The 144,179-nt window shown below is 27.3% G+C and overlaps 17 protein-coding genes and 1 non-coding gene across 47 annotated transcripts; 6 read left to right on the forward strand and 12 right to left on the reverse strand.

The window, feature by feature from the left end:
• The first annotated feature begins 397 nt into the window (after window positions 1-397).
• LOC114126292 (carboxypeptidase D-like) lies at window positions 398-12,536 on the forward strand. The gene is given in 11 exon segments (XM_050211072.1): window positions 398-978; window positions 2,444-2,718; window positions 3,283-3,410; window positions 4,147-4,298; window positions 4,414-4,601; window positions 5,970-6,047; window positions 6,611-6,796; window positions 7,043-7,161; window positions 7,841-8,020; window positions 8,753-8,861; window positions 8,864-12,536. Coding segments are annotated over 10 exon segments (1,755 nt in total). The 5' UTR covers window positions 398-978; window positions 2,444-2,519; the 3' UTR covers window positions 9,280-12,536.
• Window positions 12,537-15,645: 3,109 nt separating this feature from the next.
• LOC114126283 (outer mitochondrial transmembrane helix translocase-like) lies at window positions 15,646-19,160 on the reverse strand. Its single transcript, XM_027990199.2, has 7 exons — window positions 18,749-19,160; window positions 18,643-18,687; window positions 18,405-18,582; window positions 18,143-18,343; window positions 17,140-17,336; window positions 16,539-16,729; window positions 15,646-16,456 (listed from the first exon to the last, which is right to left on the reverse strand). Exons 1-7 carry the CDS (start codon window positions 18,884-18,886, stop codon window positions 16,324-16,326), a joined length of 1,083 nt encoding a protein of 360 aa, XP_027846000.1. The 5' UTR covers window positions 18,887-19,160; the 3' UTR covers window positions 15,646-16,323.
• A 1,492-nt stretch (window positions 19,161-20,652) lies between these two features.
• Window positions 20,653-21,429, reverse strand: LOC114126279 (40S ribosomal protein S29). Its single transcript, XM_027990195.2, has 3 exons — window positions 21,253-21,429; window positions 20,849-20,948; window positions 20,653-20,782 (listed from the first exon to the last, which is right to left on the reverse strand). Exons 1-3 carry the CDS (start codon window positions 21,312-21,314, stop codon window positions 20,774-20,776), a joined length of 171 nt encoding a protein of 56 aa, XP_027845996.1. The 5' UTR covers window positions 21,315-21,429; the 3' UTR covers window positions 20,653-20,773.
• Window positions 21,430-21,611: 182 nt separating this feature from the next.
• LOC114126278 (KRR1 small subunit processome component homolog) lies at window positions 21,612-22,795 on the forward strand. The gene is made up of 2 exons (XM_027990194.2): window positions 21,612-22,260; window positions 22,336-22,795. Exons 1-2 carry the CDS (start codon window positions 21,757-21,759, stop codon window positions 22,705-22,707), a joined length of 876 nt encoding a protein of 291 aa, XP_027845995.1. The 5' UTR covers window positions 21,612-21,756; the 3' UTR covers window positions 22,708-22,795.
• Window positions 22,796-23,847: 1,052 nt separating this feature from the next.
• Window positions 23,848-42,492, reverse strand: LOC114126294 (origin recognition complex subunit 1-like). Of its 12 annotated transcripts, none has more exons than XM_050197690.1 (24): window positions 42,310-42,492; window positions 41,972-42,136; window positions 41,026-41,085; window positions 40,885-40,959; window positions 40,760-40,825; window positions 40,372-40,506; window positions 39,885-39,953; window positions 39,743-39,823; window positions 39,235-39,282; window positions 39,071-39,154; window positions 37,934-38,059; window positions 37,080-37,157; window positions 36,942-37,019; window positions 36,724-36,771; window positions 27,437-27,520; window positions 26,912-27,037; window positions 26,204-26,397; window positions 26,020-26,122; window positions 25,765-25,935; window positions 25,546-25,695; window positions 25,240-25,355; window positions 25,018-25,179; window positions 24,309-24,433; window positions 23,848-24,234 (listed from the first exon to the last, which is right to left on the reverse strand). In XM_050197690.1, the coding sequence occupies exons 2-24, from the start codon at window positions 42,134-42,136 to the stop codon at window positions 24,071-24,073; spliced, it is 2,508 nt and encodes an 835-aa protein (XP_050053647.1). In that variant the 5' UTR covers window positions 42,310-42,492; the 3' UTR covers window positions 23,848-24,070. The 12 variants fall into 12 exon arrangements, with proteins under 12 accessions (XP_050053647.1, XP_050053682.1, XP_050053673.1 ...); XM_050197725.1 differs by lacking the exon at window positions 27,437-27,520 and adding an exon at window positions 36,559-36,642 and having other exon boundaries at window positions 42,310-42,491; XM_050197716.1 differs by lacking the exons at window positions 26,912-27,037; window positions 27,437-27,520 and adding exons at window positions 36,031-36,156; window positions 36,559-36,642 and having other exon boundaries at window positions 42,310-42,490.
• Window positions 42,493-46,632: 4,140 nt separating this feature from the next.
• On the forward strand, window positions 46,633-50,884 carry LOC114126282 (peroxiredoxin-6-like). 4 transcript variants are annotated; one of them, XM_027990197.2, is made up of 6 exons: window positions 46,633-46,723; window positions 46,918-47,082; window positions 49,423-49,579; window positions 49,900-50,120; window positions 50,207-50,285; window positions 50,634-50,884. In XM_027990197.2, the coding sequence occupies exons 2-6, from the start codon at window positions 46,997-46,999 to the stop codon at window positions 50,781-50,783; spliced, it is 693 nt and encodes a 230-aa protein (XP_027845998.1). In that variant the 5' UTR covers window positions 46,633-46,723; window positions 46,918-46,996; the 3' UTR covers window positions 50,784-50,884. The 4 variants fall into 4 exon arrangements, with proteins under 4 accessions (XP_027845998.1, XP_027845999.1, XP_050053936.1 ...); XM_027990198.2 differs by lacking the exon at window positions 46,633-46,723 and adding an exon at window positions 46,726-46,819; XM_050197979.1 differs by lacking the exon at window positions 46,633-46,723 and having other exon boundaries at window positions 46,826-47,082; window positions 50,207-50,289.
• A 1,186-nt stretch (window positions 50,885-52,070) lies between these two features.
• LOC114126284 (palmitoyltransferase ZDHHC6-like) lies at window positions 52,071-55,232 on the reverse strand. Its single transcript, XM_027990201.2, has 9 exons — window positions 55,017-55,232; window positions 54,775-54,956; window positions 54,628-54,712; window positions 54,400-54,559; window positions 54,196-54,313; window positions 53,914-54,051; window positions 53,247-53,312; window positions 52,425-52,612; window positions 52,071-52,364 (listed from the first exon to the last, which is right to left on the reverse strand). The coding sequence occupies exons 1-9, from the start codon at window positions 55,078-55,080 to the stop codon at window positions 52,256-52,258; spliced, it is 1,110 nt and encodes a 369-aa protein (XP_027846002.2). The 5' UTR covers window positions 55,081-55,232; the 3' UTR covers window positions 52,071-52,255.
• An 826-nt stretch (window positions 55,233-56,058) lies between these two features.
• On the reverse strand, window positions 56,059-61,420 carry LOC114126285 (importin subunit alpha-1-like). Of its 2 annotated transcripts, none has more exons than XM_050199153.1 (10): window positions 61,221-61,420; window positions 59,368-59,469; window positions 58,587-58,749; window positions 58,341-58,497; window positions 57,886-58,280; window positions 57,646-57,821; window positions 57,392-57,574; window positions 57,146-57,328; window positions 56,937-57,080; window positions 56,059-56,855 (listed from the first exon to the last, which is right to left on the reverse strand). In XM_050199153.1, the coding sequence occupies exons 2-10, from the start codon at window positions 59,437-59,439 to the stop codon at window positions 56,778-56,780; spliced, it is 1,551 nt and encodes a 516-aa protein (XP_050055110.1). In that variant the 5' UTR covers window positions 59,440-59,469; window positions 61,221-61,420; the 3' UTR covers window positions 56,059-56,777. The 2 variants fall into 2 exon arrangements, with proteins under 2 accessions (XP_050055110.1, XP_027846003.1); XM_027990202.2 differs by lacking the exon at window positions 61,221-61,420 and adding an exon at window positions 60,747-61,167.
• A 2,547-nt stretch (window positions 61,421-63,967) lies between these two features.
• Window positions 63,968-69,421, reverse strand: LOC126549612 (uncharacterized). Its single transcript, XM_050199270.1, has 4 exons — window positions 68,928-69,421; window positions 68,750-68,839; window positions 68,514-68,603; window positions 63,968-64,106 (listed from the first exon to the last, which is right to left on the reverse strand). Exons 1-4 carry the CDS (start codon window positions 69,143-69,145, stop codon window positions 64,073-64,075), a joined length of 432 nt encoding a protein of 143 aa, XP_050055227.1. The 5' UTR covers window positions 69,146-69,421; the 3' UTR covers window positions 63,968-64,072.
• Window positions 64,726-68,395, reverse strand: LOC126549555 (uncharacterized). The gene is made up of 2 exons (XM_050199058.1): window positions 68,056-68,395; window positions 64,726-66,708 (listed from the first exon to the last, which is right to left on the reverse strand). Exon 2 carries the CDS (start codon window positions 66,681-66,683, stop codon window positions 64,758-64,760), a length of 1,926 nt encoding a protein of 641 aa, XP_050055015.1. The 5' UTR covers window positions 66,684-66,708; window positions 68,056-68,395; the 3' UTR covers window positions 64,726-64,757.
• A 1,663-nt stretch (window positions 69,422-71,084) lies between the features above and the next one.
• LOC114126275 (vesicle transport protein SFT2A) lies at window positions 71,085-73,615 on the reverse strand. The gene is made up of 5 exons (XM_027990191.2): window positions 73,378-73,615; window positions 73,126-73,207; window positions 72,081-72,259; window positions 71,898-72,015; window positions 71,085-71,830 (listed from the first exon to the last, which is right to left on the reverse strand). The coding sequence occupies exons 2-5, from the start codon at window positions 73,192-73,194 to the stop codon at window positions 71,702-71,704; spliced, it is 495 nt and encodes a 164-aa protein (XP_027845992.1). The 5' UTR covers window positions 73,195-73,207; window positions 73,378-73,615; the 3' UTR covers window positions 71,085-71,701.
• A 193-nt stretch (window positions 73,616-73,808) lies between these two features.
• Window positions 73,809-88,153, forward strand: LOC114126273 (serine-rich adhesin for platelets). Of its 12 annotated transcripts, none has more exons than XM_027990182.2 (16): window positions 73,809-74,143; window positions 74,360-74,469; window positions 80,380-80,606; window positions 80,675-81,091; window positions 81,158-81,241; window positions 81,724-81,866; window positions 81,941-82,117; window positions 83,099-83,320; window positions 83,448-83,643; window positions 84,304-84,364; window positions 84,434-84,541; window positions 85,023-85,103; window positions 85,401-85,532; window positions 86,220-86,293; window positions 86,417-86,432; window positions 87,853-88,153. In XM_027990182.2, exons 2-16 carry the CDS (start codon window positions 74,383-74,385, stop codon window positions 87,859-87,861), a joined length of 2,034 nt encoding a protein of 677 aa, XP_027845983.1. In that variant the 5' UTR covers window positions 73,809-74,143; window positions 74,360-74,382; the 3' UTR covers window positions 87,862-88,153. The 12 variants fall into 12 exon arrangements, with proteins under 12 accessions (XP_027845983.1, XP_050054634.1, XP_050054829.1 ...); XM_050198677.1 differs by having other exon boundaries at window positions 86,417-86,546; window positions 87,853-87,993; XM_050198872.1 differs by having other exon boundaries at window positions 84,424-84,541; window positions 87,853-87,986.
• Window positions 88,154-93,473: 5,320 nt separating this feature from the next.
• On the reverse strand, window positions 93,474-93,592 carry LOC114126296 (5S ribosomal RNA). Its single transcript, XR_003592575.1, has one exon. It is a non-coding gene; the product is annotated as a 5S ribosomal RNA (ribosomal RNA).
• Window positions 93,593-94,869: 1,277 nt separating this feature from the next.
• LOC114126276 (ras association domain-containing protein 8) lies at window positions 94,870-98,964 on the reverse strand. Its single transcript, XM_027990192.2, has 10 exons — window positions 98,706-98,964; window positions 98,341-98,481; window positions 98,169-98,279; window positions 97,928-98,099; window positions 97,343-97,515; window positions 97,089-97,286; window positions 96,789-97,031; window positions 96,399-96,713; window positions 96,160-96,289; window positions 94,870-96,063 (listed from the first exon to the last, which is right to left on the reverse strand). Exons 2-10 carry the CDS (start codon window positions 98,410-98,412, stop codon window positions 95,963-95,965), a joined length of 1,515 nt encoding a protein of 504 aa, XP_027845993.1. The 5' UTR covers window positions 98,413-98,481; window positions 98,706-98,964; the 3' UTR covers window positions 94,870-95,962.
• Window positions 98,965-100,799: 1,835 nt separating this feature from the next.
• LOC114126277 (peroxisomal biogenesis factor 3) lies at window positions 100,800-102,547 on the reverse strand. Its single transcript, XM_027990193.2, has one exon. The coding sequence runs from the start codon at window positions 102,125-102,127 to the stop codon at window positions 101,117-101,119; it is 1,011 nt and encodes a 336-aa protein (XP_027845994.1). The 5' UTR covers window positions 102,128-102,547; the 3' UTR covers window positions 100,800-101,116.
• Window positions 102,548-103,564: 1,017 nt separating this feature from the next.
• On the forward strand, window positions 103,565-105,657 carry LOC114126288 (60S ribosomal protein L31). 2 transcript variants are annotated; one of them, XM_027990206.2, is made up of 3 exons: window positions 103,565-103,713; window positions 104,030-104,274; window positions 105,450-105,657. In XM_027990206.2, exons 2-3 carry the CDS (start codon window positions 104,051-104,053, stop codon window positions 105,598-105,600), a joined length of 375 nt encoding a protein of 124 aa, XP_027846007.1. In that variant the 5' UTR covers window positions 103,565-103,713; window positions 104,030-104,050; the 3' UTR covers window positions 105,601-105,657. The 2 variants fall into 2 exon arrangements, with proteins under 2 accessions (XP_027846007.1, XP_027846005.1); XM_027990204.2 differs by having other exon boundaries at window positions 103,641-103,792.
• Window positions 105,658-108,553: 2,896 nt separating this feature from the next.
• LOC114126287 (isoaspartyl peptidase/L-asparaginase) lies at window positions 108,554-110,543 on the forward strand. Its single transcript, XM_027990205.2, has 4 exons — window positions 108,554-109,038; window positions 109,109-109,334; window positions 109,411-109,646; window positions 109,720-110,543. The coding sequence occupies exons 1-4, from the start codon at window positions 108,771-108,773 to the stop codon at window positions 109,920-109,922; spliced, it is 933 nt and encodes a 310-aa protein (XP_027846006.1). The 5' UTR covers window positions 108,554-108,770; the 3' UTR covers window positions 109,923-110,543.
• Window positions 110,544-115,132: 4,589 nt separating this feature from the next.
• LOC114126295 (casein kinase I-like) lies at window positions 115,133-119,872 on the reverse strand. 3 transcript variants are annotated; one of them, XM_050210050.1, is made up of 6 exons: window positions 119,629-119,872; window positions 119,414-119,512; window positions 117,979-118,148; window positions 116,246-116,492; window positions 115,486-115,653; window positions 115,133-115,406 (listed from the first exon to the last, which is right to left on the reverse strand). In XM_050210050.1, exons 1-6 carry the CDS (start codon window positions 119,750-119,752, stop codon window positions 115,258-115,260), a joined length of 957 nt encoding a protein of 318 aa, XP_050066007.1. In that variant the 5' UTR covers window positions 119,753-119,872; the 3' UTR covers window positions 115,133-115,257. The 3 variants fall into 3 exon arrangements, with proteins under 3 accessions (XP_050066007.1, XP_050066005.1, XP_050066011.1); XM_050210048.1 differs by having other exon boundaries at window positions 116,240-116,492; window positions 119,629-119,870; XM_050210054.1 differs by having other exon boundaries at window positions 116,240-116,492; window positions 119,616-119,710.
• Window positions 119,873-144,179: the final 24,307 nt, after the last annotated feature.

A 144,179-nucleotide genomic window follows, 5' to 3' on the forward strand; every position in this document is an offset into this window, starting at 1 on the left:
CCGGCTACAGCCGTCCGTTTATCACACACCCCACTGTGTGATAAATTATTTACACAAAATACAATCTATATAACAGACAATAACATAATATTATTATTTTTTTATTTTTGAGGGGCACACTATAATTAACTTGGACATTTTTGGTCGAAGATACTAAGTATAATATAATAAATATCATATTATCATATTTTTATTATAAGATAAATGTAACACCGCTCATGCGATCGACGCGACATTTATGGTGTATACCGATATTACATTTGCAAGTCGAGTTCTCGTGATACAAGGATTTTTTTTTTTTATTATCTTGTTATTTCAATTTTAAATGGCGCAGTAATATAAATTAGAAACATATATTATTATATATATATATTATATATATACATATTTATTAGTCGCGTGTGCTGGTTGACGTCGATACGAGGTAGATGCATCAAGTTAAATAATTTGCTCCGAAGCGACACATTTTTATTGTGCGTGTCAATCTTTTTGCCAATAAAATATAGACTTTGTGATGGTTATTTCATTTAAATGTAATTTTTACGTGGGATAAAAATTCAAAGTCACGTCGATCCCAGCAACACTATATTCATGCCATTATACCAAATGACAGGAATTTTACAATGATATTTATCGTGTAGTTGCCAATATAATTATTATATAGATAGGTATCAAGTATAGTCAGATGTAGGTACATCACAGCGTCGAGCGGAGTGTGTTTTTGGATAACTTTTTTTTCGTCGTCGTATTTATTGTCAATAATTTTTTATCATCTATACTAAGTGAAGAGATTATTCAGCCACTTGTGTTGGTTATGATATAATACGCTAATAAGTATATGCGCAGAGTTTCGCAACACGTCCAAAGCGAATCGACGTCACGTTATCGATCCGCAATCCTCTCGTATATGCAAATATACTTACGACGAGTATACATATGCGTACAAACATCTATACAATTCGTCTTTTACATTAACTGGTACGTACATATATTATAGTAGTATATAAATATATTATAAAACGTAATTATGATATAAACACAATATTATATATGTATTTATTAGGTATTAATAGGGCTCAGACTTAAATGCACTAAAAACTATCAAAATATGCTTTAGAAAAATTATTTTCAACACAATAATGATCTCAAAAAATGACCAAAAATTTTTTTTTATAGGCACTCAAAGATTCAATAGTGATAATAAACAATGGATTTATTTTAGGTATTTTTTACATTTCTTCTATCTTAACCAAACTATTAATAGGTAATACAAAAACAAAATACTCAACTTAGATTATAGAGAATAAATAAACAATTAACTGAAATTAAATGGCATCGCGATGTACCTCAAACTAATAAATTACTTTTTATAGATTTTAATCCAGGTAAAATAAATTAAAAATTAAAATTTCTCATTTATTTAGAAATACACTAAATTACATTATATCACATTAATAAATATGAACTTAGAATGCATTAATTTTTTAATTAGAGCAAACAAAAATGAATGCTCTTTGCACTGATATTCGAGCCCTAGCTGATATTAATAAAATATTCGCCTCATGGCTCATAGATCATATTATAATAATTATAATAAATATTAATATAAATTAATAATAAAAAAATATACAAATAATATAAATCATAGAATAACTGATACCTATTCTACAATATTATAATTAATGTGAATTTAATACGAGATTTATTAGTTCATATTATAATATGAAAAGAATTGGCGCTAAACTAGAGTCTAAGGAGAACAAGTGCGCTCCTTCCCCAATATTCTGTTGTGCCTGATCTCATATAAATCGTCTTTATAATAAAAAAATTATCTACTAAAATCCATAATTTTTATTTAATTGTATAACATAGGTATCAAATATAAAAATTAAGTGGATGGATAAAGATAATATTGAAGTATATTAGCCCTCATTGATCATAGTATAAAAATATTACCCCACTAGTGAAAAAAAGGTAATTGAATATATAATTAAAGTATAGAGCTTATGAAGTATGAACACATTGTACGTACAATATTCCTCTAAATTTCAAACACAATAACAGCTTCTGAGACTCATTAATTTAACAGTAATATTATTGTCAAGCAGTATTACGAGTGACACAGAAGTACTCAGTGACAGAACTTTAAAATTGAATTCGAAAGATGGATCGATAGAAGATAGAACGAGCCTTTAAAGGAACGAAATGTGTTGAGAGAAAAGATGCTAAACCTAAGTTTTAGGAGTAGGTACAGAATATTATTTGTTTTAAGATGACAAACCTGATGTTCTTAACGATACTTGTCACATCGGCTATAATTAGTTATAAAAATATTATGCCGACTGTTAAATTAAACGAAATACTCATATTGCATATATTTTGTCCAGGACTATTCTGTTACCTAACTTGCTGTTTTAAAAGCTCAAGAAAAATATCATTGCAGAAACTGTGTACTACATCGGTAAACGTGTTACGTGTCTTATCGTCAGTACAAAGCACCACCATTGACACTAACCAGTATGATTATGAACACCGTCAAAGCTCTGCAGAGTTCTGCAATCGTGCTAGCGATCGTATTCGTAGCGTCTTCAGCATCGCATTCTAGGATTGGATTCGATAAATACCATAACCACAAAGAGATGACTCAATATTTAATAGAAATAACTGAAGAATTTCCCAATATTTCATCGCTGTATTCGATTGGAAATTCGGTTTTAAGTACGTAAAACACGTCATACTATATTATAATATGTATAGGTAATAATATTATTAAAACAATAACTAGAAAAAACAGTAAAATAAGTTTTCGGCTGCAAGGCCATAACTAAAAAAAAATTGAGGGAGGATCCAACATTTTTTTAAATATATAGATACTGAACACTTGTCATTTTTACGTTAAAAATATAAAATTTGATTATTATCGTTATTGAAAACATAAGTCATCATTATAGGTAATATTCAATTTAGATAATAGTTAATTATTTAATAATAAAAAAATATTTCATTTTAAAAAATTTCGAGGGAGACTCCTCGTCCGGACCCCTTGACCCTCCCCCCCATTTACAGACTAGGTCGACTGTACGGAAATATAAAATTTAGCAATTGTATTGATCATTTATAATATAATAATAATTAACTTTAATACAAAAATCGGCTTTTACACCATTTTCCTATTAGTATACTTTATATCTTCACTAGATATAAAACAAAGAAAACTATTTTACTATAGTATCGTATATAATTTTATATTTATAATATTGTCTTCATCGTTTCCCTATAAAGAACGTGAACTGTGGGCAGTTAAGTTAACTACTGCAACTGAACTTCTGGGTGTACCTAACATCAAAATAGTCGGCAATATACACGGTAATGAGCCTGTAGGAAGAGAAATCATTTTACATCTAATTCAAGTAAGTCATACATATTAGATTATAAATAGCTTTAAATTGTAAGTACTAAGAGTTTAATATTTAAGCATATTACTATTTATGTATGTAAAATGTTCATTTAATGCAGAACTGTCATTATTTCAAAAATACTAACGTTTATAAAAATATTTCTTCTGCATAATTTTATCTCGTTACAAAATAATACTATTAATTACTTTTTATTGTTATCGTTTTATAAATGTCTTACTCTTTTGAATTACAACATACATTTTTAACATCACATTTTCTAAGCAGAATGTTTTTCGAAATATTTTAATTTGTAAAAATCAAATTTTGGACAAATTTTAAATATTAGATGACTTTATTAGTTCTAAATATTTATAAGTTAAAAGTTTATAAGAGTGAATTAGTGGACCAACATTTTATGGTATATAACGACTATACACCACTAATTTAAACTTAAAATATTAATAATTTAACTCTAATTTCATGCTAAATCTCATGAAGTAGTAATTAATGCAACTTTAGAGCAATGGGGAAAAAAAATAAAAAAACAGGCAGTAGAAATAAAGATATAGACGGTATAATTTATTTAATTTATTTTTTTTATTATAACATTTTCAAAATCATAATCATGAAATTTAGTTTTAATAATTACGTTTGCTAGTTTGTGTAGCCATATGCTCACAACATATGTGTATTGGATTTATATTTTAAAATTCAAATTATAAAATATGATCATATTCAAAATTTACAGTATTTATTGGATAACAATTCGAAAAACGAAGCAATTAAAAATCTGTTGCAAACCACCGTCATTCACTTATTGCCGAGTATGAATCCGGATGGATTCGAAATGTCCAGGCCATTACCTTGCCCTAACGATGGAATGCATTTTTCAGGTTCTAGGTAAAATGGCTTTGTTATTATTATGTTATTATATTATTTGAGTTTTTATTTCCTAAAAAACCACAATAATTTGTTAATTTTATCTAATCAACTATATTATCATATACGTACGTAGAAATAACGCAAACACTTATGATTTGAATCGAAATTTTCCGGACAAGTTCAATCCACACACAAATCCACTGCAACCCGAAACCAAAGCAATGATAGAGTGGTTAAAATCTGTACCGTTCGTAATGTCTCTAAGTTTACATGGTGGCGCTTTGGTCGCCAATTTCCCTTACGATGGTTCACCGGATTCGAGTGAGAATTATTATTTATTATTTAACATTATTACATAATTAATATATAATATATAATACATATACAAATATACAAATGAAATAATTTATTTCTATTAGCAATCTTGAGTTAAAGATAAGAGTTCTATAATAAATTAAGTTTTTATACAAAGAAAAAAATTTTAGCATCATTACACGCATATATTTTGCTTATACATTTGTATATATCATACTAATTGTCATGCTAAATATATATGTTATTTTGCACTTGTATCATCTATGTTATTTAATTTCGATCCATCGAGAATATTTTATTAATTCTGAACATATGTAAGCGTATACGCATACCTCTTATGGGAAAAATATTCATTGATTATCAATTATATAGTATATACCAGTGATTCATATATTATGGTATAAAAATTAAAAAATATAATATTAAAATAAAGTTAATTCAGTAGGTATTGAGAATTATAAGACGAGCAAAACCTGCAGTATTTTTACCAACATTGATAATATATTACATATGTATAGAATTTATATAGGTATAAACATTTTATAAGTGCAATTTTACAAATTCAGTTTTTGTATTCGATCGCTTTTGAATTTTTATACAGATATCTGTATCAAATAATATTCCAAAAGTAACAATGTATATGCTTAATACCTATGTACGATAAGTTAAGTAGATATATATTTGTAATACTCTATAACAGAATAACAAAGGTGGTCAACTTTAATGGTCTTGTGAGTTGTGATTGATCTCTGAGTTTTTCTAGGTTGTTGCGATTAACCAAAAACAAAAATATATTTTACATGAGTGTAACACTTTTTTTTTCCTTTTCTTAAATAATAATAAGTTATAACAACGTTAAATTTAATAATTTTACATAACATGTATTTTAATATACTTGGTTAAAAATTATTACTTTTGACTAATTAGTATTTGTTTTCTGGAAAAAATAATCAAGAAAAGATGAAAGAGAGTCTTGGATTCGTGTAGCCTGTTGCCTGTTGGCCGCCTGTTGCTCTATAATACTAAAGCTTGTACAACATTATAATCTTTATTGATATATGTAAATTATGCTGCTTACTTTTCAACAATAACTATTATTTATTTATTTATATTTAATGGCGTTTAATATTACTTGGCCTAGCCTGTGCTTGATATTTTCAATAATAAACATATTTTTACATTTAATAATATTGTTTAATGGTTTGATTTTATTATAATTTACAAAATTATATTGAATTTTAATGTCAATGTATGACATCATATATTATGATATTATACCGTAATTCGTAATAATGTATATTGTATATATTTCAAAATTGTAATTACGTTGTAACATTTTATATGGACATTATCGTTTGTATTTTATTGTGGCAGTACCAGGAAAGCTGCAGAAATTAAACGAAACATTGAAAATCGTCGATGTGTTTGAACTCTACGAAATATTTCGAAATGGTAAAAATAATAAAATTAAACTCTAGGTATGAATGCACATTATATACACATGATTAGGTATGTAGAATCTCACATCATAAAAATTGTTATTAGGATGCTTAAAACAAATTCTTCATGATCAATAGTAAAAAGGTATACTGCCTATACTTGAACGTCATGTGTACAGTACTGCGTTAAGTGATCAAACGACTTAGAAACTCATAAGAAGTCATGGAAACTTGAAACATACACCAGTTGTTTAAATTGGCATGACGTTCTGTACTTGATTTAATTTTGAGATATTCGGGTCATAAAAACATAAACTATATTTTTCACCACCCACTGGAAAATATATCCTATGCCGACAAATCATCTCCGTTTAGAATCGTTTTTCGTACTCAATGATACCTATCATTGCATTAAAATTTAACGCATCCATTATAATTACCTCGCTACTCAATACATAATGCTGTACAGTAGACTGCTACCCACTTTTTTAATTAAGTTATTCTGCATTTGTAAATAATATATTACATCAATATTGAAGCGCCTAGTTAATTATATTTACTATTTTTCAATTACAGGTTCTAATTTAAACTATGATAGTAAAGACTGGGAGAGTTTAACACCAGACGATGACGTATTTCGATTTTTAGCAAAACAATATGCTGACTTGCACCCAACTATGCATAATGGTTTAAGCTGCGAAGAAGACTATTTAAAATTCAAAGATGGCATAACAAATGGAGCTGCTTGGTATCAAATAATAGGTAGGTATATTTTTAAGACTTTATAGCTTATGTATTCAAACTATGACAAAGAATTGCTACTCCACGTCTTTATGTTTCACGTCGTATATTATATTATTATATATGTTATTTACATTAATAATATTACTACTGTATTGTTGATAATACATTAACGATATTATTCATTATCTCACTATATTATAGGTATTTAAAAAAAAAACTGAAGACTTATGTTAAGTAAAATAAAGTAAATGCAATTTTTTGCAGGAAGCATGCAAGATTACAATTACGTATGGCACGGGTGTATGGAAATCACTTTGGAAATGTCTTGTTGCAAGTATCCACCAGCCACATTATTAGAACCTCACTGGAAAGATCATTTAAAGGTAACATAAAATTATTACCAATTTCCAACTATTGATAAAATGATATTATATAATATTTTTATATGATATTACAATACCTATTACCTATTAATATTTAATACCTATAAATTTACCTATAAAATTATACCTATAAATTACCTATAAATGTAATACCTATAATACTTACATCATACATGATAATTAATAGTAAAAATTGTTAAATTTAAAATAATTAAGTAGGTATAATAATAATCATAAATTACGTTTTATTAAGCGTTTCAAATATTTTCTAACGGATGTATAAAGATCAGTCTCATTGTGTCTAAAAAAAAAATGATATGTCCATAACTACCTAAATCCTCTAATATCAGCACTAAGGTCTGATTGCATTCCTGGAAATCCTCCTCGCAGGCTAAAGAGAAGACAGTGCCGTAATCTAAACCACAATTATAAAAAAAAATTCTATAAATTAAACAAATTTCTTTTATAATGCTTCTTTTTTTCACATGTCACATGCCAAATTAATGTTTACATATATATCAGCATACATGCTTATTGTAAATTTAAATAACAAATTATTTGTTCTAAAATAAAGTTTAAAAAAAAATATTTCTAAAAAAATGTATAAATAATAAATATGTCTTTATAATAATAATAATAATACAAAATTACAATTATCGTAATTTTTATTTGATTTTAGCCACTTTTGACATGGATGCGACAAGCGCAAAGAGGTATTAAGGGTATTGTCACGAACCGAATAACTGGTAACCCAATACCAAACGCCATGGTTAGCCTCACGGATCGTGAAAATTATGTCAACACGACCGTAAACGGAGAATACTGGAAAATACTACTTTCTGGTGTATACAAATTGCGTGTAAGTATTTTATAAAAATAAAATGTCTAAAATAATATAATATATAATAATAATAATGTACGATCAAATTAAATTTAAATCTACTAAAACGTACTGTTTGTTAAATTAAATATGGTATTAGTTTAAAAGCACTCATGATAGGAAAAAAGAGATAGAGTAAACTTAAAAAAAGTTTGCATCAATAGATACAGTCTTACATTTCTTTAACTCTTTGTAGTTCAAAACTGATAAATTTTCAAAAAAATCGTGTCAACTTTTTTTAGTCAAGTTGTTATATTTAAAGATAAATTTTCGAATTGAAAATTTTAACCTCTTTTAAATACCATCGTTTATTTAGTACTAAAGTCAAGTGGTTTATATATTAGACACTAACCATTTAGTACTATGTTATTTATATTACTAGAATAAATACATTTATAATACTAATTTATAATAGGTCCACATAGTTAACAAAAAAAAAGAAGAGATGTTTGATTGTCAAATGTTTGATTCAAATGCTTTTAATTTTAATAATCTATCAGTTTTCCTAGAAAAAAAATGTATAACTTAATTAGGTATAATATAGTTCTAATAATAAAATAAATCTAAAACAACTGTAGTAAACAATATTTGTTTAAATTAAACTACGAATTTTTCTTATTATTTCTTTTTTTTTTTTTATAAATACTATGTTTGGTTCTTCTTTTTATTATAATAATAATAATATAAACTCGCTTTTTTGAACCTGGACAGGTGAAAGCAATTGGATACCATGAGAAAATCGTACGAGTTAAGGTACCAGAGATACCCAAGGATCAAGATCCTCAGCCGCAATTGGTGAATATCCAGTTGGAACCGACGAAGAAAAGACGATAGGTGACAGCAGCAGCACCGTAAGTGATAACGATCACTACAACACTTATTGGGTGTTGGACGGTGACCGACACGGCGCAACGGATCGGTTGGTGACGGCTGCCGATATGGATGTCGTACTTCTTGATACGGGTCGGCCGTTGGATGACGTAAAAAAGTCGTCCGTCGACAAGCATTTGTTATCGGAGGTGGATGCGGAGGTCGAGGACGACAACGAAAATGACGACTACTCCGATCGCAATGGTAAAATATACGACATCATTCGGCTGCAATCGATGCAACCGCCGTTGCCCGTTCAGTCATCGTCCTCCCGTTACGGTAACCATTTTCCATCTCACGTAACCAGCGTGGTAACAATGCTGTGCCTATTGCCGTTCTCGTATTTCGTCGTCCACGTACTCTCGTGATCGTCATCATCGATGATTAAAATGTTAGCTTAACTTGCATTATAACATCATCGTACTCGTATTCTTAGATAATATTGTAATTTAACTAAGTACACGAACTAATACAACCTAATGGTTGATAGTTACAAAACTTGGTTGCGGCTAACGTACAGTTCAATGTCCATTGTAAGTTTATATTATAATGTAGCTACACGGGGAACGCACGAAATATCAAAATCTTGGGGTTTACAATAATACGATGTCCAATATATGGCAATATCCATCGTTTTCAAATTTATTATACCTGGTGATTATTTTAACGTAGAAAACTCACATTAATTCAATAACTATTTAAATTTTTGAAGATATTATCTTTCATGATTTAAAATCGTTAGCATCTATCTATAAATACATATATACTAATAACTTAATTCATTATTTATTAATTTATCATTGAGTTATAATAATACAGCTAAGAATAATCATTGTCGCTTATTGTTATGATGTTTGTACTGAGTTATCCGTTTTAAGTAACACTCATTATTTTAGAAAGCTTTTGGTTTTTAAAAGATTTGCTTTACTTAATTTTAAGTCGTTATTTAAAAGTTGAAACTAACAAATTTAAAAAAAAAATGATATTTTATAATTTTTTATTGTTATATGGATTTTAAGTTTTTTACATTTTTAGACGATGATATGTATTTTAATTTTATACCTACTGCTCCTAAACACAATATACTTTTAAGTTATAACTTATAAGTAAGGCTCGGGTTTTAAAACATATGCTTCTTTTTTTATATATGAGAAAAAAATCAAAATTGTATGTATAAATTCGTTTCATTTCATTCTAATTCCAAATAAACCAATTTATTTTTTATTTCTTCAGATATTTTTTATGTAAATGCTTTTTTCAGTTATTTCAGCTATAGATTTTTTTATATGTTTATTAATTTATTATGCTACTATAGTAATAATACAAAATTGAATTAATAAGAAACGTAAAAACCTAGAATGCTTTATATTATTATTATTGTTTTCGTTATCGGCTGGATTATTATATCTAGCTTGCAGTACCTATACAGTATACAGTCAGTATGACTTTAACATCGATATCGACCATTTCAAAATTTAAGATTTAGTGTTGTATTTTGAAACCTCTTGTAGAAGTATGCACCGATCAATTCAGTGGATATAGAGAGTCGTATTCCATGTATAAAAATATTCTGTCGGACAATATATAGAATCAGTTTTGCTACTGCAAATTTTTAGAAATACATGGAAATCAATTCTTTTTTAGTTTAAATTCTTTTTTCAAATTTTTTAAATTATTTTTATAACAGTTCGTGTTAATTTTTGATAATGTTTTTTTTTTAAATTAAATATACATTTTTTTGCTTTTTTAGTTGCTTATTATGCTTTAAAATTCGTGCCCTACTTATAAGTATTTAAATTATGGATGTGCAAAGTAATAAATCAGCATTTTGTATAATGACCACCTTTCGCCCGACTCCGCTCATCTAAACTTTAAATATTTAACTATTATAATTATTACTCATAAGCTATTAGTCTAAAATTTGGTTTTTATGTAATGAATTACGTACTACTCAAAATAATTTGCTTTGCAAATGAAATTAAATAAATTAAAAAAAACTATAACATTAAGAAATAGTAATTAATATTTTAATTATACAATATTTTAAAGCAAAAAATTATCCGGAATATTTTGATATTATGTTAAATAAAATTTTGGACGAATAGTTTATGTTATAGCCTATAGGTTTAGTCAAATGCAATAAAAATACAGAGGTCCAAGCAAAATGTTGGTTTAATACTCCATTTAAATAACCTTGAAAATTGAAATACCTATAAGTTATAACCATACTGTTACTCATGTACCTACTGCTTTTTCTAAATTTCCATTAGTATATTTAAGTCACGTTAAAATATTATGTAGCAAGTTTTTTTTTATCATTATATTATAATGTTTTGTTTTATAATATTAACATGGGTGTCAAATGTCAATCATTAATTTAAGAAAATGTAACTTTTTTTAAAGTTGGATTATTTTTAGTAGGTGTATAATATAATATATACGAGGTACACGTTTATGCAATCAATTATCGTCTCTCAAGTAACACCTATACAATTGTTCTATAAATGCGTCCCACCGACTATTTTATATTAATGTGTTATATAATATAATATATTATATTATTGTGTTGTCAACTTTCATTATATGTTTACTGTGTATACAATAACAATTTTTTTAGTCTAACATATTAACCATACTTTATTGCATCACATATCTATGTAAAATTTGCATACAGACCGAAAAGTTGTTTAGCCGTTCTCGATGAACGTTTCGCGTGCGACGATTTATTGCTTTAAAAAATTACAAATACGGAAAATATCAATACTTACTTTTTATCTTTTTAAATCAATTTTCATTTCATTTCGGTCCTTAAGCGTTTAATTTACGTTTTTATGATTAAAATAGTACATATTATAAGTAATATTTATGTGATTTGTAAACAGCATAGTACTATTTACTTAACTAACTACTACTTTTTGTCAGTGAAATATTTTGTCGGTTTATATACTGCAGTGTGGCACTATATTTTAAGTTATATTTACTGTGTATATAATTCCATTCGACAGAGTTTTTTCGTGTCCGGCGGTTATTGTCTTGTTGACCTACTACTACTACTATTATTATTATTAATGTTCTTAAATATTCCGTGTATGTTTTTGTTTACCAGCTATATGTAAGATTGAACTTTAACTTTTGATGTATGTGCATATTTTTTAATCTATATTCTATACAAACTAACGTAGCTTACACGATTAAAAATCTGATCACTGATATAATATTTTATACGTTTTGCGTGCCTATTATATTTTAACAGGGGTGGCCAAACTTTTTTTGGTCACGATCTACTAAAAATGTACTTCACCTTTGAGGATCGACTTCCATATAATTTTTTTTATTATTATTGAATAACTATAATTATTAAGATACATATAGGGCGAGTGGCTCTAAAAATAAATTCTAACACAATCGACTTTGAAATAGTCCAAGATCGACTGTTTGGCCGTCCCTGATATATAATATTATAACGTGGTCTTTGAATTTTGTGCGGCGTTCATATTATACGAAATATTTTAAACTACTCGCACATTAAAAATCAAAGCATCCATACAACTATTCGATTACAATATTTGTAATATTTATATTTTATTATACTAATAATTAATAAATAATAATATAATTATATTAATTTAATCATATATTTGTGTACGTGTTAATCTAACGATCATATTGTTTATTAATCTGGTGGTGGAAACTTTTCAGTCATTGCAATAAAACTAAAATGTATTCATTACAATAATAATATATTATTATACGTATCATAATTTATCGTATCACAATTTCAGGCATCAACATATTATTATAACGCCGCAAGTATTATAATAGTAATTATTATTCGTATGACATATTTCATGGTTTTGTGATTTTCACCATTTGTACGATTTTCTAACGACCTACATCATGTATATAGATATAATAATAATATACATAATGCGTACTATTAAAGTAGATTTATAATTTCTGTTTTTATTGTTGACAAAAAAAAATATCGGATGACGGTTTGTGATAGTCTATTAGATGTTATTTTACAACGCAGTAACGTACCTATATTGCCTATATGATACGCCGATCAATACGAATTACACGTGATAAACAAACTCACGAGAAATATCATTTTTTAAAAACTGAAGAAGAAACTTTGCTATATGTACCTTGACATATATAGAGGTTGCTATTTTAATGAGCGCGTTAAATGCAATCTCTATTAAACCTAAGTCATTGCACTTGCTGAAAACGATTCTGAACGAAAAATTGCTCTTCTACAATTAATGTGCAGCTGTCAGCTTACAGTTATAATTTAATGTAAATATTTTGAAATTTTCAATTTATGTAAGGAATACAATGGTAAACAATAATGGTTATTAACTGATGCACTGCTAACTTTGGAATTATCAAGTATATATATATATATTTTAGTCAAGAAGCAGCCATGAAAACGTTAAGTCGTGCATGATTGATTTTGAACGAGCGTCGTACTATCGTAGGTCATATAAAGTATCATAGTTTCAGGAAAACATGTTCAAGATGAGCAAATTTATCGACTAATGAAATTCTTGTGAAAGAAGTCTAATATTTCATCCTCGCAAAACCCAGTAAAGGCGTTTTAATTACTGTAGTAAAAAACAGTAATTTATATACTGGCCATTATTCAATATAAATTAAATATTTTATTATTTTTTTTAAACTAGATATTTGTACAATCTGTAAATAGTGTAACACAAGGTTAAGCACAACTGCACACATTTTTAAAGAATTAACATAGAATAGACAAAATGACATAGTATAAAGTAACACAAACAGTAATAAGTTAAATTAAATTACGATTATTTTCAGTGGTTAAATTGGGAAAAATGTTGAGGGGGGACTAACGTCACCAAAAAGCGTTCCCGTGTTCTTCATGCAAAGTCTCTATCTAACCAGACTTTTTTAAGAAACCTACTAGGTATGAACCTATAATTTGATTTTTTTTCATACACCATTGTTCATAAAATGTTTATGTTAATAGTATGTAAAATCAAATTTTCTCCTAAGAAAAATTATTTTAAGTATATAATGTCTGCTAAGTTAAAAATAAACTACAAATCATCACCTGATATTTAAAAAAAATACATTTACATTTTAATTTTAAACATTTCATTAAAAAAAACAATTAAAAACAATTTATAATAAATAATATCACTATTCATATTCATTCAGTTTAATATTTTATTTAAATCATAGTTATTATATCACATGAAATCGCGTGAATGTGTGGATAACACACTACTACACAATAATTTATTATTTAAAAATCGCTTATTGCACTAACAGAAGTTAGAACCCACTCTTCAGAACGTGGAGATTGTTCGCGCGAAATAAATTACGTTTAAATTCGATGTTGAATCAATGTGTGTGTCTGCGTAAGCCATTTAATAAATTATTAAAATTAACATGCAACATAAATTCCCAATACATTTTTTTGAGCGTCTCCCCAGACTTAGGAAACTTAAATTAAAAGGGCGCATAATCTTACTGTGAATAAGAAAGGGTACTCCGTCCTCCCTCACTTTAACCACTGAATTAATTTTAATAAAATAATCATTTATTTATTTTATTACTTAAAATAATTAATATATTAACTAATAATAAGAATTCAAACAATTTTAATTTCAATTGTTCCAATTTTAAATTTATTTAAAACCAATTGTTTTATGGTTTTCCAACTATAACAAAAAGTTTAAGCCATCAATTTTTATAATGCTATTAATTGACATAACAACATCAAAATTATTTATCAATTCACGCCTTAAGAATTGTAACTGGGTTCGTCCGTTTAAATATTCAAATAAGTAAATAAATAAATAATAAAATTTTAAAATAATGATTTGTACCAAAGTTAATCAATATTTGACGTAATTGTTACATTCATAGTTTATAATCACTCGTAACGAATTATTTTAGTATTTTTTTCGCCTTTTACTATTCAATTACCTCGCAAACAATGTTATTATTACTAATAATTTACCGATAGTCTGTAAATCTTGCATCATTAAATAAAGCAGCCATTTTTTTATTCTGCGCTTGGAAAAAATAGACCTTTCACAAGTAGCAGAACCTACCAATATAGTGAAGGCTCATTTTATTCATTTAAATTTAGAACTCTATTTTTATTTATATTTTATATTATGTACTATAGTAAATCTGTAGTAATGTAAATATTAACGCAGGATCATGATCAAATTTTAGCTACACTGTCATGAGTGTAGTGTTAATACAATAGGTAAGATATTTTTAGAGAAAATAATCTAATTTTGATATAAAAGAAACAGAATTTATGATGGAATTTAATTATTGACTGTCGATGTAGTAAAACGCGAAGAATCATGATATTATTTTATTGCCATAGACATAAAAAAAAAATTAAAATATAAACAATACACGAAAAAACTATTTTTTATTTTAATTATTTATATTGTAGATTAATTAATCCTACATTTCTACCCAATGTTCAAATTCTTAAATTTAAAATCTATTCAGTTCTGTCTCACATAAATTGGCATAGTGCCAAACAATTAATTTTAACTTACAGAAACTGACATTTGTAAGGAGAAAATGAACATTCTAAAAGTAATCATGACTATTATATTTTTAAAATGAAGTAACAGTGATTAATGTATTACTGTAAAAACAATTTGACATTTGTATAAAGTAAGTCTAGACGTGCGCCATTCATCTCAAAGAAATAATAACGCCATAAATTATAATTTATCAGATATTTATTTCCTAGTTTAAGTTAATAGTTATACATTTTGAACACCTAATAAGTAAAATGTTATTTCTAATCAACAACAGTAACTTAATAATAACAGTACATAAGTCTTATTATAAGACATCTGAATAAGCTCGAAAAAACAAAATATATACAAATCTAGATTAATTAAATAAAAAGCATCATGTATAATATTAAATAGTTATCTAATAGTTTTGAACATGTTACAAAGAAGCTATACAATTAATATAACAATGAAATAACCGAAAAAAATTGTAATAGTAATTTACTAAAATATAAATGAAAATAATAAAATTATTTACATAAATATCCATAGTATTGTGTCCAAATGATGTTAAACAAAATATACAAAGTTATAATTTATTAACATGTTGTTAATTATCAAAATTTAATTAATAATTATTTATGACTTATGAGCAATACAAATAAATTAAAAGTAATTAATATAAATAACAAAGTTGTCCAATAGCAAAGTACATTCTCCTGAAAAGAAAAAAATACTTTTTATGCTTACATTGAACTAGGACTACGAGTGAAAACGTCCGTTACTATAACAGTATTCGTGCTAATACCACTAAATTACGGATCATAAAACATTAAAATTGATCATTCAACCAGACTACCAAATATTTCATTGTATTACTCTTTAAAACCTAAGTTGAGTGGTACTAACTACTTTGGATGCTTTCATCTTGTTAACAGATGCAAGCAAATCATCCATACTGATAGGCCTCAACATATTAATATTGCCTGCATTGATTGAATTGGAGTTTAAAGAACTATAAAAAAAAAGAAGCATTTTAAAAATTTGGTATAAACTTAATAGTCAAATAAAAAATTAATTAAAACACTTTTAATCACCATTTTTGGTTTTTTTCTTCTTCTTTAATCAAGTCTTTGATGCGGAATAATGATGCAATACGACACAATTCTTGAAGGTCAGAACCAGAAAACCCGCTAGTTGTTATGGCTAACTGATGTAAATCTACATTATCAGCACATTGTTCAGTATTCAAAACTAAGGTTAGTATTTCTTTTCTTTGTTGTTCGTCCTAAAAATGAATGATATAATTTTATCATCTAATAATTTGTGTAATTAAATACAATAACCCAATACTTCCTCTCTCCGAGGGTGATATGATCAAAACACCTTTTTTTTACTCATTTTAATACTTAACACGTTGACTGCCATAGGACCTTAGGCAATACAATAGGTATTTGTTATACGTCAGGCATATTTTTGAAAAAATTTGAAAATAAAGAAAAAATGTACTATATTAAATAATTGTAATGATTCCAGCTAATCCATGGTTCTTATTTTGGTGCATTATTGTATCACCATAGAACAGTTAATAATATAAAACCAAATTAATTTATGATCGCCCGTGGTCATGTGGCGTAGTAGTAATTATAAACTATAGGCGACGGCAGTTTTATAACTTTAATAAGTATACATATTTACCGGTAATGATATTTCAAAGGTGGCTGGCATCCTTCTCAATATGGCAGGATCTAAGTCTTTAGGTCTATTTGTGGCACCCATCACAATCACAGTATTTTCTGGATCAGTCGATAAACCATCCCATAACATCATAAACTGTGCTTTCATCATAGCTGTTGCTTCATGGTCATGCTGGGTTCTAGATCTCAAAAAAGAATCTGAAAAAAAAGGTACAGTATAAAATATGTATGTAATATGAATAGACTAAAAAAATAACATATTAAAGAAAGATATAAAGATGAATAAATTAATATTTTATAGTGATAAAAGACTAAGCTAAACAATAATATTTAATCTTATTAACCATAACAAATAATTAACAGATCGCAGAATTTAAACATGACAACTGCATTGTTAACTGCAACAGTGTACTTATCTCACAATAATATTAGCTAGTTAAATTTAAAAAGGTATACTACTTAAACTAAATTAAAACTGAACATCTAAGAATGCAATTTAAATTTCTTAACCCAACATTATTCGTGCTAGCATATTGATATCATTAGATACAAAGTAGACATCTTGACTACATTATAATTTTCAAGAATAAAAAAAACATTATTTCATATATTTTAATAAATTTCATTAAAAAAAATTAATATTTCATAATATTGTCACAATATTACATATTAATAAAAAAAATGAAGACTGTTACATAAAATTACTTCTGGACACATCAAATAGATAATATAAAAAAAAAAAAAATAGAAATGTATAAGAATATCATCAATAATTGAAAATAAAAATATAAGTTTTATTAATAATGTAAAAAAAGTGTAGACGTTTTGACTATGGGGCGATTACCAATAGGTTAAGACCATGAATAGTAAAGTACATATACACATATTATTCTAATGTTCATGGTTAAGACAAAACTTATAAATTATAATGAAACCGCTTACTAATAGTGTTTAAAAAATGTAGTAGATACTTTCTAATTAATAATATAAAATAATCAAATTACCAATTTCATCAATAAATATTATACAAGGCTGAAGCTTTTGAGCCAAGCTGAACACAGCTCCAGCTAACTTTTGGCTTTCACCATACCATTTATCGGTAAGTAATGACACATCCAGATATAAAAAATTCATTCCCGCTTCCCTCGCAGTTGCTTTCGCAATCATTGTTTTTCCACATCCTGGAGGTCCATGAAGTAAAACTCCTAAACACAAGGATAATAAAAATTTCAAATTTAAATAAAAAATATTCAATCAAAAATATACCTTTTGGCGGTTTTGTTAAAACTGAATTCCTAAGCAATTCTTTTCGTTGCACTGGAAATATTACGGTTTCTTTGATTTCATCTATTACTTGACTAAGTCCAGCAATGTTGTTCCAGGAAACAGTGATATCATATGGATTGACTAAGTGACTAGCTATCATCAACTCATGGTCAGTTAACTGTAATCAAACATAATTCAATAGAATAACTATATAAATTATTAAATTACTTAGACTTACATTTTTCATCTTATGAAGACCCAGACTTCTGAGTTTACCAAGTGCCTAAAACATACACAAAAATAATCATATGTCTATATTAAACATCAAGACAAAGTTAACTCACAGTTTCCTTAGATCTTTTCTTTTGCTGATTTGTTGGATCAATCTGTCCGATCAACCATCTTGTACCAAAATAGGCACACGTTGACAATAAAGTCATACGTATAACCAGCGATATAACATCATTTCTGTTCATTTCCATTTTACCACAGTCAGTATTCACAAATATAAAGAAGTTAATAGAAAAATGTTAGTTTGGATTAACTAACTTTTTGTTTGTTGAACTAAATAACTTTTATTCATAAAAAAAAAAATGAATATTTAACGGTATTGATGAACAATAGGCAAGAGAATTAAGAGATATCTATCTTTTATCTATGGCATTAAGGCATTTTGGAACGATCAGTTTTCTAAAATAAAACCTTTAAACTACCCATGATAATCACGGAATCCCGAATCACGGAATGACGGAACTAGTGAACTACCAAAATTAAAAAATATGCTCTTATCAGCTAGGTTCATAACCTAAAATGGTTTATCAAATTCTTTTTAAGTTACTTTTGACCAAGCCACTGGTATATACCAATTATCAGTGCATGTATATTAATGCAATACATGAATTTTACAAGATTAAGATTGTATCATGTCGTAGAAATCGTAGAATAAAAATTAAAAACCATATCATTATAAATTATAATAGACATACCTAATACATATTATAATAGAATATTAGAATATGTATCTATTTTGTCTATGATAGTATGATAAAAACTTAAAACACAGGAACCAGGAATGTGTAACTACTGTAAACATGTTCTTGAAACATGACTTTTGGACCTAGTCAGTTCAATGAATCCATTTAAAATAAACTGAAACTTGAGTCGAATATACTATATTATCTAAATTTGATGATTCAGCCAATATTTCAAATTCAATTCACTAATCAAGTTCACAACTACAGTGTAATATCTTCTAGAATCTAGACTGTGTTCTGAACTGTATACTAGAGAGCTGTTACTCTCTTAGTGTATACTATAATATTTCAACTTTTAACCATCATAATATAGGTATTTACGAGGCCATCTTAAAAACCACAATAATTAATTTAAAATTTAGTATCTATGAATTGAATAAAAAACTAAAAAGATATAAATTTTTAAATCTGATAAAACTTAAAACCCTTACTTTCACTTATAAACCTTCATAAATAACAATTTTTTTTTTTCATTAAAAAAAAAACCATTTCATCTTCAATTGTCATATTTCCACAGCTCATTAGTTGCTTAAATTTTTTAAAAAATTTTTCTTTTTTTTTCAAAAGAAAAAATAACTGGTTTATTTAGTAATATTTTGGTATTTTTATCAATTGAAACACTTGGACACTAGTAGTTTGGTCTGAGTTCTGAGTAGTCCGACACTTTCTTTGTCAACGGTATTGTTTTCAGTTTTTAAGATTTTAGATATTAAAGTAATAAATAATATTTAATATTAGATAAGTAAAATAGAAAGCTATATAAAAGAATACATTTTACCAGGACTAAAAATGTTATCAACTATGTTAAATAATTAACAATTAAAATGTTTATTGGTACCGTCTACTGTTTGTTTATCCTAATCAGGCAATAGTATCAATGAGCATTTATTTTACAATATTTCTATAGCTCGAGTAAACAAACACAAAACCTCAAGCATGTCCTCATTACCATGTTTCTCAAGAGACTTCAGCGAAGAGGCAAACAAAAACCCAATCAAGTATCACTTCTATATTATTTTATGGCATAACAATAAAATAGATACTAGATATAAGGGTAGATTATACAATTGTATATGAATACCAATCTATCGATACACATATTACACTCATGTCCAAATCAATTAATACATATCATTAAAGAAAGGTAAACAGCTAATATAATACTGTCATATTATATAACGCACAACCAATTTTTTTAATAATGAAACTATGTATTGTGTTTTTAACTCAAGTTCATTTATTGACTTAAATAGTATAGACAAAAATTACATGACTGCATTGAGTAGCGAATGTTAAGTGGTCGGTATACAGCCAAGATCATAGAAAACATAATGTTTAGTCCATCTGAAACAAACAAATCAAGTTAGAAAGAGCTACATGGCCGATTTTATTCCGTCGATAAGAACTCACCTTCTTGAAACCAATGTCGTTGGCGTATTCACGGAAACACTGACGGCACAAGTTGATGCCGTATTTCCTGATAAGACCGTGCCTGTTTGTACACGCCCGGCTGAAACGTAACGTAGGACAATGATTAAAACAGGAAAATCTGTTTCACTATTGTACAGAGTGTAGGTATAACAATTACTTTAACACTATAAGTAAAATAATGTTTTGTAAGAACAAAATATACATTGGTGCTATTCAACAAGTCTGGATAAAATCTACGATAATCTCATACACACTAGACATGATTCAAATCATTATTCGCCCATCATACCTCAAAATACACCGCCATATACAAACAAATGACTTGTTATATATTATGCCGTACGTGGAGTACACGAAATAATTAAGCAACACGTTCGACTTACCAGTAACGGGATCCTTGGCCGTAGCGTCTTGGATGCGAGTACCATACGTTGGCGAAACCCATTTTTGGTATTGTTTTAAGTCAGTAAAATGATTGACGAAGAAACAAAAAACTAACACGTGTGGTGCAAAAGTGAGTTTCTTAAAAGTCGGCAGCCGAAGTGAACTCAGTGATGATAAATTCGTGAAAATCGTGTAATACACGACGGACGATAGAAACGAACAAGCCGAAACGGAACACAGTGTCTCCCAAAATGGCTTTTTAAAGGTTATGTTAAAAAACAATTTTCACATTGGGTGTTATCAACAAATTACAATACGGCAATTTATATTTTGATATGCACAGTGCACAGATAACACGTGATAAACCCGAAATCCGAATACTCAATACAACTTACTGAGTAGGGAACATGAGAACATTTTAACATGTTAATATTATGTTATTTGAAAATTTTAGTTTAATGTCGATATTATTAATTTTGTAAGGCATTGGTGAATTGTTTACAATGGAAAACGCGTGGAAAACTGAAATTCCAGAATTCAGGCCGGAAGACAATCCTCACGGCTTATTGGAGGAAAGTTCATTCGCCACATTATTTCCCAAGTACCGAGAAACGTACCTGAAAGAATGTTGGCCGTTAGTCCAAAACTCGTTGTCCAAATTTCACATCAAGGCTGATCTGGACTTACTAGAAGGCAGTATGAGTGTGCGCACCACACGCAAAACATGGGACCCAGCATCGATACTGAAGGCACGAGATTTAATCAAATTGTTGTCAAGGAGTGTTCCGTATGAGCATGCTGTACGCGTTATGGAAGACGATATGGCGGCTGACATAATCAAGATCGGCTCAATGGTGAGAAATCGTGATAAATTTGTAAAACGAAGACAAAGACTCATTGGGCCTGGAGGGTGTACGCTTAAGTCTATTGAATTGTTGACCAACTGTTATGTGCTTGTACAAGGGCAAACTGTAGCTGCCCTAGGACCCTTTAAGGGGCTACAACAGGTATGTAAAATTTGTTTCAATTCAATTAGCAGACAGGTGTTTGGTGGTAAACTAATTTATTCAATGGTATTTTAGGTACGCCGTATTGTGACAGATACGATGAAAAATGTTCATCCCATTTATAATATAAAAGCATTAATGATTAAACGTGAACTAGAGAGGAATCCCAAGTTAAAAAATGAAAATTGGGATAGGTTCCTGCCAAATTTCAAACCCAAGAATGTGCCTAAAAAGAAATCTACAAAGAAAGCGAAGAAACCATACACTCCATTCCCACCTGCTCCAGCTGAGAGTAAGATAGACAAATTATTAGAGTCAGGTGAGTACTTCCTCAAGGAAGATGAGAAACAAAAAAGGAAAAAGAAACTCAAAGAAGACAAACAGAAGGAAGCTAAAATTAAAAGAGAAGCAAAACGTAATATGGCATTTATTCCTCCTGTTGAATAAAAAATGAAAAAATAATTGTTAATGTATATAGATAAAAATAAAATTATTTTTTATTTTTTTTTTTTTAATATAATACCTAAAAGTTGACTATAGTGATTATTTCATATTCTTGACCTAACCTATGTTGGTAGACACAATAATACCACTAATTTTAAAACTTATAAGAACCATTTTCCAATGGCATAAAGTAGCAAATTTAAAAAAATAGCTGTGTTAGTTTAAATATTATTGCATTTAGCTATTATTAAACTTAATTATAAAAATATATTCTATTATTTATTAGAAATGTATTTTAATCCTATAACATTTTTTAAGCATGTGCAATTTTATAATTTAAAAACATTCTTATTTCTTAATAAACCACAGAATATTTTTTTACTGTAAGTTTGATAATATCTAAAATCATTCTATTTATTATAATGTATAAACAGCACATTTAAATGAAAACTGCGTTTTATAATATTTAGTTATATAATACACTTAAGATGCTATTGACTACTGAGATGTCATTCTCTATTATATTTATATATTTGGAATAAAAAAATATTTTAACAGCTGTTTTTAAGAACAAACATTGGTAGATATCTAATTCTGAATTATATTTGAATAATTTCTTTAGTTCAACTTGAATAAAATTGGCATATCATCAATTTAGAAACTGAAAAATTAATTTTGTTGGTCTCAGTTTCATTTGAAAATGTCAGTCAAGTTCTTAGAAAAATAAAAAACAGAAAGTTTTTCAAAGGAAATTTTTTTTTTTTTGAGAAATACTTAATCTACAATCTGTACAAGTTGATTTGAATGGACTTTATGGTTAGGGAAAACTGTTCATCAACAGTATCTTTTAATTTAACTTAATGTTGTTTTAGAGGAGACGATTTTTTTTTATTATTATTTAAATACTAAATAAGAGTTTTTTGGCAATTTTCTTTTAAGTCCTCTCGGTGAGTGGTTGGAAAAGGTAATCAATGTTATAGGTACATTAGTTAAATTTAAAATGGATAATAATTCATAATATCTTTTGAAAATTCTAGTTCCAAATTTTTTCTTTGTTATGGTTTTAGTCAATAATTAAATACTTTTATGAATATTTTTATTTTATAAAATTGGTACATGTTTAAAACAATAATATAATACAACTATAAAGTGGAATATCTATAATATAATTTCTTCTAACCCAATTAAAATTCTTTTAAATAGTATAACATAAAAATAATGACAAATAGTTAAAAAAATTTAAAATAAATCATTTTGATAAGTTTAAAATAGAAATGAATACAATTAATATACCAAGTAATATATAAGTCACAATAAGAAAAATAAATAAAATAATACAAATATATGATTATTAATAAAAATCAACCTAATCATTATACTTATCTAAAGCATAACTAATATCCTCTGGGCTGACATTGAGGGATACTTTACGGAATATGTCCCATCTTTTTTTTTCCAAAAAAATTAGACCGCTATCTCTTAATCGGTATGCAATTATAAGCACTTGTTGCTCATTTGGCAATTCTTCACCTAATATATATCATGATAAAAAAAATTACCTTTCAAATATCTATCATATTTATAGTAGTACTATAAAAAAGTACCTTCAAGCAAGCAAATGCTTTTCAGTTGTGTATAAACTGAGTCAATAGTACTATGCTCAATACCCGTACTAGATGTTAGATCACTTAGAGCTCTGAGAAAATATTGTTCTAAAATACAACAACACCTGAAAGAATTATTTATAATTTAATATTTTCTTGATAAAACTAATGTATAAACTATTGTTTTCTAAGTTTAAATTCTTAAATTAAGCGGATTAAATGAATTATTTGCTATTAATCAATAAAAATATATCATAAGAATTAAATACCTAAATGATCAGTATAGCTGGAATTTATAATAAGCCTCTTTTTAATAGATATTTTCTACTTAAGCTAAATAAAACTATTAAATACACCTAACTCTAATAATAAAAAAGTTTGAATAGAAATAAATACATTAATTACATTTTTTTCATTAATAAAACAACTCACATTTATCAGTAAGAAACTAAATATCTGTGGATTAATATTAATTTAATAACAATGGCAGTGCCGTAACAGTAATGAGAAAGCAATCCCCGCGGCGTCGTCGGTTAAACAGGAAAAAAAAGAATATTAACATTCCATTGTCTATCAGTCTATTCTATAATCATCAAACTGGTAAATATTTAACAACGTTGCATACTGACTATTATAATTCCAAAATATGAGTACTAAAAGTATTAAATTTAATTACAATAATATTACAAAAGATGTAAAAATATTATACCTGATAGCAGTTACACGAACACCAGAAAGTATTGAATTTAACACCTGATCAACATGCTTAATGGTTATTAATTGTGAATCATCTTCTGGCTTAATTAAATCAATAGCTCGACGGCATATGTCTAGAGCTCTTCTTGCATCACCTGATATTGCTGCTACTTTTCTAATATGGAAATAGACATGTTTTTAAATTAAATATTGAAGTTATTAAAAACTCTATTACCTTGCAACCAATTGAACAGCGTCTGGATCAAATGTAGAATTTCCTATCAACCTATTCATGATTATTTCTTGTAACTGCTGGAATGTGTATGGCTTAAATACTAATCGGGTCAATCCCTAAAAACCAAATGAAATAACAATAAATTATCTAACAATTTATACTATTTATATATTTCATATTTTTATCATTTTTTCTATGTATATTATTATTTATCACTCATATATCCATTATATTCATTATATTTACCAAAAGAATGTTTATCTGTTGATTTAAAATTAAATAAATAAATAATAATGTATAATCTACCATTCTACTAGTGACACATCCTCGTAATACTCGTTCGGGCAAATCCATTGTATTTGCAATTGTTATTACAACCACTTTTGAACCAGTTTGACTAGGCCAATCAAGTATATTATATACAACATCTTGTTTACGATTACAAATATGGTCCACCTAATAAATTAAAGTTGAATAATTAAAAATAATTTACTAAGTATGTAAGACTTAAGTATAATAAATTACTTCATCAACTAATAAAATTGTAGACAATTCTTTAACTTTTTTGTTTGAAAAATAGTCATTAAGAAGTGTTTGAGCTCGAGAAGATGATACTGTTTCCCCCATTAACTCTTTCCATATGACTGAAAATGCTTGATGTGGATTGGCAAGCCTTAAGCCATTTATTTCAACAAACTAAATTAAATATTAATTCATACCAGGTTACAAATCACATGGTAAAAAATACTATTAAAAGGTATTAGTTAAATTTAAAATTACTTTAAAACTGTGTTTCATTAATAAATCAGCATTTAGTGAATCTATTACTCTCTTAACTGTAGCTGTTTTTCCAGTACCAGGAACACCACTAATATACATACTCCTATATAAGTATAGTGTAAACAAATGAATATTATTAAAAAGTGTATTATAGTAAACAATATTGAATATAACATTAATTTACCCTGTCAACTCATCATTAATTTTTCTAACCAAAAAAGAATGTATAGATTTATATTCAAATTCTCTGCATGGTAAATGTTTAGGAGCAGCATGCAAATGTAAATTTGCTCTTGCTTTTTCTAAAGGACTACACGGAACCCTTGCTCCACTATCCAATCTTTTGCTCACTGATGCTGTCAAGTTTTTAACATGTGTCTAATAAACATAACATTAAAACTTGTTATTAAAAAAGTATTTTTTAAAAGAAATATCAATAAATATAAAATTATTGTTAAAATATTTGGTACTAATTTAATTCACATCCTAGTACCCATACAATATTCAGAAATTTAGTATACCAATTATATTTTGATTATAATATTAAATCTATTTAGTTTAAAAACATCATGATTGAAGATAAATAGCCAAATTATACTCAGCCCATATAGAAAATATAAGAGCAAAGAAACCAAAACTATTTTCCAATACTAAATTATCAACTATAGAATCTGACCATAATTTATCAATAAGAGAGAATTCGAAGCATATCTACATTGCAAAGTTTTGATACACTCTCAGATGGAGAATAGATTCATATTAATAGAAGTATAAATATAAATTAAAAGCTAATTTTTAGTGTCAGCATAAATTCATCAACGGTCTAAAAATAATATATTAATAGATTTTTCTCAGGTAGGTACTAAACTAGTACCAAAATCTTATTGATTACTTTAGGAGTTTTTCTTGGTGTTTTTGGTGTCGAAATCTCAATTTCTTTATTTTCTGGTATATCTTGTAAAATACTTCGGCGCGCTTTTGAACCAGAACGAGGTGTGACAGATTGTCTTAAATGTTTCTGAAATTTTTGGAGAAAATAAATAAATAAATATTAATTATAATTGATACTTTATAGTTCATTAAACATTTATTACAAAAATAGAATAAATTACTTATATTATATTTTGTCTAGGAAAATAAATCTATAGTAGAGCATATTATGGATGGATTAGATTTCTATTAAGATAAATGCAGGTATTTATTATATTATTATTAAATGTGTAATTGTGTCAGTAATACTGTTATTATTAATGTATAATGTTACAAATTGAATTGATAAAATGCTGATATTACGAGATTTCTTTGCTTGGTTTAGTAAGCTTAAACAATCAATCCATCATTCTAAGTCAATCCATCCAAGCAACCTAAAGGCTAAAATGCACTTAACAGATTATAATATATATACAAAATCACTTACTTTCTTTGGAGTCCTCCAAGTTTCTATGTCAATACCTGCATTTTTATCTTCATCATTTATTGATATTTTTCTACCTTTTTTGTTCTATAATCAGAAAATTGTATGTATTAACAAAACATTGTTTTTGATAAATCATAATCAAAAAATTATAACAAATATTAAATATTTTATTAAACTATTTTTGCATAAAGAGTTTTTTTCTAATTACAAAATTGACACAAATTTATTTATGAAATTTACACTTGATTCAACTTATTGTTACTTGAAAATCAAAATAATATCTTCTATATTCTTAAATACCTATTTGCACACAGATAAGATTTCAAGGAACAATAAGTTGAATTTAGTTAAAATTTTGTCAAAAACAAATCATTTCTGTTTTTTTATTTTATTTTATTAAATTTCATCTTTAAACTGTATGTCAATTTTGCAATTAGAAAAAAACTTTTATGCAAATATTGTTTAGAAAAAATACTCTATCTAAACATATAAAAAATTGATATTATCAATTTAAATTTAAAAAAAAGTAAGTTGTTACGTGTAAACGCATCAAGTGTTAAAAATTTTAAATTTATCTGAAAATGTATACTATTTTTCATTCAGAAAATACCCCATTTCAATACAAAGTCATCGAACTAAAATAGTTAAGGGTACCTCTTAGCGTGAACACACATAATTAATTAATTAATATTATACTAATTCATATGTTCATCATGTTATTTACACAATATATTTATTATATATTTATTATGGATACTATAAAATTACCTTAGCTTGGATTAATAAATTTAAACAATACTAATTTATAGATATGATATTTAATTTAAATGCTGTAGAAACTACATTTATAAACATATTCACATATGCCGAATTTAATAATACTTTATATTACTTACATTTATTGGAGTCTTCGAAACATCAATATTAAAATCTGCATTTTCATCTTTCTCGATTATTGATATTTTTCTACCTTTTTTATTCTAATATAAGAAAATGTTATATATTATCAAAATATTGTTTTTCATTAAATTTAAATTTAAAAACTAAATCAAATTATTACTCTTTTAGGAGTGTTAATATGTTCGTCTACAGGTTGTCCCATACGTTTCTACAATCAAAATTTTAAGTTAGATAAAAAATACAGTTAAGTTTTGATTATTTGTACTAATTGGACAAAGTAAGATGCAAATAGTCAAACATTAAAAATATACAATGAAAGCAAATTTAAATATTTTATATAATAAAAAAAAACTAATGTATTACATGTATAATTTATAAGTACAACATGATAAAATAAATATATATGTTTTTTTAAAAGTACATAAAATAATTAATTTAAATTTAAAATTTAAAAGTATAAAATAAAAATAATTTTTTTTTTATTTCAATAATATTTTAGTGCGGATAATTGACACTCCACTGTAATTATATTTAAAACAATACTCGAGTATATAGGTATTATGTCATATTATTAAATATTGTGTTAATATTTAATTTGAGAAATTCATTACAAATATTTATCATTTAGTATATTAAATACCATAATTATAGTATAAGCTTTGTGTCACGAGAGAATGCATACGGCAACTACTCAAAGTTTTTCATTGCACATTCTTACATGAAATGTTAGCCACATAGTTGAAGAATTGCATATGTTGTATGCCATAGTCTTATTTATACTCTCGTGGCAGTATGGTTTAGTTATTTAAAATATTGGGTTTCTAAAAACCATAACAAGTGTCATGTTTTTACTATGTCATATGACATACTTTTGGTGTAATTGGATGACATGGCAACTTGTGCAATTCATTATCTTGAAGTTTTTTATTTGTCATCTCAAAAACAAAAATAAAGTTCAATACCTATTATATTTTTAAATAATTACAAAAACAACAAACTTTTAATGTGCTAGGAGAGAGCGTCGATACATTATTTGATTCATCACGCTTTATGCCCAATTTAAACTCACACTATTTAAAAAAATAAAATATTAATACAATGAATTTAACTAAGCCAACACATTAAGCCATTAAGGTATAACTTACCAATCGTAAAATTGTTTTTTCAACAACATCTCTATTTTTCTTCATCATTTGCGTTTATTACTTTTTTAGTCTAAAATTAACGCTGTGTCAATAGGACCGGGTCACACTGTAAATATGAAAATATGTATTATCTAATATCATAATACCACGGTTATCCGTGGAACGTACGGACGGACCTGTCAAAATCCATAGATATTAAAGAATGGATAGGCCATCGCTATATTAATCGTATAGAGGGAAGTGTGCCGGAATGGGGAAGAGAGAAGGACAGATTTTATTAATGCCTCTCACTCTAGCAGAGGTCTTATCATAAATTATATTTTGTGATTATTATCATTGATGGATGTATAGACAATTAATAGATATTGGAATTTATAAATTATTAAAGTATTATTATTATAAAATGTAATATGTTTATTGTATAATAATATAAATAATTTTTAAATAATTAATCCTAATTCTGTTAAGACCTCTATAACCTCAAAATTATTTCTAATTCATGCCCGTATGATAAGCACAAATGGCCTATCCATTCTTTAATATCTATGTCAAAATCACGGAAAAATTTAAAATTAAGTAATTTTATTTACCGACATAATGGTGACATTATTCTGAGTTCTTGAATTATTTTTAGGTATTAAAATTTAAGTTTTAGGTTTAAACCATATTAATTATTGGTAAATAATAATCCTTTAACCTATAATACTAATAATACCTAACTAATGTCTATTGTCTAATAACTTAGTTGTTATTTGTTGCGCATTTTGTTCACGACCAAACGAGCGTTCGGACTCGTTCGGAGTGCTTATTGTTGCCTCTTAGCAGTCTGTTTATTTGAAATATTTCGTATACCCATACTTGGGTAGTATTCCGAATACTGTATTCAAAATACTTTTTTTTTAAAGTATTCAATACGGTATTTTGAATACTTCTTACAAGTATTCGGAATACTATTTAAATGTCCAATCACACTTAAAAAATAATTTCATTACATTTTTTGTCATTGAAGCTTTTGCACTTGTATGTAACTATAAATAAAACGAGATTATTATAATATTCATTTATAAACAATGAATTGAAAAAAATATATTTTTGTCATTGAAATCTAACTAAATCTACTAAAAAAAAGTATTCGAAAAATATTTTAAATACTTTTTGTGAAATATTCCAAATACTTGGAAATATTATTATTATAAAGTATTCAAATATATATTCTGAATACTTTTTTTTTAAGTATTTGGAATATGTATTCAAAATACTTTAAAAAAGTATTTTACCCAAATCTGCGATACCTTTACGTATTTTTTATTATATTATCACATTAAATCTACTGTCTACATTGTTTTGTTCGGTCGATTTTCTATACTTTTTTTTTAATGATGTTTAAATGTTTAATGAAAGAGAATAATAATGATGACATTGATGCATCTACGACATCAACACCGCGTGATGGAAGCATCCACAAACTTGGTCATAGAAAGCAGAAATATAAGAAGGAATGGGAGCAGCTAACCAGGCTTTAAAAATTGGCTTGGACCAGTGAAAGACAACATCACAAAAGCAAATTGTTATTATTTTAAACGGGAAATTGTCTCTAAAATATCAACAATAAAAAAACATGCAGCTTCTGCTGTTCATTTGAAAAATGCTAAATTCATTACAGGCAAACCTCTTACTACTTTTTTTTAAGAAAGTTGACGATAAATATGAGGTTAAAAAAATCAATCAAGTTAAAAGAGCCGAGATATTAATTTGTGATTTTTTATCAGAATACATTTCATTTAATACTGCTGATGCAAAAGCGAATACTTCGAATGCCTAAAAATAACATTAAAATAAACGAAATATTTTGAAAATTAAATCATGTGAAGAAAATACCAGTCTTAAAAACTGGGGAAATTTTTAAGTATCTACGACTTATACTTTTTGAATTATAACAAATATTTAAATTTGTTTGACTCGTTTGACAATAAATCGTTACCGTTACGCTATTTCGTAAAAATTTAAAATTCAAATGCACATAACAATTTTCCTATAATGGCGTTTCGAGTTTTTTCTATAGCTATTTAAACTTTAAAGTAAATAAGTAAAACTTATGGAAAACTTAATGTTGAATTGTTCAACCTTAGATATAAAAACAAAACATTTTATGATTTTTCATCTTTAAAATTACTTGCAAATTTTCACGATTTTGACATAGGTATTTCGTAAAAAATTAAAATAAGCGCTTAAAAAAAATTTTGACTAACGTTTTTGATTTTTTTTAATTACAATAAGAACAACTCATAAGGAACCTTGTATTACATTTTTAAGCTTTTTGGTCATCCAAAATTGTTTTATCAACACTTCAAAATAAATTCTCAGAAAAATCAAAAATTGTAGTTGTCTATAAATAACTCAAAAAAGTCAAAATATTTTGAAAATTTAACAGTATATAGATAATAGTGATAATACTAATATAAACATATCCCATGTAGAAGTTTCAAGTATGTATTTACAGTGTTTAGTTTTTGAGTTACAACCATATAAAAAAATCGATTTGGTCGAAAACTGTTTTTGCGTAAAAATTCCCGTATTTTCGTTATTTTTATTTTGTTTTTCTCGATGTTTTTGAAAACTGTTAAAAAATGTTAACTTTTGACCTTTATAATACACCAAGGATATTCAATTTGCCATAAAAACGACACCCGAAGTTTAAAAATTGAAGCATTATTTTGACTAATTACGCTGTATACAGACAAAAAAAAAACAAATTTTATGGTAGGTATTTCTTCTACAATACTTCGGAGCACTTCTGAACCAGAATTTATTTATCAGACTTAAACAATTTCAAAAAATGTATTTTTCTGGTTGTTGTTTAAGCCCTTCAATTTCCAAAATACATCAACAGGTATCCATAAAATAAAGAGTCAGGGCACAAACAAAATTGATTCAATATATCTATTATCAATGATATGAATTTAAAATTTCTTAATTTCTTAATTTCATTTTTTTTTTACTCAATATTCTCTTCTAATATCTAATATTCAGACAGTAGTAACAGAAGAAGAATTTGTCTGTCGGGAATGGTGATTAATGACATGCATTAGTTAAATTAAAAATGTATAATAATTCATAATATATTTTAAAAATTCTTGTTCCAAATTTTTACTTTTGATATGGTTTTAGTCCATGACTAGATACTTTAATTATGTATATTTTTATTTTATAAATGTTTAATACAATACTATAATACAACTTTAAATAGGAATATCTATAATATAATTACTTCTAATACAATTCAAATGTTTAAAAAGTAGCATAACATAAAAGAGTAATGACAGACAGTTAAAACATTTAAAAAAAAACTCATTTTGGTAAATTAAAAATAGAAATGAATAAAATAAAAATTTTAAATGAATATACCAAGTATAAAAGTCACAATAAGAAAAAATAAATAGAATAATACAAATATGATTATTATTAAAAATCAACCTAATCATTATACTTATCTAAAGCATAACTAATATCCTCTGGGCTGACATTGAGGGATACTTTACGGAATATGTCCCATCTTTTTTTTTCCAAAAAAATTAGACCACTATCTCTTAATCGGTATGCAATTATAAGCACTTGTTGCTCATTTGGCAATTCTTCACCTAATATATATCATGATAAAAAAAATTACCTTTTAAATATCTATCATATTTATAGTAGTACAATAAAAAAGTACCTTCAAGCAAGCAAATGCTTTTCAGTTGTGTATAAACTGAGTCAATAGTACTATGCTCAATACCCGTACTAGATGTTAGATCACTTAGAGCTCTGAGAAAATATTGTTCTAAAATACAACAACACCTGAAAAAATAATTTATAATATAATATTTTTGTAATAAAACTAATGTAAGTATTTAATATATTAAATCTATTGAAAGTTAATATATTATATCAACTTGAAGTATAAATTCTTTAATCTATTTGTAAATTAAAACATTTAAAACAGGTAAAAGTCATCAAATTTAATTTATTTTACTTATATTTTTTAACACAACTTTCATAGAATTAAAGTTTTAGTATGGTATATTTTTGACATTTTCTATTGTTTCATTCTTTTGTATAGCTAAACTATTGGTGTTTTAAGTTTAAATCCTTAAATTGATAAAAATTAAAGTAAGAAATATACATCTAAATTATCTGTATTATCATAAATTTGTGATAAGCTATTTATTAATAGATAGTTTCCAATTTAGCTAAATAAATTATATAATAATACACCTGAACTAAATTAATAAAAAAGTATGAATAGAAATAAATACATTAATTACATTTTATTCATTAATAAAATACTTCTAATCTATCAGTAAGAAACTAAATATCGGTGGATAAATATCAATTTAACAACAATGTGAAAATTATCAAGTAGTGTTAATTTTGGGAAATTATAAAATATTTCATTTAAATGATGAAATTAATACAATCAAAATGCGTGATAACAAGTACTTAAGTATACTTCATTGATTATAGAATATTAACATTGTATTGTCTATCTATTTATTCTATAACAATCATACTGGTAAAAATTTAACAAAGTTGACTATTATTATTTCCTAATATGAGTATTAAAAGTATTAAATTTTATAAAAATAATATTACAAAAGATGTAAAAATATTATACCTGATAGCAGTTACACGAACACCAGAAAGTATTGAATTTAACACCTGATCAACATGCTTAATGGTTATTAATTGTGAATCATCTTCTGGCTTAATTAAATCAATAGCTCGACGGCATATGTCTAGAGCTCTTCTTGCATCACCTGATATTGCTGCTACTTTTCTAATATGGAAATAGACATGTTTTTAAATTAAATATTGAAGTTATTAAAAACTCTATTACCTTGCAACCAATTGAACAGCGTCTGGATCAAATGTAGAATTTCCTATCAACCTATTCATGATTATTTCTTGTAACTGCTGGAATGTGTATGGCTTAAATACTAATCGGGTCAATCCCTAAAAACCAAATGAAATAACAATAAATTATCTAACAATTTATACTATTTATATATTTCATATTTTTATCATTTTTTCTATGTATATTATTATTTATCACTCATATATCCATTATATTCATTATATTTACCAAAAGAATGTTTATCTGTTGATTTAAAATTAAATAAATAAATAATAATGTATAATCTACCATTCTACTAGTGACACATCCTCGTAATACTCGTTCGGGCAAATCCATTGTATTTGCAATTGTTATTACAACCACTTTTGAACCAGTTTGACTAGGCCAATCAAGTATATTATATACAACATCTTGTTTACGATTACAAATATGGTCCACCTAATAAATTAAAGTTGAATAATTAAAAATAATTTACTAAGTATGTAAGACTTAAGTATAATAAATTACTTCATCAACTAATAAAATTGTAGACAATTCTTTAACTTTTTTGTTTGAAAAATAGTCATTAAGAAGTGTTTGAGCTCGAGAAGATGATACTGTTTCCCCCATTAACTCTTTCCATATGACTGAAAATGCTTGATGTGGATTGGCAAGCCTTAAGCCATTTATTTCAACAAACTAAATTAAATATTAATTCATACCAGGTTACAAATCACATGGTAAAAAATACTATTAAAAGGTATTAGTTAAATTTAAAATTACTTTAAAACTGTGTTTCATTAATAAATCAGCATTTAGTGAATCTATTACTCTCTTAACTGTAGCTGTTTTTCCAGTACCAGGAACACCACTAATATACATACTCCTATATAAGTATAGTGTAAACAAATGAATATTTATTAAAAAGTGTATTATAGTAAACAATATTGAATATAACATTAATTTACCCTGTCAACTCATCATTAATTTTTCTAACCAAAAAAGAATGTATAGATTTATATTCAAATTCTCTGCATGGTAAATGTTTAGGAGCAGCATGCAAATGTAAATTTGCTCTTGCTTTTTCTAAAGGACTACACGGAACCCTTGCTCCACTATCCAATCTTTTGCTCACTGATGCTGTCAAGTTTTTAACATGTGTCTAATATAACATAACATTAAAACTTGTTATTAAAAAAGTATTTTTTAAAAGAAATATCAATAAATATTAAATTATTGTTAAAATATTTGGTACTAATTTAATACACATCCTAGTACCCATACAATATTCAGGAATTTAGTTTACCAATTATATTTTGATTATAATATTAAATCTATTTAGTTTAAAAACATCGTGATTAAGATAAATAGCCAAATTATACTCAGCCCATATAGAAAATATAAGAGCAAAGAAACCAAAACTATTTTCCAATACTAAATTATCAACTATAGAATCTGACCATAATTTATCAATCAGAGAGAATTCGAAGCATATCTACATTGCAAAGTTTTGATACACTCTCAGATGGAGAATAGATTCATTTTAATAGAAGTATAAATATAAATTAAAAGCTAATTTTTAGTGTCAGCATAAATTCATCAATGGTGTGAAAATAATATATTAATAGATTTTTCTCATGTAGGTTCTAAACTAGTACCAAAATCTTATTGATTACTTTAGGAGTTTTTCTTGGTGTTTTTGGTGTCGAAATTTCAATTTCTTTATTTTCTGGTATATCTTGTAAAATACTTCGGCGCGCTTTTGAACCAGAACGAGGTGTGACAGATTGTCTTAAATGTTTCTGAAATTTTTGGAGAAAATAAATAAATAAATATAAATTATAATTGATACTTTATAGTTCATTAAACATTTATTACAAATATAGAATAAATTACTTATATTATATTTTGTCTTGGAAAATAAATCTATAGTAGAGCATATTATGGATGAATTAGATTTCTATTAAGATAAATGCAGGTATTTATTATATTATTATTAAATGTATAATTGTGTCAGTAATACTGTTATTATTAATGTATAATGTTATAAATTGAATTGATAAAATGCTGATATTACGAGATATCTTTTGCTTGTTTTAGTAAGCTTAAACAATACCGTTCCATCATTCTAAATCAATCCATCCAAGCAACCTAAAGGCTAAAATGCACTTAATAGATTATAATATATATACAAAATCACTTACATTCTTTGGAGTCCTCCAAGTTTCTATGTCAATATCTGCATTTTTATCTCCATCATTTATTGATATTTTTCTACCTTTTTTGTTCTATAATCAGAAAATTGTATGTATTAACAAAATATTGTTTTTTGATAAAATTTTAATAATAAAACTTTTAGAAATATTTACACTTTTAGGAGTATTTAAATATGCATCAACAGATTGTCTTCTGGGTTTCTACAAATAAAATATAGTAAGAATAAAATAAGTCAGAAAAATAATTATATTATAAGCATACTGGAATTGGAGTGTACTTAGTTTTGTAATATTACAAAAAAAAAATTAAATATTTAAGGCCAAAATTAAAAGCAATTAATAATATAGTTTGAGTTATGAAGTTTAATTACTTTTTCAGAAGAATCCGGTGTAATTTCATTTAAATCTACAATATCACCAAATCGATCTACAGGTTTTCTTGGACGTTTCTATAAATGTGTAATATTATAATTATTGGTGAGTTTCATAAAAATGATATTTTTACATACAATTAATGCAGATGGTGAAGTATTAGTCATGCCATTCGATTTCCTAGATGATGATGAAGAAACCCTCCTTGAACAATTCTACAAAATTACACTAAATTAATATAAGTGACTTTTATTTAACTCAGGGCTTGGAATCCAAATTATTTTATATTTTTGACTGATTGAATTTAATTTTAATCACAACTTTAGAAAATCTTAGAAAATTCAATATGTACTTAAAAAACTAATTAATATTAATAAATATAAAAAATATAAATAAATATTAAGAGGACGCTATACCCACATGTGTTGTCTTTGTTTTATACATGCATAACGTAGTTAAAAACTGTTTTGCGAGGGATGACTTTACTCTCTTGATATTTACATAAAAATTATCAAAATAATAAATTGCATTAAGAAGAATTTTACCTGTGTTGTAGCGTTTTAATTTTTTTGATAGTAGTAACCAATAATTTTTATTAATTTAATAAAAAAAACCAGAAGGTTCTCAAACCAATAACTTTATTTATATTCATGTTATTAAAGAATTAAGACACTACGACACAGGTAAAGTTCATCTTGTTGCTATTTATAATTTAGGTAATTTTGATATAAATACCCACGCAAATAGTTTTTGACTATGTTCCACGTGTATAAGACTGAGACAATACATGCGAGTATAGCACCCTATTACAATTAATATTTTATTTTATTTATTATTATTATTATTTATATTTATTTAATATATTTTAAAAATTAGCAGATTATAGTCTTATTTTCATTAGATCTCAGAGATCCTTCTAACAATTTTTAAACAAGTATTATACTGGTTTTTAATTTGTATTCCAAGAATTATGTGCTTTTAGAATTATTACTTTTGGCATGTTTAATAATTCATCATCATCATCATCATCATCATCATCAGTCATAGGCTCTTCAAATAAATTTAAAAGATCATTATCATTACGTTCACTCCAGCGGTGCGATTTTCTTGATTTCTTCTATAATATAAATTATAATTGTAAAATTGAATTTATGATGTTTAAATTTCTATTATTTAAACTTATTTTAAGATAATTTTATGATTTTAACAATAAAATAATATGCACGTACTTTACGCTAATTAAAAAATATAGCTATACAGTGTGCTCATCCTAAGAGGTACCACTAAATATTTCAGTTTGATGACCTTGTATTGAAATGAGGTATTTGCTGTATGAAAGATAGTATACATTTTCAGATAAATTTCAAATTTTTTCACACTTTCGATACGCACATGCACTTTACAACTTACTTTTTTTTAATGGTAAATTGGTAACAATTTTTTCATAATAAAGATATTTTCTAATTACAAAATTGACATATGAAATTTAATATTTACTAATAATTTGTTAATGACACAATTTTAATTAAATTTAACTTATTGTTACTTGATAAATCCATGTGCAAACAAGTATTAACAATATGGGAGATATTATTCTGATTTTCAAGTAACAACAAGTTGAATTTTTGTTTACATTTCGTAGTTTTTTAGTTTAAATACTCTAACCAAATCTGTAAAAAATATGATGCTATCAACTTATCACTAAAAAAAAGTAAGTTGTTTGCAAGCGCATATCAAGTGTAAACAATTTTAAATTTATCTGAAAACGTGTACTCTTTTATTCAGCAAATATCACATTTCAATACAAGGTCATCAAACTGAAATAGTTAATGGTACCTTATAGCATAAACACAATTAATTAGTTGATATTATATTAATTCAGATGTTTATCATGTTATTTATGCATATTTATTTATGGTAATAATACTGCCAATACATTGTAAGCTCATATCCATATGGCTATAAAATAAAATAATTTACTACGGATACTATAAAATTATCTTTGCTTAGATTATTAAGTTTAACAATAATAATTCATAGGTATGATACTCAATTAAAATTCTATATAAACTACATTTATAAACATATGCACATATGCTTAATTTAATAATACTTTTATATTACTTACATTTATTGGAGTCCTTGAATCATCAATATTAAAATCTGCATTTTCATCTTTCTCAATTATTGATGTTTTTCTACCTTTTTTACTCTAATATAAGAAAATGTTATATATTATCAAAATATTGTTTTTTGTTAAATATAAATTAAAAAACTAAATCAAATAATTACTCTTTTAGGAGTGTTAATATGTTCGTCGACAGGTTGTCCCATGCGTTTCTACAATTAAAATTTTAAGTTAGATAAAAAATACAGTTAAGTTTTGATTATTTGCATTAATTGAATGAAGTGAGATGCGAATAGTCAAACATTAAAATATATAATGAAAGCAAACTTAAATATTTCATATAATCAAAAATAAAACAAATGTATAGCATATCTGCATGTATAATTTATAAATATGATAAATAAGAACTATAAACATGTTTTGTAAAAAGTACATAATATAATTAATTTTAATTTAAAAATATAAAATTAAAAAACGTATTTTTTTTTTCAAAAATGTTGTAGCACTGATAATCGACATTTCACTGTAATTATATTTAAAACATACTTTACTAATTATATACTTGTTATACTAACAATTAAATATGTTTAATGACATTTTACAATAAATTAAAATATTTCATGGTAAATTAAAATCAATTAATAATATAGTTAAAGTAAGAAATTTAATTACTCTTTCAGGAGACTCCGGTATTTCAATTTCATTTAAATCTATCACATCACCAAATCGATCAACAGATTTTCTTAAACGTTTCTAGAAATGTTAATAATTTAATTATAGGTAAAAGTTTATAAATGTGATTTTTTTTACATACAGTTGATAATATATTACTCATGCCATTTGATTTTCTATAAAATGATGAAGAAATTCTTTGTGACTGTCTCTATAAAATTACATTAAATTAATAAAAAAAACTGTTTTCGTATAATTCAGGGCTTAAAACACAAATTATTTTATGGTATTGAATTATTGGGTACTCAATTTTAATATTTAATTTAAGAAATACATTACAAATATTTATCATTTATCGTTTAGTATATTAAATACCAAAATTAGAAAATAATATGCTCTGTGTCTCGAGAGAATGCATACAACAACACAAGGTTTTTCATTGTGCATTCTTACATAAAATGTTAGCCACATAGTTGAAGAATTGCATGAGTTGTATGCTATAGTCTTATTTATACTCTCGTGGCAAATAGTATAATAATTTAAAATATTGGGTTCCTAAAAGTCATGACAAGTGTCATGTTTATACTTAATTTGTGTTCCAAGCCCAGTGATATTTCAGGAATTATTACTTTTGGCATATTTAATTCATCTTCATTTAATTCATCTTCAGTATCAGTAATGTCACCATCAATTATAGCCTCAACTAAATTTTTAACATCATCATCATAGCGTTCACTCCAGCGCAGTGATTTTCTTGAATTCTTCTATAATATTCAATACAATTTCAAAAAATTGAATAGATTAGATTTTGAATTCTATTAAACGTGCACCATTAAACTAATTTTAAGAAAATGGAGCAAAGACTCCAAGCTATCCAATCTATACTAAGTTATTACTTTAACAATTTTAGCTTTTATGTAAGAAGCTAATAATTATAATATTGATTAGGTGCATTGTAATCCATTATATACTGTTATGTTATAGTTGGCGAATAAACATATTTAAAATATGACATACTTTTGGTGTAATTGGAAGACATGGCATTTTGTGCAACTTATTATCTTGAAGTTTTGTATTGGTCATCTAATAAATAAAAATTAAGTTCAATATTATATTTTTAAACAATTACAAAAGCAACAAACTTTTAATGTGTTAGGAGAGGACGTTGATACATAATTCAATTCATCTATACGCTTTATCTTCAATTTAATCCCACACTATTTAAAAAAATAAAATATTAATACAATGAATTTAACTAAGCTTCACATTAAGGTATAACTTACTAATTTTGAATTTACAACATTTCTATTATCTTCATCATTTTCGTTTTTAACTTTTTTAGTCTAAAATTAAACACAAAATTTACATTCAAAGTTTAAAAATCGTAATCTAAAGCATAATTAATAGCATTTATTACATCATTATATTATATATTATTATGATATTAAGTAAAATATATTATTCAAATAATACTTAGTTTAAGCTAACATCATGATACAAAAATTAAGTCCTCATCCTAATATTAGTGCTTACGACTAACATAATAAATTTGAAAAGAGTTCTCTTGACCAACAGTTGCCAATCGGTGGTTAGCAAAAAAATATTAACATTATTCACAGTTTTATTTTATTAACCTTCCAGCAGATGATGTTATATAACCATTATATACAAAAGTATTGTATTATTTAGCTGTGGATAGGTTCAGTTTGATAAATAGAAAAAAAATTTAGTAACAAGTAATGAAATCATCATAAATTGTAACTTAAAAAATTTGTTTAGTAATAATTTAAAAAATACCATATCATTTTTTAATTTTTTTTTTTAATTAGGTATTTATAAAAAAAAAGCCACCTGATTAAAATCTTAAGATAAGGATCAAAAAGTTTGAGTGATTTGTAGAATTTAAGTTTTAAATTTAGTGGTATATGGGGTTCAAAAGTTTAGCAACAGCTGTCATAACTAAATTAGTAATGTACAAAGATAAATGGTAGGAGTAAAAAAAGCATTTGTCTCTTCTCTCTTAAAAAACAGTAGAAATCTAATAAATAAATACATCTATTTTCTTCATAGGATTATAAATTTGAAGCTATTATGTGGGTACAATCATTACTGCCCTACTAATAAGCCAAACCATCCTTTTAATTGGCTAGTATTTACTATACTCATACTATTACAGTATTAGGTACCTAACTACTTTATAAATGTATATTAATTTTATTTTATAATTACAGATTGTGGAGTTTTTTTTTTTGAAGAATTAATATGTGAATCACATTCATTTGGTATTTCATCAGTACTTTTGTATCTTAATGATCTTCTAGAAGAAGACAATTCATTTTTCAATCTTAGTCGAGTGCAAGGGGTTGTATTTATTTCTGACGATGTTTTCACCATCTGAAATCAAAAAATATATGTTTTGTTAATAATTAATATTTAAACAAATTTAATAAAGGGTAAAGATTTATTTTATTTAAGAACACTAAGGAAACTTATTACAAGAAATAAAAATGAAAATAAAGGCAATATAAATTTACCTAATATGATATAATATTATAGTTAATATTTACCTTCTAAATAGTAATTAATAATTACCAAATGGTCAAATATTTTGCTTACTAGACTAGTACTACTCAGATTACTACACGTCGATCAGAGAAAAACTATTAGCGTACACTAATGTGTTACAATAGAGTACACTTACAAAATCAAAAAACTTAAAACAATAAAAACTAAAGATTAAATAATAACAATTATCAAAAACGATGAAAAATTCAACACAACAACAAAGAAATAAAGTATGCGCGGGAAACGTTATCATCAAACATATGACCGTCATAATCATGATAAAGTATGGCCACGGACTAAGATAAACAGGACTGGAAACGACGCCGTTATCGGTGGAACCAATATACAACGCTAGCTGGTACAATGTCGATCTTAACGCTATCTAGGTACGCAAGCGCGCCATAAAATAATACATGATATTACCTACATCGTGCTAATAACTAAAAATATTTTAAATTGTAATTTAAATTATTATACATTTCAACATTTGTACTCTCGTTTCACGTTTGTTCTTATATAAAATTTTTTTTTATAACATTGAGTTAAGAAATAAGAATTAACAATAAATTATTTTTATGTACAGTTGACTTACCAATTTACGATATAAGGTACTAAGGTAGGGATCTTAACTGAAAAGTAGTTAATGAAATTGAGATGTATTATACAAGCAAATTTCAATACAACTTTCATCTTACAAGTAACGTATTAGCTCAGAATAGATAGAGACATAGAGTTAATACATATTTTTATTTTTACATATTTTCATTTTAGTATTTTACTTTAATGATGTAATAACTAATAACTATAGTATGACAAACCTGTTAACACTTGATTTGCAATAACAAATGTTGTGAATATGGATATTGGAATATATTCTATTTTGAACTTAATACCTATAGGTACCTACTTCAAAATTCAAATACTCTGCAGGTAATGTGTATTGTGTATGCATGAATAATAAGAAAAACAACAACAATAGGTTTAATTTTTAAAAACAAGAATTAAAGATATAATATATTATAATTCATATTACTCAAGTAATGACCAATTTTGCAGATTTTTTCTTTTTCAAATTTATTTTTTTTTGATTTTTGTTTTCTATATTTGCAAACTGTCTCATCCTTGTTGTTATGTAATACCTGATGATGAACATTAGTACTTCATTTTTATGTTCATCACATGGAAATGTTAATAAATCGGTATTATTTTCTATAAAATGATCAATTGTATCCTGAAATACACTAGGCATAGTACAATACTTTGAAAAAGAATTTTCTATTGCCGATATAATATTGTGAAAATGTTCATTTGGGTGAATCAGTTTTCCTCTGGATTTTAAATTAGTAAAAGCTGCCTCAGATTTACTAGAGTAGACTTTTCCTAAAAATATAAACTTATGTAGTAATATTTAATTAAAAATCAATACCTTTTTGGGTAGAATATGAATTACCTTTTAAAGCATTTATACATACATCACAATTTGTATGTTTTAGTATATACCGACACACAAAACCACTAATATAATAAATTACACAATCTGTAACTTCTGCTTTATTAGGAGTACAATAATTGTGAATATCGTTTTCAAAAACATCTTCCGTTTCCCATTTACCTTCTTTTACAATTAAATCCAACCTTTCTTGTAGCTTTAAAAGTTTATCCTCTTTGTCTACTTTGTCATTGACAAATATACTCTTTATATCGTTTAGAGTTATTTTTGGGGTATTTTTTTCAAGAATTTTGCAATTGCCTGTTTTTGGAGGCTTTAATATTGAATAGACAGATAACATTTTATATATTTGTATGAATGTTGGGGTGGTAGGATGATCGTTTGGACCAGTGGCTTGCCGTGCCATTCAAAAAATTGCTATACAAGTAAATTAATTTTATATTACAAAATAGACATTAACTATTAATAATTATACTTGAACACTTGAATTTATTTTAACTTTTAAGTGCACTTACTTCCAAACGATCTTGATTCATTTTAGATGACAACACATAACTATACCCACAATCATTAATTAAATATTTAGATAGTTCTATAGTGGATTTTATAGTAACCCTCAATCCATCCACTCCGCCATCCCATTCGTTTCCAGTCCTGTTTATCTTAGTCCGTGGTATGGCCACCGAAATAGATAAGAATAATCTTATCTCGGCGCATATCTTTAGCAATGCGATTAGCGATTATATGATATACGATAAATGTAATATGCAATACTTTGAGCTTTAAGCTTTGGCTTTCGCTTTTTATAAATAATTAATTACATTTTTGTATGTATTTTATTAAAGTTATTATTTTTTATTTATAAAAAAATAATCCATCAAAAGTAATAATACTTATTATCTAAGTATTTACATAATTAATATTTTTAGCATACAGTATTCTACTTGGCACATGACGTGATGTTTAAAATTTAGATGTAGAAAAATGTTTATATTTTCTTGATAGTATTGTTCTAGGTTGATAGCACGATTATAAAGAACTTCGTGGTTGATAGCCAAAAGATAGGTCGTAGGGTGGAGTGATAGTCGCTGTCCATTAGTTTACAGGTCTATGGTCGTAGGTACCTATATCTTTAGTAGAATTTGAATTTATAATATTAATTTTTTTTAAATCTGGGCTGAACACTCAATACTTCTCACTTTTTATTTTTTTTATTCTGTGTGAATGTATGATAATGGGGTTTAAAATTTAGAGGAGTTTAAAAGGATGACGTTGAAGTTATAGTAGATTCTAAGTACCTAATATAGCTTCGTGATGAGTTAAAATTAACTATAATAAATGTATAGATGCAGTTTATTTTGGGTCATACATTAAAAAAAAACCCGCTCCATAATAAGTGCCAAGTGGTATGCAATTCTCATTCAAATGTCAATGTTCTATAATACTGACAAATTTAAAATATTTGAGACTTGAGTATACGGACGCTACCTATTCGCTAGGTATATGTTATAAAATACGCGAGAATATACGATTAAAATGTTATTTCTGAGTTTTCAATCCCACAATAAGAGTGTTAATAATATATGAACATCGAATCATTATTATAAGTAAATAGGTACGGGGCGTCGGGGCTTATTTTATTAATATTTTATACATATTATTCTCAAATACTTTATAGGTATCCTTGGAATTCTAGACGTTAGATGAGATTATTATAAATTATAATTTAAAGTGAATGCAAATAACGTCCGGTGCGTGAAAACCACTCGTAAAATGAATATTCTTCTCGATCATAGTTATTGAACAGTGCTGCACTATTCCACTTTAAAATACCTTTAGGTATCTTAGCGACGTCGTAAACTCATAAATGTCTTATTCTTTAAAATCACCACCCATTATAATTAGTTCAGAAATTATCACAATATAGGTAGCAATGCTAATTATTATTATTATATAAATACATCATAATATTGTGTATAGGTATCTCATGTATCTAAAGCTATGTAATTATTAATTTACCGGAATTTTTATGAATGACTAGCTGTATTACCCGTCGTTGCCGGTATTAAGCTGGTTTCACACGGAGCGGTTTAGCCGCGCGCGGTCGCGGTTTTTATCCGCCGCGGATTTTCTTTCAAAATTAAACATCTATATTTAAATGGGTATATTCAAACGAAATAAAATGGCTAGCGGACGACCGCGGTCGACCGCCTGGAATCGCGCTTGTTCAATTTTCGGGCGGTCGACCGCATCCGCTAGCTAAAATTAAACTGTGGATTTCCAATAGGCATATTCATACGAGGCGGATTGTCCGCCAACCGCCGCGGTTTTTTCCAACGGATATGTCATTTATGAATATTCAGTTGACTTGTGTGCACTAAATATTTTTATTTTAGTGATATTTAATATTCCAGCCATTATACAACGGTTTCGGCTAGGCGGTTTTTTCTATTTTTACACTTTTGAATCCTTTTAACCCTTCTTAAGGAGTTGAATTTCACAAAATAAAGTTTATAGACAATGTTTATTTGTTGTATAGAGTATGTATACTTAATTTCAAAAAATCAGAACAAAAACAAATATTCAATTTGTACCCCTTTTTACCCCCTTAAAGGTTGAATTTTCAAAAATCCTTTCTTAGCGGATGCCTACATCATAATTATAGCTATCTGTATGCCAAATTTCAGCACGATCCGTCCAATAGTTTGAGCTGTGCGTTGATAGATCAGTCAATCAGCTTACTGTTTTATGTACACAGATAAGATACCACGAATAAACGAAAAATAAGAATACTTACTGGCTACTATATGTAAGACACACAACACGATGAGTACACAACATACGATGTAATACTTATTTTCTTTTTATAGCCGACAATAGTTGAGGATATATTGTATAATATCTATGGTCATGGAGAGAAAACTGATAATCCGTGGATGAATTTGCAATGTTGTAATATAGCATTGGTATAATATGTCAAAGTATAATATTGTAATAGATTAGTAGATAGTCACTAGATACTTATACATAATATTAGTCAGATTTTTTTTGTGAGCTCATGGGTACCATATTATAATATTCTAACTTTATAAATTTTTTTATACTATAATATATTACAATCATTTTGCTCAGTTTTTATTTCATTCTCTTATTTTTCTAGTTTATTATGATGGATTGAAAAGATTGTTTACCTCAATATATGCTACTCACTGCCTATATAAGCTATAATTTGGAATAAAATGTTGAGAATAGGACAGACAGTGGCGGATGTTAGCCTAAAGACGACAGTTGGTGAATTTGGGGTACACGAGTATTTCAAAGACAGGTGAGGAGATCTAAAATATAGAGAACTATACTGAACAGTGAACTTAATATTTTATTGAATTTAAAAAAGTCCCCCCCCGCGTTAATCCGTTTAGCAAATGAATGAACATTAATTAATTATATAGGTATTTATACATCTGATCACGTACTCTTATTAAAATTGTTTTAATTAAAATACAGACCCCACGTGTATAATATAAATGTCCACTCATGGCTCATGCACTCATACGGTATCTAACTAATAACTATAATAGTAATATAATATGTATAATCATGTAGGTAAAGCCGTATAGGTAGGTATACATAATTCATACATATCAGTTATTATTTATTGGTGTTATTACTTTTTCGGTTCCTAAAATTTAAGTGTTTTTGTATTCACAGCTGCAGAATATCTAATTATTTTTATTCCCTTCATTATTGTAAGATTTTATAGTTATTTTACGGTAGATGCATAATTTTTTATACAGTGATGTATTAACTATTAAGGGGTGCCTACTGCCTATATACTCCTTAAACCAGAGGTTCCCAAAATTGGGTCGCGATTATATTTTTGGTGGGTTGTGCTATATTTTTATAATAAAAATAAAAATAATATTGGATATTGATATATATGTATATATATTTGTAAACAACTGATTCACTAAAAAAAGGTCATTTATTGATATTGTAGGTCACCAAATTTTAAAAAATTCCCACAATAAAAAGTTTGGGAACCTCTGCCCTAGACCCTAAGTGGTGGTATACAATGGTATGCGAATTCTTTATATTTATTTGTAATTTTTAATTCTTAGATAATATTTTTATTTTTTAATAAAATATATAATATTAAATGATTGTCAAAAAATATTTTGAGAACCAATGACCTATAAAAACATCCTATCTAATAAATTTTTAGGTATACACACAAAAAATTAAATATCATTTTTTCTGAATTTATCACCGCGCGAAATTTTCCTGTATTCCTGTGCATTAGTGTATTTATAAAAATATCTTAGATACTAGTATACTACCTTAAGTAAATGCCTTCTAAATTCTGTATAGTTTATAGTGCTTTTCAACCTTTTTTTACTCACTTTTAGACTTTAAAAATCTCATACCACCCCGTCCCCCAATCAATTTTTTCAAAACATTAATATTTTAGTTTTTTATAAGCTATTTAATTAAAGAAAAAATATAATTTAACATTTTAATGCTACTATTTAGTTAATTTTATACTTAAATACCTATTAATAATATGAATAATAAAAACGTAAATGATAGATGAGCACCCCCCTCAGAAAAACGCCCCCTTAAAAATCAAAAATGCCCACAAGGAGGCGGTAGCGCTCACGTTGAGAATCATTGGTGTATAGGTATTTAATATGATAATTAATTATGAAGTATATGATGGGGTTTTGATCCTAAAATATTGTTGATGTTATATCTTTTAAGAGGACGCCGCACCCTCGCATGTGTTGTAGGTACTAAGTTAGTAATACTAACACATAATATAACAAAATGTATGTCCAACAGTTTGCTTTAAATGTAAGTGTAAATTAACCTATTGGCTATTATCAAACTCAAAGTTAAGAATAATTAATATTATCTGGGTTCTCTCGTTAGTTTTTTTACGATACCTACTTTAATTTTTAAGTAAATTATGAGCATTTTTACATATATATTAATTTTACTCATACATAAAAATGGTCTTGCTCTTATGCAGGTCTGTGTTAATGATTATGAGGGAGAAAAAAAGCAATTAAAAATGATTTTGTCGGGTAAGTGGTAAGTGCAATCATGAATCATTGATGCAAAAATTCATACTTAGATAATACTTATGTACCTATATACTATGGCTTACCAATGTTAATAAAAATGTGATTGTTCCTTGTATGATTGGAGCAATGAATTTTTCCCCAGATCACTAATGTTTATTATTATAATTATTGTTTAAAACGCGCGGTACCAAACCAACAACTTGACTGTAGAGCGCATACATACTGAACTGTCTGAACTAGTATCTAATTATCTTCTATAATTTTATTATTTAAAAATTTTAAATTTACATTTTTTTATGGATGTGTGGAAAAATGCATTTAAAGTTTATAAACAATAAATTATTTTTAATAGTAACTATATACTTGAAGGTGGCGCCTTTTCTGTTTTAGAGAATTGATGGTTTATCTCTTATAATACGCCCATATGAGGGCCCATGGAAGGATAGAGAGTGGTACTAAGACATTTTTAACCTGGAGTATAAAAAATTAAAAATAACTTAATACAGCTCTGCTCTTATAAATAATTGAGACTTGTGTGCTATTGTTTTTAACACTTTTATAATTTACATTTTATTTTGTAGCTGGGGTTTATTAGTATGTTATGTAGCTGATTTTTCTGCTGTATGTACTGATGAGCTGAGTCAATTGGTAAAAGACTTTCATGAATTTGAATCTCGAGGTATAAAAATATTGGCTATGTCTTGTGATTCTATTAATTCTCACGCTAAATGGATAGAGGTAATAAAATTAAAAATCATTAATTTGAAAAAATATAATAATTTATTTAATATAATTTATAAATACGTTTAATGAATAATAATTATACATTTATACATATCATATCTATATAATATATACGACCCACCTATTTTATACACTTCAAATGAACAATAACAAATTTACTTTTTATAAATTATTATGAGTTATATAAATAGTATTTACGAAATATATATTGATATAATTAAGTCAAACATCGCAGTATCACAGTACCTATAGTTAAATATATTTAAATATGATTAATTGTTTTACTTTATTATAACCATTTTTCTATTAATAAGGACATAAAAAAAGTGAGCGGATTAAAACATGAAGAAGAATTTCCATTTCCAATTGTATCAGATCGTAATCGTATGATTTCCTTATACCTGAATGTATTAGATGCAAAATGCTTGGATGAAGACGGTATACCTTTACCTTGTAGAGCAGCATTTGTTTTGGCTCCTGACATGACCATACAACTTATACATTTTTACCCTCAAAACATTGGACGTAACTTTGAGTACCTATCTTTTTGAAGCACTTATTTTTTTTGATTGTTTGACATATAATTGATAGTAATTTTATTTTATTTTATTTTTAATTTAGTGAAATCTTTAGAACTATTGATGCTTTACAGCTGACTTTCAAATTCAGCAACGACTTACATACTCCTTGCGGATGGAAAGTTTGTACCTACCTGTTTATTATTAATTACCTACCTATATTTATCATTTTATAAATCATATAAGTTATATATATATAATATTTAATTTTTATTAATTTTACCTATATAAGCCTATAACTTATAAGTACCTACTCACACCTCAGTACCTCAGTGGCGGTTTTTAGGGGGGCGATGGGGGCGACGCCCCCTCCCCTGGGTGATTTTTTTATATTATGTATTAATGTAACCCGTATCTTAATACCTAGATAAACATTGTTTTTCTTTTAAGGCATTTTTATTTTACAATGTTGGTGTTGACTGTTTAATTATTATTTATAAATGCAAATCGATTATTTTATTATTTTATAGCCAGTCACGGATTGTTTGATATCGTCTAAAATACCTAAAGATGAAATTGAAAAAAAATTTCCTTTAACTACAATTATTGAATTACCATCAGGAAAAGATTATATGCGCATTGTCTCAAAAATAGAGGTCAATAGAAAATACGAAAAATAAAAATTAATGTATTTCAAAATTTTAAAGTTGCCCTATATAACTGTATTATACAATTTATCTGAATATTTTTTTATTAAAATTTATTTATTCTTAAAAATAAATTATCAATCTTTTTAATTGTTTTAACACTCAGTTGACTGTTTAAAATCCTGTTCGATCAATAAATAATTGTCATATCATACAGTACTAATATTATTATAATTTAATTTTATAATTAAATATTTTTAAATAGTAAATACACTGAAAATAAGTATCTAGTTTCTACAGGAATTGGTATACTTATTATCAGTAATAAGTATAGATGTGGATATTTGTACACTTACCTGTTTTAAAAACAACAAAACATTGTCATGCCTTTACTATTTAATTATTTGTATAAAATAAAAATATTTGTTTAACTGGATCATCTCAAGGTTTTTGAATTTAATATTATTTGTTATTCCTCCAGCCACACTATATTTAGCAAGGTAATAACTGTCATTATTTTGTATTGCTTGGGCCGTATTTGCAGCATGATTAAACATTAACAAACAAAATTAATATCTTCAACAATAGTCAAACATATTATTGAAATTACAGAATTATATAATTTGTACAGTGATTAAGAAAAATATTAAATTATTCATAACATAAATTTTTAAAAAATAATTTTTTAGTGAAGGACACAGTAATATTATCCAATACAATTGGCTGTAAACAACTTAACTTGTCCTCTAAGTCCATAAAATGACACTACTAAACAGGTTGTGTTATTTAAAAATATTTTATAATATGGAAATGTACTGCTGAATATGATACAAGATTACTAAATCTATCAAAATTAAAATCATATAGGTTTAATGTGTTTTTATAGAATTTTTTCAAATTTAAAATAACTACTACAATTTACTCTCGATTATTCGCAGAATAGGGTGGCAGGGCATCCACGGATAATCTGCGAATAATCATTTTTTTCATTAAACATATTAAAAATTACCAAAAAGTATTAGTACTAAACAAATGTATTGTATTTGAAGTGGTTATCGAGTAATTGGCTATCACAACCCAATGAAACAGATAATGATGTATAATGTAAAGAATAAAGATATATATATATATTGTATACATATATGTATGTAGATGATTCCACGGAAGACAACAGATAATCTGCAACGAGGATAGTCGAAAGTGCACTGTATTTTGTTGGAAAGTTATGAGAAGTTAAATTACTTACCTTTTAATAATTGTAATCAAAATACTAAGAATATCATTTGGATTTACAAATTTAGGTTAAAAGAACTTCCAACATACTTTTTAAGGAATATAATATATATTTTTAAATATTATAATTAAGTAAAATCAAAGCTATTATTAAATGATTTAATTTTAATAAAAATATTACAAATCATTTTTTACAAAAACTTTAAAATATGTAATGTAATGTTTACATAAATCTGGTATAGAATAAATAGCAAAATAAAATTATCAGAGGTTTATTTGTCTTTCTTCAACGTGCTAGGTATTGAAAACACACAAGGTTTTGGAAACCATCCTCGTAGTCGAGTACCATTGGAAACATTTTTATGTCCATACATCCAATATCTGACATAAAAAAATGTTAACTGTTAAATTAAGTTAAAATGTATTAACAAAATATCTTACTTTCGAAATCTGGTGACTTGTACAATCTCACCAACATTCAATGGCATCCGTGTTTCGTCAGTCCATGGTATATTACAACAAACACATACACCAAACATTAATGGAAACCATCTGCCGTTGTATTCTTTAACTACTACCATAGGTTGTTTCCATGACTCTTTAATCAATTTTTGTTCTAATTGTTCAATCTTTAAAAATTATATAATTTAATAAAATATTACTATTTATTTATTACTCAGTTAAATGAGTTAAATCAGTAATGAGTTAAATTGATACTTTATTATCTCTATTCAATAAACAGCAATGCCTAATTCTTTACCTATAAATTATAACTATAGCCAATAAACAATTTTTAGAAGTAACAAGTAGTATTACTTTAATATTAACTTAAAAGACATCATTGCTTATAAGTTATAATATGTAATATAATATAACACAAGTACACAACAATTAGGTAGTAGAATATAATTTTTTTAGATGGATAAAAATGTTTGCATAATTATAAAATATATGAAAATTTAATATGTGACAGTTATGGCACATAGCATTATATTTTTCAACACAATAAGATATTAAAAAATAACAAAACGAAAATGTTTGTATGATCCAATAAAAATGTATCTATTATTAATATTTTTAGTACTCAGTCAGGTATTCCTAAGAAATGTGCAATAAACAAACACGAGTTATTTAAACATTTTAAATTAAAATAAATTAAGATTTGTCTGTGTTCAAAATTTAGAAAACTCAGCAAATTTTTTCTTTTACTTAATTATGTTAAAAAAAAATTAAAAATAATAAGAACTCAATTTTTTTACTTACAGTTAAATCATATTCACCACAATCATCTCGTACTGCCCAGTGAATACCATCATCTTTGGAAAAAAACTAAAGAAAAAAAATGAAAGGAATGATTAGGACTCTTTTGTATACAGTGTAACCTAACTTAACTGACACCTTTATATAATGAATACTTCTAAGAATAGACTCAACAAATACCTTAACAATACCTTGATACCTACCTAATGGATAACAATCTTAGCTTATACATAAGTATAATTTTATACATTTGTACATACTACACAACTGTGTCTCCAGTCATAACAACATGGCTCACAATTACTTGTCAAGATACAAATTACACCCAATTACATTATCTTTCTATATTACCAATAATAATAACATTAATAACTATGTGTACATTTATTTGGATTATTTATTAATATTTACTATCAGCTTTTTATTCATAAGAACAATATTTTTTGTAAACGGATACAAATGCGAGTTTGATTAAACAAATACTAATGCTAAAATTGACACTTGTCTTTAATATACACATATGATAGTCTCATGATTTCCTGTTATTTATATGTTTTACCATATAATTAAAACAAAAAGAAAAATTTAAGATTTTATGACAAAATGATAGATGCCCAAAGTTAGTTAACTGCAGTAAGTATAATTACATTTTTATAAAATATATACTTACTGCTTTAATATTATTTAATCTCCCTAAATTGTATGGATAAATAAATGGTGGTAAATTCCGATCTTGTTCGCGTCTTGATATTGCTTTTCCTACAATCCAGTCTTCAATATTCGTACAATTTTTTAGCACATATTTCATCTATTAAATTAATATATAATTTATATGGTCTTAAAAATTCATAACAATTGAATAAGTACATTCAAAATATTACACATTGTTAGTTTTAAACAAGTTATTATTAGATAAATAAGTATTTATTTAAATAATTACTTATGCACTGACTTGTATAAATAACAGTAAACTGAGAGTGAGGATTAAACATATTGCTAATCCAAATGCTGTAAGCCATAAAAGAGTTAACTTTAATGGAAAATAAATCAATACCCGGTGTCCATACTGGCTGTTTAAGTAGGCAATACAAAGTAAAATATATAAAATCAATTTTAACATAATCCACTGTTTATTTCAAAAACTAAACTTACTTACGCAAGTACAAGTAGAAGGGTCCTCAGTAATAATGTAGATGATTGAATAGATGCTACGATGGATACAAAAATAAATATCACAAATGATGGATGATTTGCATGACCTACACAAGTGTTTAACCATGGACAATGATGATCCATTTTTAACACACAACGGTTACCTAAATTAATGATTTTAAAACACATCAAATAGATAAATATAATTGTTAAAAAAGTTTCTGATTAATACATTTATGACAATGATGAACACGGGGTGCCTTATACCCATCACATATTCTGCAAAACTGTAAATATTGTTGGTCTTTTTCAAACTCCTATAAAACAAGAATTAAATTCAGATAATTGTGTAATAAAAAATATTTTAATTATATAGTACTGGTTTCCATTTGAGAGGGAGAAATCCTGGACCGACGATAACACATTTCAAATAACATGAAAAGCTAATAACGAATAGCGTCAGTAGAAGTGCATTATTGAGAAATCCACCCAATGAACCAAAACATGGCCACCACATTTCCGTAAAATATAACGTTGTCAGTGTTACAAATTTGTAAATTACTGAAATACACCAAAAACAAAAAATAACACCCATATTCTGACAATTTTTTAAAAACTTACTGATTGACAAAATTGGTCCCCAGTGAAGAAATCTTGCCAAAGATGATTGACGAACGGAAGTCATTTTAGGCAAGTCGGTGAACAACTTTCCATTAATTTAATACAATATTCATAGCAACAAAGCAAATTAAAAATTAAAGAAATCTTTAAAGTTTAGTTTTAACGAATATACTATAATATCTATTTGTATACTGTTTAGTAAGAATAATATAATATTTTCCTTAATCTATTATCACTTATCAATGATAATATAATAATAATATTATTGTTGAATGTTGATATTTAGGCATTTAGCTATAGCTGCAAAACTATACATAGTGTTGCACGCTTGAAATAACGGGCATGACTTTTTCTAATTTTATAGAAAGCATTCCCGAGGGCTGAGGGAGCTTGGTAAATTGTTTTCCGTTTGTTAGCAGGGTCGACCTTTAACTTTTAAGGGTGGCGTAGGGATGGGTTGTTTAACTCTTGATTTTTCAATATGTAGTCGGCAAATTTGACACTTAGGTTCAAGTTCTCGGTAATTCGACATAGTCAATATTTTTATTATTTTTAAAAATTATTTATGTAAAACGACATATTTTCGGGTACACCGAATCTTAAAAATTGTATATTGTATATGTTACGTTTGTATAAAACGACGACCACAACATTACGAATATATCGAATTATAAAAATAGACGAATTCATTTACTAACGGTTTATTGCACGACTGAAAACCCGCGGGTATCAAATATTGCTAGTACCTACTTTATTAATAACTAAAATATTCACGTTCACACTGTTCTTCTTCTTAATGACGAAGAGAAAATAATATAGATAAATTTTAAGAGCATTCAAATATTAATCACGCATAATATAAAAAAGTATCCACCTAATAAACCCTCTTTTTTAATTTAAGACATTCGATAGTTTTGTTTGAATAATTTATTTAAGATATCAAATTAAAAAGCTTGTTCAATTAAATACAAGCTACTTATCCACAAGATTCCATATAAGCTGTTATTAATGTTCTTATAGCAATATTGAAAAATATTATAAATATAAGCAAAATCATCCGTTTTTATATTCATTAGAAGTTAAAATGTTGACGTAATTTGCTATTAAACAAAAAATAACAATTTTTTGGTAATTAAAAAAATACAGAACTCTTACATCAAAGTGATGATTTATAAGATTATTCTATAGACTATAGTACTATATCATCCCATGTGGCCACAAGCTCAATATTTAAATAGATCATTAATACAATCTCTTATGTAATTAATTAAATTAAAAATAAGCTATTTTATAATTAAAAGAACTAACACTTCATAAAAAAATTGGTTAACTTAGATACATAGTATAAGTAAAATAAATGGTGGTAGCAAAGGAAATAAAATATTTTAAACTTTTAACATTTTTTTCAATTTAATATTATAACTGTAAATGTATGACATTTCACAACATGTCAAATACAATTGATTCTAAAAAGAATATTATTTAAATGATATACATTTTTTTCAAATTATAAAAGAAATACAGTGTAAGTATAATAGTATATAATAAATATGTACTTCCATTATAAACAATGAAAGCACATTACATTTAACATATAAATTTGTATAAAAAAAATAACTGGTTGAAAATCTAAACAAGTAATTCGATAACATAAAAATAAATTTAAGGATTTTGATACATAAAACAATTTAATGAAAAATAAGAACTGGTTAATTTTATATCAATCAGTTATACCTAATTTTTGAGATATATTTTCTCTTGTCAATGATCAATGCTGAATATATTTCCTGAACTCATATCTTGTGGAATTATTCCCAAGTCAAAATCCTGAATTTCATCCTAAATTATAAATTTAAAAAATATTAATTTTTATGATTAATATGTGAAATAATCAGTTTAAATAATTTATGTTAAACAAACCTCTCCTTGAAAATATTTCTCCACTATGTTATATGACATCTCATAAATCTTTTGAGAAGAATGATTTTGCAATGATTCCAAGTGATCTAATCCATTTGCCTCTTCAATTAACATACAGATCTTGCCTCGAGTGCAGTCAGATTTCTTTAATATACAACAAAATTTTGTTATAATATGTGACAAAATATAATATAGCAACTTTATTTTACTTCTAATAATTGATTAAGACCTTCCAGTATAATCTCTACCATTCTATCATCTGGAGAGATTAATAAGGCACAATAAGGTTCCAATATTCCAATATCAATTAGATGAGATTTCTGAGCATCTGAACCACCACTAAATAGATTGTTTATGGCCCAAGCAGCTTCTTTTTGTACTTTGATATCTCCCTATAATATTAATGTTTTTTTTTACAAAACCTATTCAACCAAAATTCTTAGTGATAAATTTACCCGTTGTAGAGCTCTAATCAAAACTGGCAATAAATTATGATCAATGGCTGCTTGAATTTGTTCTACACTACCAGCCATCACATTTGACAATAACCAAGCAGCATCTTTCACAACAGGAATACGTCTATGATTTAATAGATTATGAAGGTATCTAAGTACACCATGATCCAATGCATGTTTTGTCTACATAGATTTCATTTATGAATAAATAATTAATAAAAATAAAAAATTAATTAAATAAAACAATAACTTACCTGTACATCATTACCAGAAACAATATTGCCAACTACTCTTAGTGCAGGTATAAGAATAGTAGTGTCATCGACTTCTAAATATTTTAAAATTCCTTTCAATGCACCTGCCTCAATAATTACTTGAATCTTTTCATTGCTTCCATCAGTCAAGTATGATAAAGCCCAGCAAGCATTAGCTATTACATACAAATAGATATTATTATATTATTACTTATTAGTACTATTTCAGTATTTACTTACAAACAACTTGAGAATCGTTATGATTTAACATTCCAACCAACAACGGAATAGATGGAAGTAAATAATTAAAATTTGGAGGAGGAGTTTTGCTGCGACAAAGATTTGATAGCGTCCATACTATGTTCTGTTGTGCAGTGACTTGTTGAGTTGTTTGTAATAAACTGTTTAAAATTGGTACAATACCATTAGATAATACAATATCCCTAAGTTTGGGTCCATCACCCGCAATATTTCCTAAAGCCCAAACAGCTTGTTCCATCACACGTATATCTGGTGATTTAAGCAAATTAATAAGTAAAGGAACTGCACCCTCATTAACTATAGAAGTTGTGTTTGCTGATGATCCTGATGCTACGTTTGTCAATATCCACGAACATTCATACTGGAAATCAGTGCTAAAAATTTTTATATTTTTAAAAACATTAAAAATGTCTGAATATCTACAACAATCATACTCATTATTATATTTTGGTGTCAAGAAATCCATCAACATCGGTAAAATACCAGCTTTAATAAAGTCATCAATTGGAGCACATTTCCTTGAACTTAACATCTTACGAGCATATTTTAAGCAATTTAATTTTTTAACTGATGATGTATGACCTTTTAAACCTTGATACAATATTTTTACAATAAATTAAAATTACTATCAAAAATAATAATTAGACAATAAGATATTGAAAAAAAGGTATTTAATTCACCTTCTTTGATATCATCAATTGTCAATTCAACTTCAGGTTCAGGTTTTAATTCCAATTCATCATTATGGGCATCTAAAACTATATTTCTATGTTTTTTTAATTGTTCATCGCGTAATGTTTTTCGCAACTCAATAGTTACATCATTGCGTTTACGACGTAAATCCTAATAAACCACATAAGTTGTAAATAATGAAATTATAAGACTAATTAATAAAATAAAAATAAATATGTTATTAAGGGGATTGGTGACGGTGATTTCCTGTCTTTGTTTAACACACGCGCAACATAAGAATTCAGACGTGTTTTTTGTCCAACGTACCGATTGATACAGTTAAGCGATAAGAATTCTGAAAACAGATTTGAATTCGTCGTCAAGTCTACTTGAGAATGGTCAGTCCACATTTTTGATATTATCTGCCAAAATCTTAAAATCATTATATTACAAACGAGTAATTAAATTTTGTCATATTTCAATTATTTAAAAAGTTATATTTTAATATAAAAAATGTGGACTGGTCGTTCTCAAGTAAACTTGACGACGAATTCAAATCTGTTTTCAGAATTCTTATCGCTTTACTGTATCAATCGGTACGTTGGACAAAAAACACGTCTGAATTCTTATGTTGCGAGTGTGTTAGACAAAAACAGGCAATCACCGTCACCAATCCCCTTAACAGTACTTCAATTCAAATCAAATTAAATATAAACAAATATTTTAAGATAATTTTTTCAGCTATAACAGTCAAATTTAGTAATAACAATACCTATATAACACATTTACCTCATAATACTTATTTCTATCCTGGTATACATCAAAACTACGGCTATTAAGAATGGTTTTTTTTACAGGCATTTTTAATATTGATGATTTCAGATTTTGAATCTACAAAAAAAAAAAAATCTCTATTATAAAATTGAACAAAATATCTTACTTGAGACATTAAAAAATGTTAAAAACGCTTAGTTCTAAAAACTTCAACTCTGTGTTGCAAATAATGAGGTCATTTCAAACATTTTATATAAAAAAAAATATGTAATTTATTATTTTCGTTTTTATTGTATTGAAATGTGAAATAATTGATTTTTTTTAATTACAATTATTCAAAAACATAACTTGATCTAACTTGTTTTAAATAAATTGATTTCCCAAGGAGATATTAAGGGTGATACGGGACTTATGGGACATACTGTACTACATTATTTTGAATAAAAAAAATATAATATGTAATAAAATTTATTTATTAATATTATAAAGTCTTAAAAATTATTAAATATTATCTATTAAGTAATAACATAATCATAATAATTAATAATACAGTACAGCATCTATCAGATTACTCTAAATACCTAATCTAAAATCTAAATTAGTAAAATTCTAAATGGCTAATTAAATGTAAGCTAAATATTTTATTTTTTTTTCTCTTTAGAATAAGGTTTATAATTACTTATTTGAGTTCAAAGTTAAATTTTAATTATTCAGTAGGCTTTTGTTTATAGTTAATTATTAAGTTGACCTAGTAGTGTTAAAAATGGTTCAGTTATACAGTTTGGAATATGTCTAGTCTCTAACTCTATAACGGTCAGGAGTACAAAAGAGTTTATTAAATAAATAAAGTTATGTTATTATGTAATATTAATGTGTTCTTAATGAAGACTGTGATCTAGTATTCTAGCGGATATTCTAGTGAATAGACAATAGGTAGTTAATATTTCTGATAATTAAAATCAAACATTTAATTCTCGATAAATAAACCTAAAATAACTTTAAAATATTTAAATTTTAGTTTTGTTTCTATAATTAATAAGTAATAATGAATAATACACAGTACTTAGGCATCCATGATTAAAATAGTTGTGTATTCGTAAAAATCAAAAAATAGTACATTTACATTAGCCTATAGTGATAGTAAACTTCTTCATTATTAAGTTATTATGAAATGAAATTGTTTTTTTTTTTTTTAAAAAGAAGTATATATCAACAAGATACATTGTATTACTTTGGAATGTTATACAAAACTTATTTAGTTATAACTAAAACAGGAAATAGGAACTCACGGGCTTACCAATTAATACCAACAATGTAAAACCAAAACGTAGCTACTAAAAAATGTTTTAATTTAAACATACAAGATATAGTGGTAAATCAGTACAAATACTTACTCAATAATTTGTTTCCTGGTATTCTGGTGTTTATTTTATGAATTTAAGAATAGACGGTTATTACCAATATAAAAACTACCTACATATAACTATAATAACAAAATGAATAAAATTTATAGCTACTTTAAGTGATAAATAAATTATCAAGAGAGTAGAGATTGAATTAAATCAACTGTGAAACTGTACAACCTACAAAGTCTTTTGCTTGTTGGTCGAAATAACGAATTAGATAGGTACAGCAGTAAAGTCGACGGCCACTGCCCAAAGCTCACTACTCCACTAGTCACTACTCAGTACCTACTCACTAATCACTATCAAACTACATAATATTATATAATATTATGTTCATTATTTTATTAACGACCGAAAATTCCCGATCGTTTTGGTTATTGAGAACAAAAATTAAAATAGTACGCCATGACCATAACCAATAGCCATTGTTCATTACATGATAATATTATATAGACTACCTACTTGGTACTTATTATTTTTACATGCCGGTGACCGGTCAGACGTCAGTTGGTGTCGGCGGACAATCCAATCTATTTATAAATTGTTGATTAGTCTCAAATTTTTATTACTAAATAGTAAAGTTATTAATTATCTAATAATAATATCATTAGTATTACAGTTTTAAAAGTTTAATTAGAGTGCAGGACGCAGCTACAGCCTATAAACTATAAAGTATAATTAGTTTAACAGTTGGTATTATTATTATACATTTTTATTAAATAGGTACTATATTATTATTTATTGCTATGTTATTGTGTTTAGGTATTACTGTCTACCATAGAATATTATATAGATGAAACATTTTTGAATTTAAATCCACCACTCGAGTTAGGTATGATAGTATACCCACCACCCGGCCCCACTGGCCACAACGCCTATAACTATAGTACCTATATGGCTATATAACACTTTTGAACTAAAACTAAATAACGAGTTTGTATTGTTTTTTATAATTTTTTTCTTTTTTTTATTTATTCAGCCTTACTTGTTTCAACTTTGTAGGTATTTCATGTTTTTACAATATGACGATTTTAACAACTAACAATAGTAAGTAATGGCGTAATGCTGATAATTATAAATTATAATATATAAAAGAAAAATGTTATAAAAAGATTTCTTGTGGTAGGCGTGGTTTATGGTTGTATTAGTGGATTCTCGGAATGTGGATGTCTGAATAGTTAATAATAATTATTATATAGATCCGAATGCCGATTTTACTTCGTATAAGTTATAATAATATATTAATATATAACTATATAAGCCCCTTTGTTTATTTGTTGAGTCTTTCATAGAAGTTTTAAAATTGATTTATTACCCATATTAACAGGTACCTAAGGTATTCCTAATAAATATGTAATAATATGACCATGGATACATCCACCTTGAATATGATCTTTTTTTAGTAGTAGCAAGCGTTTTATTTGTAGATACTCTGTAAGGTTGAGCTGTGGTTTAACAATTGAAGTAGGTACTCTTGTAGTCTTGTGTATCATTGGTTTATTTTTTTATTTACTTGTACATGTCAGCTTCATAGGTACACATAGGGGATGCTTAGCATCTCCAGTTCCCTGTAAAATTTATTTCAGTTTTTCACCAATCATTTGATAATTATTGTGATTTAATGTGTTTGAATTTTTTTTTCATCACAAATAGACAATATGTAGTTCACAAATTCACGATTAAAAATGTATTGTATGAATGCACGTTTCAGTTTTGGTCTAAATATAAAATAATAAACAGCAATTATCTTATAGAAAATCACTATTTTATCTTACGGCTCACATTTTTTTACAAAATTATGTTTAATGATGAAATAACTATAAATTTAAAAAAACTTTTTTCTGAAGAAAGCTTAGTTGGAAAAATCGTTGAACTTTTTTAACTTGGATGAATATAATAGTTTGTGTTTTATAAACACTTTAAAATTAAAATGTATGCATTTGTTAAAAAATAACTTATTTAACTAACTTCAAATATTTATTAAATGATCATATCTTTTGAAATATTATATTCATCTGTGTTCATTGTTTGATATACCTATTAGGATATTTTGAAAAATGAAAATATCAACACCTAGTTTATCAGCAGAAATGTTGGTGTTAAACATCTATACATAGCTCAAAAAGAGTAGATATTCAGACTCCAAATATTGTTAAATATTAAAATGTGTGATATCATTAACCATAGAATAGACACATAAGAAATGATACAATCATTTTTAAAGACTAAAATTGTATTTATAGCAACTATATTATTATTAAAGATAGAGAAAATATCAAATACACTACTTATATAAAATAATCTTTAAATTCAAAGTTGGCCGGTAGGTTATTCTTTAATATTTTAAATTTTTTGATATAAATGTTATTAAATGATATGTTTGGTCCGAACACTTAAAAAATTTGTTTTAAGTTATCATAAGTTTTTATTATTGTTATTTAGAAATATTTTAGATACAAGGCTATATAATTTTATAAAAAAATCATCAAATTCACTAAAATTTTCTATTAATTTTGTAATTTATAAAATATTCAATTTTTATAAAAGTCTTATATTTAAATACATGGTTGTTCATACCTAGTAATATTTAGAAGTATTATAAATACTTATTTGGCACAATTTTTTTTTTAAACATTTAAACCTCAAAATTGGATATAATTAGATACTTATACAATTTTAGTAATTTTATTGTAATTTAAAAATATTATTCATTGATACTTATAATATAGTTGCTTCCTACTTAAAAAATGTTTATGTATATTATTATATTTTAATATTTTATTTGCAATTTTTAATCTAATTTTATTGGCAAAAATTAATTCAATCTTATGTATTCTATAAAGTACTATAAAGTATCTGGTAAAATAAATTACTAAAATGTATGTCTTAAAATATACATTAAGTAGTAATATAAGTTCACTGATCATCTCCTCTGAGAATCGTTTTTCATATGCAATGATATATTATTGGATTCACATTTTACCAGGTGTATTTTATCCAAAAACACTTATTGTACAGTAAATTGGTTACCTATTTCCCTCCTTAAAAAAATAAATCATCATTTTAATTTCTGTTTTTGTTGATACATATATTGAATTATGGTTTTAGGTTTTATATTTAATATAATATAGTTTTATTAAATATTTATATTTGTGGACTATGGTTGGCATAATTTAATCTATAATTTTGTTTTGTAAACAAATTATTTACTTAAGAGGCCGTCACACTAAAAGTGAAACGCATACAACGTCCGAGAGAACGCGCTGTTAGGTGTTTTCGTGATCCGCAAGCACGCGACGTTTTAACCACGCCCACTACTGGTAGTCGGCGGCCAGCCGAGGATTATGCCTATTCGGGAGCGGTGTTTATTATTATTTGAACCTTCGTCTAAGACGGATCGCGCGTAAATATACACGTAAATGGGTAAATGCAGCTGTAATATTTTTAATACCCGCGGGTACCGATGTGATTTGTATTTATAATACATTATTAGATATTTACTTCATGAAATATTTATAATAAAGTAAATAATAACTAATTTATAGCAATAACCTAAATTAATATTACCTAAATATCTAAATATTAGTTTTGTAATATTTAAATGTATTGCGTATATTTTACATTATACATTATTCGTGAACATGCTACAACTTACAAATTTTTTTGGTAATTCAAAGAAAAATAGAATATTGAGCATAATAACCTGTACCTACTTAAACACACTTAAAAATACATAATTTAATCATTTTATAATCTAATATTTAATTACCATACAAAATAGTAAAAAACAAATATTTCTTTAACCTTTTTTCAAATGTATTATATTATAAACATATAACATAAAGGTAATAATTGCATTTTTCATGTACATTAATATGAAATTAAAATTTTTTATCATTAAATAATTAAATAAAATATACAAATTTAAAACAATACTTTTAATACTAAATAAATAATAAATTAAATTAAATACATTATTTCTGTATGGCTTTAAAGTGTTTAAACAGAATCTTGACTCAAGCTCGGGTACACTTTTTTGCTATTTTTAATTGAATAGCGAACATGTTTTGTGTCTAGCGAGTCTTGATCAAAATTTTGATTTTTTTTGTGTGTCTTTAACATTAAATAATGGGTAATACTAGAAAAAATTCCTGCCAACAGTTTTGCACTCCACCCAAAGGTTTTGTATAAAATAGTAATATTAATCCCCGTATCCACTAGTGTTAATATTAATTTTACAATAAAAAATATCCCCATCAGTCCCGAAACAAAAGTACCAATAGTTGTAAACCATCCCCAAAGTTGATGTAATTTATTTTCGACCATGTTGCTTATTGTCTGTTCGTCAATAAGATATTTATATTGCAGACCTTGGTTAGTCGTATCATATCCCATAGATTGTCTTATTAAATTATTTGTAGCAGCACTCACTTCTTGTGGAAACAATATATGTTGCTGAAAAGCTTTCATTGTGTCTTGTGTGTATATACCAGCATTCATAAGCGATTCTGGACTTTTGTACGACCACGTCCAGGTTGTAGCCGGTTTGAGCTTTTGTGGTTTTTTTATTTCTTGTATATTGGGTACAATACCAAACCAGTCTCCGTCCAAATTGAAGCCAGGTGGAAGTAGTATATTACAATCAATTTGAGTTCCAAATTGTTGCAATATGTGCGTTTTGGGGGCCATGAAAAACGTTTTGTTGTTATATAAAACTGGTAGTTCATTAAAACATACATTTTTTCTCGATATTTCAACATTTACCTTTTTACATTTTATTAAATATATTATTTCGCCTGTTTTCACTGCAGTAAAACCTGGTCCTTCGCCCATAAGATACGAAAAGTCGGAAATGCTCGAAGAGGCTAGTGTAAGCTTTTGTTGTAATATTTTTCGTTCGAGATCACACTGTTTTTTAATTATGTCATTATACAATGATGTTATCGTAGATTTAAAGAAGTTTTCAACATAAACAAATTTTGTATTAACGTAGGCTAACAAATCAGTGTTTTGCGGAGAAATTGTTGTTGTCGTAAATCGATTGAAAAATGCGGTATCTACAAGTATGACTAACTGTATGTGTTCAGTTTGAATCACTGGCATCCCGCATGCAAAACTTTTTTTAATTTGTTTTAGGGAAAATACTATTTTATCCGTTTCCACAATATAGGTATATATATTATTTGAAAAATCATTAATGGCATTTGAAATTATTAACGATGCAGGACCATCATATAAAACATTGAAATCTTGTACTTCACAAGTGAAATGGTTGTTTGTCCATATAGTCTCTCCTTTAAAAGAATCAAAACCATAATTTTCAGATAATTTCATTTTGGTTCCTGTTGGAAGTATGAGGATATTATCTTTACTATTTGCTATAGCCGTACCTTCTGAAAGCAATATTTTAAATTTAGCTTGTACGACCACATCTTCCCACTCTCCTCTGCTTGATTTAAAAGTTGTGCCTTTACAATTACCATACTTGTCTAATGTTCCGGCAATGATATTTGTTACAAATATCGTTTCGTTTATTTTTAAATCTGTCACTACTCCTCCCGTTTGAAAAGTGAAAGATTGTTTCTGGTGAGTCTCTGAACATCTAGCACTACCTAACTCTATTATGTCGGAAAAATACCCTCCCTCTACAACTTGTGCGTCTTCAAACGCCGAACACCTTGTTATTAAATAATCAACAGTGATCAGGCATGATTTGAAATTAACTGGATATGTTTCAACCCTTTGCAATAGTTGTATTCTTGTTACCCGTTCTGTTTTCGAAGGTATTGGAAGATCACAGTTGTCTACTTCTAGACTGTCAAAGGAAGTTATATTTAGGTTAGGACCTCCGCAATCGTAAGCAATGAATCCAAAAGTGAAATGTATGGTTGTAATAATAACAAATAGAACTTTTTTGATATTCATGTTGAGTGTTGACTGGTTGTAATACCTATTATGAAATAAAATATAAATATTATATATAGGTACAATTTAAATTAAACACTTAATTTAAATATTGTGCTTTAAAAAATAAGAGAACGGATTTAAATGCTCTAAAAAACAAGAAAAATTTGTATAAAAATACGATTTAACGCACTCATAACAGCAATTAAAACTATTTTTATCATTGAAAAAATTTGTTTTACTGCATAAATTCTTATTCTATTAGGTTTTAATTTGATCTAACCTAACCTTAATCTGATCGGTAAAAAAAAATATAGTAAATAATAAATAATAAAAATACAAGTAGGTAGGTACGACGCATATACGATTTTTATGTTTATTCAAAAATAATTCATTGTAAAAACTTGAAACTTGTATCAGATGTTTACATTAGTATTTTCATTTGAGAATTAATACCTAAAATTTGAAAATTTAAAATAAGGTTTCTCATAAAATGGGGCATACCCGTTTTTGACCAAAATCAAAAATGTATATAATATATGTAAAAAAATAAAATAATTGCTGCTAAATAATTTTTTATAAGTTGCATAAAATGTTGTAAAATAAATATAGAACATTTTTAATATATAAGAATAGTAAAATATTAACATTATTTTTATGTTAATATGCCACAATATATATATACAATATTATATAAAAAATTTAAAAAATAGTATACAATTTAATTTTAGGGTTTTTAATTTATCTTACAATTGCACCTGGATAGAATTATTATTCGTAAAAATACAATTCTTTACGAAATTATTTACAAAACGATATTAATTATACACACACAATAAAAATTATCACTATTTGTTTCATATAATATTTAAGTTTTAAAGGTTCTGCAACTTAAATTCAAATATCTTGGTACTATTCATTACAAATATTTACAATAATAGTATCTTGTATCTTTTGACAAAATTACATATTATTATTATTTTATTATTTTAAATAATATTATACATATTGTGACATATTAATATAAAAATAATGTTGATATAGATAGTCTTAAATTTTAAATAATTTTCTATATTTTATTTTACAATATTTTATGCAACTTATACTTTTAATAATTTTGCAAAAGTATTAAAAGTATCTATATAGGTAATTGCCATAATTTTACAAAAATGTTTGTTTTGGTCGAAAAGAGAATCATTATTTTTTAAATTTGGTCGAAATTTCGTAATATCATTCCGTTTGTAAGACTCGTCCAAATATAATAATCGAAAGTTAATAGGTACCTAATTATCTCCGTTCAGAATCATTTTTCATCGTATACAAGATTTATCAATGAACTAAAATTTAAAATTAAAAAAAGTATATTTTTAAGTAGTTATAAATGGGTACTTACAAATGATGTAGCGTTTGTTCTGAGAGTTGATGATATGTATAATGTATATGTATAAATACAAAACTATATATAATTTAAAAGAACACTGACTTTAAAAAAAACTGTATTTAGAAAATAAAAATTTGTCTGGAGTCTCGCAATGATGGTGACTGGAAACACTTACACACTGTAACTGAAACTGATCTCGAGACTGTGACTGAACACTGTATCGCTTTTTTAAATATCTATAATATAGGCTAATTTTTTTCTAATTTTTAGATTAGACTTGTTTAATGTTAATGTATCATGATAATTGAGGTATGATAATGCAATTACAATTAATGTTAATTATAATAAATGTTCCAATTTATGATATTACAAATTGATATAATATATACAAAAATCGTTGGAGTTCTCATATACATTCAAATTTATATAATCAGAGTTTTAATTTAAATTATTAAACATTTTTAATTTACCTAATTGTTTCCCTTGATGTGCATGGTAGTTGATTGTCAGCACCTAAGAAAAAAGGTGCCTCAACAGATTTTACGAGCTCTGGATTTTGACTTTAAAAAATATATAAAAATATTGTATTATATAAATATTTATACTGCTGCATGCGATTATGTAATACATTTTCCGTATATTATTTAAATATTAAGTTATTATAGTTTACCAAATTTAATAGCTATATAATTTAGCAAAAGTTTACCTAATTGTTTCCCTTGATGTGCATGGTAGTTGATTGTCATCACCCAAGAAAAAAGGTTTCACAACAGATTCTACGACCTCTGGATTGGGACTTAATTAAAAACAATGTATTGTTATAACTGATATTACGTTATTATTTATACATATTTTATATTTTAATCATTTAATATTTTACTTACTTGGTTTTGTTTTGAATTCCTAGAAAATTCATCACTCGATTACTCAATTTCTTTTTAGTTGATAACTTTTTCGATGGTTGACGAGTACGTTTTTTAAGTTGATCCATTTTAACGTTAAATAAAAAAAAATTAAACCACAATAAAAATTCAATTAGAATGTAAGTTGTTACTGGTGTGGACAGTTTTACAGAATGACAATAATTTTGATGTCTTCCCATTTTGATATGCACTATTATCGTTGATCATAATATTTAATTATATAATTACCTTATACTAGTTATACTAATGAATAATGCGAGTAATAAAATAATAATAATTTAATTATCACAAATAGGTACTTACTTTTATACTATATCTAATGGAGAAATGATAGTAGATATAATATTTATAATATAATATATTAGATATTAAAACTATCTTGAACAAATTATGGTCATTACTCATTAGTGTTGAGAATTTTAATTATTGACGTATTATACATATATACATTTATTTAGATTAGTAAGAGCAAACAAAAGTTTCTACCAATATATGTCATACTGTCGCCTTTTTACTTGATAATAACCGAATGTTTACATATATTAAATAGGTATAAAAATTTTATACTACAACACCCATAGACTATAGTAGATTAATTCTAGTTTTATATGAAAAATACTTTGACCACATATTTTCTACTGATGATTAGTGTAATCATGTGGATATCAATAAATACTTACATAGTAATCTCAATACGTTTATACACAGTTATATATTATTTAGGGTATTATATACTATGTAGGTACTATGTACTACATGCTAGCAATTAGTTTTTGATTCAACTATTTCAATAAAATCATTAAATTGCTGTATGCATTTATGTTTAGTTTACAAAAATCTGTATTTAATATAAAAATATTTATAATAAATTAAAATATTTATATTTTAATTCCACGGCATTCTTTTAAAAAAGCCCTGCAAAAGTTATCAACAATGATTTTTTTCAGGAGTAAACGACATATTTCTTTTGTATACACTTATACTCAGTTAAATTAAAACATTTTCATATTTTAAACCTAACCACTAATTATATTGAAAAATTTCCTACAGTTTGAAAAAAAAAATTGTCGAGATCGTACATTTTTCAGCTGAGTTTTGGCAACTTTATGATACTTTGTGGTTTCAACATGTGTTTAGTTTATTAGAATATGAATTTGAATTATTATATCGAAATAATTCAAATAATATTCATGGGCCATATTATTATTTTCCTTATCGATACTCTGGGTATTTATAAAACGCGCGCGGCTAGATAACCGGTTTCGATCTAGGTGAGGTACCGCTGCATATGCGCGAAGTGTGGGGGAATGAGTACAGTTTTAGAACAGTGCCGCAGTTGTTTCGATAGCAGCACACGACGGCCGTAAAATCATAATTTTTTTACAACAAACATGGTTTTTTGATTCCAATAGTACTCAAGTCTCATTAGTCGTAGAAACATGATTTTGGTACCAAATTAAACGTGAGAAGTTGTACTAAAAACTGTTGGAACAGAATTTTGATATCTCAATTTGCTGATTTTATATAATTTTTTAAAAATTTCAAAATTTTAACAAATTTCAAATATAAATAAAATCGGTTTGAAAACAAATTTCAAAAATTTGTTCCAACAGTTTTTAGTACAACTTCTCACGTTTAATTTGATACAAAAATCATGTTTCTACGACTAATGAGACTTGAGTACTATTGGAATCAAAAAACCATGTTTTACGGTCGATTTTTTCCTAGTGTGACGGCCTCTTAATATTGATGGCTGGCATAATTGATCAAATGACTTTTAATCCTTTACTTATACAATAAAATACAATAAATATAGACCAGCGATTCCCAAGCTGTGCACTAGGGGCACTGCGGTTTACAACAACTCATAATAAATAATTTAAAATGTATAGAATTTTTTTTTTTTTGTTCTGTCTTTCATGTTGTTTATAGCAAGACACTATGACTAAATTTGATTCTAAAAAAGGCACTGTGAAAAAAACCGCTGATATACAGACTTTTTATATAATTAAACACGAAAAACAATTTATTTGTTTTTGAATTTTTTTTTTTTTAATAAATGTAGTTTTTATTTACTTATTAATCTTTAGATTTAATATAATTGTAAAAATGGAATACTTAATTTTGTATTTATCAACAAAATAACTAAAAAATATATTCGTAAATATAATTTAACATACAAGATACATTGTTGCTTAAATTAAACTTAACTTTATAACATTTCCAAATTAAATTGACATAGTATCATAATTAATTGACATAATACAATATAATAATTGACATAGTTTGGTTAGTGAACATAAGTTGTTAATAGATTCAAATTACAATCAGCTATAAAAAAAATAGAAATATTTCTCTTAAACAATAACAAAATCAGATTCTATAGGAAGACAATAATTATAATTAACAGTATCATATAACATTTTTTATCTCATTAGTTATTGCTTCTTAATCAATTTCTCTATATATTTAATTAAGTTTATACAAATAATATGTCTTAAATTAATACCAATAAAGTATTAATAACAATAATGTATAAATTATGACTTGGTAGACAACTGAATTTACTTAAATTACTAAATAGTTAAGTATAAATTTCAACAAATCAATGTACTGGAATATAACAAATCGGTAGATATCATAGTCTATTTTCATATTATATCATCTATGATTACAATTTTAGTTAACCATTAATTTGCATATAATTGACTTATTAACTTCTAAGCAATGAATAATTATGCTATGATTGTAGACATCGAGCTTTTAATGGCATCTCTAGCATAAGGTATGTAAGACAAAGAGTACCATGTCAATGCAAGAAATTGAAAAATAATGCAAAGAAAAGTTAATGGGGCGTTTTTCATCTGAAATTATTAATATACAAAATTACTATAATTATTAATTCAATAAAAAATTCTGATTGCAACTTACGCCAATTGCAGCAACTAATGTAAGGACTATCATTGCAAGAGCAATGATTGTTGCAATAATTCTAGAGGATGAAAACATCTTTTTTATTTGTTTTACTGGTCCCATTAAAAAACAAGTACTGAAAATTAATTAAATATTTGTAAATAATATTAAAATATATATTTATATTTTATTGTATTTTACCTAAGAAGCGATGTAACATTTCCGAGTGTATAAAAAATACCAAATACAGCTATTCTTCTATGTAGAGGTAAAACTAATGCTGTGGCACCCAATAGTGAAAAAAAAATTCCAATTACAAAGCATGCAATAAATCCTTTGATACGAGTAGACCATTCTAGTGATGACATTTGATTAACATTCTGCAAGTAGATATAATTTAAATTCAAGTTAATTATCTAAATATATGTCACACATTAGAAATAATAATCGTTTAATAAAAATAATAGTAAATGTATTCTAAATTAATAAAAAGGTTACTAACTTTTAGATATTGATAAACATTTTAACTGGTATTTAATTACAACACAATTTTATGTGATATATATATAATTTGTATTAATTAATTTAAAATCTGGTTGGTAACCCTAATAACATTAATTATTCTGTATAATTATTATACAATGTTTTAAGATTAATAATAAATTAATAACTATAAGTGCAAATTATTACAATGCTTCTAATAAATCCTCATATAAAAACTATAGAACTATATTTTATAGACATAAAATAACTATTCTGTAACTTGATTTTGCAAATAATGTCCTTATGAAAGTTGATAATAAATAGGTAAGCTAATTTTCTAAAACTTACTTCAATACTACTTAAACATAAATTAATAATATAGGTAGTAGTTTATCATTCCTCTTTTCTAACCAAATGTGGCATATACTATAAGCGCTATCAAAAATAATAAGTAAATTATGAAGATATTAATAAATATATTAACAATAGCATGGGCACCCAATGGGGTGGGTAAGATAGGGCACTTGCCCCCTTCTGGATAAAAAATATTAAAAACATATAGTTCAATAAATATTACCACAATATTATTATTATCTTTATTAGGTACCTTACATTTGAGAATTTTTTGATTTTGACCCCCCCTAAAATGTTACCTATATGCGCCCATGAACTACAAAAGTAATATTATTTAGACTACAATTAATAGCATAACATAAATAAATGATAATATTATTTGTAATAAGACAGTGTAAAATTTACTTACAGGTAAAATTCCAGTAGAACTATCATTGTCTCGATCTTGACCACTCAACGCTTTCTTTAGCATATCCATATTGAAATGATATCTATGAAACAATTTTTATGAAACTCATAATAAGGCTAAAACTCGAGTTTTTCCAAATTTATGCAATAAAAAAAAGTTAATCTTCTATTGAAGAAATGTCGATTTTTTTGTAAAAATTTTAAGGACAAAATTGGATAATCTAATAATAATAATAATGTATAAATATGTAACCTGTAGCAGTAGCGGCAGTAGTACTATGTTATAGTAGTAGTCAGTAGATGGTAGTTTAAATGTACAATACACAACCAAATGTGATGTTATTGTTTTAAAACCACGACGTTATAGTGTACGATTTTAATTTTATTTTGGATTTAACCTTATAAATTATAATGCACAATTTTTATTACGAAGAAATAGAAAAATAATTGTTTTTTGTTGTTGAAATATATTTTAAACATTGATAAGAGATAAGGGCACACACCGCGCGCCAGAGTGCCAGACTCGTGTCAAAAAAAACGACGGGACACCGCGATTCCGATCGTGGTGTATGCAGTGGCGGCAGTACACTACACTCCCTCCTTTGCGTAATCGTCACCCCACCGCCATACAGTACATTGACAACCGTCTGCGCCGATTTGTATTTACTATTATATATTATTATTATTATTCATTAATTATTTGGTTTTGGGCGTATTAGCTAGTAGTAGTTCAGTACGGTGGTGACCGTCGAGTCTAGTGGTTCGGGGTTGTGTTGTTGTACACCAACTCGTTCGTCAGCATAAATACCGAAAATAGACGTGCGTGATCGATTATTATAATATGTGACGGACTATCCGAAATGTGTCAGATACATCGAAATTAAACCGCAGTTAGACCTTGAAACGGTTGTGCGTATTATTGTTATCGTAATATCGTACAAATAATTCGATTAAACTCGTCGCAAATAATAGTTACATATTTACTCGGTCGTGCCATACATAACTACATAAGATTATAGGTACTTATTAAAATATTTTGTAGTGTATAAAAAAAAATACTCTAGAGTGCTGTACACTTTAATTTTGTGCTTTATAGTACTGAATTCTGCGACGATATGCATCTATTCAATATTTGTTCTTATTTATTTTAGTACATACTTATTATTATAGCCTACGAGTCGTATCTTTTTATAATTGTTGTTAATATAACTTAATTAATTTTTGTTTGTTTGTAGTTTGAGCGATTCTTTGGATATTTATGGGATGTAACTCGAGCAAAAGTACGTCCAAAGCTGTACACAAAAAAAAAATACTACCCATCATGAGTTTCCTGCCGTCCAGCAATGTAAGAGTAATAATACTATTTTTCGTTTTCACGTCTCTTGAGATGTTCATAAAAGAGGCGAATAATAAGTTAAAAACTTACAGTGTGTTAAGTTTTAAAATGTACTATATGATTTTTACACGAAAATTGATAATAATATGTTTTGTGTATTAAAATATATTAAAAGGTACAACAAAATATAATACAGCCAAAATAGGTATATCATAATCGTAATTATCGTATACAGCCATATGCCCATATAGGTACCTCAACTTGCTATAACTGCAAAGTTGTGTAATTTTAATCTAGATTACGATTTTGGTAGAATTATAAGCAAACAATTTTTATTTTTCAGTCTTACAAAGTATAAAATAGATTTCATTAGCTACATAATTTTTGCCAATTCTATATTGACTATGTTCAATCATTATAAAAAATAGTTTCCTGTTCATATAATTTTATCTGTTTATCACAATTACGACATTATACATTTAGTAATCGTTGGAGTTATTATAATAATGTATAACCATTGTTTTTAAAGCATGTTTGTATGAATACAAAACAATATACCCACCCATATAAGCATACTAATTTAATATTAGCATGGATTTCAATATTTCATTATCCTTTGTGAATGAATCATTGAAATTCTAGTATATTCAGTTTTATCTTTTTAACTAACATTTCACAGATTACATTTCAAGGTTTTTGTTATGGAGACATGTGTCAACTTGTTAAACAATAGAAAGTGAAGAAAACAACTTAATAATATAATAGAAGAGTTTACTCTTTTCTATAAAAAAATTTGCTTGGTGACTTTCATATTTTCAAGTGTTTATTAAAGCAATATAAAGCCAAATAAGTTAAATTACAGGTACATTAACAAACCAAATTAATATTGCAATTAATCCGTTATGGCATTATCTAATATGTTTATCTGCTATGTATATTATATTTATACTAACATCTCACAGTTAATAATAACATTATTAATAAAAATCGAGTATCTAGTTATTCTTAGGTATTATCTGATTTTGTTTTCATTGTTAGTAAAATGTATTCATGTTTTGTTATTTGGGAAATAGAAAAATTAATAATGATGACGCATCATCTTATTCCCGAGATCATTTCTACCCTCCTCAACTTGGTTATGTACTCGGTATTGATCCACTCTACTGAGGAACTGAGCATGTCCAGTAGGTGCGTGCATACAGCACCTTACCAACCCCCCGGACTTTCATGTGCCTATTCGTATTCCATTGCAGTGGTTGTATATTTTCGTGTTGTTTCTATACTTTTTTTCTAATGTGCATAGTGCATTCATTAATTATTGACAAATTACTTTATATTTAAAATTCAAATAATTGCATCTTATGAAAACATTTTAAGTAAAATTAATTATAACAACATTCTAATATAATATTTCGGTTGATAATATTAAATAGAGCGTACTGCAGTATTTTATAAATATGCTCATTGTAAAATTACATGTTAAAATAATACAAATGAGTCATACGTGATAATTAATTTTATAGTTTAAAATATACCTTTCAAACATGAAACAATAAACCAATATATTTTGTCGTTAGCTTTGATATTAAGTTTTTCGTATATTATCGTGTTAAAATTTCTTAAAAATAACATTTTCAGTCTGCAGTAGTAAATACAATTTAACTGATTAAACCATGTTGCATAATATTATGTACTTATCAGAATCGCATTAGACAAGATACTTCAAGAGAATATAACAAAATAACTACAAAATAATGGTAATATTATTAAATTTACCAGAATTATTTTCTAGAAATGTTCAATAACTTATAATTTACTGATAAGTAGAATCTACGGATAGTATTATATCGTAATTTTTTTTCATACATTTCTATCTATATTCTATTATAATATAGGATATATATATATATATATATATATTACTACTTTTCGTAACTAGGTAAAAAATGTTAGGGAAATACTATAGTCCCAATCTCCAAACAATGAATTAATCTGTATGGTAATTTAGTGGTCTTCGTATAGTATTTAATACAAGACACATACGCTGTATACCTATTATTTTATAAAATATAATTTCCCACAAAATTTTTCAATTATAAATTTAGGGGAAGTTAAATCTATATTTACATTAATGAATAAATTAATTAATCTATGATAAAATTCTAAAAGTTTGATGTAAAATTATGGAGCTTATTGCGTAAACATTTTTTATTTTATTTCCCTGACCTATGCACAGTAATCAGCATAGCTAATTTTGTGTAGTAAGTTTTAATATTAGAATAAACTGAGTTATTATCTAACTTTAAATTAAGATTATTATCTTTGTATGTTAACATTTTACGATATAATATTAATTGTTATATATATAGCGACATATTAATTTTTTTGAATAGTAATATTTTCTACATACATATGACAGTTATAACTTACTTAGGTACAAATTTAAATAACGTAAAAAATTCAAGTACAAACATATAGATAATCCTTTTAACTTTAAATTTGGTCATTGGTAAATTAATTTTATTATATATTATATTTAAGCAAAGCACAGAATGTTGGTTCTATTGAATGCAAATTTGAACGTAGGTATAAAAAAAAATAATATATGTAAGCAAAACAATAATAAGTGCGATCACTGGCTGGTTTTCTCTTTCGCTCTTTTTCGTGTATTAATAAATTGCTCGTAGTACAATAGTACATATTCTTGTTATATACTCTTAGGGATAGATTGTATATTTCTTAAAAAAAATAAAATAAAACGAATGATGCGCTATTATGCTCATATACTTTATTATTAGAGCAAAAGTGGTAAACTTTTATGGACTTTTGATCGGCCTCCGAATTTTTTGTTGTTACAATCGAGTCAATCGAACAACGAAAAAAAGATCGTTTATAATCAAAAATATATAAATATTTTTAGCTTTTGTTTAGAATAATATAAGACAGTTGCAATCGACTCTAATTCATGTCACTATCGACCTGTTGACCGTCTCTGCTTTCTTGGGCGCCCCCCAAGGGGGGGGGGGCAAGACGGGGCACTTGCCCCTTCCTGGAGGCTGGAATAATGTTTTTCACAGCAATTGGTAAAATTCCCAATGAGAAATAAGCTTCTAAAAATAGGTCTACCTGTGTATTCAGATAAAAAAAAATTTTGCTCCCCCCCTAGAAAAATGTCTGGGGACGCCCATGCTTGCTTTATAGGATATCACACCCGCATATCACCCTCAGTCGTACGAACGTAAACGTATAATGCGTTAAATTTGTGTATAGCAGTTACAACTTTTTTGCTATTTTTGAAATAATGTACCTACCTATTAACAAAATTATAAAAGACATTAAGAACATTATCTGTGCTTTCTCGTAGGTTTTTTACGATCTTTTAATTTTTAACTAAGTATAAGTATGTAAAATATTACAATTTAAAAATACTCATAACTTGTATAAGAATAATTAAAATATCGAAAAATATTAAATAACCCACAAAAATCGCAGATCTGAACTTTTACCTAATTTATCTTTAAGTTTGATCGTTTAAATCTAAAAATTTATCATATTAATTCACTCCATCATTAAAATTTTATATTAATTTAAAATTGTATTCATTAAAATCGGAACTACCGAGTACCGACTATAAATTTAGTAGATAGGTTGTATATACGAGTATACGTTTTTAAGACAAATAATACACGTGCATGTGGTATCATCTTTAGTAAAGTATATTTAATAGTGTCCAATTGATTATAAGGATATATTAATAATTTGATTGTTTTTTTTTTTTAATTATAACTATATTGGATTTTAAAATTATACGAAATTAAACTTAACATTTTTTTATTATAATAGATTTTGGCATTTTACTCTAAAGACTATAATATGAAGATCTTTATAGTGATATTTTTCAAAAATAATATTTAGAAACACGTTATCAATTAAGATAATTAGATAAATATATCGTAGTGTCTGATTAAATAATAATTGACAATAGTCGCATTGTAAATATTAATCTACCTTCTTATCTAGTGAAACTTTAGTTATAACTTTAAGTTATTACTTAAAAAGAATACTAAGAATTAAAAATATTTCGTGAAAATTTTGTTATTTTATTTTTGTATAATAAATTATTTCACAATTTATCCACATTAACTTAATACATTTCTAATAACTAAATAGCTTTGTACTAATTTATAAATTGAAGAGCACTAAAAATAAATTACGAATATTGAATATTAATACAATAATACAATACCCCTAGGTACCTAAATATTTTATCATTTAAATTATAATTGTAATACATAGTTTAATATTGTGATTTGTAATATTTCATCTCTAGTCATTGGACTCTTGGAATTTTATTTGATTATCAGTTAATATTTTATGATGAATTTATAAGATATGTTATTTGATTAATAATTTGAAATAAATTTACTGTGATAAAAAAAAAAAAAGAAATTCTTAAAATTAAAAACGATTTTGTCCATTAGCTTGTATATTATTTATAATCAGATTGTTTCTTTTATTGTGACTATTAACACCGGACTATAAGTTATTACTTATTCTAGTGAGGTAGTATTTTTTATTCAGTGCATTTAATAGGTGCTTGTAAGCGTAACAGTATAAATGCATATTATAATAATCAGTCGGAACCGTGATTTCCGGTGTTGGGCAATGATTATTCGTTTTGAGAAAACTATTTTAGTGGTATAATATTGATTTAAATTGGAAATCGGTTGCCTGTCCGTCTTTTTGATCGCATATATTAATTATTACTTATTAATTGTATATATTATGTATATATTGGTTTGTATTCTAGTTTTTAAAAGAATGAAGTTCATATATAACTAATATTTTTATTACATATTGGGTTGGTTTGGAATAAGTAATAATTTTATAGTTTAAAATTTATACTAAGATAAAGTATTATAATAATAACTTGTTATGTGATATATTTATAAAAATGTTCATAAAAGTTGTATAATATCTTAATGGTAGTGTTTATATTATTTTATAGGTACCTATATATAAATATTAAATAAATAAAAATTTTCCCATTTGGTAAAGTTACTAAGTATATAATATGGGTGGTCAAATCATCATCATATTCAAATGTCTATATCAATTGATGTTCTTTTTATAAATATTTGAACTTTAAACTTACTTAGTTGTTTAAATGTAATATTAACTTTTTCCAAAATGATACACGAATTTACAAGTTTTTCATTAATATGGTTTAATTTAATTTTATTAACTTTTAAAAATACAATATAAGTTCCTTCTGTCTATTCTAGTAATAGTTGTATTTGTTACTGGATACCCAATAAAGAAAAATAATATTTTCTAAAATAGTTAAGTGTATTATGTAAAATACTAAAATCATTAATAATTATGTAAAGACATTAAAAAAAATATAGACATATGTATTAAATAAAACAAGATTATGCTTTTCATATAATTTTTTTTTAACTACAAATAGTTGTTAAATAATGATAAATATTGTTGTAATGTCTTTGTCCTTGATCCTTTTAATTAATAATAGTTTAAATTATTTATAAAAATATAGCTTAGATAAACAGTTATAGTAGTTTAATGTTGTCAAGATCACCTAGTTACATTTGCCTTATGTATACAAGGGTATACCTTTTTAAGCATAGTTGGTAGTTAATAAATGATAAATATATTTAGTATGCCCATATTAAATTATTATAACATAATTCAGGTCATTGACAGTGCCTTGCTAATTTAATTTTCTTTTATGGAATAGGGAACGGGAATGGCCTTATGTTTACAATAACTCTTGCCTATACTATACACATCTATGACCATATGGTGTTTCAGTGCATTACATAATATTTCTCACACTCATATAATACTATAGTGTTAATGTTATACAGTTGAATTATTACTCAATGTTTTTTATTTTAGGCTAACCAATACCCGAAAAAACAGATACCAGCAACCAAAGGATTAGCATCATCTTTTGGGTTCAAAAAAACAACCCAAACCAATAAGATCAGACCAATATCAGCTCCTATTCAATCTGTTGAAAAGCCAAACAATTTTGAATCTAAAATGCTACCCAAACCAATGTCAACGCCTACAGAAAAATGTTCAAGAAATATAGCAAAGAGTAATACACCTTCTCCTAACAGGTTTGTTACCTTATAAAAATTATTTATTGAATTTCCTTTCCTCAGTGACTAATTTTTTTTCTTTACAGGTTCGGATTCTGTAAACCAGCATCAAAACTTGTTCAACCCACAACATCAGTAACACCAAAAAAAGTAGAAGTGGAAAGAAGAAGTCAATCGGAACCACAAAAAAGGGAAATTCCTAAACTTTTATCAAGTGGAACAAAAATGGCTGTATCCAGAGTTACCTCTAGTCATTTACCTAGGCCTCAAATACCAATCAGATATCAAGTGTCCAAAAGTCCCAATAAAAGTGCTAAAACAGCTACCAACATGAGACTAAAGAATGAAGCAATTAAACAAATGCAACAAGGAGTGACCATTCGAAAGTTAACCGACTCTGTTGAATTTACTGAAGTAATTGCTTTTAATAGACCATCAAGGCTTACAATAAATTCAAATGCTAAAGGTTCTTTAATTAGAGAACGAGCTAATAAATATTTGAGGTTAGTAATTAATATACATAATGTAAATACATTACTAATGTTTTCATTAAAATTTATTTTAAATAGACAAGTATCAAGTTCGTCTTCAAAACATTTGACATCGTCTGATGATGATTCAGATCTAAGCAGTTATGAAGAGAAACACGACAAGTAAATATTTATTTCTTTAATAATAATAATATAATAAGTCTAATAAGATGAGATGGACATCTAGCATAGACCATAAATTAAAATAAAATTTGGTTGCAATCCGTATGTGCTCTTTATTGCTGAAGAATTTGTTCCTAAAAATAAGGACTCAGATAGTTTTATTCTATTGATCAGACATAGTAGATTTATGACTGTTGTCTATAGTTATTTACCTAAACAAATATTAATAATCATGTATAACATTTTTTGGATTTAATAGTGTTTTTTATTATTTGTCAGTCATACCAGATTATGAGATTACTAATGAAATTTCATATTTTAATTTATTAATTATTTAAATTTTTCATAAATAATTTTCTTTTATTAAACATTTTGAATAGAGCATGGGGTTGGAAAAACGGTTCAAATATATGTTGTGCATCTTAGTAAATAAATGTTTATTATACTACTAAAAACAGTTTATTTTTATTATATTTTATCAGAGAGGAGTTTGTAAAAGAAAAGACTGAACAATTTGATAGAAAAGATACATATAGTGATGAAGAATATGGACCAGGTGAAGCATTAGCAGTAGAAGAGTTTACAGAAATGAAAGACAAAATAAATGTCATTGATAATAAATTTGGTATTTGCTTAAAATAGTGTATAATTAAATTAATAAAGTATTAATATCAACATTTAATAATTTCTGTTTTATAGCCAATGTTGATATGTCTGTATCACTACGTGATGTCTTATTGAATATTGAGGACACAACATTTGCTACATTAGCTGCTATGTCTTCTACAATAAGAATTGAAGATGAAACATCACCAGACGATGAATGCTTAAGCCCTACTGAATCAGAATCAGCTGAATTTCCACATAGTAAGACAGGTACTTATATTAAATTCTTGTTGAAGAAAAATGTAGGACAAATAATATATGTAAATTGTAAACAATTTAAGTGTCAACAAAGAATGATTTTTTAAGTTACGTAATTACATATTTTTTAATTTTCTATTAAAATTTTTCATTTACATGCATTTTCTAATCAACTACTCATTAATAATTAATATTTTATCAAAAACGTTGATATTACAACTAATATTGTAAAACGGTTTATTTTTTAAATAATTTAAAATCTAATATTATGTTAAAGTAATATTTATATTTTCCAATATTATTAAATTATTTATAAACTTAATTGATTACCTACATTTTTAATTAATCTTCCAAAATTCATACCAATTTTATCCATCTCATTTAAAAAAAAAATATAAAAGTAATTAATTGTTTTGATAAATCTGATGTCTCTTAAAAAAGTTTAGGAGTAGAATATATTAATTTTATTCTACTTCCACTCCATTCACTGTCAGACATGTAAACAGAAAACAACCAGGCGGGAGGGATCATATTAAGTAGAAAAAAAATCAAAATAACCTTATTACAGTCGAATCTCGATAACTTGAATTTCAAGGGAGGTAAAAATTAATTCAAGTTACAAATATTGCAATGAGTGCGTAAGAATTCCATAGGAACAAAAAGAAATTTGAGTTATCGAAACTCGACCATGTATGGAATGTCAAAAAGTAATATTTTTTGAAATTATTCTGGGTTTTTTAACATAACATTTTAATTTGAAAATAATTCATTTCTTGCCCCTTTTTTTGGAAAATTAAAATCGATTGTTGAAAATAATAAGTTGTATATTATAAATATAAATTATAAAAACTTTAATTTTATTTTTATACAAATATTTTTTTGTATCTAAATGTGTTCTAGGCACAGTTTTGTTATATATTTTATATATCATGTATATTGTAAATATGTAAATTAATGCACATGAAAATGGTAAAATTCTAATTACCCTTACAGAATCTACAAATAATGATAAACGTGACACTATGTCTCCAATTTTGCGATGCAATATCTCCAAATCCGGTTCTTTTTCATCAGACACTAGAGATTTTTTTGATGATGAAATTGCTGATCAACCTGCACTTATGTTTAGTGGGCCTCCATCAGAGTCTTGCAATGCAGAAGATATTGATGATGCTATATTTCGACTTGGAAGCCATTCCAGTTGTAACAAAAAATGTAATATTTTATAAATGTATAATGTATTTAATTTTAAAAATTTAAAATTTAAATGATAAGTATATCTAGTATAATCAGTTCAATGATAATATTAAAATGCTTATACATTTTTTACTCTAAATCATAGCCAAATCCTTGAGAAGATCACTAAGTGCTGATGGGTCCTTAAGTGAAAGTCTCAACTCTGATGACCTGATGCTTGATGTTGACTATGATCAAGCAGATGATAAACCGACCGATCCTGATAATGAAGACTTATTGAAAACACTGGAGAACACCAAACAAAATGCGTTTAATGAATGGAAATCTTTGACATCTACGAGGTGGGTATTGAATATAATTACGTATTTACGTAGTTTATATGCATGTAATATTATTTAATTACATAACGATTGTGTTGGTGTACTATGTATACCGTATCTACACACATTACACGCGCACAAATGAGTAAAAAATTAATATTTGGTGGGGGGAAAATATTTCATTGTTGTATATGAATAAAGAGAAGTAATGTTAATGACCTTGGTCCTTGGTCGTGTAACGTTAATGTACCTATAGGTACTGCTACCTATCAGTGTTGAGAGTTCCACAACTGCCTGCATCTGAGTCATTAAACCGGTTAGCCATACACCGTGTAGTCTGTTTTCCCGTCACTTATTTTTTCCTCATTTTTTAATAACATAGTATTGAACCTTTCTCTCCTTACGTGTTTCTTTTTAGCCATTTCTCAAAAACCATCTAATAAGATTATAAAATAGTACTCTATGCATAATATACATTCAACGTGTTAGAATTTCGAAATGATAAAAGCATTTAACAAGTCGAAACGAGTGTTTAAAAGGTAAAATACGACTAAAGCTAGTAAATTTTAAGTGAAATATGTAAAGAAAATAGGTTAATGTAATATTTAAATTGAAAATGGCTATTACTAGTATAACCTGTCAATACACATTTATCATCTTTTTATGTATTTAACTTTATAGAAACAGTAGTAGTTCACTTAAAGACGATGTAGTTCCAGTCAAAGATGATACAGATTCCAAAGTAAGTAGGACATTTTTTTAATTCTTGGGCGGTATTGACAATTTTGAGTAATTTTGAAGTGGTTATTAGGGCAGCAATGGGGATGTGTTAATGAGTTTCGATCGATTTCGAGAGGTAACGGACGACATAGCGAGTATCAAGAACATGCTATTCGAACTAAACCGTGCGCTGATAGAGGTAATTTTAATAATATTTTTTTATTTTCAAGCATAGATACTAGATATTAATTATACTAAATACCACGGTTAAAGATATACCGTGCTAAATACATATTATTATTTTAATGTTAACAAATTACAAGTTTTTGATTTGAATTTTTTATTTGATAATGACTTGATAAAATAATGATAAATTGTAATTATAAATAATTATTTTAATAAGTTGCAGTAAATAGTAATTATCTACTTTAGTTTAAATAAAAACAATTTTAAAAATAGATTACGTCTATTTAAAACAGAATAATAAAAACATCACTTACTATTCCAAAATCCAAGGCCTATTTTAAGATAGTTATTTTTAACTATTTTTCAAGGTTGAAAAACAATTAATCGTAATAATATGTCCTTAAACTGAATTATTTAAGGATCATCATTCAATATTCATCAATATTTTTTTTTATCACATGTTCTGATAGAAGGTGATTTGTGTATAATTCTAGGACAAACAAGATATAACGTACCCAGAAGACCAGGAAGTTCATTGCTGTTACGAGAATCAAATCTTGGATTTGAAACAACAGGTTAGTTAAATTATTTTATATACCTACGTATTAGATACATGTCTCCATTTATTTTCAAATTAATCAGTGATTATTTTAAACTTTATTTAATAAATTCAAAATGTGTCTTGTTATTCATTTGAAAGTACCTCATTTAATAGAAAATACTTAGATAGAAGCATGATTTGCATGATTATTTTTTAATGCTAAGCAATTTAAATATGAGGGAAATATGTATTTATAAATATCCCACTGCGTTTCGGAGACAAGTATGCATTTTCCTTGATCAGGAGCTGAGTTGCGGATCATCCGTTTCAGATAGCTTATATGGCACAACAAATGGAACAGAAGGATCGTACTATTCAAATGCTCAACGAACAGATGGCTCAACGACCACGAGCATCAATAACAACAATAGAAACGAGAAATGCTGCCACTCAAACAGACAGAGTATGTAAATGTAGAAATCATTATACATTATTATTATGCCTGATTCACTGAGCATACTTATTTATTGTACAGTTATTAAAAATCTGATCTTTGGAATATTTAAGTTTACTACCTTCAATCCCATTTAAATTCTTGAAATTTGTTGTATTACTTTATTAGGAGTGTCTTATAAGGATACAAACGTCTGTTTTTCAAATGAAAACTAATGGATAATATTTGTGAGAATGTAAATGTATCAAAATTTGAACAAGTAATTTTTGAGTTATTTAACTTTGTGTTCTGAGGATAATAGTTTTGAAAGATATGAAACTACAATGATAAAAACTTGTTACATAAAAGTTTCACTATAGTAATTAATATTTATTTATCAACATTTTTAATTTGTAAATCTGTATTACATATCTTATATCCAGTATTATATCAATTTTATATTTTTAAAAATTTATTCATTGTAAAAACATTTTTTGAATACCTACTTCTGAAAATTATGAATTGGGTACTTAGATTTATTGTAAAAAACAATGATGTATATTGTTTTAAGACACTCCTTAACTAGTGTTAACAATTTTATATTATACTTGAAGTAAATTTAAAAATTCCAAAATTAGGACTTTGAACAAATTGAATATTAAACAATAATTGAGGTTGAATCAATCTGTATTTGTTTTATTTAAATTTTTTTTCAAGTGTCGGTCGACCACAGCTCCAACATTATGCACATTCGATAGAGAAGGACAGGCAAATGGCCGTCCTGTAATAAGGTAACTAATTATTTATTTTATAATTAATGTATATATCTATAAATTGTATTAAAATATAACTATTTACACGTGGAATATATGTTTTGTTTATGCAAACAATGACGTGATTTCTGTCAACAATAGCTTCACATTGGGAAAGGTAGATAAACTCGACATGGTGTTTTGTTTATTCGCAATGTGTGCGTTCGATTATTTCTGCTTGTCTATATTAATGCTTTGACCATCTGGCACTCACTCTTACATGAGCATGCAGGTAGTTAAATTATAGGGTTTTGTTGTTTTTTTTTAACATTGATGAATTAAGAAGTTCTATAGAATGTCAATGGAATATGAATAATTTAAATATTATATTGTATATGATAATATACTATCATTTATCACTTTTCTTTATTTAATATTTTGAAATTATTCTCCTTTAATTCTATGTTAACTTATAATTTTTTTCATAGAAATATTTATATGTGATTCATATACATTTTAATATATCAATTATGCATGATCGTTATATTTCAAACTACCTAATTATTATTATTATTTACTTTCTACATTGCATGGTAATCTGTTCCATATTTTTTAAAGACAAGAGACATTTTGAATTTAAATATTGGTAAATTGTACTAGTATGCACTATTTAAGTGATGTAATCATTTAAAAATCATGATATTTTTGTTAGTGAATTAATTAAATCTGCATAGTAATATAGTAATATTATCATTTAATGTGATAACAATTATTGACTATAATAATGGTTTTGGGTATTGCCCTAAAAATATTTATGTAAAAATCAACATAGTTCAAATAATAATTGTAGTGAGGGACAATGATGTAAAACAAATTAATATTTTTTACATGAAATAGTTTTTTTTTTTTGTGAAAGCATTTAATTTTATTGTAAAACAATAAATGTTACTATACTATATCTCTAAAAACAAAAAGTCAAAATTAATATATTATGGTCCAACATAGCTATAAAAACAACAGCCAATATCTAATTAAAATACAAGTGTAAAACTTCACATTGTAGACTCGGTTTGTATTCACTTAAGTTTTTCCAGTAATTAAATAAAAAAATTTAGAGAAAAAATTTTAAAAATTTTTTATAATATGTAGGAGTTAATTATTTTAACACATTAAGTAAGTAATAACATTTTTTTTATTTGCTGATAACTTATTTTAATAAATAAAAATAAAAATCATTGAAATTATTTAAGTATTAAATGCTCTTTAATAAAGTTAAGTTTTCATATTTACCAACAAGTTCAATTAAATTTTATTATATAAACTTTAATAAACATTATATATTAAAAGAAAATTCTTTTTTGTGGAAAACTGTTGAGAAATAAAAATTAAATATTTTAAACACTAATAATTATTATTTTAAAGTAAAAAAATAAAATATAAAAATTATTTTTTAATTTTAGTTGTTGTTATTATGTAAAAGAAAAAAACCAGGAATTTTTGATTGTTTTATTGATATTTTTATAGAATAAAATAATTCCGTTATAATATCTTATGAATTTATCACATGGTCAAAAACTCACAGTGTTATACATTTTTAGGTGCAGTGACATGACAGAGAGATCCAAGTCTGTGTCGGGCAATCGCATACGTATCGGCATGTTAAAGCACAAATTTCTCATGGATGCAGGTCGAACGTTACCAAATGTTTGATTCCTTCCATACGTTCTCTTCGACCAGTATTAACAAAAACATTCCATGTTTAAGGTTCCATAAATAGTTTAATTTAAATTACCATTTATTTTCTACAGCTAATAAGTTTATCCATGTGTAATATTATATAAGTTTTGTTTCCAAATGTATAATTTATGTTCTTTATATATATATATATTATATAATGTATTTTTTTTTGTATTTTTTTTTTGTAACTTAAATGTGGGGGTTTTAATTTGCTTAAAATAAGTTATCTTTTTTCCACTTTACCAAAATCAAACTAGTCAATCTTTGTTTTGTTTTTATGAATTATATATTTTGTTTGTGTTGCATTCATAACATTTTTCTAGAATTAAATTATGATTTAAACATAAGGTTAGCTATTCCTTAAAATAATAATTATTATTATTATTATTTTATGTTGAAAATGTTTTCATTAAATACATTACACTTCCAATAATGATTATGTTATTATAAATAAATAAAATAAATATTTAGTTTATTGTACCTACCTATGTATTATAAATAGAAGATAAAATATTTATTATATTATTTTAATGACTGTATTTAGTGATTTTAAGATATAAATACTTTGGTTATTAACATTATTTTAGGTTGATTTTTTTTTCTTTGAAATATTTTTTCCAGGACTTGATTGTTACTGTTTGTTATTGTTTTTTGAAATTAATCTTGATCTTTGGTTTTGGTTGTCTATTTATATTTTATGGACTGTGCAAGTTTTGTTACCATTGCGATTTACTTTATTTTATGACCACGTAAAATTTCTATTCTATTTTTGCGTTTATACCTACATTTTAAAATAAATCAATATTAAATTTATTATTATATCAATAGCTCTCTGCTCAGTACCTTAATATGTTAAAGGTAATTTTCTAGTTGCTACTCTTAATTATTTTTTTTTAATTTTTAAGACTTAATATCTTGGGAAAGCTTATTACCATATTTTTAGAATTTGAAATCAATCCAGTAATTATTATGAAATGTGATTTTTTTTCTAACTAATAAATATATTATGTTGGTAAAATATTTAGAACATATCAAAACAAACATGTGTGTTTGTATTGTTTTATGTAAATATGAAACATTCAGGTGTATACCGAACACAGTAAAAAACATATTATAGAATTTTCATATGGTTATGTACCTCATTATTTGTAATGATTAAAAATAAAAATGAAGTAAAACTATAAATATCCAATCTATTTAATATAAGGTGGATTCACAATTCAGTAGTTTAAATAATTAACATTTTCTAAACTATTCATTTTGTTTTATGTAGTATTATAGGCATAACAAATTTTAACACTGCTATGTTTTGTTAATAAAATCTGAAACTTGAAAAATTTGTTGGTTCCTCGTCGTTTAATCTGGTAAATAATATTCGACGACAAATTATCTGCGTCACTAGATCCGGTGCAAAATATATTGTACTCAAAATAATCTGGTTTAAACTATCCGGTAAATCAAATTTACGAGTTATAAAAATGTAAGTTTTAATGTGTTTAATTATATGATAAAAATAATTTTTCTATTTTCTAATGATTTTATTATATAAAATCTTTTTTATGAATAATAATACGCCACACAATTTTTATCGTGTTTTTGTTGAGCCTATGTTATGTACTTAAATATCCATAGAATAATAAGTTGTTTGACTTATAACAAACATGAGTGCCATATTTAATTTTAGTATACAAAATGTTAATAAGGTTAATAAATCCATACAGGTGCCAATGTGTCATACAGTTACTGAGTTATATACAACACGAAAACTAGAAAATTGATTATTGATTGTCGCCAGATATTTTTGATACAGGATATTTTGTTGCCGGGTTAATCAATAGGCAGTAATACGGATTACCCATTAGGGAGGAGTAAATGCCCGCCTTATAGGGCCTCACTCATTTAAGATGCCCCGTGAAAACGGAAAACCATATTTTTTGTTTAATTTAATAATACCTGTATTTTATTTACGAATTCGTGGGAAAAAAGTCAATAGGTTTGAAATATAAATGTTATAGATATATATAGTTAATATATAAAGTTAAAGATATATGTAAAAAATAATTTTGTAGGGGCCCGCAAGTGTTTAATCCGGTACTACCAATAGGCAATAAGTAATAACCATTGGTAGAAAAAATATACCTATAAACCGGGCGCACATTGAGATGCAGCGCAGCGTAGGAAAAACTGCGTTACAAATATACAAATTAAACAAGTCCCAAGCGGCCAAGCCCAGCTAATTAATGTATCAGTATATTTGTTTTATATTAGTTATGTTAGTATTAAAATATATTAATAATAATATTTTAGGTAATTTTTATTAATTGAATACTAGGCATTTACCATTTTTAAATTTAATCTTCATATATAATTGACATGACTCGGTATCAAATAAGACTTTGTAATGTCTAATGGCTTCGATTAAAGTCTCTTTCATAATGAATGATTAAAAAATTACAAGTAATAGGTAATAATTATATTATAATAGGTATATTCCAAAAAGCTTGTGACACGTTTACAGTAAACTGTATCGTAAACACTACATGATGCAGGACAACAGGCACAGTACAGACCAGCCCTGCCTTCCAATATGCGCTAGTAAATTCTGATTACATAGATTACAGTTAACTACGCTGCGTTGTCCTACACTGCGCTGCGTCGCCTGCATCTCAATGTGCGTCCGGCCACAAACAAAAAATACCACCCCCGAAGTTTGAAATTGAAACATTATTTCGACAATTTATGCTGTATACAGGCATAAAAAAAAACACATCATTGTAAAATCAATAAATTTATCACTTCGTTCAGAAACTAATGTATATATTAGTTAGTAATACTATAAACGAAAAACTTTCAACAAAAATAAAATCAGGGATATTTCCTAATTTGAATAATTCTTATCAATTATCACCACATATTTATTAGAACAAGCATAATTTTTGGATAGTGATGGTTATTATAAATAGTAATAATAAAGAAGTATAAATTTTTAATAATTTTGTGTTTGTAGTTAATACTTTGATAATATAATTTAAGTATTTTACAGAAAATTAATTTGAAAATATCTACTTCGCCACTTGTTAGGTTCATGAGCTACTATTAAATAAACTAAACACATTACTATTTGTATAATAATATAATATTATATTATATTATTCTAATATTATTTACCATGATGGTAACAGAAAAGCATTTAACAACACAAATGTACCTAAATTGCCTATTCAGAACGCCGTGCGATCAAACATAGTATTGGGAAAAGGGTAATAATTTAAACCTTCTGATATAAAATTATGGAGTATAAAAAAAATATTAATTTATTCAAATAGATAAACATGAATAAAAACGGGTTAAGGCCCAATGCACTAATGGTACAGATTAGTTAAGCAATAGATATTGGTACATTATAATATATTAAAATATAGAGTATAAATATATTATGTAGGTATATGTATTATGTATACAATTTGTTACTTATTGAATTTTAAAATATTTGTTAGTTTTTTTTTTTAGAAGTGTTATAAATAAGAATAACATAATATAGGTATAAAATTATAAAACTTCAAAAAAAAAAAAAAACGAACAAATATTCAAAAAGTAACCAATAAGAATTAATTTTAAATGATTTTAAAAATTTTTAAAATAATGTATTATTTATTAAAATTGGCATGGCTCTTATTCGGTCAATTTTGAATTTAGAACCATAGTTGATACACCAAAATTACTAAAATAAAAAATAGGCTTATCCGAATATGGTGTTTAAAGTAGGTGTTGCTATTAAAAAACGTTTTTGCTGAGCATGCGCAGACCAAAATTTCAAAATTTTTTTTTTTTATTATTCAAAAATATGTATTTTTATACCACCAGCTTGTAAAAAAATCGATTTATTCTAAAATAATCCAGCCGAGAAATTGAGTGTTCCCTTAATTGGTGAACACTGTATATACGTACAAAACAAATACACGACTATGAATTAGTATAATGACGAATTTAATTCAACTCTGTCGGTTTAAAAACTACCCATGCAAATTTAAAAAGTCAAAATTCGACATTGGTGTTCTTGTTACAAAAAGACAACGTTTCAGTTGAATGGCGTTTTATCAATCGCCAATCCTAAAACTTTTAGAGCTTTACTGTTAAATAAACCTAACTTTGTGTTCTCTTAATATTCATAAAAATTAAAATTATACGAAAAGGATATACCAATATCTTTTATGTAAGGAACAGATCCAAGTTGATTAATAATTATAGAATATGCATATTTTATACGCGATCATGACCCAAAGAAACGCATAGAGTAACATTTAGAAATATTTAAGCTCATGTTCTATTGTATAGATCAATCAAATAAATATTAAATTCATTTTGTAAAATATAACAGTCTTTAATTGAGGAAATATGAAATCATTTTTTAAATTATCCACAAATAACAGAAATTGACTATTTAGAGGACTAAAGAGATATCAAAAATAAATATAAGGAATAAAAATGGAGATAAATGACTTTCTTGGGGAGTGCCATATGGGACCGACATAGTAGTAGTTAAATACGACTTAAACTATAATCTAGGCCGTATCCAGAATTTTTTTCGGAAGGTGCAAAACATGTATATTGTGATTTTATTGAATTTAAGTCCATCAATAATAAATTAACAATTAATCCATTAGTGAGAGGCGAGCGCTATAATAATATTTAATATAATATGATACAAATTAAACAGGGATAATGTGAAAACAGTCAATATTTAATTTAATTGGAATTTAAATCATTTATGACTGAAAATATTTACGTCGGTACTATAAATAGTTATGCTAAACATTTTAAAAATATTGAAGGAATTTTGGGGGGGGGGAGGGGCTATTAAAATTTGAATGATCTTATTTTGATTAATAAATTCAAATTTAAATTAATTTATCATGACCATAGCATGTTGAATACACCAATTCTCGTCTGATCCCTGAAATGTAGTAACGTCGGACGTAGTTAATACTTGGATGGGTGACCGCTTGGGAACACTGCGTGTCGTTGTCAACAAAATTATGTTTTTCTTTACATGTTATGTATATATTTTGAGTCTTTTTATAGAAAAATAATATTTATTTACAAATTTAAGCTTAAAAACGTAGACAAGTGAATGCTTTACTATAGTAGGTGTCAACTTTCAAGTGAACATTGTATTGGACTTAAATTCAATGGTAGATATTGTGTACGAGAAACGTAATACTGAAAAGAAACGGCAGCTGATATTTCAAAGGGTATTTTAAAATATAGTTGTATTGCAAAAAGTAATTAATTGTATTATTATATCTACCATTCAATTTAAATTTAATAAATCCAAAACAATTTTCACGTAATACCCTACAATGTAGAAAACAGTGGTATCCAATTTTCTACGTTTTTAAGTTTAAAATTGTAAATAAATATTATTTTTCTATAAAAAGATGCAAAATATGTATTTACATGTAAAAAAAAATTATAATTTTAATGCCAACGGCACGTAGTGTTCCCAAGCGGTCACCCATCCAAGTACTAACTACGCCCGACGTTGCTTAACTTCAGTGATCGGACGAGAACTGGTGTATTCAACGTGGTATGGTCGTTGGCGGATGCAAGTTAAAAATATTTGATATTTATATTTATTAACCATATTAAAATTATTCAAATTTTAATGATTTGCCACATACCTATTTATAAAAATTATAATTATTATTTAATGATACTAGATAAATTTTATAAATCTATATATTGTACAGTAAAAAAAATAATTTCCCGGTCTTTTGATATAATGATATAATGATATACCAAAGAATAGATTAAACTATTCTGTAATTTATTTTACTATTTTACCATACCATTAGGTATCCATTATCCACTATCATAGGTAATAGCATATATTCTGAAATATTTCATCTATATTTATTATATTATTGTTTATAACTTTGGAGTCAATGTCACTTTAATACTTTATCATAAAACAATAAATAGGTTTATAAATTCATAGTACAAGTACAAATTATATTGAGTATAAAATATAAACAGTATAAAGTATAAATGTATTATCATCTAACCAGTATTCTGTGTTAAAAATAAATATATTTTAAAATTGAAAAACATGTATTTTGAAAATGTCATTGTGTGTAGTAAAATGTATAATATTTTTAAGTTTTTTAATTCCACGCATGTAATGTTTTTGAATTATAGCAAAATGATTAACATCAGTATTTTGTCGTATAAATATATAATTTTGTTAAAATTTAAGTTTTAAATATGTATTGAGATTTTACAAATTTCATTAATTTTTAACTTTATCTAAATTTCATGGCGATTTAATCTGTCAAACTTAACTATTAAAATATTGTAAAATTTTACTTTATAATATACAAATTTATGAAATATCATCCTTATACATATTTATAAACAGGGAAGCCGAACCTATAACCCGAAAATTGCGACTACCCTCTTTTTTTTTAGTGGGTGGGAGTCTGTCTGTAACCAAAAACTATTTATGTAAATTATAAATGGATAGATATATTTAGCAGTCTGCAAGGAATAGGGATAAAAAACTGGCTAATAAATAACATACGTATGATGTAAAATATGATGGGTAACGAGAAGTTATTTTTGCCCCTGCCACCATAATTTAATTTTAGTTCGGCACTACTGTTTATACATTTATAAATTTCAACTATTTATCATGTACATATATGAACTTACTAAAAAATGTATCAAACTTTTAACTCATTGTTGCAAAATCAATACATTCATGGCTCTGCTCAGAATCTAAAATTCTAACATTTTCAATTGTTCATAATTACTACATTAGTTGTGTCTTATTCATATTGTATGGTAATAAAATTATTAAAAATAATAACTCAATATACTAAGTCTGTAAAAGCAAGTTTATTACTCAACAATGGCTACAAAAGGCAATAAATTAAAAATATGTTCATTCAATAATAATAATAAAAAAATTGACTAATAAATTATAAAAAAAATAATAATGATAACGAAGACTAATTTCAAAATACTTTTTGAACACAATATTTAATAACTTAATTAAACAATTTAATTACATACTTTCATAGTAAAATAAAAATTAAACTGTTTAATAACATTATAAATAAATATTAAAACAGCCATTAAACATAATAAATAGTTTTTCATACATTTCCATATTATAATTAATAATACTAAAGACTAATGAAATAACAATGCAAACTGATTTCATAGACTAATTAAACTTATTTAAAATATGAAAGATAAATTTTTAGTGGCACTAAATGTATGACAATACAATATATTTTAAAAATGAAATTTTTTTAACAAATTTGTAAAATAAAAATTTAAAGTTAAGAAAAGAAACTTTAAGGTACGGAAAATAAATATTTTCTTTCCAAAGATATAAACAATAACAAAAATATTTTCTCGGTTTTTAAAATCGAGAAAATAAAACAATAATAACATTAATAATAAGTAAGTAAAAATTTAATATCCAATAAATACATTATTGACTTATTAATTTGAAGTGATGAACTTTTTTTAAAATGTAATGAAGACAATGATGCTAATGATTTTAAATATTGACAATACTAGACATATATTAATTCATAATACACAAAATAATATGAAATTAATAAATAATAACTAACTTAAATAAAGAGATAATTTCCTACATTTATTTGAGCTGAATAATAAAAAAAAATTGTAGCATTTACTTAAAATTAAAATGTAATACATTATAAAGAGATCAAATTTAAAAGAAATTAACTTACATTTTGAGAATTAAATTTTTGGTTTCGTAAAAGAAAAAAGAAAACAAAATTTGTGTGATGTGCAATTACTATTATTTATAAACCTATTGGTTATCAAAATGCATAATTTACAATTTAAACATTGCTCTAAATGCACACAAAATTTAAAACAATAATTAAAATAGATTTTAGAGCAAACAATTTTGATTAAGTAACAAAAAAGTTACACCCAAACACCATGAGGGTTCTTACTAGTAGGAGCCGCATTTTCTAGTTGTCTAGGCGATCCAATCATTTTACGAGTGCTTCCTGGTCTTTGAGCACCTAAACATATAAAAATAATTTAAAATAGTTTTATAACATGTCATTTTTTTATTGATATAAATACTAATTGAGTAATATTTAGTAGAAGTTACTGACCTTCAAGAATAAATTTCAATTCATCTGGTGGTGAAATAGCTAGAGACTGCAAATTTGCTTCTTTCATGTCAGCTACCAGTTTATCTACTTGCCTTTTTTTTTCAGTTATAGTTGTTTCTAACATAGCAACCTTAAATGAAAAATAATTTAATTATTTCATCATTTAATATACACATTAAATGTTTATAAACATTAAAAAAAAATATGTATATAATATATATATATATATATATAATCACCTCTTTTCGTAGACCATCTCCAACTTGTGCAGCCATTTCTGTTTCTTGCTTGGCTCTTTCTACTTCACTTTGTAATCGATCAACTTCCTTCAAAATACCCCTTTCTGCTCTCCGCTTCTCTTCTAGATCTCTTGATAACATTTTTTGTTCCAGTTCCACTTCTTCCATTAAAAGACGTATTTTGTTCTTGCACACAAGTAACTCAGTTTCACAATTAGCCAATTTAGATCGTAATAATGTCATTTCTGATTTTAAAGTTTTTTCTTGCTGACGAACAATATCATTTTCTTCTTCTACTTGGCCTAAAAGTCTCAACTAATAAATTGAATAATAAATAAATGGTTAATTAATGTTTTTTAATAATGCAGTTTTATTATAATCAAAACTTACCTGTTCTTCTGTATGTCTACCAGTGGCTTCAATTCTAGCAGCTTCCTGAGTCATAAAATCCATCTGATGTTGTTGTTCCCTAGTTTTACCTTCCCAATACATTATTTCTGCATCATACTTTGTTAGTTCTGCTTGTTGAATAGATAATTTATCTCTTTGATAATTTATAAGCCTTACGAGATCTTTATACTGAGGGTTATACATGACATTAGTACTATTGCTATTATTTTCATTCTGATACTCCTATAAAGAAATATAAAAGTATAGTAAAATACAAAAATTGATGACATAGTAAACTACCTTGAAAATTGTCTGTTTTAAACGATCACTACCCACAGTCGTAGGAGATATTCTTGCTGGACTGACAGAAGGTGGAGGAGGTTCTCGATATGGTGGTAAAGCCCTAGTAACAGGAGGCCGATAATTACCATTATCAACCTTTTTGTTTGGACTTGTTGAGTTTTGCAATGGTCCATTTGTTAATGTTGAATTCTGATCCTTAAGTAATAATTTATATTAGCCATTAATATTTGAAAGTAAATTAATACAATTACTTTATTTAAATGACTAGAAGTATTTGTTGGCGAAGTTGATAAGGGAACACCAGACGGAGTAGATGAAACTACTGTTAATGGTGCTGCACCACTTCCAGGTATAGTGGGAAGAACATTGGGTCTTTGTTGAGGAATTCCACGTACAACACCAACATTATCGGGTACGCGATTACCTTAAAAATATGATTATTTATTACATATTGGTAAAAGTGTAGAAAAGATTTAATCAGAAATAGTGAAGATAATTCAAATTATATGATTTGGAAACTAATTGATTCAAAATTTTTACTGTTGTTAAGACAATTTTTAGCTAAATGAGTATTTTTTAAGACAATAGTGAAATATTTAATAAAACAGGTGCTGATAAAAATGTATTTTTAAATTTTATTACTATAAAATTACTATAAGCTTAGCTCTGGTATCGTGAGCAGTAATGCCCATAGAATATAAATTATAATCCACAACATTGTATCAAAAACACATAAATTTTAGATGAAAAATAAGAGCTTGGAGCAGTGTTTGAAAGAAATCTTTTTGATTTCATGAATAACATTATTGTTTATTAACTATATATAAAATCCATACTATTAAATATTAATGATTTCCGAGTATCTTTATTTCTCTCTTGAGCAAAATAAGGAACACTATCAGCCTCATTGTACTTTGGATTGTTGGATGTACTATTTGAAGAGACATTCCCTGAACGTTGTAATATAAACTGCACATCATTGGCATATTCTCCCCATTTCATAAGAACCTAACAATGAATTAAATATATTAGATAATAATTTGTTGAACATTTTTATAAAAAAAGTTTAACACCTACAGTTACTGGATGATCTTGAGGTGCAAGTAGACGTTCATTGTTACGCCATCGCTCAATTAGAGTGAATCTGCCAGTCTTTCCAGTAGCATGAGCTAATGCGTACACAACATCCTATGATAAAAATGTTAGATAAAAACATTACATTAAGACACACTAGCTACTAATAACTTACTTGACAAGTTGTTGATTCATTAACACCACATACAACCCGTTGAATTCCTTCTACCCAAACTTTGAGTTCCATGATATCAGTATTAGCAAATTGTAAATATTGTTAGAATGTTGTCATCATACAATTCTCCATTCATGATTGCTAAACAAACAAAATAAATAATGTGATTAAAGAAATCAAGACAAAAGACACCAAGACATAATTAATAAAAAAAAAAATTAACCAATGCCTGTATCAATAAAGCATGGGTTAAAAAAATGATAAAAGATACACTTATTTCAGAATCAAAACAACTTTCATGGCATTGACCTAGAGAAAAATATTTATTAATTGTGTAGAGATTTAGAAATCAGGGTCAAACGTACCGTAATCATTTCGTGTGTTTCGGGCCAGAATAACACCATATTATATTGAAATTGAATTTTCCATTTCTTAATCTCCAAGGTCCAATAATCAAATCTAGTGACTTTTCCAATCTAATCTAATTAAATAATATTGATGATCCAAACTTCGGAGAGAACAATGAACTCTGTCTCTGATAAAGATAATATTATTATCCCAAAATAATAAATATCAAATTTCTTTACACGCTTACATTTTGATAGGAGACAAAAAATATTGCTTTATCGTTCACACTGAATAATATCAAGGAGATTGTATCTGTGCGTCTAGTTCAAAGTAACAAAGTAGGTGCCAAAAAAAAAAAAAATTATTTGGTAAACTATAACTAAAGCAAATTTACCAAATAAGTACTATAATATATGAATATATTATTTGATATAACTATATAAGTAACTAACTAATAATTTATTATTGTTGATACAACTAATTAACGTGGATAAATGTACAAATGAATTTTTTGACGTAATAAGTCATAACTTAAAAAACATTAAAACATTTAAAACAAATCTAAAATAAAAAGTTGGAGTAATAAATAATTGTTAACTAACAATAATATATATTTAAAAAAAAAATTAAAACAACTTCAATTATAGAATTAGTTACCTGGCTATCTAAGAGTACTAAAAAGTATATTTCGTTGAAAAACACTAATTATACATAATCTGTTATATAATTAGAATTACAAACTTCAATAGAAAACGAATACCTAAACTAGGTACAATAATAAGCCAAATTCGCTGAATACTTGAACTTTTGGGTATATAGTAACTATGAAATATGAATTAAATAGGCGCGTAGACATTGGGTGTGTTTATAATTATTCTCGGTGATATACAAACATATTAAGTGGACATTCCCTAATAGTGGTTTCAGTTCAATGAAGTTAACTTGCTGCATGGTTGAGTTTTAAACAATAGCGACAATGAATGCAGGTAAAATATATTATGTATAAGTACTTACTTTAAAATTTGTGTAACTACTAAATAATATAATATTAATTAGACGATATAATGAGTGTATTTTTACTTTTTGTAAACATTTATAGATATTATTTTATTTCAAACAGATTGGTATCATAATATAACTACATACTGCTATACTGCTATAAATTACCTATTTTAAATGACATATTAATACTTAGAGGAAGGGGTTGAAGGTTTCACCCTCCTCTCCTTAAAATTGTACCAGATTCTGTAAATTAAAAAATTTAGCATCATGTTGTTTTATATAATATTTCATAAAAAAGTTCCAAAAAAAATTAAGTGCCTATCAAGATATTTATTCTTGTTAGATTGTACTATGTATTTTATTATTGTTATTAAATGATAGAACTGGTTAGGTTGTGTATTAAGTAAAATGTCTGTACCTATACAAAGTATCTACGTCATAACATTATCTATCTTATTTATCTTACATAATTTACCACGATTTGTGTCTGTAGGCATCCAATTTTTAGGCCTTAGGGCATTAGATATCAATCGATTGAGCAAAATTGTCTTTAGATGTTATAAGAAAATCAAGTAGCAAAAAAAGGTATGACAAACTTGTTGCCTAGTTTAATGTTTATGAAATGTAAGTTTTAAAATCCAAACAAACAAAATTGGTATATTAAATTTTTTATGACTCGCTAGTCCCTAATCATAATATAAAAAATGTTTGATTTAAATCAGAAATAGTTTATTTAATTTATTTCAGCATAAACAAACAATTGTCTATAAAAATTCTTCTGCTAAAATTTAAAAATTTGTTCAATCAACAAGTTAGTGCTTTAGGGCCTAATTGAAATTAATAATGTTATACATTTATTATTTCAACAATTAATATCTCATTATTTGTTAAATCCTATATTATATGTGTCACATTATTTTGTTTCAGTATCTACCAGTTTTTCACCAAAATACTTTATTCATTTTGGCTGTTTAGATTACTAATAAATATATATATATTCTATATTAAAAAGTTTTTCCCCTAAAATGTTTAATAAATAAATAATATATTTTTTGAATGATTATATATATCTTGTAATTATTTGTAATAAAAAGAAATTTCTCAGGCACTAAATGAAACTCAATATGTTTTTATTGCAGTATAATATCATACATAACAGGTAAATAGATCTTAGTTAAATTTTATAAAACATGGCAATATTTCAAAATATATATTTTTTAAATTAATGTTATTACATTATAATAATTCCCAAATTTCCCAAAAATACTTATGGTTGTAATAATTTAACATTTGTAAGTTTAAACATAAATTGAGTAAATAAAATACATAGGTACCCATTACCTATATAATTTATGAGTATACGAGTTACAAAACAAGGTCATAAAATAACATATTTAATAAGAAAAACAAAAACCTTTAAATAAAATTATGCAGAACAAAATGCTTCATACACATTTGCACTGAGCACTTTGATTTTTCCATCCAAGTGAACATTTTGTTTTAAGCTACAGTCTCCGTTTTCCGTTACTTTAGTTGATCGATCAACAATTGGTAACCACTTAGCAAATGGCATTTTGACAGTAGTAGGTAGATTTACAGATCGATTAGGTGTATTAATAGTAATAGCATCCATTAATTTATTAAAACTATGACTTGAGCAATAACGAGCTACTGAAATGATTTCTTCGTTTTTTAATAGTTCCCGTGTTTCATTCACCATGTCTTGTAATAGGGCTTCTCGTACTTGTGGCATTTGATGTAACATGTATGTATCTATACATCGAAAAGGACTATCTGTATCACTTGCAATTTCAGTTTGAATTAGAAAAAACAGTTTTTCCAATTCTTGTAGATTATATTGTTCTTGGATAGGAACTTGCTGTACATACTTAATAACTTTGTTATGTAAATATTCTTCTAAACGTTGAATACCATCTTCAATAAAATAACTAAAATGTAACAAATATTCTTCTTGAGTTTTTGAACATATTGGAGGTGAATCTTGTGATAGACTTTTGTACACAAGACCTCCAAGCAAATTGAGTTGAATTTTTAATGTTATTACCAACATAGTTTCAGCATAAACGAGCAAGCATGCTCTAGTAAAAACGCATATTCTCATCTCTTCCCAAAGTGCCAAATCATTTTGTTTCTTCAATTTATCAATGATATTTTCAATGCGTAAATTTTTTGAAAAATATTTAACATGAAGTTGTTTAACAAATTCAGTTATCATACGGTTTGAAGTGTTTTCTGTGGCTTCGTAATGCTGTTGACGTCTAGTTCGTTCTAGATATTCTCGACTTTCTTTATCTTTTTTTTCGGCTAATTTTTTTTTGATAGTGTAAACTACATACGCAGTACTACAAAATAACGCACTACTGATTATTAATTTACGTTTGTGTCGTGAAACAAATTTTTTTACAGAATCATACATTCTAAATATCAAAAATTAGTTTACCTATGCAAACAAATGAGCATTTATGGTTGAACTTTAAATCAAAATGTTGAACAACAGTAACACTTAAAAAAATTGAATGTTAAAAAAAAACTAATAATGAAATTTAAATACTCATCAATAAATTTGATTAATTTAAATGGAATTTAATGCAAAGATAAAAAGAACCGACTATCAACATGTTCAACGCTATTGCAAGATGATTCTTGAGTAACAATGACATACGTTTTAAATAGTTATACATGACAATAAAAATGAATTAAATTATCATACATAATATCTTAAGGTTCACTGTCACAAAATAATACGTTGTCTATGGATAGTGAAATTAATTTAATTTTGAATTAGAAATTAAATTAGAACATTCATTTTTCAATTATTTAATATTTACGAGAATTGTAGTTAATACCGAATAACATAACCTGTAACCAAAATTATTGATAACATGCACATATCATAAACAATTTCGTAGTTGTTACCGCGGTGCAAATAAAACTCTTATCTATTCGTTATGGCTACCATGCTTAAAATTCAGTGATGGTAAATTGCGATTTTTTAGAAGTAGCAATCACAACTTTGAACTTACTGTGATTGGCGTTTTCTAGTATTGCTATTGAAAAAAAAACTGGTGCCTGCCGCCTGGTGATTGATTACATAATACATTATTTATTTATTTGTTATTTGTATTGACTGTATTTCGTTCATAGGCTATAACAATTTAGCGAGATTTTTAAGTCCATAATCAATCCTTAATGGCCTTAATTGAGAGAGCTATGATAAAAACAATATATATTTAATAAAAAATTTTGAAATTATATAATAATTATTATCTATTTCTGTCTTAACCTTATACAATCTATCCTATAATGTGGGCTTGATTTTACACATTATTTTGATACTTGTGTGTTTAATTTATAAGGTCTCAGGGCTATTGCCGCTTGAGTCTTCTCTCAAGCATGGGCGCAACTTGGGCAATTTTTATGAGGGGACAAACATTATTTTATAATTTATGTCGATATACTGTATACTTAAAGATACTTAGAAACTAATCATAATTAATAAATGCATTTTACAAAATATCAAGGGGGGGGGGCAATTTTCTCACCTCACCAATTTACGCCTATGCTCTCATTGCTCTCAAGAGTTCTTTGGTTTTAAAAATTTATCGAGGATAAGTCTAGAAGAGAAGTCGTTTGTTTAATTTTATTTTTGTTGTGTGAATATGTTTGGCTTATAGATATTTTGGGTGTCTCGGAATTCGGTATGGGTTTCTTGCTTATAATATTATAATATACTGACTAGTGACTACTGGAGGAGGTTGTCTGTGACGGTGGCAAAGGTAGGGGCACTACCTTTAGTTCCAAAGTTAGTTTGTACGAATATTTTATCATGGTTTTATCATTAATTTATTGTTATCAGTGATTTCAGTGTGACCAAAATTATTTTTGTACCGTAGACGTGCGTGAAAAATGTGGTAATAAATATTATAGGTTAATGTACAAAGATTTTTGTAAACAATTCGTCTCTTTGGCAAATAATTCTTCGTTCTTTCCTGTCTGACTCGGGTAAGTCTAATTTTTTATCCAACTCAATCCTTCTATAATAACATCAATATAATTTATTTGTCGCTGAGAAATATTTAGGGTAATATAATAAATAATCCTCTATTCTTTTAAACTTTTAATTTGTTAAATTACTTTTTTAATTTGATGTTAAAATAGTACTTGCGAACGTTTCTGTTCGTTGGTGTATTAGATAATATATTAAGGATTTACTACCGATTCTTGTCGAAACATCGCTTAAACAGATTTAGTTAATCGATGATCGATGGGAAAGGTATCAAATTTGTATTATTGTTTCTAATTAATGGTTCTGTTGCAGTCTTGCAGACGAATTCATAAGATGGCCAAGTTAACTAGGGAACGAAAACGTAAATCGGCGATCAATGAGGTGGTCACTCGTGTGTATACCATTAACATGCACAAGAGGCTTTTGAACATTGGCTTCAAAAAGCGAGCCCCTCGCGCGATTAAAGAAATCCGCAAGTTTGCCACCCAACAAATGGGCACACAAGATGTGCGCATTGACACTAGATTGAACAAGTTTGTCTGGTCTAAAGGAATTAGGTATGTAAATTATTTTATTTATCAATGTGGTTGATTTTTATTATATTTTTAAATATTGTTCTTGACAAATTTAAATGTTTGACACTTTTTGAAGTCTACTTCCTGAGTTCAAATTGTTGGTATTAATTAAAGCTAGTGTATTATATTAATACTGTCCTATAAAAAATTATCTTATTAACCTTACTGTCTGATTAATTAAAAATAAATAACTGTTGGATTTGAATACAGGGAGGTGTTAATAAATATATACTAGTAACTAAAATAACATTTTGTAAATATAAAATAATTTTAGGACCTCAGGAGATATTTTATCTTATTTATTTTTACTATTTAGGTATCACATAAGTAATACTAATAGATTAAATTAAGAAATTGGTGTTTATATTTTATTAATTATTGACAATGAGAATAATTTAGAAAGTGTAAGATCACAACAATTTGATATTCACTTTAATTACTATCTACATTTATTGATTTGTTATATTATATCGAAATTCAAATTAAGATAATTATGTACAGTATAACTTAATAATACCAGACGTCATTTGGTCACTAAACAATAGTTTGTTTGAATGTTCAGTTTGTTGAAAGTTACTTATTTGGAGGTCCACTGTTATTTGTTAATTAGAAATGTACACAGAAAACATTAAAATAATCAAACTATGCTCATATTAAAAAAAATACATCAATATGTAAAAAGCAAGTTTCAAAGGACTAGTATAAAAGTATATATTATAGTTAAATTCTAACTTTTTCCAATATTACCTTTATAAAAGCGTTTATATTATAATATTAAACATTTAAAATATAATATGAGTCTTGGTAGTCTAATGAATTTAGATCAAATTGTAGTTTGGGTTTCTGGAAGTTTTTTTTAGAACAACAGACTATTTTATAGATAGACAGATTATAGCTAGATAAAACACTATAACCTTATAAGATGATTATTAACAAACTTATATTATTATAGTCCTTACTTTAAATGTTAATTATAATACTAATTTAAATTTCAAAATTATATTATATATTATGTGTAAATTAATTTAAAATAGTTTAATATAATATGCTTTTTATTATATATTATTAGCACATCCCTATTTTTATTTCTACTTAAACTTGTTAAATTATTTATAATACACAGTTGATAATTGATTTTCTCTAAATTTTAATTTTAGGAGTGTACCATTCCGTATTCGTGTACAATTAGCAAGGAGACGAAATGATGACGAAGATTCACCACACAAGTTATACACTTTGGTTACCTGGGTAAATGTACCTACATTCAAAAAATTGGGTACGGAAAATGTTGATGGAACCGAAGAATAAACTTGTAAACACTTTGTCTTTGATAATAAATAAGTATAAAATGATAAATTGTTAATATTTACTGTGTATTTAATTATTTTACCAGTAATTTGAAATTTTCCTAATATTTAAAAAAACTTAATTTAGAAAAAAACAAAGTAGTTCATGGAATTGTAGTGAGATAAAGTCTGCCTGCGTATTCGTTAAAGTTTGGATTTAGAAAAATAGTGTTGAAAAACATAAAAAGGTAACTGAAGTAAGAATTTATAAAAACAATTTGAGCAAAGAAAGAGGTGTATTTTTTTTTAACTTATGAAATGTAGAATTAAATTAAAGGAACATTTTTGTGACACCTAAATATTTTATGTATAAGTAATTATTCAATCACTTTGATTAAATAAATTTAATCATATGATCATTTTTTTAAATAGTATTATCTATTGCAGTGTTTAAATTGTCTACTATTGGGTGCGTTCAAAAACTTAACTCGATTAACCCAATGTTGTTTGGCGTAAAAGAGTTAACTCCGCGCTACCGTTCGGTAACACATAGTTGTTAACCCGACAACCCTAAATAAATAGGTAGGTTATTTTAACTCCACTGATAACAATAAAGTTAACTACTCTAATGTCCTCTACTCAGATTAATCATATTTGAACGCATCAATTGTTAGATTATTTCATGTTTTTATTATTTATTATTTTGTATGATGTTTATGCAAGTGTTTAAAATTAATTAATGATGGCTATTAATGGCTTTGCCATTACTGTTAGGTAGTACCTGAGTACCTTTAAAAATTTTAAACTTCTCTTAATTATGGAGTTATTATATAATATTAATAATTAAGTACTAATTAATATTTTAATTCTACCATTTTAGTACCCCTGTTCTAGGAGAAAATCAGAGTTTCTCAAAATAATTTTAATGCTAAGCTCAGTTTTATATAATTTGTTCCTTCTGAGAATTTTATAATAAACTAAAGAAGTTTTTATTTATAATAGGGTACTATTTTATGAAATCAAATATTAAAATTTGATCTCTGATTTCTCTGTACAATTTTTTACATTTTGCGTTTACTAAGCACTTCTAAAATACTTTTCTAGTTAGGTGTAAGGATATTGTTGTGTAATTTTTCTGTGAAGCTAAATACAATCTTACATGAACAATATATGCTTACAAATGTTTTGGTCTTCTTATTGGCTATTTCGCATGTACCAAATGACTATAAACTATTTTTATGCTAAAATGTGTTTATAAACACAAGGTCAAAAAGACATTTATTATTTTGTTTTAATGATTAATTGAATTGTCTAATCTTAAATAATTAACAGATATTTAGGTATAATTATTGCTTTTATTGAAGTGCTTATTTAACATGTTCATACTTCTATTAATTTAAAATTAATTTTAATTGCAAATTATAATATTCATTGTTCATAGCATATTGCAATATGCAATTGTATAATAACTAGGTACTAATTTAGTGATTTTACTAGTGTTGATATGACACGGTAAAGTGTTATAATAGACTACAGTGATATAGTATATTATGCTTAGTATAATAAAACACAACTTATTAAAGGGTATAGAAAGTTATTACTGTTAAAGGTATCAGGACCGTCAGGTATGTTAATTACTTATGGCTATGGTAACTTGATATACTATTTTTCATAGGACAAAACTTTTTTGATGCAAGTCCTAATGTTCTTAATAATAATGTTAAGTACATGAAATTTTACTCTATTTTTGTTGTTGAAAATATTGGTTAATACGTGTTAATAATTTTTATAATTTGGTATTAATTTATATTTTGTGGTTCAACTTAATGCATTCTAATAGGTTGGTAGCATACATAGTTAATTTAATTACTTAATTTGTTATTTGCTTATATTTCCTACATAGTAACAATTATTTGTATTTATTTATTTAAATTTTACACTTTGTATTATCTTAGAAGAATAAATTAAATATTTTTACTTAAAGTTCAAAGAATTTTTATCATAAAGACACATCAAATAAATTAACATTATAATTTCAAATAATTAGTTTTTACAGTAGGTAAAAAAAATGTTATAATAATAATAATAAAAAAATACAGTTTTTATAGAAGATAAACTACCGTATGAATAAACCTTGTATCATTGGAGAATAGTATACATGTTGGGCAAGAGAAGCTAATTTTAAAAATTTACTTTTTTTAAATTTTTATAACTGAATCTGGTCACCATACCTATGATTTATGAACCATGAATATTGTATAATATATTATGTTAAGTATAATTGACTTAAGAGAATGGTACACTCGCATATTGAGTTATCTTTGTCTTACAGTTAAATAACATGGGAAATTGCGTTCAGTGGAATCAATTTTGTCTTGTTAGCTTTAATATTGGTGGCCTTCCTATGATTTTTATGATAAATGTTAAAAGTACGAACCACGAATCACGATGTAGAGAACTACAGAAGATCCTCTTTACATCGTGATCGTGGTACGAAAATTATCTGTTATCTCTTGTTGGATTTTATGATATTTAAATTTTTAAGGGAGATGATGTATCTCTATAAATAGTATAAATTAGTATTTTTGAAAATTATTTATCGTAGATGGAATTTCATTTATTCTGTAAATCGGTGATACCTACAACTATATAGTTACTCGGTAATTTTGTAGTCACAACTCACAAGTCAATACAAAAAATGTACTTAACTACTGAATTCCACAGATTAATTGATAAGAGATAAAACAACTTGTTAAATGTTATTTAAATTAATTTTTGAATAAACATCACAGGCATAGAATAAATAAATAGTAGTAATTATGTACCTATTTATCACATTATTAGTATTAAGTTAACACTAAGCAGATTACCTACTGTTCAACTGTTGTATAACATTGTAATAATAATAATAATAATATATTATGACGATTACAGTAGGTATTACAATATAAGAATACGAATAGGTACCTTTCTATTGTATTGACTCTTGATGTATTAAAGTACATTATTATTATAACATAGTAGTTTAATATTTGATTAGGTACTTTGTAAAAATAAAAATAACTTAACAGTTTACTCCTACATTTCATTTATATATAGGTAGTAAATTTAGCTTTTAAGGTTTAATATTTAGTTTTGATGCTGTTGATATTAAAGCATTGTATTTAAGATTGTTTCTGGCATCTAAATATAATGTCCGAACCAGTGATTGTTGTGCACGGTGGAGCAGGAAATATACCGGACAATCGTGATCAACCAAAGTTCGATGGAATTTTAACAGCTATCAGAAAGGCTTATGCGACCTATCAAAAAACATCATCTATTACGGATGCATGTCAAGTCGCTGTTGAGTATATGGAAGATGAACCTGCATTCAATGCAGGCCGTGGATCGGTGTTAAATCTAAAGGGTGAAATTGAAATGGAAGCCCTTATTATGGAAGGAAAAGACATGAAGGCTGGTAAGAAATATTTTAATATCAAATATATTATATTATGATGAATTTTAAATGTATGTTTATATGATTTTAGGAAGTGTTACTGGTGTAAGAAACATTGCACATCCAATAGCACTTGCCAGAAAAGTTATGGAAAACACTCCTCATGTTTTTTTGATGGGTGCAAGTGCTAATGAGTTTGCTGAAAAAATGGGATTTGAAACTGTCAGTGATGATTATCTGATGACGAGTGATGCAAGAATAGGCTTGAACAATTTTTTTAAATCGGGGAGCGAACCCACTACAACTGAAATTGGACAGTAATGAATAATGATATACATATATAAACGTACATTTTCTGTATAAAAAATATGACATATTATTTTGGTTTTTTAGTGGAGGTGTTGGCACTGTTGGTGCAATTGGTATGGATGCGAATAGCGGGCATATGATTTCATGTACTTCAACAGGTGGAATTACTGGAAAAATGGCAGGTAGAGTTGGTGATACGCCTGTTCCTGGTGCTGGTGGTTACTGTGACAATAACGTGGGCACTATTTCAACCACTGGCCACGGTGATAGCATAATGCGCTATTGTTTGGCTCAAAGAATAATGCAAAATTTGGAAAACGGTATAATTTATTACCATCTTTAACTAGTTAATAATGATGATACTTGTTACTTAATAATATTTATATAATTTAGGTGACACTCCAGATATTGCAGCTCAGAAAGCATGTGATGGTATGTCTGCTCGCGTTGGTGGCAGTGCTGGGGCTATTGTTATTTCTAAGAGTGGGGAAATTGGTATAGGTTTCTCTTCTCCTAAAATGGCATGGGCCTTCTTAAAAAATGGAATAATTTATTATGGAATTAGAAAAGGTGAACAGTTTACTGTTAAGCTGTAAAAAATCTAATAAGATCGCAGAATCAAAATTTTTTTAATACATTTTATTAGGATATGTATTGATTGTTTTTTAAATATTGTTAAATGTATTACAATTTACAAATGCTTATTAGATTAATAATAATTTATCAAATAATTTTGAAAGTTGAAAAAAATGTTCATAATTCAATTTGCAATATTAAGCATAAAGAATAAATATTATTAACCAAACATTATTGTTATTATCTAATCAAGTAAATGACAACACAATTAAAGTAATCTAACCATTTATAAAATTGGTAACTGTACGCATAGCTTGATGAGCCTGTATATGAAGACTATTTTGGAACTTATTTACAACCTTATTAAGTTACTATTACCATTGATTATTTAGTAGTGAAATGTAAACTATAAATAATCAATGATATTACTAAATAGTATGAGAATAATTTTACTGTAGAATTGCAAATTAAAAATCAACTATGTAAATAGTCAAAAACATTATAATATTTCTATAATAACTAAATTGATAGACTTTTAACAATTTGTCTAGCTGTAATCTAACATCTAAAATTTTTATGATCATGTTTTTCAGATTGTAAATGTTAGACATGATAAAAAAGTATTTTTACTTAGTTATAAATTGTTTTCATATTTTTTCTGAATATTTATTGCCCATGCAAAAGCAAGATAAGTAAAATTGATAAAGTATACAGGTACCTGCGTCTTGCACATAAACAAAAATAAAATATTACATGTAAGAATAATTAATAATTATTAACTAAGAAAAGAATGCTATAATGATAGTCAATAGACCCTATATACAGAAGTTATTAATTATTTTGGTTAATGTTTGGTAAGTTAATTTTTTTTTTTACCACATACTCAGAGTAGTAGTGTTATTTTAGAGAATTGAAATTAATATGTTCCAGTGAGATTGTTAGATTATTTTATTTTTATGGAAATTTATAAAAAGTTGTATTTATATAAGTTATTTTTGTCCTTATATTGAAATCCATGTGTAGTAAATTACACTAATTAATTTATTAGTGACACTAATAAATTTAGTTATCCAATCTATATAATATTAATATAATATATTATATGTATTTATTAAGTAAATAATAATAATAGTAGTATGTATTTATTTTGTTTCAAAATAAGCAAAAAATATCCAAGTACATTTTAACTCAATGAAAAAAAAAAATATATAAACATAGTGTGTTTTTAAGTTTGTATTATCATTTTAAGATTTAAAATTGACAAAAAAAAAATATAATAATACATAAAATGATTTAATAGCAATTAATTAACAAATAATTAAAGAAAAAAAAGCATTAATTTATTTAAAAATGGGTAATACATTATACTAAAAATATTATAAATTGTCAAAATTATAATTTTATATTATTTTAGAGTACTAATTCCACAATTACGTAAATATAACTAAAAGCAGCCAAAGTTGTAAAACAAATTAGTTTGCTTACAATTTCATTATCTCTAGTTTAGTAGAATAATTGTGAGAAGGTTTAAATGTATTCAATACCTACATATTGTATAATAAAATATTTGTTCAAAATTACATTAAGTTAGTCCAATAGTCCAATAAAAAATTATCGTAGGCGGGTACACGGACGTATTCATACCGTATACTAATCGCGGCGAAGTGTTGATAGTTATTGAATTTTTTTTTTTATTTATTATGTATTACAGTATTACGGCATTGTTTTAGATTCAGTAATAAACATCGGTAATCGGACGGAAAATAAGACGAAATCAGATGAAAATCCCAATGTACTTTTGTCCTGTGCAGCGTTCCTACATACAATATAATCGTAATGTACCCACTAATATGAGGTTTTAAATCGGTAACCGAATGCGTCGCCGTGCAATGATGCGCAGACTAGCGACTATAGAGAGTGACAAAAAAATAAAAAAATAACCCGTCAGCAACATTGCAGCTATGGGTAAATATTGTGTACATAAATTATATTATAATATTATTATATTATTACGTGTGGTGTGTGCGGGTAAAACGACGACGATGCGACGTCGGTACAAATATGGATTTGTGCGAATAACTTTTCGCCATGGTTACGCGCGCGCCGGCACATGACGCTGGCGGCGGCGGCGACGACGACGACGACGACGACGACTTATTCGACTGTAGGTACACGTTTTGTATGTATACATGATGTCTATATATTATATATATTTATGACGTGTTTCTGCGCTTTCGTGTCGGTTTGTTTGATTCGGATAGCTTTTAGTCGCGTGGGCGGGGCGTGCGGTGGTGGTCCCCCATAAACGTATATATGCACACGCACACACGAGCGAGCGCTCGCGCACACCGTCGCGCTGTTCGGTTCTCGACGCCGTCGGAATAATATTATATGTATCCGTCCTTGTCGTCAATAGTCGAGTATTTCGGCACGGGTTGTCCGTGGGGTAATTTCGAGACGATTATCTCACGTGTGAAAAGGGTCGTCGACCGTTGTTTGCAGATAAATGTTAAAAATATATAACAGTTCCTATACCTATATCGTTTCCGAGCTGTCAAAAAAAAAAAAATTATGTGTATAGAACTATAGAGTCTAGAGAGTATAGAGGGGATTTCTAAATTTGTCGTCTTGTCTCGAGCTCAAAAATTATTCACCGTTTGTTGTACATGCGATATTATTTTCGTATATCCTACGGATTGTGCTGTGGCGACGTTTCGACGATTTGTCTGGAGCCGCACTCATCCTATACCCCGATACTCGAGCCCGTACTTAGGTTAGGCGGTGGCTTTGCAGCCTTGCAGGTAAATTATCGATGTTACACTCCCTTTTCCATAGAACACTATACACTATATTATATACAAATGTTATAACGCCATTCAAAGGCTTAATTTGTACATTTAATATAGGTATACTTTTGATGGATTGATTATGTATTTTCGTAAAAATACAATAAAAATAGCTCCATCTTATTCCAGTTTGGTGTCATAGAGTATATTTTAGTTTTTAGAGCAGGTCCAATTACTTGGTAACATCGGGTTTGAAGGCAAAAGCCTTTTTTTTAAAAATAATTATAATAATAGAAAAATAATTTTTATTTACCTAAGATGATGGATGTATTTTTTTTTGGCTTTATTATTTATGAGATCTAGTAGTTTTATATACAACATTAACGGTACAATTCGATAAGTGCTTGTGAAAACGGTGCATTGTCGATGTTAAGATTAAAATTATTTTTTATTAGTTTTTAATTTAGATAATTATTCATTAATGAAATATACCCCTATTACTTCGATGGCGTAAAAAGATCATTTTCTTATAAGACATTCAAAATATTTCAAACCCAAACCGTTAATATTTTACTCAAGACAGCTTATCTAAGTACTGTACAGTGAGTGTCATTACAGCCGTTTGAATTCAATATTTTCATAGTCGAATCACCTACTTACTTGTTATAAACACGAAATTAGCACGTGTGTCATGTCCTTTATCCTATGTCTGATTACATTATTTGTATATAAATTATAAAATAATAATGAATTATAAGTTCTAGAAATAAAATAATATAGAACTACCATAGTGCATGTGCAGCGAAATAGCCTATCTAGGACGCCGTGTTATCATATACAATATTGTAATAATATAATATTATTTAAAACCCACTGAATACAATTTATCATAATTTATTTACTGGAATATAAACGCCAACAGTTATGATACAGTAAAGAAATTTAATAAACAGTTCAAAAACTAATACAACAACTGTAAAATAATGTTTATTGAAGGATACACTTACTATAGGTATACAATATACAAATATAAAAATGGGTGGCTGTATTATGAATTTGTGTCGATGTATTGGGACATTTTGTTAAAATGTTGTAAAAATGTAAAATTTTTTGTTAAACTTAATTATTTATATGGATACATGTGTTATATATTTAAATACAAGCAGCTGTTATAGTTATATGTGTATTAATTTGGTTTTCAGGAAAATATACGAGATGTTCGAAATATTTCGATAAATATTAAACAATATTTTCTCTAACGTTTGTTAGTTTTCACCTCGCGTGTATAATATCTCGCTCTCTGTGTCTGTCTCTTTATGTGTATATTGTATACTATGTATTATTTATCATCGTTTTTGTTTGTACATTTGTTACCTGTGCGATATACGGATATTATTATAATTTATAAGCATAAATATCAAACGATCGACTGAGCTGTTTTTTGATATACATTACACAATATATTCCGACAGCACCTTTATAAATAATACGAATGTTTTTGTGTAGACGAGTATACTACAAAAATATTATTGGCAGAATGGTAAATAAAAAATAAAACAAAACGTAGGTACAAAAGAAATGATAAATATACATAGGAGGGCTGTTTTATATAATATATATTGTACACGCGTCGTTATTTCTTATGTTCGTCGGTTTTCGCGGAGAACAGCGGTATAGGGTAACGCGATAGATTCGCATTATATTATGTTTTTATTGTACACCGTATTGTATGTATAGCATATCATACAATCTATACGAATAATTAATTCTGAATATGGTTAGTAATTTTAATATATTTATATGCAAATCCAATGGTCTTCATTGATTTTACCAGTCGATAGTTATGATCGAATAAAAAAATGATTAATTCTATATTTCTGAAAAAGAAAGTAAGTACAATGTAATTATTTTGTATGATCATTTCAAGTCAGGTGAAGGTTTTGAGGTAGAGTAAAATGAGCAGGGTAGCCCCTCGAAAGTTTGTAGTGTATGACAACGTCTATAACTTCTGGTAGAGTAGGGTAATAATTCTCAAGATGGGTACGTTAATACGATTTATTGGTGATTCAATCGCCAACGAGATGAACTCATTGTCTGATTAAAACGATTGATTGTTTGTAGAAATTGATTCTTATTCTATATAATATTATAATCGCTATTATAGTACACTGTTTACAGTATAATATAAAGTGTCTAAATAATTTCGTCTAATTAAGGCACTGTAGATACCTACATTTAATGAGTATTTGTTCATGTTTGTGATAAAATATAAAATCGCATTTAGCATTATGACTAAAATCATTTGGAATAATTTTTTTATGTGACTTATGTTTTCCAGTGTATCCAGTATACAGATTTTTGTTTTAGTCGTTATGCACCAAATTTCTATCAACATGAGTTACCGTTGTTCTATAATAATAATACAAATTTATAAATCCGTATAGTTTATAATCCGGACAAAACAAAAAGTTTATTTTATATTTAGTAAATATTAATTAACCTCATTAAGATACATTGCCACCATGCGACTGTGTATTGTTATAATAGCTTACTATGTACATAATATATATTATTGTGTATTCGACCAGTCGAATAAATTGTCATCTGGAAATTTTTCACGTTTGTAAACGGTTTGAAACAATTCTATCAATACATCGTAGTCGGGTGTTTCGATAAATTCCAATTTTTTTACGTAGTCAAAATATTTAGAAAACTCTTCTATGGATAATTGAAAAAAAAAAATAACCAGTCTTCACTCTGTATTGAAATACTCTTATACGATTTGTTTTATATCTACCTGGTAAATCGGCGCAAAGAGTTTTCGTTGTAATTTTTTTTTTCATATTTCCGCAACTTTTTACATCGGCATCGTCTTCTTCGAAGTATTTCATCCAAGGTAATGTGCCGTTTATCAAGTACAGCAGAACGTATCCAAGAGATTCTAAGTCGTCTCTGCGACTTTGTTCTATACATGGTATAAGCATATATGAATCGTTATAATATACAAGTATATAAACTAACCCTAGGTAGGTACATAATTTTGATAGTTATTGGAAAGTTACAGTTGCACTAATTTAAAATGTAGTTGCAAATTTTAGTTTAGTTTTTTATAATGTGTAGTATGTATGACTCAATTGCCTCCCTTTACCGTGATTTACACAAAATAGTGTTAATAATAGGTTAATTTACTGTTATAAAAACAATTTTTTTCAAAATTTGAAAATGACTATTTTATAAAGTTACTTATTAATAATATATGAAAACACAACAGTTTGAAAATTGGTTGAATTTTGAAAAATTTTTGTTTAAAAAATATATAAAATTATATATACAGCAGTTTTCAATTTTTTAGTTCGATGACTAACACAGGTCTTATAATGAATCACACTACTCGCTATTTTATACTTTTTTTTATAATTGTTCAAAATGTTCACTATTAACTGTTGCCCAAGTTAATTTTAACTATACGTATATACATTTAAATTATATTGTAGAATAATCAATCCACGTCTTGTGGATCTGTCAACTTAACCTACGCGTACACTTCTTACCTATACCTAAATGACTGTTAGCGCTCATGAACTGATATGTTCCAAATACGCCGACTTCCGTGTTATACATTATGTGATTTTTGGTGTTCTTGTCAATGTACGGTTTGGCCATTCCAAAGTCGATTAAGTATATCGTATCCTCCGCCGACTCCTTGAACGGCAACGTCTGTCTCGGCCGTCCTATTGATATGTTTTCAGGTTTAAGGTCTCTGTGAATCAGCTTGCGGTGGTGAACGTATTCGATTCTCGATAACTGTGAAATAATTGTACATTTTTGTAAATTATATGATGAACACATATAGAATACGATGAAGCATTTCATTAAGCCCGAGTAATGTCAGTGGTCGAAAAACTGTCACCGTCGGACACTGCAGTGCATATAAATAAAATATACAGAAAAAATAAATACGTATTGGTATCTAAAATCCACGAGAAAAAAAACAATTTGGTAACTGACGAAAAAATATACAATTTCGTACTCGGAATTCAATCGACTCGAATGCGTATTCGCATAGGTGTCGACATGTTGGCGTGTAATGAATATATATATATATAGCTGCAGATGCATCATAATTAGAGGCCTATCCATTCTAGTCAGCTCTGCTACACATTCAGTGAAAATTATTAGTCAGTCTAATCAGTCACAGCAATTATACACGGGCATCAAATTATACTGTAAAATTTCTTTTGATACGTACATAATGTAATATATACCTATGCGACTATGCGTATCGAAAAAATTGTCGGCTTATATACACCGGGACCCAATCGGCCCACTATTCTGAAAAAATCGGCCCTTATCATACATTTAACACCTAGCGTCCAAAAACATTTTACCTCTTCATATATTTTAGATTTTAAATTTATCAATTAAATAAAATATGTTTATACTTTTGGATACTGTGATTTAAGTTAATTTGTAGTTGATTTTTCTTTTTACTGACGTTCTCAAAAATAATTTATAAAAAGAAGTTTTAGATCGTTGTTTAATAATATGAATTGAAACAATGAAACATTGTTTATATAAATAAAAAAAAATACTTGCGAACGAAATAACAAATTATATTTAACTTTACAGTTCATACATAAATTAATATATCTGTAGCATCTATAATAATTTGAAAACAAATTCAAAAAGTAACTATTTATTAACATATAATTATTAATTATGACATAAATATAAAATTAAAAATGAATAATATTATAATTCACGTTGGTCTTTAAGCCGATAACACCTAGTTCGTCAATGATGAAGACTTTTTTTTTACCATATTCAGTGTTTCTTTGAAATCAATAGCATCTAATATACCTATCTTTTTCTCTATAAACATTAATATGAATTCTTTAAGATGGTCTTGATTTAAAGAAGACAATACAAATTCAAAACACGTTGGGTTATTTTGTACCGGCTCAATGAATATAATATATTAATATGACACCGGTCCACAGTGCAAATGCACAGTAGCACAGTGGCCCAGTCCGCCCCCGCAGCGCAGTATTGGTAAATGCTAATCGGTGTATAATCAATTTTGGGCAATAGACGACGACATATAATACGTTATTGAAGATAATTGTTGGCTCATATGTATGTATTATTGTGATCTAAATTCCAAAGTGATGCGTTTAATTATAATATTGTAATATATAATGTAAATGCCAATAATAATGTATAATGTATGTGCGTTTATAAATGCCACCATCCGTTAGTGTAAATATATATATGTATATTATATATCCACCATTTGATTAGCTATCATCAGGACAGTTTTTAGTGACATTTTGTTTCCGCAAAGCGTAAAAAGCTCACTCATCGATGGACCCAACAACTCCATAGCCATGGCCACGTATTTTACTCCAACATTTCCAGTATAGTAGATTTCGAGTAACCCTTCAATCGTGTGATGATGCACTGAAATCGTACAATAATATTATACATACAGATTAAAAGTCGTAAATTAACTTAAACATTTATCGGGAAAAATGCAATTGTTTAGAAAATTATTATGTAAAAAATGATTGAGATTACGGCGATAATAGTAAAAATTTGAACACGTACCTACAAGAACATGAAAAACAATCAAATTTAATTTTTCACGAGAGTATATACAATCCAAGGTAACAGTAAGTTTGTATTATAGTTTCAAGTATACAACTGCAATCGTTATTTTCGCGACTTCGTGCTTGTGAACGTATCACCTACCTATACGTATAGTTATTACCTACTCCTACAGTATTCAATTTTAAATTTGGAACTTCAAAATTATTAAACTTGGTAAAAATCTATTAGTTTTATGCAATTGAAAGTTTCAATTCGTTTATTTAGCTTGTTAGAATATATTAATGGTTGTACATTAATGTGACAATTATAAAGGAAGAAACTATCAATTAATCATATTTTAGAAAATAATTAAACTGTTTTAAAATTATTCACTTTTAATTTTTAAAAATATTTTGTCTAAATTACCTACATCAGAACACTTAAGAATTGTTACAATTTAAGCTTACCTATCATTATTATGAAATGGAATACTTAATATATTGTCAGTCTTGTTAGATTGAGTATCAAATTGTGATAAATAGTTTGGTTGGAATATATTATATCTGTTATATCTCGTATACTTATTATGTATTATAGAGTATATAGAGTAGATAGAAACTGATTACTATGATTTCAAAAATGATAAGAAAAAAAATGAGCCTTATAGAACTTTAAATATGATTGCGGTGAAACAATCAGTGTTATAATCACAAATTGTTAGGAAATCTATAGAATCTGCCGAAGACATGGAAACTTCTATATTTGAAGCTGTAGATAAATTAAAGGATTTTGTTAATAAACTTAATAAACAGCCGAAAAACAAACAATAACAAATCATTTTTGTGCTATACATATATGTATAATAAAACTTATAATACCATTGTATCTTTTTTAGTTTTTTTTATAAAATGTATGTATGTATAATATTTATCATAACATTTTTATCATGAAATTTAAAAAATTTATTTCATTACATAACTCGAAGTTTTGATTTAATTTTGTTAATTCGAGTGAGGTATTTCGAGTCGAATTCTTATCACCATTCAACTTTGAGTTATTGCCTATTGCGACTCAACTCACAACTGTATTAAGTATGTAATGTTACGACATGGAGTAAAATATAAATTTGCTATTACCTTTGAGCATATTGTAGTATTGTTTTTCTTTAACCAAATGTACAGAGTCAATGGGTTCAATTTTGACTGCGATTTCTTCGAACGTGTACATATTCCTTCCTATTGTAGAATACAGTTATATATTTTTATTAAGCGTAGTTATGAAGTATATTATGTCTACTAACAATGGAGTCTATCCTAATCGGATTGTGGTAGGACTTACGTTAGGTACTGACCTTTGATGACTTTTCCAAATTTACCTCTTCCGATTTCATTCTTAGTGTTGAACATGAACTTACCGCGTAAACCTCCGTCGAGTATTAAAACATTATCATCAGTGGACACTGTTTTTTTTGCCATTGTAGGACTATGATGATCTATTTTTTATTATTTTTATATTTATACTAATATATTTTTATTATAATCACATTGCATACTATGACAACGGTATATGTTATAGATTATTTTTTAATGAGATTACAAGTATTGTTTGTGTACAAATTGGGTTTGTGATTTTTTTCATACCCATGCCTGTATAAAAAAAAATATCAATTAAAAAGTAAACTACACAAAATGTAGTCATCGTAATGATACACGAATGTTTAATATAATGCTTAACTTTTCAAACAAAGAAAACGAGATTCCTTTGTAGTTTAAGTTTTTGTTTTCATTTTGTAAAAACTTTTACTCGATATTCTTAAGTATTTTTAGTTCGATATTTAATAATGTACTTCATATACATAAGTATTAAGTATGTATATTAATGTATATACCTTGTTTTTTTTCACTCCTTATTTCAAAATCAATTAACGTTTTATTGCATAATTTAAAAAAATGTTAATATATTTTGAAATAATGATTGTTTAACGATAATAAAGAACCGACCATTATAGATTTTATTTTTGTACATACCTAGCAACAGAATTTTATATTCAAAATACGTTTGGTATTTTACCTTTGATTATACTATAATCAATGGTGTTACCAATGTTGATCGAAATAAATTACAAAAGCTTTTTAAACTTATTACACAAAAAAAAAATGTGATTATTTTTTTTCTAACCTTAAAAAAACTATACTAATGTGGTATAAATATTTTATTGTTAATAGAAAAGAATTTACGCAATACAAATATGATATAGACATATAGTTATGTAATCGTTTATAATTATTAGGTATTTGTATGGCCATGAACGCTACTGCGTGCATTTTATTGATCATAATCTGGTTTATGTTATGGGTAAACTTTTAGTTAGGTATATGATTTTTGGAATATAAATTTTGTTTTTTGATAATTCGTTAGGAGTCATTACTATTACAGATTTCTAACTCAACCTATATATTTTATATATGTTCTAAAAATAAGTGTACAGTAATTAAAAGAAATAAGTCATATCATCATATTTATTTAATATATACCTAATATATTATACTATTTTGTCCAATGTAGGTAGTGGGAATAAGTTTATAGCACAGTGTGTCAATACACTGTGTAATCTTTGTATTATGTAGTACAACCGTATGTCCTTATCATAAAATAAATCGCTTTTTGCAGCCATAATTATATTAAAACTATTTAGTCAAGTATGCAGGATAATTGTATTATCCTAGAATATAATACATCAATATATACGTCATGATAGAGTTATTTCAAATATATTAGTTTACTTTTGTGTGCATAGTGTATTAAGATAAAATATTATGTATCATACATAATATATTATATGTGTTGTAATTTTTTTTTACGATACTCATAGTTTTTAGCAGACGCAAATTTAGAAATCTGAAACGATCGGAGAAAGCTAAAAAAAAAACAAAGTATAATTATTATTATTTTACAATATAATAGATTATTATGAATAAGATTTATTAAAACGTTTCATAATTCGTATAAATCGAATATACTGATACCGGATTCTGGAAAAACAGGTGGGTTATCACTTGAAAAAAAAATTATCGTAATAGAACACATCTTTAATGGGGTTAAAAAAAAATCTGAATATTTTGAAAAGTGGTCCTTATTATTAATCAAGTGTAATCTAAAAAATTTCAAAAATCTAAATTTTAACGAATGCATTATTATTTAAAGAAAGTACAAGAATGAAAGCGACATTTGGTGAATCACTCTGTATATTATTATTATGTAGGTAATTATTACAACACAGTATACAGACACAGACACACATATATGTATAATAGGAATCTATACAGTTAACAGTTTGATATACTCGCGTATATTATATAGTCAAGTCACCAGGAGTTCACTTTGACGTTCGACAAGCAATTGATCGAAAATGAAATGTAAAATGCGAACATAAGCATTTGAAAAGGCGAATATCCGCTGTACACACGCACACACACACACACACAAGCCAACCGCGTTCGATTTACACGGCGACGACGTGTGTGTGTGCGTTCTGGCGGGAGACGTTATGATTCCCCTTTTCTGGGCGGCCGCGTCCGTATGTTTCCTCGCTAAACATCGTTATATACGCGGCGCGCGCGTGAGTGTTCCAAATGCCGGAAACAATTATCGCGACCGTTGTGTCTATGTGCGGCGCGTCCTTTAAAAGCGACTCCGCCGACCGTAATCGGCGTGTGTAAGGCTTTTGTTCGACTCCGGGGCGGTGTGTGTACACCGTGTTGGCGAGAAGGAGACCGAAGAGATAGAGAGATGCAGAGAAAGAAAGATAAATGCGCGGAGAAATACATCAATGGAAACGACCTTCCGGAGCGGCAAGTGCACAACGCACAAGAAGACGACGCACGCGCGCACACATATTATACACAGCCATACATAATATTACACATACACATTATAATAATAATAATAATGTCAGATATTTCTATCGTCGATGAGGTCCTCGACTTCTTAGCATCGCAAAAAGGCGATTATTCTTTAGGCGGTGATTTCCTCCCTCCAATCGATTTAAATTAATGCCGATGGCTATATTAACTAGATCAATTTGTCAGTATCATAATCACTCTTTAAATTTAAGAATTTTTCCGCAGCTACGTGAAAAGTTAGTTTAGTTACATCGACTCGAAAGTCAGACTCTCGTTCTCTAGCCAATAACTTTAGATCTATATATATATCTAAACTTTACTATTACCTTGTAGATATTGTAATCGTATGAGGTGATCAAGTAGATGCTATATTATATACACATATATGATGTAAGCCCTATTACAAATTCGATCGTTATCTTCTTTCACAGACCAAATTACGCAAGTTTTAGGTATAAGATCCATTACAATTATTGTTTTTATTTGTGTGATTGACTACTGATTGCCCAAAATTATTTAAAGATCAACAAATTATACCTATAATGTCAGGTGTTTTGCGTGGTATGATGGATTTTATAATCATTAATTTTTCTTAAATTTATAAACTACTATTTATAAACATGACGATTTATGAATATATATTATACTGTACGTAGTACCTATAATCTTAAAAATATACGGAGTTCCATGTCCATTACAACGACAAAAGTGGTAATAATATAGTTGTATGTACCAGAAAATTGTACGAAGCCGTCGTTTCTAAAATGCAGATCATTATCAACGTGCAACATCAGTCGTGATTTCAGTGTTCTGTATATTTACGTTCAGACAGTAAAAACAAATTCCCGAGTAATTGTGTTTATTGTGTTATTACGTTTTGATTCTAAGGTACGTTTTTCTCTATTTTGCATGTTTTTGCGAGAAAATTGCTGTAACATTACATTCTGATCACTTCATTGTATATAGGTAGGTTGGTATATAAGAGAGCGGCCCGCTGTCGGTCAGACAAAAGACGGTCTTTACTCTTTACAATATGTATTCATTAACCACATTTCGTGGGGAGAACAACGTTGTCGCATTGGAATTTTAATCATTCCTATATACAGGCGTTTACGAAAACAATGCGAATTATAGCAACTTTTTCTTGAGCAATTATTTATAACGTCGCGTTTTTATACTTTGGAATTATAAAAACTGTCTGGTGGTTTAGAACGTATCGTAAAATGAAACGTTTCAGTAAATGCAGGTGACCGATTCGAGTGGCGATACGGCATAATATAATATTATACTATTACGTATTCTGTCTTATAGGAATAACAGTCGGCAAAGTATTTTCGAATCATGGTCATCATAATAATTATAATAAGACTTCAGTAAAGGAAGTTAGGCTAACCTCTAGTTTTTTAATGTATATTTTAATTTATAATATTAGTTTTCAGGAGATTTTAAGTTTTAATTATAAATACCAGGTGACAGGGACCTCATAATATAATATACTATACGGATTTTTTTTAGATTCAAGTTCCTATTATATGACAGGTCGTGTATAATATTATTTGTATTATGTTACGGCTTTAAAGTCTAAATAATTATGTACACATTAACTACGGCTAAGATATAATATATTTAGTAAAAATACTATACGGTTAATGTAAAGTTTACATATAGTTATTAGTTTATTATATATTAGGAGTATAATTATAGTGTATACGATTTGAACATAAATAAATATTGTATTGTGTATGAAGATATTTTATTATTCAAACTCTACCTATAACTAATTAATAATACCCTATCTATATTTATTTCTAGTTTTAAATTTTATATTATTAAAAGGAATTTCAATTGTATGTTATAATTTATAGATACACTTGATTTCTTATACGTTTTGAATTTTGAAATTCTTTTATCATGTCTATAAACTTTTCACTACACCAAATAAACCAAATCGTCTTTTTTTTTTTATCAAAAGTTAATTTGTCAAAGCATTCATAACATTTAAATTTATACATAATAATATCATCTATTAAGATGTTGATAGTGCGAAGGTACTGTGTCGAAAACAAGGTTCTTCAGTGCAACTCATATCTGTCTCCCCTGATTATTATTAAGCCTGGTCTATGCGAGTCGTATAGGTATGACACTATAATATAATATGGTCTACGGCTTGTGTTGAACCGTCCAAGTTGCGATTGTCGAACAAACGATGAGTGATTGTTATACACGATATTCTTAACGACGAACTACAAAAAAACAAAATTGAAAATAATGACGACTAACGCGTTTAATATTGTACCGATGTATCTATTGTGTGTCCGGCGGCGAAGTGTGTCTCGTGTCGGTTTTCGGCCGTCGCAGGATAACAAAGTGCCTGCAGCTATAACGCGCGGCGGCAAAGCGCGTCATCACACGAGACATTTGGAGCGCCGCCGCCGCCGCCGTTGTCTGCAGCGGACGCCGCGCATTAAAACACTAAAAAACGATGACTTATGAATATAAATAGATTATTATTATTATTGAAATGACGAGACGTTTGTTGTAACGCCATCGTGCTGTATATACGCGTATACATAATATAATATAAGGTACGGAATAAAAAAATAAAAATAATAATATACGACCGCGAGTGCTTATATCCATATATATATATATATATATATTTACCGTGTGTATAAAAAGCGGTGTGCTGCTGCGGCAGTCTTATGTGTGTGATGTGTGTGTGTATACCGAATTAGTATATATACATATTATAATAACGATGATATATAGATTTGATGTGAATATACGTATATATAGTAAGCGGGTGTGTATAGTGTTTCGATGATTGCGGCGGCTTGGTATAACGAAAGAGTCGTCGTCGTTTGTGATGTGTCGGACGATTTCGTGTGTTTGATTGAAAGGCAAACAAGGTGTAGCTATGCGCGTAAGGCAGACGAAATAATAATAATAATAATAATAGAAAAAAATGTATATCAAATAATAATAATAATAATAAAATAAAAGCGTCGGTACACACACAACTACAACAGAGGCCGAAGAGAACTTAATATTTATATATATATATATGTATAATAGTATATAATGATCGAGGTGCGGGCGAGGGGAGGCGTGCATATACACAGAGTATTATAATACGCGAGTAAAAAAAAAAAAAAAGTATATCCGAAATAGAGTGTCGGACCAGGACCGTCGAGGCGGCGGCGGCGGCGGTGGCCTGTAATTATATTGTAAAGTGCCAAGAGCCGGCGTTTCCCTTTGTAACCAGAATACCAAAGCACAAGCAATAACACGATGATAGTGCACAAATTCGCCGACACAAAATGGACGGAAACTCGCGCGCGCCCATAAATATATATATATGCACAATATGTATACGTCTATATAATATTATATTATATGCTTATATATATTATACGGTCTTATCCCAATGCCGCCGCCGACACCTCAGATCTCTTTGGCCTCATCGAGTCCTCCCCGCGGGGATAGAGTGGCGGCGGCGGCAACGTCGGCGGTGTATATACGCGTTTAATTTGACAACACGTTCGTTGTTTTTTTCCCCCTCATTCTTTCCATTTATACATTTCGCCCCGTTTTCCCGGGCTGACGTATACTTACGTCTACCTTTAATTCAATCTATATAGACTCTCTCACAAACATAATATTACACGAAAATACGCTTTATTGCTCATGCGCTTTTTACTTATAATATATACTACGTAGGTACATAATAATATAGAAACTGCAGCGTTATTACACACAACTGCAACGTGCAGTCTGCAAGTGGCGTCTAAACTGCACTATATTTGCAGTGAAAACAGAGAACTTGGCGTTTTCGGCATAATTCTTATTGTGTGCACGACGGTGTAAATAAGGATATTTTTTCATCGAGTCAAACTGCGCATCACAGATCGCGAATATTATGATCAGAACTCTCAGAATAAACTTTTTATATTTTATTTTTTATAATATGTGTAATCCTATACGTACATATCACTGTATAGACGAATACATCTATAATCTGCAGTAACCACCATACAGGAGAGACCTCGACAAGTCACAAATGATATAGGGGGGGGGGGTTGAATATATTATATTATGTACCTACGTCCTACATATACATCTCGCTTTTTTTCCGGTACACGAGGAGATATTTTATTTGTTATTCATTTAATGCTTTTTTTATGAAATATTTTTTTATTTATAACAAATGTTTTATGTTTTGATGATTATATGATAATGACTATTAGAATTACCATGCATAATACACTTATGAAGGCCGAATGGGGAGGGGAATAGTTAGCGATAGTTCCCCTTCATCGTCCACTCTAAAACCACAACTGATCCGGACTAGCATATTATATAATAATATATTATGTTTTACTTTATACCATGTACAAACTATACAAATAATGATATTTTTTTGTATTGCACATTCTCGCAAAACGTTTGATCACGATATTATTATTATTGAAAGTTTTAATAAAATATCTCTACAGATACATTCTCGGAAAGTAACGCTTATATATTATATTTACACAATTATTACTCTTTTAGTCTCCTATTGGTTCTTTGCCATGTTTAATAATAAATGAAAATTGTTAGTAAAGCTTAGAACATAAAATAATTTATATTTTAACCACGTATTGTTATTGACTTTTGAATACCTACTGGTAAAATTGTTATCGTGCTCTCTCTCTTCCTCTAATCTTTGTATTGAATTTTGAAATTACATTGTTTATAGTTTTATCATCGACATAACTTATGCCAGCTAAACTAATCGCAGTTTCTTTCTAATCTTTTTTAGCCTATCGTGCTTATGCATGTATAGGAGCAAAGAGACGAGTGTTTTCGGTGTGTCTTTGTCACAGTGTTTTGACAAGCGTTGAAGCGTGCACGAATATTTCTTTAAGTGGAGTTTAGCGAGATTTTTGTCTGACCGGTTAGGTGTATTATTTAGTGGACAATCGATTTAAAACGCATTATTATATAAACGATTCACTCTATATTCAGTATGTTCGTCGATAGCCACAGATTTTTGGACAACTGTATTTTTAGTTTCTACACAAAAACGCATGCTATATGTGCGTTCCACGCGTGATCACAAAATATATGTTATTGTTCGCACGTGTTTCCGCGATTGTACCGCATAGGTATATTATTTTGAATCGACGGAAAGCCGCGAGTCCGTTATGCGAATCAATAACACTCGATCGTATCGGTTTATCATCATATTTTCAGCTGTATAAGCTTTTTACAGTACATTATTATTCCAGTAAATATTATATTAATCCGTTCTATCCAGACAATGTCGCGTTGCAGCAGCAGCAGTGCTGGGCGCGGAGTGATTGATTTAGTGGAACCCTTTACTATGTGCGCGACGTGTACGCACTATAATATGTTTTCGGTATATATTATACATACACATAATAATATAATATTATGTCGGAAAACGATGTTTTCACTACACATATGACCAAACACATGGACGGATAGTAATCTCGGGGTGCAGAGTATATAGTGTGTTATACGTGTATATAATAGATGCGGCAGTATATTATAGTGCGCGAGCGTGTACGCCCCGTGTCGTACTTGAAAAAGGCACCTTTTATCCTAACCCTTTAATCCGGCGTTTTATGGACGTTTATATAAACTGATGTATTCAGACATTAATTTGACCGATGTCCCGAGGCGCGTCCCCGAGGGTTGGACGCAAATCAAATGCAAATTGAATGTTAAACAGCAGCATTTCAGAATTATCAAACCGTCTGCGCCCGTTTCGACAATGCGCCGTATATATATAAACAGTTTAAAATCTCTCGGAAAAATAACCTTTTACTTTTTTCGTTTTTCCAACGAAGTGAATATTATTATCGCCGTATAGCTGTATTATATATTTATATATACTTAATATATTCTCCCGCGTGTCTATATTTGAAGACCGCTTAGGGAATACATTTATTATTTAACTTATATTTTTTATGTTTACACAATAATACAAAATGACATAAATTTTCTTCAGCAGTACAAAGCAGAATGATTCTAATTTTTGTTTATTAAAATATAGTAACATTTAAAAAACATGTTTTAATATGTAATATATAGATTTACTTTTATATATTATAAGGTATGTAATTTAACTAAAAAATCAGTCAATATACCGGAAAAAGTGTAATATACAATATCTAATATTAAAATCTGTATATTTATTAACGTTGGTCTAAATCAGGGGTGGCAAACCTATGACACACGTCATGGTACGTTGGTCAAATTTCAATGTCACACCAAATAATACATAAACATTTAAACATAAGTATTTTCTTTAATCTTACCTAGTAAAAAGTCATTTTTGGCACTCAAGCATGCTTGAAAAAATGTCATTTCAATTTATGGCACCTGACCATAAAAAGGTTCCGCACCCCTGGTATATATATAATACATATTCACACATATATTATGTTCAAGTTAAATATTAGTCAAAATATTTTAATCCGAATACAGTATTAAAAGTAATTATTTATATACATTTTTGAAGCCTATATGATAATATCAACAGTTTATTACATCGATATTTTGTATTTTCTTTATTATATGATTTAATCTTTAGAGAAATGTTATGTAGACGTTATTTTAGTTAAATGTTTAAATAATTTATTACTATTACAAGTTATTAGATGATACGAATACCGTAACTCGTATAAGTAATAATGATGTACCACTGTACCAGAGATTGTGTGTTATCGCTTTGGTGGGGTGGAGAAAGTCTTTCTCTCTCTTTGTCTCTAAAAATAATAATAAAACAAAAACCACAATAAAATAACTGTCATGTGGTAGTTCACTCTGAGGTAGTATGGTTATATAATAATATACATACTGCAGCCGGTGTTTGGTTCTCGGGTGGGTGGGAGAGGGTGAATCTGTTTGAAACTCGAGACGATGTGCGCGCATGTTCGCGCGGCTTGTTAAATATTAAACACGCATGTATAATTTATATATATATATATTGTATATAAACTACGTAGACTTGACGTAGTTGTCGCAGACGAGTTGGACGGTGCGTACATTAAATATAATTTTACACAATGAACGGTTCGCGCGGCTGTCTTCGCGGACATCGTGCAGCGGTTTTTTGTCGTTTGATTTCAATCGAATTCGCCGAACATAATACGCCTAATACGAGCCGGGGGGACGACCGCGTCACGTCACTCCGCCGTTTTGTATAATAATATTATTATTATTTTATATATTCCACACGTACGCGCGAGATCCGTCAATCGGACGATTGGCTTCGCGCCCCGGCGACGAGAGACACTGTTGACGATTTTATTGCATTATAAACGCGAGCCGCCCCCGCGTAACATATTATACAACACAATGTCCGTTTATATACACGCGGACCTCGACGTCCTGTAGCCGCACGCATTACCGTCATATTATTATATATAAAGCGGCTAGTCGACGGGGTAGTCGGGTTTCTGCGTTCGAGTCTGCTGCGAATTCGTAGTACGCGTCCGATCGATCCCGGAGGGGTGAAACCCGGGCTCACAATAATAACGCGAACGAGTACGTATAGCTATACATGTAGCCCGCTAACACGTGTAATTGGCCTCGTACTTGCGGGATTCGTATAATGCGCACAGTCGTCTTCGCCGACGGCCTCCTCATGGGAAAACCTCCGAATTCACCGGTCGTCAAAATACACACACACAAACACACATACATATGTATATATCGATCGAATTTGTGTGCGTGTGTGTATTATTCTAATATAACTACGCTTTAAAGGGTGGGCGCGAACTTGACGCTAATCGTTTTAGAACTACCCCGACGCGCCTTTAATATTATATAAATACAAGCGCGTATATATGCTGTAGCTGCAGTTCATCGTAGTTAATATGATGATGACGTGCGGCTGAGTCCTGTGGGGGATATCGCGACGCGGCGAAAGGACAAAATAAATAGAACGGTTATTGCATAACAATCGTCATTATATCATCGTTATTAATACAATTATTACCGCTTTATATAGGTAAATAGTGTCCGGACAAGCCATTATTATGTCATTCGCATATTATTATGTATCTGGTCAAATTCATTATTGCGTTACCTACGTGTCGTATGAGTATAATATACTGCAGTTACCTATAGGAAAACGGCATAGATTTTCACGGTGGCTGTTTTCTATATTATATTATATACGCATGCACCGGGTATTTAAATCTATAAGTAATAATAAAATGAATAGTGTACAAAACATGCGTTTAATTATATATACGCATAAAAAACATGGTGGTATTAGTAAATTGTCTAAAGTAATCGAAAATAACTAACCGCGTTCGTAGAGAAATAGGTATGTCACACGTGTACCAAATAAATTAAGTTAATAATACCCAGCACGAGTAATTGTGGCTTTTTTTTTGTCGTGGAAAATTCGTTTAGCGTATTATATCAAAACAATTTTTTACCAGGAAAGTTGTTATCTCTTCTGTGACGTATAGTGGACAAATAAAATACCAAAGTAGTAATTTTTTACTAAAAATAAATGGATCCCTAATTGACGGGGTGTAAATACATCGAGGAAGCATTAAAAAAAAATTATATTTGTCTAGCTGATATCTCATAAAAAAATTTCGATTTTTCGCCATTTTTTTTTTTTTATGAACTATTTACAGAAATTCTAAAAATGTAAGTGTTCGGGCCAGACAGTAAACTCCATGGCGATTATTACTATTATTATGTTTATCTTCGTCGCCACCCCGCGTCGGCCCGAGCCGACATATTTTATTTTATTCTTATTAAAAAATGTACTCTATGAGCCGCCGATTATTATTATTCATTCGTGTCTTTTTCGCCGCTGTCGCCCGTTGTCGCAGCGTATTTGCGTTCATAGTTGCGTTTTTGTTTATGCGTCGTTTCGTTTTGTTTTATTATATGTTGGACTTAATCGCTATTTTCTAACTGATTTCCGCATATTAATATATTATAATTTAACGTGCATTAAACGTATATAAACAACGTTCGGTACAAAGGAGGCTGTCGTTGCGCGTGTGGCTTGCATTACGCATTTTATAGTCGTCACGTATTGCCGTCCGTATTGTTATATTTTTTGGTTACGCCAAGTTTTGTGCGCTTGTACTCGTAATATTGTTATATTCGATCGTATGGTGCAAGTTGCGTTGACCCGGAGTGAACAGGAAAGAGATGACCAGGTCAGATGTATCTCGTTTCTTTTTAATATAATATTATTATTTGTTATTGATAACAACTGAAGCCATAAGTATTTAGTATTATATTTATTAATATTTGTATTTGTTAGGACTAACATAATTTAAGTCCTCTCTTGTTTACTATTTCATATTTTATTCAATACATATTTTTATACAGTCCATTTATTAAATATTTGTTATTTGTTATTATAATAATTACATGGGTAACACCCAGCCTATAACGTCGAGTTATTAATCGTGTTCGTTTGAACCGAATTTCGCGACAAAACAGTAAGTGTTTGAGATATAATTTGTGTCAATTTCCATTATCTAAATAAAATATTGAATTCGTTAAACAATACAATATATATATAACGCACAACCTTTTGCAGAGCATTCATTTTAATTTTTTTTTTTTTATCATAACAATATGTTACATACAAATTCAAAAAATAATAATAAAAAAATATTTATCATTTTACTTTACTTGTAGTGTATAATATGAGCTTAACAAGCCTTAAAATGATATTTGTATAAGTAAGTATTGTATTTTAAGATATAGGATACTAAAATTCGTTTTATAGTTGCAACTTTCAACGTTATAAACTATAATGTACGAGTATAAACCTATACAGAGTACATGAGTATTGTATTCAATTACGCTATATATGTATTTATTATACATTTCTATAAACATGACGATTTGCATCTTGTTTTATCACTAGCATTAAGTGGCATAGGTAGTGTATTTAAGAGTACCTACATGTAATATTTTTAATTAATCATTAAATATCATGATTAGAAAATAAATAACAATATTTTTTTTTTAAAACTTATTAACCATTATTATGAATGACAAAACAAGTTGTATACAGTTTTTCTTATTATAGCAATTGAATAACAACTGTACAAATATATACATTCAAACATGTTTTTTTAGGTCATAGCTGGCATTTAAGTTAAAGTGACTAGATAGTATAAAATTTATAGATTCTTACACTATATATGTCGAAATGTAAGATATTGCTATAAATATAGGTACCGTAATGCAATTGATGATTTTGATAATCATTTTTTTTGCACCTGTCAAATAAACATTAAAATATTAAAGTTAAATTTTACCAGAAAGGCTTATGTCGATAATATCATTAATTTGCAACTCAATTTTGCATTGCGTTGCATTGACTTAATTTATTAAGAATAATGTAATTATCCGTTATTATTAATTTACTTTTGATTAATTATGAATATAATTAAGTATTAAAAGGAAATGATTTATTTTTATAATTATCTAGAATAGAACCAAGGATTGGTTTAATGTCGGGGTGGATTGTGCAGGGGGGACTACTTTTTCCGCCACACTAATTTTTCGAAAATATTTCAGTGCATAATCGCTTTTCTATTGTCCAATTTTTCTAATCGATACGAGGTCTTCAGTTCTCTCTTTTTTGAGTAGGCATCTCTGGTACAGTGGTACCTATATATTTATATTTTATTTTTCTTACTCGAGCACTGATGGGTTACGAGTTATAGAATATTATATCCCTATTGCATTGAATTTAAATTATATTTGTTTGTGTTTCTATCGTATATTCGTATATACTTGTATAGATTGAATGAGTTTAATTTTTTTATTTTATTGCGGGTACCTAAAATTGGTCGGTATTAGATTATCTATGGGTTTAATATAGGTTAAAATTTCATTATTAAAAAAAACTATTTTATTCTTCGATAACGAATATAATCGGTTAATTTATACTTATGTAAAAATTAAACTCGAAATTATAGAATTAGTAATAGGTAATATATATTATTTAATTATTATTATAATAAGTACTAAAATTATGCTATTTATAAAAATATATTATATCATATTTATATTTATTTTTATTTATTATGCTTTTTTCGGGATTCGAGTACCTGCAATATTATTACTCGTCGCTTTGATTTTTTTTTTTTTACGAATTTCGTCCAAATCGGAAACGTTATTTCCATTACACACATATTATCATTATTATTATTATTATACGTTATACCTCTGCGGTATCTGCAAAAGTGTATAACGATACACGTACACACACAACACGATACGAGTATAATATATATATACCTATATATTGAATACCGCGTTCGTAATGTTGTGCACTATATACGCAATAATAATAATATACGTATACGATAAAGTCGGCCATTTTAGGTTTACACGGGCGCGCGCGCATTTTGATGTTGGTCGGTTGTTTTGGAGACGCGACGCTCCGGGGCATATAATATATATACGTACATAATATATGTATATATTATTATAATGTGTCTGTGTGTGTGTTGTGTGCGTGTCTGCGCGGCGTTGTGTAATGACTGTTGAAAGCTGCTAATTTGCGAGGGCGGCGACGCGACGAGCCGGTGGCCCGTGTAAATGGGCCGAAGGGATAGCTTAATCACCGCGCGCCCGCGTGTGTGTGTGTGCTGGTGTGCGCGCGTGTGAGTGAGCCGGCGACCCTCCGAATTACGGCCAATTTAATGATCGGTTAGGCTCGCGCGCCGCCGCCGTGTTAGCGGCGCAACGGCCGACGGGTTTTGCGTGCGTACATGTAATATTATTATACGTATGTATAACACTATATACGCTGCGTATACGCGCGGACGCATCTATTTACACACACACACACACACACACACACACACACACACACACACACACACACACACGTATCGTACACGAAACATATAATATTATGGGTACCGCAAATATATCGCAGCGTTGAACTCGTGCACCGCAGTGGCTGTATTCGTGCGTATATTATATACGTACCTACCTATATAAATTAAATTATGACGTCGTGTCGTGTCGTGTGTATTATATTGTACACACGTCTATAATAACACTATGATACCGCGTATTATATAAGGAGACCGATTGTTTTATAGACGGAATCCGAGGTTATTAAAATGCGGCGTTTGAAGGATTGCATCGTATATAGCTGTTTTTTTTTTTAAAAGATCCGCTCTAAATACCCCGAGATTCGTAAAAAAAAAATATATATTACTTTACTGCAGTATGTACTTGTATTGTTATACTGTGTAAGGAATCGATAAAAAAAAAAAAAAAATACATAAAAATAATTACCGGAAAAATACTATAATTGTATGAATAATGACTTATAGATTATTTTAGAACACAGTTTATCATTTCAATGAGCGAAAGCCACGTGTTTGCCTCCGTCTTAAAAAAATAAATACAACTTGAGGACTACAAAAAGCGGTTTCGGCAGAACCAATTTTGTATCGTTAGATTTAAAATTGAAGTTTATTAATCTATTTTCAAACTTATGATGGTATAAGATTATTATTCGGAATTTCGGTTTTTATATATAATATTCAAATTTTTAAACACTAGCAAATGAAATATTTAAAAGAGTTTCTTGTGATAGTTATTCGTTCGTTTTCCGTGTAAGGAATAATCGTTTTTTCTATTTATTCTTTATAGAAATTGTTATCCTCTCTTTTTAGTATATATATTTAATATTCCGATATACCTACTCCCCACAAAATTTTTACGAATCATATTATTTTTTATAATTCGGTGATGTCTTATCATAATATAAACACATAAAAGCATGTTCCGTTTCACGCGATTCTATTTTTAAGAAAGTCGATGTAAAAACGTCATAAAAGTTCTGTAAAACGATTAAATAAAATGATCGTCATCGTTATTTTTTTGACCGAAATATTGTAGCAGACTTATTTACGTGCACGACGAATGTATAACCGACCGACACGAAACGTTTGATTCTAGACTAAATTTCCGAATATAATGTTATGTGCAATTGTGGCCTTTGCAAACTACCCAATAATTCAGTGTACATTATAATGTCGGAAGCGTATCCCTATCCTTGCATTCAATCGAGTTTTCTTCAAAGACTAATACGCAAATATATATGGATGGATTTAATATTATACTGTAACTCAGCAGCATATTATGATAAATATATATCATGTATGTGGAAATACTATACGATTCGTAATTATAATTTATGCAGGGTGATTCACCGAATATGCTTACCCACCATTTTTTTTTTTTATTAAACGATTTATTTAAATTCTAATTTTTATAATTTTAAGATGTATTCAAAGATCACATTTTTTTTCAATAATAATTTTTAGATTTTTTTATACTATTAAGGAATTTAGGATTACCTATAGGTACCTACTTATATTTTGGAACAACAACAATCATATTATACTTTTTGTAAATTGTCAATTAGATGACATGATTTTTTTGAATATTCTGATGTGTCTAAATCAAAATTCGATAACGAGTTGTTTTTGAATTATTTAGTTTTGTATACTAAGGATAATAAATTTAGATCCACGATAAGAGGTTTAAAATATATGAGGTTATATACATAGGAACTATGATAATTCGAAAACTTTAATAATTAATATCAACCCACCAACATTTTAAAGTTTCTAAAAATTGTTAGGATATAATAAAAATACAAAATCCAATATTATATTACAATTATTAAATATTTTTGTAACACAATTTTTAAAGGCTAGTATTCTTAGTGCATTTATCATTTTATTAAGTTTCGTTAGAAACTACTCTTTTAAGTTTTGATTTATATACCTACATATAAATTTCAAAAACATTATATACTTAACAATAGATTTATCTATAGTAAAAAAATAAGTTTTTATCGGGACATGTCCTAGCTAACCACACTTAAAAATTGATGTAGAAAATTTAACATTACCAAAAATCAGAATTTTAAATCATCATTTTATTTAAAATTGGGGATGAGCATGCTTGGCGATCACTGATCACTGGTCACACTGTATTATACGTATATTATAATATTATTATATATGAGTGTGAAGTAGGTACGTGTGTTTAAATCTTTAGAAAATATATTAAATACAGAGGGAATTTACCTAATACTATGTTATCAGAAAATCAAAAATTTGTTTGTTTTTCATTTCGTAAATTTCGTCAAGTTAAAATTTGTTGTGCGTTTTGAGTATTTATATTTATTATGTTAGGCTTGAATCGAATGATGTTCATTCAAAATTTAGCTGTGTGCATATACTGTATATAATATATATATTATATACATTAAGATGAATACTATACAAAAATAGCGATATCGAGGGGGAGAGTAGCTCACAATACTGGGATAGGTATAAACCTATATTTATTAAAACGAATACTATTATTAATACATTGTTTAGAATCGAGTGAATATAACTTTTCATTCGTTAGCGTTAAAACAGTATACTGAGTATTTCTTATTTTTATTTAACTAAACAATACAAATTACAAGCACAGGATAAATTGAGTTCACAATATCCATACTACATACTAATTTAGGATCTATCTGTCTGTAATATAGGTATATCGTATGTATCATTGTATTAATACGAAGTAAATAATTTCTTTAATGTTTATGTGATTTTGTAAAATATTTTTGAAAATGAAATAAATTCACATTATTATTATTCATTCGGTTTGTAAAAATTATAATATTAAAAAAAATATTTATGAGATCCTCACGCGTCATCATATTTTATCATAATTTCAGATATGCGTAGGTACATATTTATAATAAAAATGCGTCCGCTATAATATAGGTACTAGATTCAAATCAAATGCACAATAGCTGGGATACATAATAATATAGCTTGAATATATTTAATATGGCTTTGATGGGTTTGCTGAAAATTATATTATTTCTGTATAAATAATCAAAGGGTTTTCAACTTTTAACATTTTTTTTTTTTTTTATTTACTTTATTGGAGATTTTTAACAATACTGAGGGATTAGTCTTTGGAATCGTGGTATCTGATCTCTGTAAGGATTAGATTGATTCATATATTTGAACCGGAAACCTTTAATTTCAATTGTTCTCTGTAAGCATTCAACAAACGAGTAACGACAGACGATATTTTTCCTAGTATTTTATGATTTCCGGATTTATATTTTATATCAATGTATATTATGTACATTTTGTGTACTATTTGTGGTAAATCCGATTCATAAGTAAATCATAAATGACATTTTTTATATTATATAATTTAATATACTGCTATTACTATTATAACTCAATCATATATTTTTTTTTTGTATACATGAAATCGAAATTTGAAATATAATACGCTTTTATGATAATTATAAACTAAATAAATAATGAAAAATTAACTCAAATTCTAAAACCATATAGAATTTCTAAAATTGTAATTATCAGATCACATTTTATGGAATATAAAAATTAATATATAAATATAAAATTATAAAGTCGGGGATAGCTTACATTAGACATTAGAGTATGTAGTCACCTAAAAGTTATATAATATAACACATTACAGTCAAATCGTTTAACGTAAAATTAATATTATTTGATAAATGATAATTAATAATCATAGGTATAAAAATATTTGAAAATACATTTAGATTTGTAATGCGCATACCGTACATTCTTGTTTTCATCAAAACAAATACATTTATTCCGAAAGATAATTAATGATAATGAGTAAAACAAAATAATAATATTTACCTATTTATTTTATGTTTTTTAGTATTTTAAAATTCTATTAATCCTTTTGAGACATTATGTGACATATACTTTTATGGCAACATGGTGTATTATTTTGTGATAATATATGTACAACTATACCTACATATATTATAAAATGTCACGCACCATAATAATTTGCGTATACCTATAATAATTGCCATTATCACAAGCGATATTATATATATTTTTTCTTTTATGTACACACAAAACCGACGGGTTCGTGATTTCGATCTTCTGGTGGACGACTCGTGACCAATTATATACAACAATCCCGCGGGCAGAATGACACATATTGAAATCGAGACACGTTTCCCACGTAAAAAAAAAAAAAAAATGTTTCTAAATTGGGGCATTTGTACACATAATAGACAATGACCGCGGGGAAAAAATCTCGCACATCGTTGAAAAAGATATAGGAGCGGGGAAAAAACTCGACCGAAATTAAAGAGGGTCGTTCGAGGGAGGAAACGATATTGTCGCGATGACAATTGATTGTATAATTGAGTGGGCTCGTACATACGCACGCTCACTCGTCGGATCCCATTTCCGTAACGGGTTGTGCTAAATAGACGGATCCGGAACTGTGTTGACATGCGTCGGTGGCGGGCCATACACGCGCGACTGGATAATAAAATAATACATAAAGCTGCGCGCGTGTGTGCTTTTCGCGTTCACACAATGGGCTTGTAATTTACTGTTTCGTGCGTGAAGAAATAAAACGTACCTACCTTTGTGTATAACTACAGATATATAGATACCTATAATAATAATACATTAAAACCGTGTCTCGTCGGTCCCATCACCGAAAATACGTGAAAAAAATACTACTGTTATATAATATTATTTTTTTGTTAAAAATATTATTTCGCACATTATTTTTTATGATATTATGAGAAACAAAAAAATCAACGTACAAATTTATCAACGTCATCGAGTTTTGATATACGCCAGTTTGCATGATATACTTACTAAATTTTTGTTCATAATACATATTATATAGTTATACATTCGACGTTTTCAGAAACTTTGTATGGATTCAACAGCACGACGAGGCAAAATTTGTTCGATAAAAAAACCGCTCTCCTATATATATAAATAAATAGATGTGTGCGTGCGATGGGCGGAAATGGCGGTGCAGGAAGGCTTGGGGTTGTGGCTACATATAAACACCCCCGAATAGCCCCCTCCCCACTAAAAAAATTCCGTCTGCGTTTCGACGATATAATTTATTCTCTTGGATTTTTTTTTATTTTTTAAAAAAACATCAGCTCCCCGCCTCACCAATGAAATTTTAATGGATTACACGCCTATATTTCTTTATATAGGTTATATGCATCTATACATATATACTATGTATGAATGTACCTTGATCGCGATTTAAGTGTTTTCGTTTGCAGCGGCTTTACATAGGTAAGTATATTGTATCTTATATATATTATATTGTACCGCTGCAGCGACAGGAAATCCATGTATACGAATACAAATCGGTCGAGTTTAAAACGCATTCCGTACCTGTACACATTTACCCGCCCACACGCAAATGCGCAAACGGCCTTTTGTATGCAACACCATCGGGTATTGTATATATAAGCCCAAATTTATTGTGTGCATATTATATATTATATATATATATAGAAAGAGATTAATTGGTGTCGATATAGAGGAATAGCTACTTGACACTCGACCATGCAGTGCCGGCGAATATAAGTGTCCTGGCGGCCCTCTCCTGCAGGCTACTGGTATATACCGTATTTGTCGTAAAACTCGATCGCAAACAATAATAATAATAATATAATACAAGACGCGTCCTTACCGGACCGCGACCGCTGTCACCTGTACGCGTGAATGTGTGTTCGTGCGTGTGTGTGTAACATTATATAAAAGAGTCACTGACGGACTCAAGAGGCTAAACAGTAGTCCTTCTTAATCCTCATCGTTTCGCTACGACGGCGATGGCGCAGAAACCGCAGCGCCAATGTTGTTGTTATAAATGGTTTTTATAGACGACTGAAAATAAAGAACGCTACACATTTCTGAGTGCTGTTTGATTTCCCATTGAATAAAAAGGAGAAAAATAAATCGTTTATCAAAACTCGAACCTACCTTATTTTGTACATGTATACGCGTTCATTCATCATCTTCCACTAATGTCCGATGTAATCCTCTCGTCGAGTGTATTTGTGTGTACGCATACTGCAGCATGCTGTGAGGTTTATCGAAACGCTGTAAGACGCGGAATGGACTTACTGTAAGGTTTTGTTCGTATTATAATAATATCATCCTTTTCCTTTGTGCTCGTATTATACGTTGTGTATATAATTGTACTAGGAAACTCTCGTGAATGGTATGTACATAGTATATACGTTCGTTAACCGTTTATTGAATGCTACATACGATTTGTCTTCAATAAAAGTAGTAAATACTACCATAAAATATGTATAATATTATCTTTATTCATTCACATAAATCACCCGCAGTGGGTCACTGAGCCAACGTGCTCATAAAATATTATATTTTAAACTCGTTCAGTTTTATAATACTTTGTTAAATTTATTTTTATTTTTCACGTAAACAATGATTCCTCTTCTATAAATTTTTGTAATAACGAATAATATGGAATATATTATATTATATTATTATACATTATGTTATTGTTCAAGTGCAGTAAAATATCATAATATTTCAGTATTATATGTGTATACTTAAATGCGTATAAATATGTGATATGGTGCATGTTTTATCAATACATTTTTTATATATAATATATATTATCATGTATGCCAGTCAAAAAACTACGAGGCACACGAAATCGCATATTTCATACACTATATTATATAATCGTATTATAGGTAATAGGTATATAGAATAAAATGAATTATACAATAAATTCTGAACGAAAATCCGTAAGCGTACACGTTGTTAAACTTAAAAATATTATGTCAAATTGTCAAAATATGTATAGATGTTATATCATGAACTTAAATGTATATATTTTAATATATAAAGTATACACTGTACCACATATGTGTATTATTATTATTATCGTATAGCACTGAGTAAATTATGATGATATATATGTAGAATTTCTATAGACAGAAATCGAAAAATATCCTCCCGGTTTTACAAATCTAATAACTTTGGAAAATCATCACGGGCTGCTGCTTCTTCGGTGTAATATCATATCCCTGGAGACCGGATGAACGCAAAACTTTCGACGGACTTGATTGCATTCGGCGAAAACTTCTCCAAAACCATAATATACTTTACCCTAACGTTAAACCGCGTCTAACTGGCATAATAGCGCGTATACACCTGGGGATTTATTTATATGATATGATGTGTGTGTAGTGTGTATACACTATACATGTATATTGTAAGTCACACATGTCATAATATAATATAATACAAGAACGCGAGACTGTATAAAGTCGATCATTGTCGGTAAGTATAAGTTTAAACACGCAATAGTACAAAGAACTTGTATATTATATTATTTATATAGTATTATTATATATAATATTTTAAATTGTTTTCATGTCTCGAAGCAATATCTTATTACGGGCGACTAGTAATTTTATGGCATACTATATAGCTGGTATATACGATTATGACATAAAACTTTAAGTGATCGTTTGAAGATGAAATTTTCATGAAATATAGTCATCTCGCATTCGTATAAAATAAGCACGCCTGACTTGCAAGTGTATATCTCATATAATAGTAAATTTACTCATATAACCGATCGATAAGACAAAAACATTTTTCTTGGAAATATTTATGAAGGGATGATCTAGTCTCAGACGCTTGCATTCGTTGTTTCTATCTTATAAGTGCGTACAATGGTAAATTTGAGTTAAGCATTTTACGTTTAGTCTTATTAATTTTAGTCTTTTGATATTAGACCTAAAATTAAAAATTACTCCAAAGGTTACAACATTTTTCGTGTTTTGTTAGAGACGTTTTTTATTTGAAATTAAAATTGTTGAGTGAATTATATATTATTATTTTTTAAATCGTAATATTTTACATACTTATAAGTCGCTTAATGTTCGAATACTGAAAACCATTCTTTCGATCAAACACTCTTATACTCGAATTAATGTCTATAAGGGTGAAAATAATGTCGAACGTAAATTTGCCATGTTACGCATTTTTAAGACGAAAACAGCCGTTGCGGCGGGTGTGCCGTCCTCGTTTTTAAATTTAAAGCAGCTGCGATGTATCTGTTATACGGGGTGTTGTTGAGAATTTTCGACAAAATGAACGGAAATTAAAAATAAGATATTTAGATTTTAGATATTTTTCATCCGTCCGTTCGTTATTTTATATTATACTATGTACGGTTGGTATATTATAATAATATTTGTCGTATATAAAAATATTTCAGTTTAGTGCGCCGTACTCACACGCCTTAGGAATATATATAATATAATATGATAATATTTCATACCTATTATATGTATATTTTATGTGAATGGAAAATTGTGAAAAAGGAGTTATGATATGTGCTTATATACTCATAATACGAGGAGCAGGTCAAATATATATATGTGTATATGTATATACCTATATATATTTATAAAGAACTGCAGACACGGCGTGTTTGTATAGAGTCGACACAGGGTAATAATAATAATACGATGATATTATGATGACGATGTTACACTGCGGTGGCGAAGGGTTTTTTTTTCGGTTGGCAAATCGGCTTAGCCCCTCTCGTGTGTGCGTGTGCCGCGAAAAATTAATCATCGACATCGTCGTTTCTACCGCCACAGCGACGTCCCGCGTTCACCGCGCGGATGGCGGCGCCCCGCGTCTATATATGTATGTAAAAGGCTTTACTTTTACAAAAGCTTCTTTTTGTGGGAAACCTTTCGTGGTATTTCATACGGGATTTTGGCTTTTGCTGTTGCTACACACCGCCCGCACGAGGGGCGGCGAGTGCGTTAAGCTCCAGGTTTATCCTTGTGTGGTTTAATTAATTAAAAAAAGAAAATACTACATACACATATATATACATATACAATATACATATACACAAACGCACACAAACACAATATACGCACATTATTTTATTATTATTATTATATATATATATTATGATAGACATATACGTTTACCGCGCGTGCACACACACAATATATAAACTCACGGGGAAACGGTGGAATAGGGTAAAATAATATGATATCGTATACCACTACAATAATTATATTCGTCGAAACCCTACGTACAATGTGTATATAGCTGAGTGTAGTGAGTACGATAATATTATACGTGCGTGGTTTGCTGTAGCGGCTGTAGGTATGATGGTCATATTATTACGTGTAGGTGGAGATGTACCTACATCTCCGGATAATAGTTTAATTATTATTGTTATTATATCGCTCATCGGCAAAACCTGTGACAATATTTACAAATATTGTCGAGCGATTTTCAATTTTTTATTTATTGTATAAGAATATTATACTGGGGTAATTCGTTACTATGAAGGACGTTAATCGAATTTAGTAACTATTATAATATAGTTTCATTATTTAGTTTTAAATTCAGTATTATTATATTAACTTTAAATATTCCAATTCGATCGGTATAATATTTATATTTGTAAGTTCATATTTGCAGCAAGGATTCTTTTTTAAGTTTAATTGAGAATGATCCGCTTTAAACCATTTATTTGTTCGCGTATAACACAAAATAACAGTATTTTTCAAAATTGTAATGTATACCTATGTCCTATGTCCAGTGTCCATAATATTTTTTTTCAAAGAGATTATAGTCTGACTGTCAATTTCTCGCTCACTCAAAAACAATAATTGTTTACGTTAATTATTACCGTATTCTCATTATCATACATGTCTACATAAAAATGTTTATCTTGCCTTAACTTTTGGTTTTTTTGAAACTTTTTTTTGTAAAATTTAAATAATTGTTCAAAGTAAGAAAACTTACGAGGTACACCGACGCTGAATTACACACGAACCTCGTGCAGTCACACCTTACACTAAAACCAAGATACATAACCAGAATGGCACAGTATTTTAGTTTTGTTAACTTTTCCGGTCTGTTTGTAATATAGTTAGTATATAATATTATGAATTAATAGATAAATAATATTGATTTTTGTTAATTCGCATTTTCGCTTTACTATAACCACACTGAAGATTCTCGATGATTATTATATTATATTGATTGCCTACGCGTTTTTACGACACGACACTACACGC

Source organism: Aphis gossypii, chromosome 1 (genome assembly GCF_020184175.1).
Source record: "Aphis gossypii isolate Hap1 chromosome 1, ASM2018417v2, whole genome shotgun sequence".
Classification (NCBI taxonomy): Eukaryota; Metazoa; Arthropoda; class Insecta; order Hemiptera; family Aphididae; genus Aphis; species Aphis gossypii.

Excerpts from the sequence above, each read along its gene's own strand:
- LOC114126283 (XM_027990199.2), bottom strand. The coding sequence starts at position 18,886 with ATGGAAATGAACAGAAATGATGTTATATCGCTGGTTATACGTATGACT. Across the intron at positions 18,688-18,748 it reads AGAAAAGATCTAAGGAAACT|GCACTTGGTAAACTCAGAAG; the intron begins GTGAGTTAACTT and ends TGTATGTTTTAG. Across the intron at positions 18,583-18,642 it reads GTCTTCATAAGATGAAAAAT|TTAACTGACCATGAGTTGAT; the intron begins GTAAGTCTAAGT and ends GTTTGATTACAG.
- LOC114126279 (XM_027990195.2), bottom strand. The coding sequence starts at position 21,314 with ATGGGTTTCGCCAACGTATGGTACTCGCATCCAAGACGCTACGGCCAA. Across the intron at positions 20,949-21,252 it reads GGCCAAGGATCCCGTTACTG|CCGGGCGTGTACAAACAGGC; the intron begins GTAAGTCGAACG and ends GTTACGTTTCAG.
- LOC114126278 (XM_027990194.2), top strand. The coding sequence starts at position 21,757 with ATGGAAAACGCGTGGAAAACTGAAATTCCAGAATTCAGGCCGGAAGAC. Across the intron at positions 22,261-22,335 it reads CCTTTAAGGGGCTACAACAG|GTACGCCGTATTGTGACAGA; the intron begins GTATGTAAAATT and ends ATGGTATTTTAG.
- LOC114126294 (XM_050197690.1), bottom strand. The coding sequence starts at position 42,136 with ATGGTGAAAACATCGTCAGAAATAAATACAACCCCTTGCACTCGACTA. Across the intron at positions 25,696-25,764 it reads CAATTTTATTAGTTGATGAA|GTGGACCATATTTGTAATCG; the intron begins GTAATTTATTAT and ends TTAATTTATTAG. Across the intron at positions 24,235-24,308 it reads AAGCATTTGCTTGCTTGAAG|GTGAAGAATTGCCAAATGAG; the intron begins GTACTTTTTTAT and ends GATATATATTAG.
- LOC114126282 (XM_027990197.2), top strand. The coding sequence starts at position 46,997 with ATGTTGAGAATAGGACAGACAGTGGCGGATGTTAGCCTAAAGACGACA. Across the intron at positions 47,083-49,422 it reads CACGAGTATTTCAAAGACAG|CTGGGGTTTATTAGTATGTT; the intron begins GTGAGGAGATCT and ends TTTATTTTGTAG. Across the intron at positions 50,121-50,206 it reads AACATTGGACGTAACTTTGA|TGAAATCTTTAGAACTATTG; the intron begins GTACCTATCTTT and ends TTTTTAATTTAG.
- LOC114126284 (XM_027990201.2), bottom strand. The coding sequence starts at position 55,080 with ATGACTTCCGTTCGTCAATCATCTTTGGCAAGATTTCTTCACTGGGGA. Across the intron at positions 54,052-54,195 it reads GTTTACTGTTATTTATACAA|ATGAAATATGTGCTAAAAAA; the intron begins GTCAGTGCATAA and ends TTAATTTAATAG. Across the intron at positions 52,613-53,246 it reads GTGGTGAATATGATTTAACT|ATTGAACAATTAGAACAAAA; the intron begins GTAAGTAAAAAA and ends TAATTTTTAAAG.
- LOC114126285 (XM_050199153.1), bottom strand. The coding sequence starts at position 59,439 with ATGCCTGTAAAAAAAACCATTCTTAATAGCCGTAGTTTTGATGTATAC. Across the intron at positions 57,081-57,145 it reads GTCTTAATCAATTATTAGAA|AAATCTGACTGCACTCGAGG; the intron begins GTAAAATAAAGT and ends TGTATATTAAAG. Across the intron at positions 56,856-56,936 it reads AGAAATATTTTCAAGGAGAG|GATGAAATTCAGGATTTTGA; the intron begins GTTTGTTTAACA and ends TTTATAATTTAG.
- LOC126549555 (XM_050199058.1), bottom strand. The coding sequence starts at position 66,683 with ATGAATATCAAAAAAGTTCTATTTGTTATTATTACAACCATACATTTC.
- LOC126549612 (XM_050199270.1), bottom strand. The coding sequence starts at position 69,145 with ATGGGAAGACATCAAAATTATTGTCATTCTGTAAAACTGTCCACACCA. Across the intron at positions 68,840-68,927 it reads GGAATTCAAAACAAAACCAA|TCCCAATCCAGAGGTCGTAG; the intron begins GTAAGTAAAATA and ends TTTTTAATTAAG. Across the intron at positions 64,107-68,513 it reads ACATCAAGGGAAACAATTAG|GCATAATCCTCGGCTGGCCG; the intron begins GTAAATTAAAAA and ends GCTCCCGAATAG.
- LOC114126275 (XM_027990191.2), bottom strand. The coding sequence starts at position 73,194 with ATGGATATGCTAAAGAAAGCGTTGAGTGGTCAAGATCGAGACAATGAT. Across the intron at positions 72,260-73,125 it reads GTTCTACTGGAATTTTACCT|AATGTTAATCAAATGTCATC; the intron begins GTAAGTAAATTT and ends ATCTACTTGCAG. Across the intron at positions 72,016-72,080 it reads AATGTTACATCGCTTCTTAG|TACTTGTTTTTTAATGGGAC; the intron begins GTAAAATACAAT and ends ATTAATTTTCAG.
- LOC114126273 (XM_027990179.2), top strand. The coding sequence starts at position 74,383 with ATGGGATGTAACTCGAGCAAAAGTACGTCCAAAGCTGTACACAAAAAA. Across the intron at positions 83,644-84,303 it reads AAATCTTTGACATCTACGAG|AAACAGTAGTAGTTCACTTA; the intron begins GTGGGTATTGAA and ends TTAACTTTATAG. Across the intron at positions 85,104-85,400 it reads TCTTGGATTTGAAACAACAG|ATAGCTTATATGGCACAACA; the intron begins GTTAGTTAAATT and ends CATCCGTTTCAG.
- LOC114126276 (XM_027990192.2), bottom strand. The coding sequence starts at position 98,412 with ATGGAACTCAAAGTTTGGGTAGAAGGAATTCAACGGGTTGTATGTGGT. Across the intron at positions 98,280-98,340 it reads ATGAATCAACAACTTGTCAA|GATGTTGTGTACGCATTAGC; the intron begins GTAAGTTATTAG and ends TTTTTATCATAG. Across the intron at positions 97,287-97,342 it reads CTTCTAGTCATTTAAATAAA|GATCAGAATTCAACATTAAC; the intron begins GTAATTGTATTA and ends TTATTACTTAAG.
- LOC114126277 (XM_027990193.2), bottom strand. The coding sequence starts at position 102,127 with ATGTATGATTCTGTAAAAAAATTTGTTTCACGACACAAACGTAAATTA.
- LOC114126288 (XM_027990206.2), top strand. The coding sequence starts at position 104,051 with ATGGCCAAGTTAACTAGGGAACGAAAACGTAAATCGGCGATCAATGAG. Across the intron at positions 104,275-105,449 it reads GTCTGGTCTAAAGGAATTAG|GAGTGTACCATTCCGTATTC; the intron begins GTATGTAAATTA and ends TTTTAATTTTAG.
- LOC114126287 (XM_027990205.2), top strand. The coding sequence starts at position 108,771 with ATGTCCGAACCAGTGATTGTTGTGCACGGTGGAGCAGGAAATATACCG. Across the intron at positions 109,335-109,410 it reads ACTACAACTGAAATTGGACA|TGGAGGTGTTGGCACTGTTG; the intron begins GTAATGAATAAT and ends TTGGTTTTTTAG. Across the intron at positions 109,647-109,719 it reads AATGCAAAATTTGGAAAACG|GTGACACTCCAGATATTGCA; the intron begins GTATAATTTATT and ends TATATAATTTAG.
- LOC114126295 (XM_050210048.1), bottom strand. The coding sequence starts at position 119,752 with ATGGCAAAAAAAACAGTGTCCACTGATGATAATGTTTTAATACTCGAC. Across the intron at positions 118,149-119,413 it reads ATACTACAATATGCTCAAAG|TGCATCATCACACGATTGAA; the intron begins GTAATAGCAAAT and ends GTACGATTTCAG. Across the intron at positions 116,493-117,978 it reads TGATGATAGCTAATCAAATG|TTATCGAGAATCGAATACGT; the intron begins GTGGATATATAA and ends ATTATTTCACAG.